Source organism: Pelmatolapia mariae, linkage group LG2 (assembly GCF_036321145.2).
Source record: "Pelmatolapia mariae isolate MD_Pm_ZW linkage group LG2, Pm_UMD_F_2, whole genome shotgun sequence".
NCBI classification, from domain to species: Eukaryota; Metazoa; Chordata; class Actinopteri; order Cichliformes; family Cichlidae; genus Pelmatolapia; species Pelmatolapia mariae.
In genome coordinates, this window is record NC_086228.1 from 3494636 (window position 1) to 3638814 (window position 144179).

General features: G+C 40.9%; 5 protein-coding genes across 16 annotated transcripts; 2 read left to right on the forward strand and 3 right to left on the reverse strand.

The window, feature by feature from the left end:
• Positions 1–8994: 8994 nt before the first annotated feature.
• gabrp (gamma-aminobutyric acid type A receptor subunit pi) lies at positions 8995–16062 on the forward strand. Of its 2 annotated transcripts, none has more exons than XM_063490408.1 (10): positions 8995–9360; positions 10416–10502; positions 10593–10705; positions 10842–10909; positions 10985–11202; positions 11908–11990; positions 12175–12312; positions 12458–12610; positions 13954–14147; positions 14238–16062. In XM_063490408.1, exons 2-10 carry the CDS (start codon positions 10456–10458, stop codon positions 14568–14570), a joined length of 1347 nt encoding a protein of 448 aa, XP_063346478.1. In that variant the 5' UTR covers positions 8995–9360; positions 10416–10455; the 3' UTR covers positions 14571–16062. The 2 variants fall into 2 exon arrangements, with proteins under 2 accessions (XP_063346478.1, XP_063346473.1); XM_063490403.1 differs by having other exon boundaries at positions 8996–9364; positions 14238–16061.
• On the reverse strand, positions 16055–44227 carry afap1l1a (actin filament associated protein 1-like 1a). Of its 4 annotated transcripts, none has more exons than XM_063490396.1 (19): positions 44105–44227; positions 25785–25910; positions 25575–25658; positions 25397–25476; positions 24852–24981; positions 24598–24693; positions 24278–24492; positions 23993–24172; positions 23773–23856; positions 23117–23192; positions 22766–22882; positions 22473–22684; positions 21565–21710; positions 21360–21432; positions 20768–20882; positions 19110–19277; positions 17634–17809; positions 17423–17548; positions 16055–16163 (listed from the first exon to the last, which is right to left on the reverse strand). In XM_063490396.1, exons 1-19 carry the CDS (start codon positions 44124–44126, stop codon positions 16137–16139), a joined length of 2253 nt encoding a protein of 750 aa, XP_063346466.1. In that variant the 5' UTR covers positions 44127–44227; the 3' UTR covers positions 16055–16136. The 4 variants fall into 4 exon arrangements, with proteins under 4 accessions (XP_063346466.1, XP_063346459.1, XP_063346453.1 ...); XM_063490389.1 differs by having other exon boundaries at positions 44099–44227; XM_063490383.1 differs by lacking the exon at positions 44105–44227 and adding an exon at positions 29398–29506 and having other exon boundaries at positions 24852–24978.
• Positions 44228–46183: 1956 nt separating this feature from the next.
• On the reverse strand, positions 46184–92006 carry ablim3 (actin binding LIM protein family, member 3). 6 transcript variants are annotated; one of them, XM_063490444.1, is made up of 23 exons: positions 91508–92006; positions 82508–82642; positions 68643–68826; positions 64787–64902; positions 61522–61648; positions 61282–61375; positions 58885–58972; positions 58711–58769; positions 58480–58551; positions 55906–56067; positions 54341–54370; positions 54090–54216; positions 53369–53464; positions 52990–53040; positions 50105–50239; positions 49860–49930; positions 49439–49607; positions 48294–48323; positions 47954–48009; positions 47691–47757; positions 47574–47581; positions 47405–47485; positions 46184–47310 (listed from the first exon to the last, which is right to left on the reverse strand). In XM_063490444.1, exons 1-23 carry the CDS (start codon positions 91518–91520, stop codon positions 47197–47199), a joined length of 2085 nt encoding a protein of 694 aa, XP_063346514.1. In that variant the 5' UTR covers positions 91521–92006; the 3' UTR covers positions 46184–47196. The 6 variants fall into 6 exon arrangements, 2 of the variants coding, with proteins under 2 accessions (XP_063346514.1, XP_063346504.1); XM_063490434.1 differs by lacking the exon at positions 91508–92006 and having other exon boundaries at positions 47574–47584; positions 50105–50221; positions 82508–82655; XR_010095335.2 differs by lacking the exon at positions 46184–47310 and having other exon boundaries at positions 47470–47485; positions 47574–47757; positions 50105–50221.
• Positions 92007–97188: 5182 nt separating this feature from the next.
• sh3tc2 (SH3 domain and tetratricopeptide repeats 2) lies at positions 97189–115236 on the forward strand. 3 transcript variants are annotated; one of them, XM_063490466.1, is made up of 23 exons: positions 97189–97409; positions 101221–101329; positions 102461–102559; positions 103427–103561; positions 104353–104480; positions 104679–104784; positions 104935–105078; positions 106048–106246; positions 106331–106404; positions 106552–106747; positions 106997–107133; positions 107351–107401; positions 107497–107801; positions 107955–108149; positions 108506–109366; positions 109474–109694; positions 109813–109979; positions 110223–110400; positions 110501–110651; positions 110892–111014; positions 111115–111265; positions 111389–111585; positions 112157–115236. In XM_063490466.1, exons 2-23 carry the CDS (start codon positions 101305–101307, stop codon positions 113003–113005), a joined length of 4692 nt encoding a protein of 1563 aa, XP_063346536.1. In that variant the 5' UTR covers positions 97189–97409; positions 101221–101304; the 3' UTR covers positions 113006–115236. The 3 variants fall into 3 exon arrangements, with proteins under 3 accessions (XP_063346536.1, XP_063346543.1, XP_063346527.1); XM_063490473.1 differs by lacking the exon at positions 101221–101329; XM_063490457.1 differs by lacking the exons at positions 97189–97409; positions 101221–101329 and adding an exon at positions 99275–101220.
• Positions 115237–131133: 15897 nt separating this feature from the next.
• On the reverse strand, positions 131134–136311 carry adrb2a (adrenoceptor beta 2, surface a). The gene is made up of 2 exons (XM_063484126.1): positions 136169–136311; positions 131134–135862 (listed from the first exon to the last, which is right to left on the reverse strand). The coding sequence occupies exon 2, from the start codon at positions 135860–135862 to the stop codon at positions 134606–134608; it is 1257 nt and encodes a 418-aa protein (XP_063340196.1). The 5' UTR covers positions 136169–136311; the 3' UTR covers positions 131134–134605.
• Positions 136312–144179: the final 7868 nt, after the last annotated feature.

The window sequence follows — 144179 nt, forward strand, 5'->3', positions numbered from 1 at the left end:
GTGTGACCACACAGGTAAACACCGGGGAGCACAAGCAGCTCCCAGAGCTGGAACAAATACATTTCATATCTGCACAACAGTTGTTAAAACAGAATATATTTTCCAGTCTATTCCACCAAGGACTCCAGAGCACAGTGCACTGTTAGCCAGTGCCTTGTTTAAACAACAAGTACACTGACATCCAAAAAAGTAATCAGCAAGCATATACACACAACACAAATCCATGTCCGTCCACGTATATGGTGCATATGATGCATACATCTTCTATCACACCGGTGTGGAAGTTCACAAAAAAAATTTGACAAAACAAACAAAAAAATATTAATATTTTAGGTGTCTTGAAGCATTTTCTCTCAAATTTGTACCAACACAGTCTGATTAACCTTATCAAGTCATTAAGACTAAACTACTTTATGGCTCTTATCTAAATGCAGAAAGAGTTTCATTTCTTGAATTCCAAGAAAACCAGGTGCATAACATGCAGCCAATGAGACAACAAGGCTTTCCACTTTTCCAGATTCCTGGAAATCTTATATTTCAGTTAGAGTGATGCATCACTCATATGACGTGGCAGGACAAGTGAGAAAGTATTTACTTGTATTTTTTAACCTTCACTCTTCATAGAAAGAACGCCATGTCAGCGTCTTTGTGTTTTTATAATGTCCATTACCAAGGAAATGACAGTTTCTACACATCTGAGAAACTCATGCTTGCGTAATTATTCTCGCTGCAGTAAAACTTTCATGTTTGTCCAGGCAGGATGCACGGCCATAGCCTTCTGAACCTTTGTGTTCCCATTGGGCTTTTTTTTTTTCTGGTAAATAAGCTGGTGCATACTAATTGGTGTGTCCTTATCCCCGTGGCAAAAGGAGGAACAGTATGTGCGTGTGTGTGTGTGTGTGTGTGTGTGTGTGTGTGTGTGTGTGTGTGTGTGTGTGTGTGTGTGTGTGTATGTGTGTACGGGTTCGTACTATCCTGGTGGGGACCAAAATCTGACTTTTACTATCCTGGTGGGGACTTTCTGCACCGTGGGGACCAAAATCCAGGTCCCCTCGGGGTTGAAAGCAATTTTCACACTCAAAATGCGGTTTTACTGTCAGGGTTACAATTAGGTTATGGTTAGGTTTAGGGTAAGGGTTAGGGTTAGGCATTCATTTTTAATGGTTAGGGTTAGGGTAAGGGGCTAGGGAAAGCATTATGTCAATGGGATGTCCCCACGAGGATAGCAAACCAGACATGTGTGTGTGTGTGTGTGTGTGTGTGCATCCATGAGTGAATATATGTGTGTGTGGGTGGATGAGTCTACCGCACCATGCAGATGAGTCTGATCCTACAGCTGCAGGAAATCCTTCCTTACACATCAGTGCAGCCAGCTTTGATCTTTTTAGACACCAGCCACTCCAACAAACAAGGTGGCTACCTTACTAATAATAAGGTGGATACCACATTCTTCAGCAGTTTACACTAAACTGATTTCCGCGAGAGCCTGCTACACACCTAAAATGTTTAATCAAATAGTATAAACCTCTATTTAATTTTAACAAATTGTCCAAACGTGGTATAGATGCTTTGCCCGTTTTTTTGTCTGTTTAACTGTATTTTTGAAAGTTGCAGCGTGCAGAGAGATTTCTGGGCTGAATCAGAAGTCAATGGAAATTTACATTTTGGCACTACAGTATCAGTGGGAAGGGGAAAAGGGGAATAATTTTGCAGTTCGTCTTTCACCAACATTGTGAATGCTTTTGTGTTTGCCAACATTCGTCAATAAGCAATTTTGAGTTCCCTCCAACTCGCTTTCATCGCTTATATTGTGCTCGGAGCAAATACGACAGATGTTGTGAAAGCCGTTTTCTGCTACGTTCACTAGCCGATGTTTACAGGAGTCCAATTGTTAATAAATCTATGTTGGTGTTTGCGCTCTTGTTTTTAGTCCTTGATCAAATGCTTCTCGAGACAGGTAAAGCTGTGTTGCATGGGTCACTATGGGACCTCAAAATACGTTGTCACAGAATGAGCATTTTTGAACCTTTTTGATGACATTAAATCTATTATTAAAGAGGAATGGGTGACTCACAGAGAAGTAGGGGGCAGTTATTTATTTAATTTAAGACACAACAACAACAATAACAATGAAATTATTTTAGATACACCACAGAACACAAGAAAAGTATATTGACACCTTCATTCTTTCTTTTTATACCATCGCCCCATCAGCGCAGGTGAATTCCCTGTCCACCCTTATCTCCCCCCTGCAGGACCGAATGAGATGTCACCCAGGTCCAGACGATAACCACTGCTGACACCTCGACTCATCTGAATTTCAAGCAGAAAGGCAAAAGGGACAGGACATGCTCCGGGGAGAAGGGGCGTTCCTGGAAGAAGACACTATCACTGTCAGTACGCTGATTTTATAAAGGTAAGTGACGAGAGAAAAAATACATCAGAGCGGTTTAAACAGATCAATATTAAAGCCAGCAATGAACTGGCATGCTGTGTCTAAGGTAAGAGAGACAACCACCTGCTAAAATAAACTGACATAACCGCCATTTTCAGCAGTTTGAAGTATCGAACACCTTCGCCCGGTCCTTTGACCCAGCTGAGAGATGACACGAATCAGCATTAAATCCTATGAGATCTGCCAGAATGGTTAATGGATTCACACATCACACGTGATTCACTTTTGAGTACTTTGAGCAGAATAACGGGACACAAAACATTTAACTCGATTGGCCAAATAATGCCTGATATCGAAGAGGAGGTAAAAGACACAGAGAGCGATTGAGTTAGAAAGTGCAGACGGTTGGAGCGCACTTTACCACCTCAACACATAAGCATTACTGTACCTGGGGGGTCTCAGGAGATTTGTAAAAAACTGGATGTTGCTATGTTGTGTCTTAACGTAAACATGGACACGTTGCCTCTTTGGCCGACTTTTTGTTGGGGTTAATAAACACAAAAGTGAAGCTTCATGTGTCAACATAAAGGAAGGTTAAAATGTGGTTTGGATCAAGAACAGAGCTGAAGAGCAGCTGGAATTTAGTTTGTTTGTTCAATTGCTGTTGAGGTATGACAATATCTGTATGGTTCATATGAAGCTACCGTTAACAGACAGTAGAGCAGGTCGATATGGGTTAACAGCAAGCCTGGCCATGTTCAGAGATTTTTTTTAAAAAGCAAACCACAGAATTTCTCATATATCATACTTTGTTTCAAAAACCAGTGTGCAGCAACAACAGATTCTTACCCAGCAAGCACAAAAGCCAAGTTCGTTTCAATTTATTTATTTTTTAAAGAAAACGGAAGAAACAAGAAAAGGTACTCCCCCAGCCCTTATAATAACATGGCTAAAACGTGTGTGCATAGTTTTGCCTGGAGCTAAATTCTCCATTTAAGAATCTCTCCTACCTTGGCACATCCTGGAGTTCATCCTAGCAATATTTTAGTTTCTACATTTTTCCACAATTATCCATCTGATTCCTACATATGATTGAAGTTTAACATTGAGGACAGAAGGGACTAAATGACTGACTCAGTGAAAGCTTGCAAACTCAGATTTTGAGTGTTTCACATTTCCAGACAGTTGGTTAGTGTGATGACTTAGGGAACTATTGAAGTATAAAATTGAAGTTCTGGTAGAAAGGGAACACTTTTTGGTTGTTCCCATTAATATAGAGATAATGTTTCTTTTTTTTCCCTGCTTTTAAAACTTTTAAAGCTTTAATAAGAATCCCTGCTCACCCATGGAGTAGAGCAAGCTGGAGCTCTGGCACGAGAGTGTGGCTCCTTGTTACAATAAATCCATTACAGTGTAATAAACGATGATGCTATAATATTATTACTGTATCACAGAAAATATCAATGCTAGTTTGATAAGTATATGGTTGGGGGCAGATAGGTATATATATTTTTTTAAATCATGAGAATAAAATGATCCAAATCTTCTGTGCCCCAGTTACTATGACATAATATTTAAATATATATATATTTCAGGTGGGTGTCTGATGTTATACCAAGCTGCAATTTGTCTTTTCCTAACGCTAATTATTTCACACCATTGGCTGGAATAATGAAAAACAAAACACGATTTGGGGTCGTTGTGCACAGTCCAGATGCCTTCCAATACAGATGCTTAAAAAACACCCTGCAGCCATTTCAAGTGGAAGTCAGCTAAAGACAGAAAATAAGATGTTAACATCGAGGGAGTAAGCAGCTTATTTCACACTGGATTATTCTTTTTTACCCCTCCTTCTGGGCTGAATTCCAAATCCCAAGGGAAGCAGTGACACAACTGCTCTCCTAATAGATCCACTATGTATGAAGTGCAGCTCTCATTGCAACTGTACAGTACAGACAATGTGGTTCAAGATATAAAGAGAAAAACATGCATTCACAGTAAAACCAAAAGTACTGTGTCTTTCAGAGCTGAGGTTTTACATATTAGGACGCCAGAAAAAATTATGTATTGATGATTTTTTGCAATACCTTACTTGTTTTCTTTTCCATCCAGTCTGTTGTAAATTTGCTGCTGTGCTTGTTCTGTAGCATGACCCAGATTCATCCAAGATTTTGCTGTCAGACAGATGGTCTCACATTTTACTTTGGAATACGTTGGTATACAGAGGAGTGCATGGTCAACTCAATTACTGCAAGGTGCCCACATCCTGGGGCAGCAAAACAACCACATCATCACCCCTTCACTGTGTTGACAGTTGGTATGAGGTGTTTGTGCTGGTATGTTGTGTTTGGTTTTCACTAAACTTGGTGTTGTGAATTACAGTCAAACACAGCTACGTAGGTCTCATCTGCTCAAGGACATTTTCCTAGAGGTATTGTGGTTTGTTCAGGTGCAATTTTGCAAATCTAAGGCATGCTGCCATGTTGGTTATCTGTTGGCTTGTTTTTGAGAGAAGAGGCTTTCTTATACTCTTTTAAAGGTGTCGTGAATATTCTTCAGGCTTTTTGATGGTGTTTTAAAACACTGCCGTACATATCACCGTATCACATAAAAGAAACACCACAGTCATAGCAGACAACCTAGCAAAGAACAAATTTTGATTTCGTATCACTAAAAGAAAATGTCTATAAAAATGCCAGAGAGAACATAGTTTGACAGGCAAAAAATAGCACTTTTTGGCAAACTGATGATTGAAAACACGCAGATCTCACTGTGGTGTGCAGTGTGTCCTTCAAACATTTGAGGAAACTGGACAAGAGGATGAACAAAAGAGGAAGTGGCAGGGCTAAAATGGTCTCAGTGGAAGGGTGATGGTCAAGAAGCCATTCTTGCAAGGCTGATGTATGCCAAATTGCACAAGAACTGCACGTAAATTCAGTGGCAACAGGTGAGTGATAAACCCAAATTTGAAATTTTGGATCCAGTGTTCCTCAGTATCTATTGAGGATGTCAGGAGAGAGGAACAGTGTAAAATACTGCCTGTGGTTTGGTGTTGGGCATCTTTTCAAAAATGATGAAATTATGAGCGCAGAAAACAGGGTATACTTCCTCTTTGATGTAGGTGAATTTTCATATATTAATTTTTCATCTTTTCAATTTTGAATCTTTTTAAAGCAAAAACAAGACTTTTGTGTTCAGAACACCAAAACATAAACTATTGTGGGTCATCTGAGCTTTGGGCATAGAGCCCAGACTGAATTTTAGATGACTTCTGGTTGGCTTGCACATTTTGCTTATCGCTGGCAAAATAACACGTATTAAAAAATAAAAGATCTCAGTAGGGATTCTTATATTTAATAAATTAATCATGAAAATTTGTGTAAAGACTTTAAAGGACCAGAAAACCACACAGCTTGTTTTGGTGTGATACTGATTCAATGCTATTGTCAGTTCTTATTCAAAACTGTGAGTATAGAGTGTGGTTCTCTCGGGCTGTCTAAGCAGCGTGAGAGTTTCCCCTCGAGCCATTATTTTTTTCAGGATGTTTCTAATCCCCTGAGAGTCAAATTCTTAATCATTCTTTACTGATGATCAAATCCAGTTGTGGTTAGCAGTCCTTAAGGTTGCTTTCTGCTCCCAGTCCCAAACAGAAGGGTGTGCCATGCTCTGTGAGCATTGTTTTAAGAGCATTTTAATTATACTTTTGTGAATATTCTGCTGTTCAGAGACCAGGCAGTTTACATCACAAAACTGATAGCTTGCAAAAAAGGGATGAAAAGATTTCATCCTAACTTTAACAACAAAGACATGAAAGGCAGGAAGATGTGGGAGTACAGGGAGTGAAGATGAACAATGAATCTGACAGTCTGTGTATACGTATATGAGTTTGACAGGAGTGAATAAAAACTAATGTACTGACAAAGATTGGAGACAGGACTTGAGCAAGGAGAAACCTGGAGATCAACAAGTGCGATGACCGAAGGACGATGTAAAAAGAAAAATTTTTGGTGAAACCCAGGGAACAAGTCAAGCGCCTTGGCAAGTAGCCCTAAAAGAGCAAAAACAAAAGGTTGAATGACAATTTAATGTTCATATCTGAAGAGACAAACAACAGAAAGCACTTTATCCACCTCTCAAGCAGATACACCAGTCACAGGGAGACATGACAGCATGCTCAGAGCAGCGGCGTCTACGCCACATTAATTCATATGTGTTCCTCCTGGACATGGCAGCCGTCACAGTCATTTAGGAGAGATTTATCTGTGTCCCTCTCATGGGCAGTCCTGTGACATTTCCATTTGTCGCATGACAGCAAATCACTGGGCAAATATGGGGGCAGTGACGTTTCCATTTTCTGGTGCCTCAGTGCAGATTCTGAGGAGCTGAACATTACCTGAAACATGGTGTCGAAATGCTTATCCGTTCTGATAGGCAGTGAAAAATAGAGAGAGAGCATGAGTAAAGACAGCGAGGCAAGAGATTTAGAAGAAAGAAAAAAAGATGGTTATGTAGGTTACGCAACTGGGGTGGGAACGAAACCAAAGTGCAGACTCAAGTGTTTTGGCTGGCTGTATGATAGGAGATGATAGGGAACAGGGTGCAGACAGATGGAAAGAAAAAGAAAGAAGAAGCTCAAGGTTGTAAAAGGTTAACTTAAATAAACATAAGCAGAGCAAGAAGAGATAAAAGAAGTGAGTGACACATGAGTAGCAGAAGGCTGCTGTGGCAGCACAGAGCTGTCAGCTAGGTTACTGCATTTAAAATGAAAAACGAACCAAAGGGGTGGCCTAAAGGATCACCAGTCACTGATACGTGGATTTAACGTGGAAGACTCTTGCCTTACAGAAGCACTAAATATACAGACACATAAACTGGCATGCGAGACATATGGGCATTTCAATAACTGGTCCTGGGTTGTGACAGTTATTAATAGAGCAATACATTTTAATGTTTAAAGCCCCTCCCTCATCCCCCCAGGATTATTAGTTCCTACCTGATATTTGCAGACCAGCAGTTTATTCAATCATGCTGCACCATTAAACTAAAGAGGAACACACTCCTGTACTCTTCACTCTGTGGTACACTTCCAACATATTGGCATGTTTTCTTTTCCCCTTATTTGTTATGAATTAATTACTAACAGTAATATGTAATAATTTAGTTTTGTTTTAATCACCCACTTCAGATATGTAATGATTTGCATATATTCGAGGTCCAGAAGGTCATTCATCTGGCCTTTGGTATTCACTGGTTACCACTGGCCCTCATTAGCACTGTTAGCCACTTCTATTACCCTGACATGAAGCCAGACATAAGTGATCAGAGGTAATCAGGTCATAAACAGGCAGGGGGAACAATGATTTTGCATGTTTATCAGTGGTAGGGAAAGTAAAAGGAACACTCAATCACAGGAAGAAATGAACATGTACGCAGGTAGGACAAGAATGTCAGCTGGATGCTGACTAATACAAAGCTGTCTCCCACTGTGACATCACTGCTCTGGCTATAATTATTCAATAGCCCTCTAGCACACAGATAAAACATTTACATCCTGCCCCTTCAGGTGCTTCACAAACGTCTCCATTTGTCTCTTTCACTGTCAAGGAATGTGCGCACTGCGTTTCACACGATTCTCCACATGGACGCAAATTCTACACAATTTTCTTATGTTCATTCCACAGCTCCCCTTCACCATCACTGTTTAATAAACAGATTGTTTATTTCAGACATGCAGCCATTGGAGCATGAAATTAAGAAAAAGGGAGCCTTACGCCCACACTGTGTTACTGATGCACTAAATAACCGGGTAAAGCAAAAAATACTGCAGTAGCTTGTTAGTGACCATTTACAATCATTAGTCAGTGCTGGGAAACACAGACTAGCAGAGTAATTGGCTGCAGTAGGTACAAGCATCTCTGAAATCTCATAAAGTGTTGTAAAAAAGTATACCCCAAAGGTTCTTGCACATATGCTGGAGATCCAGCCGTGGGTTCTCAGAGGTCAGGCTATATAGTTAGAGTTGGGGCTCGGCTCCAGAGCCAGTGGAGAGTGATGGTCTCATAAAGATGAATCACATAAAGTCAGCAGTGCTGGAGATGAATGACTGACCACACAGCACACAAGCAGTATTGGTATTTGAGCTGCAGTTTACATCTCTGGATGTTGACAAATCATTACCAGGATCTGCTCCTTAGAGCAGCATCAAGCAGCTTTTTCATCATCGGGACTACATGTGCACTTCCTACAACAGTGGCAAAGGGCAAGCTTTATGAAGGTGAAAGTAGTCAAAATTGCTACTTTTGTCTGAGCCGCATGGGTATTTCATTGAAGTTAAGTTGCAGACAGAGCTGAGAGGAAGCTAATTCGGATGATGACACTGATGCAAAGGAACGAAGTAGTTGGAGGTGAAGATGGAGAGGGCATGAGGGGATGAGACACAGTCGAGCTTTGAAGCCCAGAAGGAGGTACAGTGTCAGTGTAAATTGAGGGGGAGGAGGTAGATAGAGAGTAAGGGGCCAAAAAGAATAGGAAGAATGAGAAAAAGGGAGTGATGTGAGGGCTCAAACTAGATGCTATTCTGTGTGTGTGTGAGTATGTGAAGGGGGGGCAGAGAAAAAAAGTGCAGCGCAAATGAGTAGTACGAGGAGAGAGGGAGGGGGGGCTGCACAGAGGCTCTGCGGGGAGATCAACACAGCTGTGCAGAGAGACAGAGGGAGTTGCACAGATAGTGGAACAACCAGCAGTAAGACACAAAGGACCAAATATTAGATGCTTTATCGGTAGCTGGAAGACACACAGGGATATATAATCAGAAGTAAACAAGAAAGTGGACCAATCTCAGCCACTGGCAACACTTGGGATACAGGAAGGCAGAAGAGCAGAGGAGGAAACAAAGGACAGAGCTGAGAGAAAGCAGAAGAGTGACCAAGTGGAAATAAAAAGCAGGAGATAAGAGCACGGCCGAGGCAGGTAAGAGTTAGAAATTTGTATGTAAGCAGTGTAAAAGAAAAAAAAAGTAAACAGAAATGTTTATTTGAATGTAGATGCACATATAGGCAAGGTAGTATCTGACAATATGCTGTTGTGCAGTTCAATACATGGGAAAAGAGGATAGACCGGAAGAGAGATATGAGGACAAAGGGGAAACATGCATGATGCAACGCAAAATTAACACAGCAGGCTTCAGCCTAAGCTTCAGAGCAGCCGGCGAAAAAATGCATCCAAACAGGAGAATATGTTCACCTGACAACTACAACCTGATAACATTCTGTGCCATTTTGGCCCCTGGAGAAGGGGAATCAATAGTGTTCATTCGCACAGTCATTAAGAATGGCACTTCAGCGTAAATAATGCATTGAAAATTAAATGCTGCTTTTCTAGACTGCTGGCAATATGGCGATATATTAGCAGCAGATTGCTTTGATGATAACTGAAGCACAATAACATGCAGGACAGATTTGCATGGTTTGGATATAAGTATAAAGTGAAAGGACAGAAGTCTGTTACTGACAGTGAAATCAATCAGGGAAAGGAGGAGGAGGGGAAGGGTTTCCTGTGAGGATTTCTTCCTTGATGAGAGGGTTAGTTGAAGATTTCTGAAAAACAAAAAATGTGATCGAGGCCACATATATCAGCAGATGGATGAGTAACTGCAATATTTAATATATAATTAGTAAATAAAATAAATGATAGATGTACATATATGCCTATCTAAACAAAATGTTGTTTGTCTATGTGTGTGTGTTTGTCTACACGAGTGTGTGAAGGCATTGGAAAAGCTACTAATATATAATATTGGAGCGAGTAATAGAGGTGGGGATCAATGCAAGTTTACAAAACATTTTAAAACTATCGTGTCGGGGTGAACGCGCAGTTATCTAACAAGAAACGAGTGAGAATGACTGCTGTGTTGCAGACTTCCCCTGAGCTTTGTAGTCACATTTAGTTAGCTGCTGCCACCTTATGGTCAAACTGTGTCATCCCAAATTAAATGGAAACGGCTCTTGTGTTTGTGTTTTAGTCCTCGTCACATCTCTCTGACCTCTGCCAGCTGATCCAGGATGTCTGCCAACCTGTTACTCATCATCCTCCTGACCTTTACGCAGGGGTGAGTGACTCTGAGGTCAAAAAAGCACGCACACTTGTTTGTCTCATTGTTTCTCTCATTTCCTTTTTCATTTTTCCCTGCTTTTATCAGGAGCTGTGCATTCCATAGCAACCACTGGGGTGAATGGAACGACTCCCAGCTTCTGCCAACAATACAAAAGCTCATGAAAGGCTATAACCGCTACCTCAGACCTAATTTCAATGGTATGAAGTTGCTTGAGACATTTATTTTTTAAGCTTTTTTTTTTTTTTTTACCTTTCTAAAAGTCATCAGAGCTTCTGTGCCTTTCACTTAAGAGTGGATCAGTTGTACTGTTTCCCATGTGTGTCTCCTGAACAGAGGGCCCAGTGGAAATCGGAATGAGCCTTGATATCGCCAGCATTGATGCCATCTCTGAAATCAATATGGTACACCTTCTATTTTTGCCATCTGCATGATCAAATGAGGGAGCAGGCGTCTTTATGTGTTTTATATCTTTTCAGGACTATACAGCGACAATCTTCCTCCGTCAGCGCTGGCGTGATGCTAGGCTGATGTTCCCCGGTAATGAGAGCGTGAGCGTGGACGGTCGCCTGGTGTCACTGCTCTGGATCCCCGACACTTTCATCCCAGACTCCAAGCGCTCCTTCCTGCACGATGTCACCGTGGAAAATCGCCTCATACGCATCTTCAGCAACGGAACTGTTCTCTATGCTCTTCGGTACATTTCTTTACTGAAGCTTTGACGCTCGCTGATAGCTGACATTTCACGCTGCTGGTCACAGACAAGAAGAAAACAAATCCAGTCAACCCCACACTGCTCTCACGTTCTATATAAAAAGAAAGGGGAAAAAATAACTAGGAGTATGACTAAAAAGCAAATGTCATCCCTCATTCATTCATCTCAGGGGTATGGTTCTGCATTCCTGTATGTTCTGCCCTTCAAACACTTAAGCCTTTGGCAGTGAAGATTTGCAGAGTCCCATATGAGTATTAAAAATCAGGCCAGGCTAATCTGTCAGCTCACACTGCCATATAACTTTATTTTGACTAGACAGTTTGACAGATGAAAGAAAGGTCAGCTGTGCAGAGTGTGTTCAGAATCATCTTCCTTCTTCTTGAGTACCGAAACTGATTGATAACTGGAACCATCATCTGATTGTGTGGAGGTGATTGAATGTTGTAGAACTCGAGCAACCTGGCCTCATTTTTGCAATCCGACAACACTGTGCACATAATTCATATGTGAGACACAATGATGATACTCCAGATATAAGTCTTTGATCTCTTGGATGTTCATCAGGGGAGAAGAATTCTTTATGTTCACTAATAATTAACATCCCCTGTTATAAATCAGCAGAGCTGCAGTCATTTTAGTTGGGTTTTTGAAGCTTGGTAATGAATGCCTGCTTTGAATGCCCAACAGCATCACAGCTACGATCGCCTGCAACATGGATCTGACTAAGTACCCCATGGATAGACAGGTGTGCACCCTTCAGCTGGAGAGCTGTGAGTATTTCACTGTGAGCTCCATTAACCATCAGTCATGTGTGTAGCTGGACATAAATCATCATCAGCATCATCATCACTACTACCATTTTCATCAGCCTCTGTGTAGTGAGTATGAAACTGAAAACCAGCTTTACACCGAGCACTTCACTAGCCAAAGGTTAACTACTCTTTGTCTTGTCAGGGGGGTATAACCTACAGGATGTGGTGTTCTACTGGACCAGAGGAAATGATTCAGTGAAGGGTTTGGACACATTGCGGCTGGCACAGTATAGTGTGGAGAGCTACTACACATCAGTGTCAGAGGCTGTGTATGAAACAGGTAACATATTTGAGCTCTCTGGATTTCCTTTGCATGTTAGGATTCGTCCAATGACAGCTGCTAGTGGAGCACAAATGCACCACAGGATTGTTTAAATCTGTATTTTTTCCCTCGTTCTTTTTATGTCTCTTTGTGTCTTTTGCAGGAAATTACCCCAAGCTGGTGCTGCATTTTGCACTGCGCAGAAACGTGCTCTTCTTCATCTTGGAGACGTATGTCCCCTCCATTCTGTTGGTGGTTCTGTCCTGGGTCTCTTTCTGGATCAGCCAGTCCTCTGTGCCAGCTAGGACCTGCATTGGTCAGTAGCAGACCTCACTCTTTTCGTCCATGATTTTGGTAACTGTCCATAGAGTGACCATTTCCATATTACAGGCTGCAGGATTTCATGTATTGGTTTTTCTTTGGTCATATGTAATAGGGATGAGTTTTAGCATCCCACCTACTTGTAGCATAATTATAATACTAATACTTATATTATTAAATAATTGTTCTCAATATAACAACTACGATGTCTAATGTCTGAGGTTTTCTGACTCTAACCTATGAATAAAAAGGATAACTTTGACCTTAGTCACTAAATAACTCACCAAATGATCAGCAGCTGAAGAAATCAATTATAGTAAAAGTGCACAAATACATGAATAAATAAAATAAGGGTAGCATGACATTTACTTTGCTTACACTAATGTTTTGTAGGAGTAGGTAATGGATGATGGGCCTTCACATATAAATAACTGGACATGACTAACTTGAGCTTGTTATATAATAATATACTACAGTATATTTCCAACTAATAAGGCAGCTCATTCTAACTCTTGACAATACTTTAAAGATGTAACTCTTATTGGGATCAAGTTGAAAGAAAGGCAGATGTCATGTAAAGTGAGGTCAGAGGTCAGGTGCGACATGATGTTTAGATGAAAAATAATGTGATAATTAGAATCCCCAATAAGAGTATAATTTTCTTAATGTTGCCAATACAAACAAAGGCAGTAGAATTTTAAGCATCACTTTTGAAGATAAAAGGCATTTTATGAAAGCTTGACCTTATTTAACCTTGAAGAAGTCAGAGGTCCAAAGTAAGGTCATATTTGAAATCTCCATATGTGATTCACTATATGTTGTCAATACAAGAAATAAGAAAGATGGTTTTAAATAACTCTATATAGCATTACACTGATATGTTAACAATACACACCACACTTGTAAGATTCATAGTTATAAGGCTTTTTTGTCCATTTTTGAACAATAAATCATTGTGTTGACCTTGGAAACTTTAAGTCAAATATTTAATTGCTTGTTAACATGACCCCACTCAAGCAAATGTGTTTACAGACAGAAAAAAATCACACGCACACCCAAAAACATGACCTCCTTGGTGATGGTAGATACAGAAATACATCACTGATTAAAATGTCACTGAAAAAAACATCAAGTTTTCTGTTTCCACATGCTCACTAAGATTTCTATTGTTTGTTTTCAATACAAAAAAATAAACCAAGAGAATACATAAACAAAAAAAAAGATCCTGAAAAAAGAGCAAGAGTAGTGTGGAATGGACAAACTAAATATTTGTTTGCTTGATTGCTGGGACATGCTGGAAATAAAGAAAAAAATCCCAACACTCTGATCTGTCTGCAGGAGTGACAACAGTGCTGACGATGACAACTCTGATGATGGGTGCCCGCACTTCCCTGCCCAATGCCAACTGTTTTATAAAGGCCATAGATGTTTATTTGGGCATCTGTTTCACCTTCATTTTTGGCGCACTGTTGGAGTATGCCTGCGCTCATTTTTACACCATGCAGCACCAGACCATTGAGGATTTATATCGGGTGAGACACATAACCATGACACAGATAAAAATGGAAAGATTCTCTGTTACTGTAAACATCAATCCATCGGTTTATCTGCCCATGTAACAGGACCTTCTGAGGGAGCTCAGCGAGTCTAATGGAAATGGCTCTATCCCCATCGTCAGCTCCGGCCAACCAAATCAGTCCGTGGAGATCGGCTCCACCGCAGAGGACTCCACGGAGCAGTCAGCGAACAGCGACACCAAGAACCACACAGGAACAAAAGAGAAGGCGCCAAATCAGGGCTGCGGCTTGTCGTCAGTGAGAGACGCATCACGTAAGGCGGCATCTGTCTTCATCGTGGAAAATCCACACAACATCGATCGCTATGCCCGCACAGTTTTCCCCACAGCATTCCTCTTTGTCAATATCCTGTACTGGCTTTATTATCTCTTTCTGTAAGTGCTCATTCCAAGCCGTGGAAAGCTTAATTTCACCAACCTGAAGCTGCTCTACCTCCTCATTTAAGATCCAACACCAGTCGCCATGGTCTGAATACGAACGGACCTGACACAGCTTATTTATTGGATGGTGAAAAATCAATTGGTCAGGACTACGCTCTGCAACGAAGGCTGTTATTGATTGTGTGCAAAGAGTTGGCTCTCAGCACATCAGCATGTAAGAGTGGTAATGCAAAGCCTGTATTGTCTACTGACCAATCCATAGATCAAATGAGGAAGAGTTTAGAATGAATAGGATGCTGAACAGCACCACACAGTTGGTTGCTATGCATTGTTTGCATGAGACCATATACTGTATGATTATGTTTCGCCGTACAATGTGAAATTAAAAGACTACATCAGTGACTGGAATGTGTCGGTGCATTTTATGAGAAGGAAATTCAATCTGTGCTTGGTAACAAGTTAATTAAACAGGAATTGTTTGGGAAAATAAGACACACATTTATTATTCCCTCATCCAGGCACGAGAACAGTAAAGTGCAACAGGCGACCACAGGTTTGGTAAGGAAGGTGTTAAAATGACATTTGATGATTTCATTAAAAGGAAAAGACAGATGTCTATCACTGATAGCACCACTTTGCTAGTAACTCAATGATCTGTAATGTAAGTATTCAGCTGTATTTAAATGTGTGCCAAAGAGGGTGATCAGGACAAAGCATGGATTTACTTGGTTTTTACCCAGAATCCTCTATGGCACGTGCCCGAATACTGACTTCAGGTAGAAAAATGCACAAAAAGTTTTTGGCACTTAAAAAGAGTAGCAACATTAGGGATATCAGCCACTGCGGAGTCATTAAAAAAAAACATCAAGAAATAGAGAGACTGCTGCAGCAGATGGTATTATCTGAAGATTACAGAGTCACTCTGGGATTACTTGAAGCAACTCAGAGAGCCTGAACCCCCAGAGGAACATACCTGCTGATTACCTTGGAAAACTGTGCCTAAAACTTTTGCACACTTATGATGAGAAATGAAGCGCTGTACAGTATTTTAAGTACAAACACATATAGAACAGTAGTTGGCGCTCATTATGTACAGGCAAAACAAAAAAGAAAGTCACCTAAAAGGCACATCATGGCTTAAACTGTCTTTCATTCTCAAAGTTTCCAATACGTCACATTGCTTTGGTCTTCTTTTTTCCCCTCATGACACCATTTAAACATTTCTGGCTCTTTTCCACACTACATTTTATTCATTTGTAGTGCTTTCCATACTTTTATGTTGCCTTTCTCTGCTGAACTTACCCTTCTTGATTTTTTTTCCTTTACCAAAATTTTAAACTGCATCTTTCCAGAAAGTGAAAACACTTTGCTACAGACCATAAGCAGTCGTTGGAAATATTCAGTAAGCTGTACCACCACCTAGTGGCTGATTTCTTTCATTACTGTTTATGCAGTTTCTCAGCAATCCAAAAAGGAAAAAAGTCTTGACTTTCATTTATAAATGGCAAATTTTAGGCAAAGTGTCCAAAGTCTCTTCCAGATATGCATTATTTCCCTCGTCCTCCTAGGTTCCTTTCTTTGACTCCCATTCCTAGAGAAAGAAAATCAGATTATTTTTTTAATGATGTGAAAACGGATTTCAATTAATTTCACAGGAAACACAAAAGTGTACTTATATCATTAAATAGTTGTTTACAGTAACCTAAGAGAATGAAAATCTAAGGCTTTTTGGGAAAAAAATGAAATGAAAAACAAGGTCATGGTGCACTAAATTGTATTCACTCGTCTGCCTTCACACACATATGAACTTGAGTGACTTCTCATTCTGAAACCATTATTATGACATTGGCCCACCCACTGATGCTATAACAGCTTCAACTTTTCTAGGAAGACTTTCCAAAAGGTTTAGAAATGTCTTTATGGGAATTTTTGCCCATTCCTCCAGAGGCAGACACTGATGTTGGACGAGAAGTCCTCTGAGTCTCCGCCCAATTCATCCCAAAGGTGTTGTGTCGGGTTGAGGTCAGGACTCTGTCTTTATGGTCCTTACTTTGTGCACTGGTGCACAGTTATGCTGTAACAGGAAGCAGTCTACAGTCCAGTGGCAAAATGCTTCACACCACTGCGACTGACACTTTGTATCGAGCTTGGTGATGTAAGGCTTGGATGGAGACATTTGGCCATGGAAACCCATTCCATGACACTCTCTCCACACTATTCTTGAGCTAATCTGAAGGCCACATCACATTTGGAGGTCTGTAGCAGGAAGCTGACAAGCTCTGTGCACTACGCGCCTCTGACCCCACTCTGTGATCTTACGTGGCCTACCACTTCATGGCTGAGTTGCTCGTGTTTCTAATCACTTCCACTTTGTTATAATACCACTAACAGCTGACTGTGGAATATTTAGTAGTGAGGAAATTTCACGACTGGGCTTTTTGCATAGGTGGCACTCCCTGAGCTCCTGAGAGCGACCCATTCTTTCACAAATGTTTGTAGAAGCATAAATAGGTGCTTGATTTAATACACCTGTGGCCATGAAAGTCAGTGGAACAATATGGTGTATTTGTAATGCTTAAATTTTGCAATACACATTTTTTTTATTGCTGCTTCCTCGTAGGCTGCCTCACATTTCATTAACACATAGAGCCACTAATATCTACATTGAGTGCACTATCATATGATGACTATCTATTTATCTGCGAACTGTGAAAAACCCATTAGATGATGGTACATGCCGCGGTGACTCTATTAACTCCCTGAGGAGACTGAAAAGAAAACATGACGATACACAACAAGCTGAGCAACTGAACTGCGTGCAGCAGAAATGATGAATTTCATCACTATTACCTTTGCTTTCTGCATGACAGTTCCAGTACAAGAAGCGTAAACAGACGGTGGCCTCCTACGCAGCTCTGCGGCACAATTTACTGGTAAAGAATCACTGTAGATATTCTGGATCTTCTTGCTGGAAGCCTGGACAATATAGAAAAAGTATAGAAGTATATAAAAATCTTTGTATGCAGAGGGCCTATCTTTCTACATTAAGCATAAGCGGTACCTGAACAGGAGGTTTAGCCTCCGCTGATGCCCCCAGGGTTCCTCCTGCCAGGCTCTTATTTAGGTTTTCTTTGACCTGAGTCAGTCGAAGTTCCAGGTCCACCCTCTCTGCCTCTTTAGCTCGACAGGCCTCCTCCAACTGAGCCACATGCTTGTTCAGGAAGGACTTCCTCTTATCTGCCACACAGATTCACGCATTTGTACGTTCATATCCTCCTTTGCATTATAAAAAAAGTCTTAAAATTTAGGTTTTCAAAATAAAGCACTTACTCAAGTTCTAAATTTATTGTTTTTACAATCATCAGATCAAACTCAAGAGAAAAAACAATTTGGGTTTATTTTGTTGTTGTTTTTTATTTATTTAGCGCTGAAATTTATTAGACCACTTGTTAAAAAAAGCAAGAAAACAAAAATATTCTAGAAATTTTCCCAAAACTTGTTTAAGACTAAAAAAAGGAGAAAAAGTTGTATCTTTATTTAAGACGCAAATAGCAAACTGAATTCACATTTTTATAGCCACTGGACTTCTGTATTTGGACATTAACCAAGTATAACATTCAACCACTAAAACACATTTTTAGTATAAACTTATTTTTAATAATAATGTGCTATCACTTTTTGTTTTTACTTTATTTTGTAAAACAGTATAGTTGAATATTCCTGGATAACAACAATAATTATATTTTAGCATTAAAAGTACAATTTCAAGTAAAAGACTTACACATACTGGTCAACTAGCCTGAAACATGTTATTAACATTAAAAAAATATTTCAACAACTGCAGCATAAACCTCACAATGCAGGATGCTGTTATAATTTAAGCACTGTATAAAAAATAGAATCTAATTATGAAACATAAAAAGTTTTTAAATACTACTTAGATGTTTTTAAAGAAAACGTTTTGCTTCATTAAAATTTGTTGATGACTTTTTTAAGGGTCTTTTTAATCTAAAATGTAATAGGTTTCATACAGTTGTGTTTCTGTGGCACAGTTATGATTGTTTCCTCTGCTTCTGCTGGAAGCACGCCACACAGTACTAGAGGAAATTAGGTAATTAGACATAGCAGACATTTTTTTCATAAGCATGTTGTTTCATGTAATAATTTTAATACCAATGCTGTATGGGAAACTTCTGCTTTTTCATGGCCCTATAATAAAGGAGGTCACAATGCGGGGTCACATAAAGAGCCGTGATGCATTATGATGTAAAGGACGTCTGGCAAATTTGCACAAACACACCAATGAATCCTGCAAAAATAAGACTAAAATCCTCCCATGCTTTTTTTTTCAAAGAAAACCTTGTGCCTTGTAACTATGTCTTCATACATTAGTTAATCATCGAGAGGGTGCATGCATGTTTTAGTTGTGTTTTTCATTTTGGGACTGCTTCAAGTGTCCTGGTTTATCTGACGTCTAACAATAAAGAGCAACCATTCATGTGGGATCTGCTCTCTGTCTGACTTTATATCTTCTTACCTGCAGCTGTCTTCAGCTCTTCTTTCAGCTCTCTCTTCTGCTGTCGGAGGGTTACTAGTGCATTACGTATGCCATCTCGCTCTTTCTCCAGCTCCTCTTTTTCTCTGAGGTAGCGTTTGGCATCTTCTTCTGCTCGCGTTTTCCCATACCTTCCGTACTGGCTGGTATCTGGATGAGAGCAAAGGTTAAAGGTCAGATGTACAGGGGTTATGGGAATAAGACAAAACCCTCTCACGGCAGCCTGTCTGCATAATTAATGCTATGCTCTCCGTGGGAGCAGTATGAAGCTGCCTGTAAGTGTCACATGGATGTAGAGCATGGTTGTTTTTTACAACAGGGCCAGAGAGAGACAGTGTTCATTTTTCTAGAAATTGTGTGGCTTTAATATTAGAGAACATTAAGTTTTACTGTCTTATAATATTTTTGTGTTCATGTCCCATTTATGTTTCAGAGGATGTTTGATTTTTTTTTCTTTCTTTAAGCATCCAACATTAAATTTACTGTCTTACCATGCTCCACTCACCCCAAAGCAAACCCTAACCTATAATGGCCATAATACAGTGTTGTAAATTCAAGGAAACCCGGTGATATGGTTGCAGGAATTAAAGATAAACACACACACTCCTGCAGGGTAAGAGGTCAGAGGGTGAGGCAGCAGATCTAATGCGAGTGTCCAATAAATCTCAGGTTACATCCTGCAGCTCTCAGCTCTTGGAAAGCGCGGCTTCTTTGATGTGCCAGAAGGTGACAGCGAAGACCACAGCGGAGACGCGGCAAGAAGAGGAACCCTCGCTAGAAATCCGCACTGATATCACTTTTCTGTAACTCAGATGCTCATCTCCTTCACTTGTGCAGCAGAGAGCGAATGACAAAAGGGAGCAAATGGGAGAGGCCAGAGCAGAGGGAATGGAATACGGGCGGAAAGTGAGAAGATGATTGAGTGGAGAGAAGAAAAGAAGAAATACTGAGCCAGATGACTGCTCAAATTTTATGACTGCCAGTGCTCAAGCCCACAACTCGAAGGAGTGTAAGCTATATGAGCTCAAGAGCACTGGAATATATGACTTAGTGAAATATTGATGTATTAAGAAGAATTATTTCTCCCCCCCACCACAGTATTTTGAGCTGTTTTTATGGTTTTTTTTGAATCACACAGATGTAAATCAAGGATGAGTATAAAATAGAAAAATACTTAATATAACAACAAAGTATATTAATAAACTCAGCCTGTAAGTTAATAAACGTGGAGTCAGCTCCTTTCAAAGTAGTTGAAAAAAGACACCAGCACTGCTCATAAGGCTGCACATTAAACAATAAATGGCAATGTTTCAAAGTTGTAAATTGGAAAGTAAGCAATATTTTAAGTTTCATACTGACAGAACAATAAAAAAAGAGAATTGCCTTAAAAATGGTTTAAAACAATTGGTTTACCACAAATGTAACAAGTCAGGAGACAGTTTAGTCACACTCCGAAGAGGGGCGTTTAAAGATGTCTTCTTTTTTATTTAGGAAGCATTGAATTAAAAGCTAAATATGTATATAAAATAGAGGATTTTTAGTTTCTTTTTGGAAAATCTTAGAATTTATTTCACAAGGTTAGACTCAGCACCACTTGATGAACTGCAAGTCACACTGGAAAACAAACTGAGCACACTTACGTGAGCCTATTCGCTTCAGGGAGACTAATGGCTTGGTTCTGTCAGAGTCGCTGCTTGAGAAATTTGAGCGCCGTTTCCCTGTATTCCCAGACTGCTGCCTGTGGTTCTCTCCTGACTGGGTGGAGCAGAGAGAGGGCGGGGGGAGTGACAGATGTGGGAAGAGTGAGGGCAGATCAAGAAAAGTGAAATTTGTTCATCAGGCTATGCAGTGAACGTATCTCGAGATTTAGTGATTTCAGACTGCTGTGGTGTGCGTTTGTGTGTTTTTGGTTGTAGGTGGTGAGAGGCATGTGTTTAAAGTGCATGTTAATGGGGTTAAGAAAGGAGTTTATAGGCTGTGAAACTGCTATGACCTCTTGCCTTCCTGTCACCAGTCAGAGCACTTTATCTTTTTTTTTTCCTAATGCGGCCACCCTGATCTTTCTCTGGTAAAAATATGGCATCATTGATAGCAGCAGAGCACTGTCTATTTATTTGGGTGACTGATGGGATGTCAGACAGCGAAAACCCAAACAGCTGCATGCCCATACATCTTCTGATCTGGTCACATCAAAGTTAACGCGTGATTTCTGAGCATGAGTGTCCTGCTTACCTGCAGATCCTCGTTAGGTACCTCGTCGTATGTTCTAGAATCTGTGGAGGTGCTGCTGGAGGAGGTAGCCCACCTAGTTTGAGAGACAACAGACAAAGTAAGTTTACATAAAAATGATGTAAGCAAAAACATCGCTGCTTTGGTTGATGGCCTGGCTTTGAACTTGTCCATGGATCCTGACCCCCTTCCGCTTCATCTCACTCACAGGAAGGAATGCCGCGCAGCATCACGGATGTTAGCAATGGTTTCCACATCTACATAGTCGTAATGCAGTGATTCTGGGTCTGTCGCAGAGCCCATTTCTGCCAGGAGGAGACCGAGCCACCGTCCAAGCTCCTCTGAGCTGCTTGCCTGACAATTTAAAAGAAAGGCATCAGATAAATAAATCAATAAATAATCAAGTTTAATATTGAATCTACTTAAAGACTGTGGTGATGTACACTGACTCTTGATGAGACCATAATATGCGTAACATATTTTTAATAGAAAAGTTGCTGTGTTTACTGTTAACCCAAAAATGGAAAGTTAAAAAAAAAAAACTCTGAGAATTTTGGAAATGACGACGCAGACACCAGCTTTCCAGACTGGGTCTTATCTGTTACTACATGTCTGCCAGATTCGTTATGCCCCTGTTACCTGACCTTAAAGGAAGAAAATAGACATCAGTCTTGTTAGACAGTCTGCTGCCTTCATGAGCAGGCATACCAGGCGTACGTGAATGGTCGTGTGATATGCACGTTAGTATGGATTCAGATTATTTCTGAAGCGTTTGTACAGATCGTGATTGTTTTTGCTTTGCAGGTATTAGAGTGGATGAGAGAAACATCTGGCTCATTAGCTGATAATTGCTTCACAGTCTGTTTATCTGAGCTCTTTTTACTAAAACAGCTGCCCAGTGCTGACCAAGTCTAGCTGATGAGAGTGATGAGATTGAATCAAAACATTAACCCAACAATAAGCCTACCACCTCTGTTGGGCAGATGGAGACTGTTGAGTTGGTTAAAAATATCTCCCTGCTTATGTTCTTATGAAAGATGACTCTTTTCAATTCTCACAGATTCGACCATTCTGGTAATATCATGCAGCTTTGAAATAATCAAACAAGAAGCACACCTCCAGGGCAGCCACTTCTGTGCTGTCCCGTAAGACACGGAAGGCAAAGGGGTGCTTGGGTCCGAGTCCTGGAACCACCTCGCAGCCGTGGAGAGGAAGGGAAGGGAGAGACATCCGAGGATCTCCTTTGTCATGGTAGAAGTGCAGGGCACCTCTGCACACGCAGCACCACTGCTCCCGCCACACCTGGTTCACCAGCACTGACAAATGGCCTGCATCGTGAGGAGAAAAGGAAGAGTTACGCATTCCGCAAACTTGGACTCCTGAAGCACGACATTGAAGCGGGCTCTGACCTTGCCGAGGATCGCTGTATGTCTGTGGGTCACTTGTCCGAGTGGACTTCTTCTTTGAGAAGCTGATGATGCGTGTGATCTTACGCCCCGCAGCAAAAGGACCCCGTTTCACCTTACCTAAATAAAAAAATTAAAAAGAGTTCAAAATCAGATACTTTTGTTTGGATTTATCTGTGTCGTTTGGGAACTGTATTCCCAATCTGTTTTATTTTATCAACATGTTTCAACAGAATCCTTCCCATCTCATATGGCATAAATGCAGCAATATGGAAGAGTCACACAAATTACATCCCAGCAACCTCTAATTGGAACAGCTGCAATGCTTTAAGACTGCGTGCATCTCTGCCTTACCATTCTCTCTGCAGTTCTCTCCAGCTGACACGCCCACACTGTCTGAATCCGATGTGTTCCTCTCCGCAGACAACCTCTGCAGAAGCAAACACGCAAACACAAGGTTAGATTTCATCAGGGCCCAAGGTTTCATTCTAAGCTAAGCTGGTCTACACTTGCCTTTGACTAATAAAGAGCTAAATAACTATATATAAAGGCATTTCTTCTCATACATATCCACCTTCTTAGACGTCTTTCTCTCATGCTGTTTCCTAAATACAAACACATGGCATAATTAAACAAATAGTCTCCTTCCAGCTCTATATGGGCTCCCCTTGTTTTAGTATTTGTTTTTGTATGAGAGCCTGTTGCAGATTGTGATCTAATAAACTCCTAAAGAGGATGTGCCTCTTCCGACACTGGCTCACCACCACCTCCGTCAACGAAGTCTTAACTCCTAATTACCCTGCTTATCTCCTCTTTGTTCTGCGAGCCAAACACAGGTATCCGTGTCGAGCCAAACAATTGTTTAGGAAAATTGATGCTGACAGCACAATTGCTGCTTGCTGCTGAGCATTCCTCGCCTCAGCTGTAAGGAAGAATTACGGACTTCGGGGATATAACAAAAAAAACCCACAAGGATACACTCACATAAACATCCTCTCTCTCACGCTTACCTTATCAAGTTCACATTTTCTGAGAATGACAGGAGATGCCGATTCCTCGGGCGCTGCACTCTGACTGCTCACCTCTCTGACAACCTGCGGGAAAGTTTGCACTTATCACTCTGGACTGGATGCTAAACCACCCCCCCCGCTGACGAACCAGTGATGATTGGCAGCTATACCAGAGGAAAATACATGACTCCTGCATAAAATTGCAGCATGCTAAAATTACCGTAAGCCACGTGTGGGCCTGCTCTTTGCTCTGTACCGCCAGCACCAGCGCGTCTCCATTGGGTAAGGTAAAGCGAAGCTCGTGATGCTTCCTCTTGGTGTCTTTGGGGACGTAGACTACAGTGCATTGGGGCAGCAGCAGGTCCACGTAGGGGGACATGTCTTTGGAACTCTTATAACACTGCACAAAGAACAACATGTGGTACGCGTGAGGGAAAAAAAAAAAAGGAAAGATACATAAGTAAAGAACATCCTTTAAGGAAGATGAGAAAGTGCAGCATCTCACTTGTAGCCTGTTGTCCCGTATGACAGTGAGCTGCTTGGCCCACTGCCCAAAGCGTTTTTTACGCAGCAGGAAGGCACAAATGCGACAGTCCCTGGCAGGAGGCATGGAGCTCTCATCGGAGGGCCACTGATGAGTAAGCCGGACGCTCGGGCTCCTCTCTTCCTCGTCTTCCTCGTAGGACTCGTAAGAACTGCTCAGAGCATCAGAATCATTGTCTGTTGAAGCAATGAGAAAGACAGAGAGAGGGAAAATGTAAGCTTTATTTGTTGGAAAAACGCGGTATTTATCCGGCGATCCTGGAAACGTGTGGGTGTTCTCACAGGAGTTTTTGCGACGTAAGTTTGAGCAGGTAGTGGGGTATTGGTTTTCTGTATCTTCATAGCCATCTTCTATAGAGTTAGGAGGGCTGGACCTTACTGGAAAGGGAAGGAAAAAATGCATTTTACCTTTTGTTGCGCTAATTATCTGTGGTACATCCTGCTATATGATTGTGTTCATATCAATTATATCCTGTGCATGGAAAATTCTAGAACACTAAGGTCACTGAGTTCAACTGAGGTGGGAACATGCTGACCTCTTGTTATTATATACTCAGGCATCTTGCCAGGGCTCAGGGGCACTGCCTCTTCGTAGTACTCCTCCGGAGGAGGGGTTGTGGGCAGCGGGGGTGGCGAGTCAGCTGAGTGTGGGGCGGCACAGCTCTGCTAAGGGAGACACATAAATATAAACAAAGCTCTCAAATTTCCTCTATAGCCAAAAAAAGCCAAAAGAGCTACATAATCAAAGAGACGCACAGAATAACCCTGTAAAAAAATTCCATAAATTAGACGCATGGGCTCTGGGCGGATCCCCAAGTCTTCACTCGTCCAGCAGTTTACAGAGCAATGAGCATGTCGAGCAAAGGGAAAACCCCACAATATGGAACACAGTCTCTGGTTTTCATCGCCTCTTTTGGATTTGAAATTTGCAAAGTGCAACTGGGGCAGCGAGTGCTGAAAAGACTGATATTAAACAGCTTACAGCCCACACACGGAATCCTTTCACCTTCAGGACTTTAAGCCAATATTTAGTTAATTTCCAAAATATGAGTTCTCATATTTTCTCATATTTTTCACTTGCCTTTTTCGAAGTTTCAGTTTGTGCATTCTTGTTTTCTTTCACATCATCCGAAACATCCTTTAGGTCTCCAAGCTCACAATCTTAAAAAAAGAAAGAGACATTCATTTATTCTCGTTATGTTAAGGGCAGGGAATTTGCATAAGTGGCTTTCATTTGATCTCACTATGGTGGAGCTCACCAAATGTCTCAAAGAGAGACTCTACAAAGCTCGTGCCATTTCTGTACACTGATGAGTTCATGTAGATGTAGTCTGTTCCTGACACTAGAGGGGAGGAAGAAGAAAACACAGGCAGCAGTAAGTTAAAAAACAGCATTAAAAAAACCCAAAACTTATGTGTGCAATCATTCAGAACTTAGTGTAAAAATGAATTTCCTTCCTCTTTGTTACCTGATGGCTCTATCTGCTGCAGGAGGTTCCGCACTGAGGTCTTCTTCTCCTGGGTGGTGGAGCTGAGGTTCTCCTGGTCCAGCATCTTCAGCAGCACGCCCAGCTCACTCACCAACACCTCCATTGCTGCACAGAGAGGAGGGCAAATGGTCAAAGGGGTGTGTGAGTGTGTGTGCGAGCGTTTGTGTATAATTAGAGAGGGCAAAGGTCAGACTAGCAAGTCTAAACAAATCCCTGGTGTATGTCCAACAGGCTCTTTCTGCTTTGCTTTCCCCTCGTCCTTCTTTCAATTTGTGTCACTCTGCTTCACAGTTTGTCAATATCCATCAGCCATCTCATCACTGAGTCTCCTTTCTATCTCCCTTTGTCTATCCAGACTAAACAATGCCAAGAGGCTTCAGTCACAGGAAACACGTCTGCTAATTGCTCATTAACCCTGTAAATATGTGAATTTGGAGCGACAACCAAAGATAACAGCAAATGAACAAAACTTCCTGAACAAAGCTCTAAAATTCTGCGGATTCACAAACTCAAATTTGAATCAACATTTAAGTGACAGAAAAATTAGATTTTTGTCCCCCTGGCCCTCTAAAAGGACAAACAGATACAGGCAATGGTTCAATATGGAGCATCGGACTCTAACAGGAATAACTTAAGGAGCACTTTAGAGAGCTCAGAACAAGCCAAATGAGAAAGCTAGAACTTCATTCACAAGGACCCGATCTTTATCCAGCAGTTGCGAAACTGAAATGCCGAATTTAGAAAAACACAAGCTGCCTTAAACAGGCTTTCACAGGGCTCTCTGGGTCCTCTGGACTCAAGATTGTAGGAACAGATATATCGCATACATCATATGTTGATCTGAGAGGTAGGACAGGTCCACTCCCTGTTTCTCAAAGCAAAACCCAAATAAACTAGCTCACTCCCCCCAGCTGCTGCAAGCCTGAGAAAAGATTTGCAACCTGCTGCAAGCCAGTGCCACCAAGCAACGCTTTTTGTTTCTTCCAGCTTCCCGAGGTGTTTCCATTAGCTCGTTTGTAACCACTGACTGTATTCTAGCACCCAGTTTATTACCTCTGTAATCCTAAAATCCACAGTAAAAAACAAAACCTAACAAATGGCTGAGTCACTGCTGGCATTCTTGTCTGCCTCCCTCTACTTCCCATTCCCCTCCATCTCTTACTCTCTCCCCTCCCTCCTACCCAATTTTCACAGTCCAGGCCCCTTGGACCTAGTGAACCGTGCGTCTTACTAGGGTCAGCCGCGGGACAGCCGCTGAGCCAGAAAACTCTTTGTACAGAGTGCGCTCATACGACAGCAAGACCTGTTGCACTAAGCACACACACAAACACAGGCAGAGACAGATACATACAATCGTGCACACAAGCCCGAAACGCACAGGCAGGCTCATGTGTTGTGCATTTAGCGAGGTGTGTCAAATCTAAACTTTTGTCTGCTTATCTAGAAAATGCACTCGAACCACCATCGTGTGCAGGATTTTGTACACAGGCCTAAAAAGCACATTAATAAGTTGAGGCAGAATGTTGGCTGTCTCAACGTATGACCCCAACGCAGTGAACTTGCATGTAATCACCTCTGACAAGCAGAAAATAAATAAGCTGGAGAAAATATCTATTGTTTGTCAGTGATGTATGTCCTACATTTCAGGGTGCTCCCACTCCTTAAAGACAGACATACTTTTCTTAGGTGGGTCTTCCTATGGGTTTTAACAATGCCCAGCCAAGGCTACGGTCAAAAGCAACAACAGCTACAGTAGGTGTATGTTTGCCTGTGTCTGTTTAACCACTTTGACTCCTGTACCAGCCTGGTTTCCTTCCATTGTAATAATAGCCCGCTCCCACTCTGAGGAACGGGCATTAGGATTTAATCCATGCTGTGAGCTGGAATGCGTCCTCATTAACATCTGATTCATGCAGGGAAATGAGGAAGTGGAAGGACAGGAAACTCATGAGAGTGGGATGTGTGGGCCTGGTGAACGCTGTCACTCTGCCAGAGGTTCCAGCTGTTTAGATTCTGGCTCTAGCGTAGCACTGGGCTTCCCCTAACCTAAGTGTAAGACAAAACCGTATCCACAGCATGACTCATTCTCTGCAGAGAGAAGTTGAAATTTACACCAGTCAGCACTAAATCAAGTATATTACATATAATATAACAGAGAAATTGAGGCGATGCTTTCAAAGGATTTGCCGTGAAGTAGGTCGCCTCACTCCTTAAAAACGGTTTCACAATTTTACTCCTTAAAAATCAGATTACCCAATTTCACGTTTACAGCGCAAGGGCGAGCGAGAAGGAATTACTTCCTCATTTTTGGCACTTGCGGCACGTGAGACCACCCTCAAGTCGTCCATCGTTCCTTTATAATTAACAACACACCACGCACGAGTGTCGTCACACATCTAAAGCGGCGAGTCATCTTTTGCATTTATGCTGCAACTGCTCGTGCGTGTTTGAGTGCGATACGTAACCGATGTCTTCTAACTAATTAGGCAAAAGCTCCCGTAATGTTACAGTGATAGATGAAAATGTGGTTCACTATAGTGAAAGCAATGTATGTGTCTCCATAGAAGGTCAAAGGATAACTTTATTCTAAGCTTTGTGTACTTTCAGCTTTTAAAAAAAAGACATCATAAAGTAGAAGACTTAAGACACCAGAGAAAAAAGATTGTGCAGGTCTGCAAAGTCAGTCAAAGCTTAGAACACACTTGGTTTCCTCACACTTGCTTAACAATTGCTGTTAAACACCAGACACATTCCTCGCCTTGTTCATAGTGCAAGACTCTGCATTGTGTGTGTGTGTGTGTGTGTGTGTGTGTGTGTGTGTGTGTGTGTGTGTGTGTGCAGACCTTTGTTAAGTGGAGAGGGTAGTTTGTTTAACACTGCAGACTCAGGCCTTTAAAAGGAGCTTACATTTGTAGACTTTCTGTGCCAACTCTGTACGGTTGAATGATGGGTGAATAATTTCAGTGAGTCTAGCACCTGTGCTAACATGCCCAACAACATCTAAATTAAAGAATAATCTGACCTCATACGATTGCACCATTTTTCTCAACCCCCGCTCCCTCCAAGTACCAGAGACTTCCCTCATGCTGAGCTGACTTCTTTTCTTGCCATGCAACCCAACCACCCACCCACACACACACACACACACACACACACACACACATAAACAAACTTAATATAACAGTATGTCGAAAGTGACAGGATTCAGACAGTCAGCAGCAGCTTTGTTTCACAACATCACTGTAAGCAGACATTCCAACTTATCCAACAAGAATTTGCAGCCCACAAAGAGTCTTCAGAGATTACAATGTTTCACTAACGACTCTGGCAAACACAGCTTTCTCAACAATTCAACATTTCTGCCTTTCTCTGTGTTTCAGTGAGCTGGCATGGCCCTCAAGGCATGAAGTAAACATCACCTGATTCCTACTGTGTTCGGATTGAAGGCACGACACCTTTAGCGTCTTTACATCCCCGCAGCTAACACACCTCTCTTTCATGGCATGCCCAAATCCTGTAGCATCAGATGCTTTAATATACCAACATTTATAAAATATCTGTTTTTTTGTTGTTTTCTTTTCAAAACACTTACCTTCACGGGCAGTGGATGACAGTCCCACCATTCTCTAATTGGCTCATTCATACACAAAAGAGATACTGCAGGAGATACTCCAGACTCAAAGACACCCTTTGTGCTCTGTCCTGTGAAGTCTGTAGTGGAGGTGAGCTACCATCTGCTGAATTCACACTCCCTTTACCTCTCCCTTCCTCCATCTGATCTGTTATCTCCCTGCACCTCCCTCTCTGTCTACCCTCCTCTCGTTCCTTTTTTTTGGGTGGGTGGGGGGGGGGGGGGGGGGTATAGGGTGGTGCTCTGCGTGTGTGCGCATGTGTTTGATCCCCCTTCTTCCACTGTAATCCTAGGGATCGTATAGCACCTGGGAAAGGCTTGCTGTGTAAACACACACACTAATAGCTAACTCACATTCTTTATTCTTTTGCATTCTTTCCCTCTCTCTTTACATTATTAACTTTTAACTAGTGGCTACAAACTAAACAGGTTCCAGTTTAGCTGCCTGTGGAAATCCCCAGGTTATAGGGGTATTTTAACATGTCAAGTAAAAGTTGCAGGATTTAGGAAATTCTGTGGAGTAGTCATTAGGGCAAGTTGAGACCTTTTCAGTGTCACACGTGGAGGATTTGCTGCCTTGAGGCAGAATCAGGCAGCCAAACACGATGCAACATGCTGCCTTCAATCACACCGGCAGTAACGTGGCACAAACAGCCCTGAAGCATACACAGTTCAATACACAACCACAACCACAATATGACACACTAGCTTCTTCTAAGTGTAAGCTTTTACTATAAGAAGCCTCTTGCACAAGACTGGACAAGTATCATTATGATGTCACAAGACTGAGGTTACAGCATAAGCGTGCAAGTAATAAGATCACCTGTTGTTTGGAATCCTAGTGTGACCCCTCATCTAGGGCTGGGCCATATTATACCGTTCACGGTAATACCGGTATAATGTTAGGCAACGATAGGAAAATGAAATATCGCGATAGAATATGAGTAAAACGCGCATGCGCAGTGCCTTTGTTTTCATACGCACATGGCCGATTGTTGAGTGAAACAGATGAACCAGAATTGGTTTGTAAAAATGGTGCAACTTCAGTGATGTGGAACTGGTTTGGAGTTTGTCCGTCAGATACACGACAAAGCACATTTTTTTGAAGAACATGCAAGCGGGCCGTCGTTATTGCCGTATTTGTCGGACTAAGATGCTCTTAAATCTGGGAGTAATCTGGGTCCTAAACTCCGTATTCTTCAGGTCAAACGAACACTGCAGCATCACTGAGAGTTAAAAACTGTCTAAATTCTTTCATCTTTAATAAAACGATCAGCGTTGCTGCTTTACCAGGTGTAACTATGAAGTTTAACTTCCAGGCATCCATGAAAACAGAATTTATTACATTTAACGGAGTTAGAAGTTAGCAGGAAGCTAGCGGAAGTTAGCTCGCTAGTTTCGCTAGTTACCTAAGCATGAAATAGCATGTTCTGACTGAGAGATTTCTGAAAAAATTCAAACGTACAGCTCTGCTATCACGTCCAACATAAATGAAGACAGGAAACTAAACAGCAGTGACGTTTGTAGGGTTACTGAAGTTGGGCTAGCTGGTATATAATGATGTGCTTCGTGATCGCTAGCGACACAGCTATGTTAGCTTAACATAAACAGTGAAGCTGGAGGATGAACACTAACACTTTTCCACTTATAAAAGTTAACGTTAAGGTTCCTGATAGTTAGAGACAAATGCAATCGCATGGCAGGATGCTGTAAACGGACCAAACTTCAGTCAGGAGAACAACTGAGATAATCCATCCACAATACCAGGTTAGTCATTAATATACTGCAACAACATGGGAATAGAGCAGCTGTGATAGAATACAGCATTAATGAATCAATGGTACAGAAGTGGAGGAAGCAAGAAGAACGAGTTGAATAAAGTTTGATTTATCTGACTGCTTTGTTTCGCTTAATGTGCCTTATAATCCCGTGCACCTTATGGTCCGAAAAATACGTACTGCACACTGCAGTTTAATGTTGCAAAGCACCTCTTTTTAACTGCAGTGGATATTATACATGGTTATGCTCAGGATATGTCAGCCCATTTCTACTGGAAATGCCTTTTGGTTAAACTTTCAGCAAGGAATTTGCATTTACACTGTTAAATTTTTATATAGCTGTAATGCACATAAAAACCAGCTTCTTGTTTAAGTGAAAATAAATGGAAGGTTGTCTTTTTGCGCTAGTAATGTTGTGGAGTTGTATTTTGTCTCACATCAATTATATCGTCAGTTATATCGTTATCGCAAATTTTCAAATATATATCGTGATAAATATTTTTGGCCATATCGCCCTGCTCTACCCTCATCACCCCTTTGTGATTCTATTTGAGGAGCTCATTCACTTTTTTGTTCAGAATTAGATGAGAATGGTTTTAAGATCCATCTGTGCTAATTGAGATTAGTTAACAGGTTGTAAATTTTTATTTAACTCGTACAAAAATTTGTGTGTTTTTTTGTCACAGGCCATAGCGTGAATATGAGTGTGAATGTTTGTCTGTCTCTCTGTGTTAGCCCTGTGATAAACTGGTGATCTGTCCCGGGTGTAGCCTGCCTCTCGCCCTAGCACAGCTGGGATAGGCTCAGCTGCAACGGATAAGCTGAATTGGATAAGCAGATAGAAAATGGAAGAATGGACTCCATTAGACCTGCTGCCTCTGATTTTCAGTGCAGTTCTTGTATACACAGTTGTTTCCATGTCTCGCTTTTTTTTTTTTCTTTCTTCCCCTCTCTTTGAAAGAGTAACATAGCATTGGTTCCACAGCAAAGGGTGTTCAAATTCAAGCGGATGAATTTTTTGCTCAGGCTTTTCTCCAAGTTCTCCTTCCTTAAGAATGATTTTATGACAGCCACCATTCTGAGGCCTTTCTGCTGATGCTTAAGCAAACAGTAGATGGATCACCTGAAGGACCAGATGCATGTCTCAGAAATGCTAATCAGATACTGTTAATCTGTTGCAGATAGTTTTGAGGCTTGTCATTTCTTTTTTGTCCTCCACCTGTGTAGTTTCCTCAGATTTTTTAAGGACACACTGCACACCATGATGACATACCACAGGTTTTCAGCTAGACCAAAGGAATGGTAACAAATTACATCTGTCTGTAATTAGCTGCTAGTAACAAATTGCTAATTTGCTTGTTATAAGTAAACACAACCCTGGTTCATCACTTGAGTTAGGTGTCTTTTTATGCTTAAATGAGTCATAGGTCAGTGTTAAGTGGCGTTACAAACAAAAACTACTCCTCTAAAAATAGTCCGGTAAAAGGACTGGACTGGACTTCTTGGAAGTTAAATATAAAGAAATGATTCGTGGCTCGAGGCTTTTGCACAGAATTGTATTTGTGAAGAAAAGCGCCGCACTAATGAGCTCCTTCTAAAATCTATTGATAAAAAAGCTAGACCCTTCCTCACTCATAAATGGTGCTTCCCAGCTTTTCCCAAAATAGTCTCACATACTCATCCTGTTAAGCCTGATATGGCCTAAAAGAAAACGAGTTCTGATAGTGACTAAATCTGAACTTTGACCTCAAGAGTAAATATCTGACCCCATACAGAACTGTGGATGTTAGAGGAGGGATGTGAAAGCACACCAAGTTGTAAAATTCACACCACCTTGAACCATATTACAGCTGGGTGCGATGGATCTCAGGTTTTTGAAAAGTTAAAGCCTTCGGGGTAGAAATAGTCACAGTAATTGATAAAACAAAACCTAGTGTTTATTACAATGAAAACTACTGGTCAAGTCCACAGTGCAAAACAAAGGAGAACCATAAAGATGTAAGTCATGCCAGATAAAGCAGTTCGAGAAAAAAAAAAGACGGTACCATCTGTGACTCCACAAGAGATCTGTATCTACTGAAAACTGATGGATTATTCTTGGAAGAGCCCCTTTCCTTACTGTCTTTGGAGATGTTGGATACACAACCATTTCTCAACCCGATCTTACATGAAAGCACACTGCAGGTTCACTGTGTAGGTGTCTTTCTTGCTCGGCCGAACAATACGACCCAGCAAGTTTTTGAAGGAGACGAAAAGCACATTTTTTTGTGTGCAAAAGCATAATCTTATCTCATGTTAAGTGAGTCAAAGGATAGGGTTTTCAGTACAGAGACAGTGGTGTTTGAGTGTTATCATCATGCCGTGTGAGTGTTACCTAAATACCTCCATCCAATTCAGTCATCAAAGCTGAGTCAGGCATGTTTGAAAAAAAAAGAGCTGATTCATAATGTTAAGAAGCACAGATGAGAAAGGAGATATTTTTATCTCACCGTTCACCACAGGATTTATCACACCACTGTATAGTGCTGTATAGATCCGTGTAACAAAGGATGAGGTAAACCAGACAGCCAGATGTTCTCCCAGTTTTTAATTGCATTAGGAGGTGTGCCAACAATGCCTTCTCTCACCAGGCTGTGCCCTATCATGATGAAATTCCCTCCCACCCTACCCTTCGAATTCCTGGCATTTCCCAAGAGTGACAGCTCTTCTCTCCTCTCGCCAGTAGAAACGTGTCTGGGCATTCGCAAAGTGATATCTCTGGAGAACACCACAGGTACACAGGGACAGATCCGGTTCATAGCGCAAATCATCTTGATGGCTGCTGCCAGTCTTTCTGCTACTTTTTACTGCGTCATTTGGGATGGAGGAAGAGATATTCAAAAAATGCTCTTTTATTTAACGTTCATTTTACTTTCACGGTACATAAAGTTGCTATATTTGACATCTCACAGAAAGACTGTGTATGAAATGGCTTACTTGCAGTCACAAATAGACTGGGAAATATAGCTGCAGGCAGCGATGAGGGGGCCAAGCAATATAGCTGGCACAGTCACCATGGCAACTTGAGCTGACCATGTTAAAAGCACTGGCAGGAAAAATGATGTTGCTTAATGCCCTGAGTGGGGACATTATGCATTTATGTTTGATTGGAAAAGCTGGTGCATTTCCAGGTGTTCTACCTACTGTACAGTTTTAATACAATAGGGTTCATTTCCGTATCACTGCTGATTGCGAAACAGATATATCCATCAAACAAGAGAGAGCATAGCTTTAGGCCTGTTGAGCATTGTTGCGTACAATCTGCAAAACATGCCATAATGTTATATGCTACTTCCAGACTGAACGTGACCCATATCTGATGTCATGAGCTTTGAAGTTAACTTGCTACAAGGAATATAACAGTACCTCATTAGGTGGTGTTATAAAGGTTACTCTAGCTTCAACTAAGTGATGGTGCTATAGTGCACGAGATGGAGACATGAAACTCGGTGAAGCGACTGTCCCCAATCAGGGTGTCCCATTCATGCTCTTTAGCAGTAGCTGCTAGGAGCTACCACGGTGTTACTTTTATTTTCTCACTATGGTTGGCTAAGTTTAGGCAACAAAATGATTTAGTGTGGTTTACCTCCAACCCGTTCTCACTCCCAAATCGTAACATTTTACGCTAGGTGACAAATCGTCAACATATTACGTTTTCGGGCACCCAAGGCGTTCCTACGTCACGACATCGGAAAACTGCGGACACATGAGAACCGTTTGGACTCAATCTACACATCTTCGCTTTTTCCCTTAAAATCGCTTTAGAAAACACTATTTCACCTCATTAAAGTGCTGGTTAAGGTTAGGTATACGGTTATGGTTAGGTTTAGGCATAAGGTTATGGTTAGGTTTAGGGATAAGGTTAGGTTTAGGCGTAGGGATACGGTTATGGTTAAGGTTAGGAATAAGGTTATGGTTAGGCATAAGGTTATGGTTAAGGTTAGGCATAAGGTTATGGTTAGGCTTAGTGCTAAGGTTAAGTTTAGGGCTGCAGTACAGGGCTGGAAACCGCCGCGTACCATAACAACGTGGAAGGTCACCTTTCGCGTTCCTCAGGAACGCCGCAGGACGTGACAAAACGTCGGGATGTTACGCCTCGGGAGTGAGAACGGGCTCGGTTTACCACACAGGCGCACCTGTGCAGTTTACAAGCACTTTTTCACACATCTTCTTGGGGCCTCTTGCACAAACAACATTCAATGTTATATTGTGGGAGAACATAGTAATCATCCAACTGTGCAGTGTCCTTAAGTTTTGTGGAGCATTTTAGCATGATTTAGTCTGTTGTGTTGGTTTTGAATTAGCAAACTGCATATCACTGGGGGAGCTTTGGTTCTTCTTTTGGCTTCTTCCTTTAAGGGCTGCTACAGCAGATCATCGGTTTCCATCTAACCCTATCCTTGGCATCCACTTCTCTCACACCAAGCCTCTGAATGTCCCCCTTGATTACCTTCATGGGGTTTTTTTCTCTTGTCTTCCACTTTTCATCTTGCCTGGGCAGCTCCTTCTTCAGCATCCTCTGTCCAATATATCCACTATCCCTCTTCTGCACATGCTCAAACCTTCTCAGCCTTGCTGCTCTAACTTCTAATCTTGTCAAATCCTGGTGACTCCCAATGAAAATCAATTCTTCCTTCTCCAGCTCCACCTATTGTCATTTTATCAGTGCCAGCATTTCCAAACCATACATCATATCTGGTCTCACTTCCATCTTGTAAACTGTCCATTTCACTCTCGCTGCTATCCTTCACATCACTCCTGACACTTATCTCCACTCTTCTTCACCTCGCTTGTGCACTGTCCATTTCTTTGGATGGTTGATCCCAGATAGTTAAACTCCTCCACCTTCACTAACTCTGCTCCGTTGCTCCTTCACAGCTACACCTGTTTTGCTCTCATTGACAAACATGTATTCTGTCTTGCTTCTGCTGACTTTTATTCCTCTTCTCTCCAAAGCATGCTTCTACCTTTCCAGGCTATCTTCTACACAGTCACAGTGTCATCTGCAAACATCATAGTGTGTGGAGACTCTTGTCTAACCTCATCTCTCAATCTGTCCATCACCTCTACAAACAAGAAGGAACTCATAGCTGACTCCTGAGGCATTCCCACCTCCTCCTTGAACACATCTGTCACTCCAGCTGCACACCTCACCACTGTCTAGCTGTCCTCATTCATGTCCTGCACCAGCCTCACATACTTCTCTGCCCCACCTGATTTTCATCAGCTCCTCTCTTGGCACATCATCTTATGCTTTCCTTAGGTCCCCTGGTTATTTTTTGGTTAGCATTTAAGCTTTAAGGCTGGAGGAGTTGATGGATGGCAAAGAGCCACAGGGAAAATAAATACTGGAGTTTCAGACACTACATCAACTGAATACTAATGATTTGCTGGATATATTTACTTAACATTTAAACACAAAAAATGACAATATTTTATATTGCTGTGCTTATAGTTTTTATCAACATACACTCCAAAGAAATATATTAGTTTAAAATTAATGAATGTTTAAGTAAATCTTATTATTGGTTAATATTGCCGGGCCTGAAAACAGAGATGTCATTACGATAGAGGGCTGTGGTTTTGAGGGCTTAGGAAATAAGAGTCCATTCATTGGAAGCATGTCTGTCATATAGAGTAGAAAGTGTGGGTATTTAAAGGTTATGCCAGCACTTCTAAACAACCTACTGAAGACCCTGAAAGGCAGATTTAAAAAAGTAGCAAAACAAAGCATTTTTCCTCGCCATCATTAGTATAATGGGCTGAGCATCTCTATGGGGTTCTCTCATACGGCCCCCAATAGAGATGGACTTCCTCTCTCTGCCGATGACATCACCTATCACCTCCAGCCTTCTGTTTCCTCTTCCTGTCAGCTGACCCATTCCCACTTTGACTGCAGCGTCTCTGGTGACCCCATTCTCATTTCACTATCTAGATCATTCGCCAGATAGAATAGAGAATGCATCTGCAGCTGCATTTCAAAGAAACAATAAAACAGAGCCTTGAATACGCGATTACTGCAAAAACTCATTTAGCAGCTACAGGCTGACTCCCTGAGAGTGATAATTATTTTCTCATGGCCTTTTTTTTTAATGCATTCATTGTGTATGTAGTAATGTCAGACAAAGCAGTGATAATGAACATATATACTAAATGTAGACTACAAAACTGGAGCTGAGCAGCAGGTGAGACGAACATGTGGAAAAGCTTATTTGTTTTGGAGGAACTGCAAAGGTATATGGCTAAGGAGAGAGAAAAAAACATGCTCCACCCCTACTGTTTTTACTGGACTCGGGAAGCTGCTTCAGGTTATTATAAAATACAGCAACGATCCCACACTCCATGATACAAGTGTATGAGCAAAGACAATAAATATAACAGTGATGGGGACTCTCTAAGGACATAGATATGCTGAGTTTCTACGCGAGTAGAGTATTATTCTGTCTGAGATGTTTACTTTTACTTGCAATAACTGGCCGGCACACTGACCTGCAAACTGACAGAGCGATAAACAGCGTTGCATTCAGCAGAGGCTTCAGTATTCGAAGCATGCGTTTCACGGCACAATTACTTTCCAATCTAACATCTTTGTTTAAATCTCCCTGAGCCTCTCCCCGAATCAAATCAAATATTTGTACACATCACTTACATTTGGTTTGTTTGCGTCGTGCAGTCTGTCTCTAACAGATTTCTGGCTCCATCCTGCATCCTTGCTCCTACTAATTACGCCACTCTAACGAGCTCACCCCAGACAGAGAAAATACTCAAAACTCATTAGGTATCTATGGTGGCCGGGGCACTTCTGGTCAGAGTGTGGGAGAAGTATGGGCTTGTGCACTCCCGCTCACCTGCTTAAGCATTAACTGGCTCTCTGAAGGTCAGCCATTAAGCACAGAAGCTTTTGATGTTCAGACGGTGATAGCTAGAGCTGCTATCTCAAAGAGACAGTCAAGGTCCTCAGTTAGAGGTCAGGTTAGTAAAGCAACTCTGCTCTTTCTTCCCACCTGACATTGGTGATGTTTGTTCAGCAGCTTTTGCATCTCTGTAGCAAGAATCTCATGCTATCAGGCCCCAAGAATAACTGTATCTGACAGGTATGGGAGAAAGGTTTATGTTACTGAAATAATTTTAGTGAAATAATTACACTGTTGAAAGAGGCAACACTGAAGTTGTACTACTGACGCCCTAAAATAAGATTTCTTCTGGTGTAACAGAGTTCCACTTTTGACTCCCACAATCCTTTACCCCCAGTCTACTGTGGCAAATCTCTTGTGTGTGATGAAGAAGCATCTCAACAGCTGATGATGCCTGTTTATGCATTACCACAGTAACAGAATGGCAAAGTGCCCAGGGGATTTCCCTGTATTTTATCAGTGCATTGTGAAGGGCTGATCTTCCCAGTGACCCTGAAAAATAAAATGCAATAAAAAAAAGGGAGGAGACAAAAATGGACAGATGGGTAGAAAGAGTCTGATCAACAGTAATACTCACCAGGTGTAAACATATGCATCTGGGTATTTCTCAATATGGACTAAGGTCAAAGGGATGTCTGCCTGCTAGACCTCCTTCCCCTTGGTCTCATTTTTCATTTTTTGCTCTGATTTATTCAGGTCCAGGATGGCACAGAGGGCTTGACTCAGCCTGCTGCTAGACAAAGCCCCTACAGTGCAGTCAGTATTATTCAGATCCCGTATCTGCCCTCAGTCCTATGAGATCACCACAATGCTATGTCTCCCTCACAGAAAAGTATTCACACACTGAGAAAGATGCTATTTTGCAAGTGGAAGCACTGATGTTGCACAGACAAGGGTAATATACACAGAACAGACGCCGGCAGACACTCACACACACCATTTACGCGCACGCTCAGAATCCCAGTCACACATGCACAGAAGGAGGAGAGAGGCTGCTTTGTCTCCACTTGGGATTTTCTGTGTTAATAAGATTTGAACTAAAACGCTGTATTCAATTTTCACCAGAAAGCTGAGATTTCTGTTGTCTGAATCCATCATGTTAGCCATAAGGCCTTGATAACTGCCTTTGTATTGTATAGTTTAAGAGCATTTGAATGCATAATGAGGATGACTTTGGGCATGGATTTTGCAGTGTAAACAATAAAATGAGTCTTGATTATAAACAAGTTATGTCTAAAAAGTTAAAATAACATTTACTGAATCATTACTAAGTTACCTTTCAACACACTTCCATGCAGTGTTTTAGGTAATGGATTAGCATGTCGTGCCTCATGTAGTTTTACTTCTTTTTTGTTCTTTTTTCACTAAGTGCAATATGTGTTCAGTCTTCAAAGGAGCATGAAACCACAGAGGCAGAAAACAAAGGAGGTGGAAAGTCTGCAAAGTATTAAATATCATTACAATATAATAAGCTATTGGCAGGCTGGAGTCTTTTTTCATAGTCTATCTGCTTGGGTTTTGTTTTCAGGTTCTTCCCACATTCCAAAGACGCTCATAGTTAAATGGCTGTTCTATACTTACCATAGGTGGGAGGGTAGCTTGTGACTCACCTAGTGTGACCTGGGATCGGCTCCAGCCACTAAGACGTTCTTATATGAAATACCAGAATTTGTCCTGCTTTTTTCATGGTCCAATGAAAAGAATGTCAAAGCACAGCAACAGGGAAAAACCTACAGGTGAGAAGCTGTTTTGCAGTATTTCAATATTTTACTTTTACAGTCATTTTTGCATTTATACACAATAACAATAATTCCTTCACTGACAGTGATTGGAGCAAAGAACCACAATAAACTGACATAAAGACTTTAAAAATATCATTTTACAGACCGCACTTCTTCAAAAGAGCCAAGCATGTAATCTACTTTTTTTAATGTAGATAATATCAAACGTTACAATGTTTTGAGGTATACATCATCACACATCATACACCAAAACTCTTGTGAATTCCACACCACGTGTTGTCGGTAACATGTCTTTTTACCCCCTAAAGCAAAATGAAAAAAAAAAATACATTTCTGTACCTGTTTCATAAATCATCCTAATTTACATCTGTTCGAAAGTCACATATAGACGTCCTAACTGATAACAGGTTAGACAAGTCCTATTATGCCAAGTTTTCCCAATAAATCGTAATCTTTTGTAAGTACTGCTTGTATCTGTGTGCCAGCACACCTCAGGCAGAGTCCCTTTTCACTGTCAGCAGCATAAGAAAACACCTTTTTTTCCTCAGTGTCACGTACACTCTATAGTCCCCTGCTACAGTGGTGTGATGCAGGTCTCCATGGAAACCCTATATAAACAGCTGTGTGGAGAATGACCACTGGCTACATGTGCACGCCCACATGTGCGCATACATTCACATAACCCACACACATATACAGCCATATGAATCATAGTGATCTCCTGTTCTCATAGGGTTAAAGAGGGGGAATTCCATTTCTTATAGTGCTGGTCTACAATCATCCATAATTTAGAGCTCATGAATGATGAAGCACATATATCATACATACACGTATATCATACTAAATGCCTTAATATATGCTACATGTGTGATCGACCCATGTCTGCAAAGCTTCTTCATAATTAAAAACTCCTACTAAAGTCTCAAAAGGGAAACAAAACAAAGAGTCTTTTGAACAAAGGTTATATGGAAGGGAGATTCCCTTTTCTATATGTTCTGGGTCTCATTGATGTTCATGTGGTTCAAGTTAGTTACAATAACACTATACTGTATACATCACATCATAGAAAAGATCTAGAGTTCTACTGGAAACAGCTTTGCACCAGAGAACAGGCAGCTTTCTTTGAGTTTTTTGAACTGTAAATGAAGGTGAATGCTATTTTATGGCCTGTAGAATTCATTAAAACTGTCCTTTGTTACGTCTGGCTATTTCATTTACAACAGGATGCGAAACAGACTAAACGAACAACATTTAAACTGAACCACAGGATGGTTTTATTGTTGTTAATCCTCCTTGACCTCATCGAACTCAACTGGAAAGCTGAGCAAGGAGGACAACATCATAGGAAGCTAAGATTTTGCTCATTTTGGCTGCTAAAATTAATGGTAAAAAGCCAAGTTGTAAAATACTGGAGAAAAGCCAAATGTATAAGGACTCTTTGTTTGTTACATAAAAATGCAGATCACCCAGCAGATAATCAGGAAGTGTTGCATAAATGCGCACACAGTGAAGTCCCCTGACCACTGCATAGATGATGAAAGCGGGCAGCATTTTAATTGTGCTCTTTTGCACTGCTAACCTGAAACCACTGAAATTGTGATTTAATACAACTGCTACCAATTAAAACCTCTGTTGTCTCCTAACAGTGCTCAGAACTCAGTTCTATGAAAAGAAAAACATTTTCTTACTCTGAGCCGTTTCCTATGTGAATAATATATTAAGAGGATGGTGGGGGTTGGAATGACATTCCAACAGGCACACAAGCACGGGCGCATGGATGCCCTGCAACACACTGGCTGTCTTTTTCATATAGTACTCAGTGGAATGTGGAGCACACTGTCACATTAGCAGAAATTAATATATGGAGTAGGGATTTGCATGTGGTGAACTTGTGCATTTTTCTCTGCATCATTTTCTACTCCATAGTCTATTGTTTTTTTCTACAAGTTCTTCCACATGCTCTGACAATAGCCTCAATTCATCATATCTGATGGGCTAAATCACAGGCAAACCCCGTTGCTGCGATGCATCTCTGCAGGGACGACCTCACCCTTCTCACACCCACCTGAATGCTCTGCTTCTCACACTGTTCACTGAGGTCAACTGTGGAAACAAAACCTTTGTTACACTGCTGCTGCTGCAGCTGGCTCAGACAGTCGCTGGCTCACACCATTCAAGTTCCTACCTGCCACTTGTCAACTTTTACAAGTTTGATATCTGAACATATGAATTCTAACTGCAAAAGCAGTTCCGCACATTTTTGCTGCCTTGGGTTTTTCTTTTTTAGCTTTTAGTGCAACTTGATCAGTTAAAGATGTGGTGATTGACTCCTGCGTGACACAAAAACCCCTGTTTTGCCTTTTGCAGTATGTTTTCTTCCTCATTCCCCGTGTGTCCCATGAAGCTCTTTCACATCAACTCTGTAGCATTTGTCTGAATCTAAGCAGAAGATGTGTATAAATCTTTATAAGCATTAGAATTTATCTGGCTGCTTCTATCTCCTATCACGTCATCTGTAAACATTAGTGATCCAATGCCACTGGAAGACACACACCCATGCATCACTGCATTTACTGGGCTTTGAAAGATATACTTCAGGTCCTGAACCTTTCTCTATAATTTTGATCTTAGTGTCGTCTGTCCAAAGATTGCAGTCCCAGAGCTAATTTGACCTTCCTGTTCTTGAAGCTGACTTCTAGTTTGCTCCTCACAAATACAAAAGATTCAGCTCTCGTGAAGTCCTCTATATTATCAATGTCAGCCTCCTGGAGAGTGTTCATCACTTTGCAGGATGTTTTGAAGTGGAGCTTCTTTACTTATATCTTTATCTTTTATGATATGCTACAAACTTTACGAACGCTCATTAGATCATTATAACATATCAGACAGATCAAATAAATAGCTGCAGGCAAGCGTGGGACAGGGGAGTGTTTATTCTCGTGGTGTTTACACAAACAAAAAGCCCAGTCTGTCAAGATGCATTCTTGTGTGTTTGTACGAGTTTCTCTGTTGAGAAAGATAGGAATGACAGATGAGATTTTCTGCTCGTCTGCAAATCTGGACAAGACCTAAAAACTTCCTTCCTAAGATGTTTTGCCTCCACACCAAAAACACTGCTAACATCAACATAATCCTCATATGGTGACAGAGTCACAAAGAATGGAAAAGGAGGTAAACTGAGGATGGGAGGGCAGGAGTGACCAAAAATTGTTCTTTTTCTTGTAGGCATGCAAGTTTGTCCCCTTTTCTTTCATTTCCAGTCAGCTGAGTAAAAACGTCCATTAAGCTGAACGTTATAATCACTATCACATGTTTACCTGCCTGGCTGCGGGCAACAAGTCGATGAAAACCATTTGAGAGTTCACAGCTCTAAAAGCAAACAGCAACACCAGCTTAAATCACTCCAGGTTTGACCATATGTTCTTAGTTGAAATGCTACACTGGGTCAAACCTTTCCTGATTAATGCCATCACTTCTGATGTTTAGCTAAAGCCCAGACGGAGGCAAGTGTATATGCTTTTTGTTACAGTGGGAAAACATGTTGCTGTGCAGGGGGTGCGAGTGCACCCCGCCCAGAGAAAACACATGGCATGGAAACACATTTTGTATTTCTGGCTATTCAACACACACACAAAAACACTGCATATCCCTGGAGATCTGTGCAAAAGAATTCTGTGCCGTTGGCGTCCAATACCAGACAATTACTAGCAGGATCACCCAATCTGTAAAGATCTCATCTCCACATCCAGATATTTGACTTGACTCAGGATGAGTGAGATTCACTTTCTAGAACAACAATCAAACTGTGGGTCTTGGGTCTGCACTTGGTTTCCTGGTTGTCCAAGCAGCTGGGGGGAGACCAAAGCAGCTTTATTTCTTTTCTTTTCCTTTTAAGTGGACTACAATTGTATCTTTGTAGATGCTCCACATGAGTTCACATTTACTAAATTTGCTTCATTTACATTTACTTTGTCTAAAATGACATGTTTGTCAGTGTTTGTTGAAGGTAAATGAGGCAGTAAACATTTGGGTTCAGTGAAGTACAAAAACCAACAAGAATTTCCGCAGATAAAAGTGTGAGAGGAAGGGTGTGTGTGTGTCACTCTTTGACAGTCTCCCAGAAATGATTTGTTCCCATAAACAAACACATGCTTGTCTTAATTAGCTGAAGAATTAGAAAGCAGCTTACACTTACACTTGGGGCCGCTTGTGTCCATTGCGCTGTGATGCTGTCCCTGTGAGAGTTGCTTAAGTCTACTGCAGGTCCATGAGTGAGTGAGCGAGCGTGTGAGGACGTGTGGAGAGCTGCTTGCTGCCGCCGCTGATAGATCCACAGTGGATACAACACAGAGCAGCAGCAGGCAAGCCGCTGATCTGCTGGGTCCTAAAGCCAGCAAGCTCCCGTCGCAGCAGCACAGCTCGGAGCCACAAATGACTCGTGTTTGACAAGGTTACAAGTGTGCTTGAAGGGTAAAGTTAGCACTTCTTCGTCTGCAGTCTGCTAAACAAAGAGAAGGAACTCGCCTGGCCCTGTCCAAAGCCAAGCCCACCTAGCTGCTCCCTTAAAGCGCGTATTATGTCTTATTTGCTTATCTTAGACAAGAACCTGTTGCAGAGATGATGATGTGACCCTGTCTGTACTTGCCTGGGAGCAGAGCTTCCGCTGGCTATTCTACTTGCGTAGAGGTTTTACTTTATTATTTTTTTAAGAAAGAACAGCCAGATAGGTACAATTTTCGGATTTCCGTGGGGCTTCCAGGCAGCTGTATAATGGGAATAAAACCCTTTTAAATAGGAGAGAAGTCTAACTCCAAGTTTCTTGTTTCATAGAGGGGACTTGCCTGATAGTTAGCAAATAAAAATAGCAGTAAAGTAAAGGTAGAGTTTTTCATAAAGGGTTTTTGACAAAACAGACAACTGCGAGTGCAAGGCACAATCACACAGGTAGGCATACCATGAGTCACTCTATGACGTTGCCATGATTTCACAATTCAGATAAGCAAAGAGCAGACAATTTCTAACACAGGCCACCAGATAGCAGTCTCACAGGACCACTGATCCTAACCTCTAGAAAACTGTTTTATTTTTTATTTTATTATTTTTTTCTGAACACACTATGACAGTGATATCTGTTGTATTGATCTTTTTGGAAAAAATGTGACATTAAGGAAAACATTTAATCTCCTAAATCCATAGCTTACCAATCAGCATGCATTAGCAGAATGCTAGGATTTGCTATGAGAAAAAAGGAATCATTTCAGACACATGATCAGTACTAGATTTGTGAAACTAATAAATAACACTACTGTGCAATTTTGATCCGTTGGGATTGTTAGGAAAGAGGTGCAGTGATTTATTGAAACATACAAGCATATGTAGAACTACAGTATATAAGGCAAAAGCAGAGTTTGTGTAATTCCAACAAGCTTGAAAGTCAATATTTGGTATGACCTCCTTGATTCTTCAACACAGCCTTAGCCAAGCTTTCTTGTGATTTCTTTAAGTAGTCTTCAGGAACTGTTCTCCAGGCTTCTTGAAGGACTTTCGAAGCTCTTCTTTGGATGTTGGTTGCATTTGTTTTGTTCTCTGTCAAGATGATCCCACACTGCTTCAGTAATGTTGAGGTCTGGGCTCTGGGGAGGCCAAACCATGACTCATAGTGTTCCATTGTGTGTTTTTCTTTAAAGATGTGCTTTTACTGCTTTGGCAGTGTTTCGTATCTTCATGCTGAAGAATAAAAATCTGACAGTATTTCTTTTTCTTTTATGATTCAGTCAGTTTTAACAAAATCCCCAACACCACTGGCTGAAAGGGAGCCCAAAACCATGACAGAGCCTCTACCGTATTATATAGACAGCTGTAGACGCTGTATTATTCTGGTGTCTTTACCTTACAATGTAAAGCATCTTGAAGTGACTGCTGTTGTGACATGACTGAAAATGAGTGAAAAAAAGGAAATTAAAAACAAACAAACAGTTAAAACACCCTTCAAAAGGCTGGATAACTATTGCTCAAGACCAAATTACCAGAGAGTCTGAGTCTTTTGAAATAAAACATGAAGAAATGAGGGATGGCTCGACACTGTTGGTACTCTATGCAGTGAGGACTACTGAGCACCCCAGCTGGCATTAACAGGAAGTGAACAGGCTCTGGTGGTATCAGTCTTCATACTTGCACAAGCACCTGGAAAGCAAATAAGGGCAGTTGCCTAAAACAAATATTCCACAGTCTGTTAAAAGTGTAGCCAGTAAAGGAATAAAAAAGAGGAGGCTGGTTTTGATTTGAAGTTTAATTTTAGTGACAAAAATCAAAAATAACAGTATTCAAAGTCTTCAACAACCCTGGATCTTTGTCGGCACGTTAAATCCTTTGCAGAGTGTTTTATCTGTGAGTGATATAATCTCTGGAGCTACAAAATTATTAGATTACCATTCTAAAAGTATATAAATAAAAAGCAAATGCAAATGGATGACTACAACTCTCATCCTAAAACATTTAGTCATTGTTCTATTGCAACGGGTAGAAAAGCAGAAGGACAGGACCGCCGTGATTGCACATTCTTTTAGGTTATCGCACAGCTGCACAGTGAGATGAATCTACTGGTGATCTTTGACAAGTTTAACCAGAGTGATCTGATAAATTGTACATTTGCGTTCTCAGTTTGGTTTTCATATCTAAATCAATTGTTGTAAACTACAGGTCGCTTAGTTTCTGTGAGAGAGCAAGAAAACAGGGGCACAGGTAAACAAAATGCATCCCTAAGCAAAAAAAAAAGAGAAAAAAAAGCAAAGTGATGCTCGCAGGCTCACACTCTTTTTCATCTAGTCATTCTCACTGATAAAGTGTCATAAATGATATGCTATACCTACATTCTACTCATTCAGATTGCTGGTGCTGCACAGTCATACCTAAGAGAGCGTAACAAATAAGGCAAAGCCAAAATTCTCCTCATTATGTTTTACTACTGCAGCTCTGGTCACTAACGATCACGCCATCCTTCATCCTTTAGGCTTAACAAAAGCAAAACACTACTGTATGACAGTCTCTATTGCTTGCACCCCACACAAGTTGCACACAAGTTTATCAGTCCAGCGTGCATAATGTCTCTCGGTATCCCAGGAGTCCATCTGGTGGGACCAGAATTTGGTTTATCACGTGAGGGGATGTAGAACAGGTTTCTCGGGCATGGCAGTGTAACTGTGTAGGAGTCTTCATTTCTATCCGTCCCCTCCTACAGTTAGTCCGTCTACGGCTCTATGGCAGTATTCAACACACGTCTGTATGTTATTAAAACAGTCGCGCCTGTTTTTTCAGTTCATTTCTCTTCCACAGAGCTAGCCGGTCAAACTCTTCCACGGTCATACCGAACACTTGGACAAACTCCTCTGGGGACAGGTGGCGCTGGAAAAACACATCATAGCAGAAATTAAGTCTCAAATTCTAGTCATGGTTTTGGGATTTCTTTGGCCATTAATGTCTCATTTCATTAACTTACTTCCAGTCTGGCTCTGTCTACATCTTTGGGCAGCCTGTTGCGCCCTCTGGTGGTGACGATGAGCGACTCATAGGGGTAAATCTGCAGGATAAGGGAAAGGACACACACATTTCAGATACCCATGTACAAAAGGAGTGGAATTTCATTATTTTAAAAAAGAAAGCCTTACTTTGTGTTCTGCTGGGAGAAAAGAGAGAGAGAGAATGAAGTCAGTGCAATTGAAAAAAAAGCATGTTAGACTAATTGCTTGGCTCTAATAAGGTGTTTTTAACTCATATTAAATTACCTCTGCTTCCCCAGTTGACCTCGCTGCCACTGTCATATTGGTACTGGTAGCAATCTGCACTCTGAGGCTGCAGGAACAGAGTAGGACAGTGAGATTAACAAGAGCAGCTTTGGGGAATTAACTAATAAAACAGCTTGAAAGCTGGCTGAAGGTAAAAATGAAAAGTGAAAGGGCCAAAAGAGTTATTTGAATTAAGCCAAATAATATGTATGATGGAATATGTCACAGCTATTCATGCTTTGCCAGGTTCAGTGTGACCTCACCCGCTGGATGCCGTTGCGGCCATATCCCGGTAGTGAAGCTGACTTACAAACAAAATCTGAAGCAGAAAAAAGAAAACACATCAGCATGATATCAGTCTAGCCAAGAGCTGCTTAAATGTTCAGTTGTTTTCATGCATTCTGGCACCATAAGATGGCGCTCATGCCTAACCTAAAACAAAAAATATCCCTAGAGCTCCAGATGTGTGCAAATTATGCTGGTCGAAGAATCCAGGAGTATTAAAACCAGCAGGAAAAGATCAATAATAAACTGATGCCTTAAAAAAACAGCTATTTAAATAAACCAGAGCCACATATTGAAACGCTCTGCAGATGAACTTACCGCTATCGGTGCTGTACTGTGACCGAGGAGCTGTAAAATAAACAGATGATACGATTACCTGTCACAAAAACAACAACAATAATAAAACAATAAATGCTGCAGCACATGAGCCTAATCTAAATTCATGAAAAACCTCATCAGGGAAAATAAGTGTAGAGTTTTGACATCAATCTGTCTTTTATAGGCTTGACAAAAAGAGGAATTAAAGAAAAAAGGGGGGCAAGTTCCACATTCATCAAGCCCTGCGAGGAACACAAAACATCAAAGGGGCAATAAGGCCAGGGAACATGCAAGCATCTTTTAAAAAACGAGAAAAATAAGATGCACAAGTGTGCAAAAAACACACTACATGCTTCAACATCTAACTGCAACACCCAAGCTTGCACAGTTACAAGCCTTTGTTGCCTTTCAAACACCACCAGCGAGCCGAGTCCCATTCAGCCCCGCTCACTCCCATTTGAGAAGCGGCTTTAATGAGAGATCTTACCGCTCATAAATAAAACAGGATATGGGACACCAGCTGTGAGAGTGAGAGAATCACATAGATACAGGGGTAGATGGAAGGGTAGATCCACCCATATGGAACAATTTTGGAGAGAGAAAGCAAAGGGAGCGGGAAAAAACCTGTCTGATAGAGATGAGGTGAGGCTGAATGTCAGAGGATAAAATAACTAGTAGCTTATACACTGTATGAGCAGCGAAGTGCGACTATTACAAAGAGAAACAAGTCGGCATGTGACTTTGTGACATCTGGAATTTCAGCACACCTGGTTGAGCACTCTGTTTCAGTTAGCTTGAAATTTTCTAAATCAGTGTGATCAGATATCCCTCCAACACTGACAGGCCACATCTGCCCCTGCCGCTGGCCTACCACAGCTGTTAAGCACACTCATCATCGTTCCATCTCAATACACCACCCAGCCTCCAGCAGCGGCCGTGACCCTCTGTGACCTGCATCCGCAAACCTCATCGCCATCGCCCTCACAACGCCGGTGACATACTGAGGCTCATAAAAAAACCCTTGTGGTAACATATAGGGCTGTACAGAAATACAGTCATAAACCTGCTGAAACAGAAGAAACCAGCAGACAAAAGAGGTGGATGTACTGGGGGTGTGGGGGTGGGTGGGATAGGTGGATCCTTACAGCCATTGATGGTGTTGTTGTACGCCGTGGTGCCATAGCTTGTTGTGTTCAGTGTTTCCTTGCTCCCGCTACGAGAATTCCTCGCGCTGCCCCAGGGGTCGTTGTCATAGGAACCAGATCTGGCTTTCATCTCCTCCTTTAGAATCATCCTCCCGATGCCGCTCCCAATCTGTGAGGAAAGAGGGCGAGGAGAGAAGCATAAGGTGGAGAGGAAACAATGAAGGACGCGTTGTAGAATTAAACGAAAGACAGAGAAAGAGAGCAAGAGAAGCAAATAAGGAGGACGACACAGGCGCCGTGCGATTAAAAAAAGTGCATTTATTTATTTATGGGTGATTTTCTTTCTTTTCTTTTTTTTTTGAGGTGGGGACTTACTTCAGAGTGACGTTGAAGAAAAGAGAGAAAATTATGAAGCTCTTACTCTTTGAAGACCGTGACTCCAAGTCTCTTCATCTCCTCCCGTCGAGAAGCGTCTTCTTGGCGCCCGATAGGCTGGGTGAGGAAAAGAGATGAAAGAGATTCCCTTTATGAATTTTGCACTTTCGCGGGGAGCACAGCAACAGCACGAGTAAATGGATAAACATGACAATATGGCTACAAAACGAACCACTCTCCCATGTGTGCCATCGGTACACTCTGAATAAGTGAAACAGCAGTGTTTCGTACCCCTGGGGGAGCTGGTGTAGGGGTAGTAGTCAGACTCTGACTGGCTGTATGGCTCTGGAGAGTAGGTAGACAGTCTGGAGGATCTGAGGATGTCCTCGCTAGTCCTGCTTTTGGTGGCTGCATCCACGTGATTGTCTGTTTGAATTAAGAGAGAAAGAGGCAGAACCAAAAGAACTGGCCTGTTAGAGGAACAGTTTGCCTGTTCAGTTTATGGTCGGGAGCTAGATGGGAAATTATAAACCATTCTTATATCTGTTAGTTCAATATGATTCTGGAGTCACTAGAGCAGGGGTGGGAAATTAAATTTCCTACAGGGCCACATGAGAAGTCGGGACTGCTGTGAAGAAATACATCAACATGCTTATAAAGAGAAAATTAATAATGAGGAGAACTGAGTTCAGCTTATTGGTGCGGCCCTCCAAAAACAGTCCCGGTTTCTCATGTGGCCCCTTGGGAAAATTAATTGCCCACCTATGTTATTAGAGGGTCATCGCAGCTTAGCACAAAGGCTGGAAACTTCACTATGATGACAATCCTCTGGTTTTAGTAGAAACCAGATGTAAACAGGATCTTGCAACGCCAGAGTGGAGAAATTAAAATAAATGTGGATTATTTCTTGGCTTGCAGCAGCGTACTCCTGGTGTCTATAAACTACAGGAAAGATATGGTGCTTGGTTTCTGAATGAATTACCCAAACTAGATTGTTAATGAGCTTTAGGGCCTTGCATTTTACAGACCCAGGCTAGCTGCTTCACCCTGCGTCTACTCTTTCTGTCAAGCTAAGCGAAGATGTTTCCTGGCTTCATATTGAACAGACAGATACTTAACAAGATTGGTATTGATCTTCTCATCTTGCTCTCAGTGTGAAAGGAAATTTCCCAACATGTCAAACTATTGCTTTAAGACGGCACGCACCAGCAGCGCACTAACAAAAACATCTTAATGAGCGTCACAAAGACATACAGCGATGAAGCACATTCACTCCATAGCTTCACACTTATGATATCCAACGCTCTTGTCAGAGAAGATCAATATTCCGGCCAACGGCGGGAAAATAGCCAGCATTAAAAAGGGAGTTCTGTTACGGCTCAGCCTGAGGCTCACATTCATTTCACGAATGGCGCGAGGCGGCGATATTGATGCCACTCTGCACTAAAGCATAGTCAACGGAAGTCAATGGGAGTGACATGCGGTGTAATGTCGCATAGATCGCTCTTCACTCTGTTAGCCATTAGCCATGCCAGATCCAATCCATGGCCCATTGAATTCCCATGTACACGATGCACGACACCAACACATATTCAGAGCAATATTGAACGCTCTTGATACTTCTGTCAGAGGAAGTATGGCTGCACAACACTGAATGCGAAACACAGTGACACACACGCATGAAGACGAATGAAATTCTGTATCTATTCACTGACGGTAACTGAAACAGTGAAAGGAGGGAGATACTTACAGAGGCAAGGTCACCGGGTAAAGTGGAGCAGAAGGTGGAGGGAAGTGAGTAAAAGTGATTGGATGCAATAAAAGAAAAAAAGAGGTGCAAAGATAAAGGGCAACATTATTGGAGCATCCAATGTGAGTGCTTTGCTACCCACACGGAAGGCATACATGTAGCTGACTGGGTGCTAACTGATTAGTACATAACTGGCATTTGGCGAACAAAGCAAATGGAAAGCACATGTATCTGCTGTGGCCTTGGGTTTACATGGGGTGTGTTTGGCGCTGACACAAGAGAACATGTTAATCAATGGTTATTCAGGAAGACATGAAGTACAGGGATCAATATCACTGATGTATGAGTTAAATGTCATTATTCAAACAAGGCGAGCTAACAAAGGCTGCCAATTACAGTGCATGCCACTTTCTTAATCGTGTGTAAAGGACTGCGCGAGGCAGCGTCGTGACCAGTGATGTACTAATTTTTAGAACAGAGACACTGACGGGTGACGGGAGTCGACACGCTGCTCACTAACTAACCCCCACACACACATACACGCACAGCACGGAAAAGCATGCAGGACAACAACAGAGATAAGACTGTCCTCAATCAAGAGGTTTTATGACTCTCAGCTGAAAAGGCCTTGCAGTTTAATGAAAAGAGACTCTGTTACTGAAGCACACTACCCAGAAAGTTCAAGCGCATTTAATTGCTGGGCCTTGTGAAAAAAAAATCCCCCAAAAAACAGCATCTCGTGTTAACCACACCACCATGCTTTTGAACGTAATAAAGACTTTAAACAACAAGTCTATTTGTTTTCTAGAGCTGGAACACTTGTAACAAATGGTTTAAGCCCACATTAAAAAGAAAAAAAAAAGAAAAGGCCGACAAATAAAAGAAGACTCCACAGCAAATCTAAAATTCTGTTACAAAACAGTTTTTCCAGTGCGCTTTGTTCCATTGTTCTGTTCTATTCTGGTGAACTGTGTTGTCCTCAGAGCCCTCTGTACTCAACGCTTCTCACGCCTGAGCAACCTTCACTTCATTCATGGCCTGTTCCAGCACTATTTGCCAACAAGAACCTGTCGGGAGCTGCGCGCGGTAGCAGGCATATTCATATGCTTGTGGCATGCACACTAAAACATTGCTCTTTTATATTCACTCAGTGCCGCTAATGCGAGAAGTCTGACTGATCCCCTTCCTCAACTTTGGAACGAGCTGCACAAGTCAAAACTCTATTCCCATTGTGCTTTTTCTAGCACTTCTAATCGTTGCTGTTTTTGTTTGTGCAGGCTTCGGTTTCACTGAACAGCTGGAACATCGACGCTACGCGAAGCTGAATGGCGAGAGGCCGGTAAACACATCTACATCGGGTTAAACAAAGCATGACTAAAACTGACAGAAGGACAGGCAGGCTAAGGCAGGACTAACTGCACTGTACCCGTTCTCTTATAGATGGGAGGCTTCCTGTAGATGTTGGGATCCCCTGTGGCTGAGGAGAGAAAGAGGAGATGAAGACGTGAAACATGGAGGAGTAAAGGAGGAGAGGATGTGAACTACTGGCAGGCGAGGTAGGAGGGATGATTGTAAAGAAAAGTAAATATGCAGTATGAGGGGAAGAATATGCCAGATCGATTATGTGTTGTATAAATATACAACTTTCACATTTTCACACACGCTCACTCCTGAGGAACTTAATATGACCTTTTGTAAAGGACTTCCTTCAGTGAATAATGGCTGATGAAATCTTCTCTGTGAAGTGAAAAAAGAAATAAATAAATCTGAGAGTAGTGTGAATGTGAGGAGATGAGGAGTCCTACCTGGTACATGAAAATGTTTAGGGGGCTGGTTTGTGGTGGGTGTGCTTGGTCGCCCGTCTTGGCTATAATAAGGTGAACTCCTGCCACTCTCAGAGCCTGCAGCCAGCCATGGCCCAATCACAGCGAAGGAAACACGAGCATGAAGGAAGGCATCAGCACATGCAGATGAAAGCCAAACAGCTCAAAAGTGTGTTTAAAATTACAAGGTGACACTCAGTAACCTTTCTACTTGTGTAACGACAAAGGTTATTGACTTATCAGCAGCATAGAGGGCTCTTTAGAACTGTAATTAGTAATTACAGCATCAACGCACATGTGTAAGAGTTAAATGAAATGATAGCCAAGGAGCAACTGCAGCAAAGGTGACAGTCAAACAGCTACTGTGGCAGATATTTGTCACCAGTACAAATATATTAGGGGCTATTTAACTGGTAATGACAGATGGAAATGACAAACACTTTGATCTCTAGTAAAAGGAATAGTTTGACATTTTGCTTTTGTGCAACTAGTTGGACGACACAGTTGAGTTTATTCATTGTCTTTATGCTAAATATGTGGCTACAACTTCTACAGGAGCTTCTAATTAAAAGATTATTACTTGGTTGTTATGCGACTTAATGAAGTTTCCAGCAACTGGCTAACAAGTTGATTGCATATTTTGTATTTATATAGATACACTGCTGGAGACTGCTTCCTAAACTTTCTAAAACAGACATCTTACCAGGGTAGCCATAGTGCTGTGGAGAGCGAGGCATGATGGGTGACATGCCTTGGCGACTATATGTTGGTGAGTCGATGTAGCCGGGACTGGAGCACCGCCTCTGCTTTATATCTAGGCTGTCATAGTCCTAAAAGGGACAAACAAAGCAAGTCAGGTGAAAGACGAGCAAACAGACACATAGCTCACCGAAATGACAACAGCTCACTTGGGTGAACTTGTACTACATTCACTGCTACGTTCAAAGTGCTTACCTGAGAATAGGGAGAGAGAGTCCCAAGTGACTACAGTGGAGACAGGAAAAGACAATTAAAGTTTAAAATTTTAATGAAATCAACTCATTCAGTTTCTTAGATAACCACTCTGTAGAAGAGGGGCTAAAGAAAAGAAAGTAAGAAAACAAAAGAAAATCGGGCTTCATGACTTTATTTTCAGAATACAAATGTAGGGGAAAAAAATTGAGATTGTAGGACTAAAGTAAAAATTCTGAGAAAAATGTCAGGATGGAAAAAAAAGTGTAAATTGTGATGTTTTTCTCAGGATGCTGAACTGAATCTGTGGCTGTAATCCTCTTCCATACCTCTTTTATAGATTTCAAAAGCTGACTGATTAAAACTTTATTGCTCAGTTTCCCAGACACGGAGTCTAGTCTACTTTAAGTTTAATTTTTCTTTTCTGTTTTTTCAAAGACCAAGTTTAATCCATTGTCTGGGAAAGTGGCTATTTATCTTCTTTTTAGACTGCAAAATCCAAATGAAGGTTAGCATGCATTATTTCTTGGTTGAAGCTTGCACGGTTCGTTGTTTAAAACCCAAACCGATCACCTGCAAGCTCTTTCTTCTTGAGAAGACAGATGTGAGAGTGGCATGAAATATAATCAAAATTTTAATCATGAAAACATAATTTCCTGTAAGTATGTTTACATTTACCGTAAATCCCGGACTACAGAGCGCACCTGATTAAAAGCCGCATGCTCTAATTTTAGAAAATCAATTTTGTACTTGTACAGGCCGCACCGGATTTAAAGCCGTATGCGTTTCACTTGTAATATGAGATATTTACACAGAAATATTACACGTGAGGATTTTTAACTTTTAATTTGATCCGTAAGGTAACATAAACATGGTAACATAAACGTTATGGTAACATACAAAAATACATACTGCAAATGCTTTTTTTCCTCGAACAGCGCCTGTAACACGGCTACCTTTAAGTATACGTACGTATCGGTAACACACAAATTACGTTGCTTATGGTTTTTTTACGGAACAGTGCACAAACAACATTACAACGTCTCTTAACAACTGGTAAAAAATATATACCGTATATATACTACTTATCAATTTTATTGGTCTACTGTTACCAGGCAAAATGTTTTTGGCCGCATGGAAAAAAATATGCATTAGCCGCACGTCAGTATAAGCCGCAGTGTTCACAGTGTGGGAAAAAAGTAGCGGCTTATGACCCGAAAACTACGGTAATTGCACATTTGCACTACAAATAACTGGCTGCTATGTAAAAAGATTAGGTCAAATGTTTTAAACAGTTCATTCATCCACAAAAGACAGTTTGATTGTTTTTCACCTTTAAAAGTACTCCTGTAAACATCACATCAGTCAATCATCAATCAATACCAAATCAAAATCATCCAAACAAATATCAATAATTTCTGGGATTATTTTTCAAAAGCAGAAAAAAAAATCGAAAACTAACAAAATATGCCCAATCAAACTGCATGACACCCACTTTTGATCTTCCTGAAAAGAGACGAGTGACGAGAGCAATGCTGTGTTTGACCTGGAGTGTGTGGCTGCAGTACCTCCCCATAGCTGTAAGTGTCTAGTCTGTCATCAGAGATGTATCTGTGGTACGGCTGGTATGAGGAGGATATGAGGTCTGGCTGTTGGACCTCATATATGGCTTTGACCTTTGGCAGGGCAGCTAGGTCCTTATAATCTAGGATCTCATTCTCCACTCTGGCCTGGAGAGAGGACACACATACACCCACCAAAAGACAGCGCTACAGCAACAAGACCCAACATCAACCACATGGACAATGAATGAGAACTTCACCAGTGATAGCAAGAAGATCGTGAAACAGTGAGAGCCGTAGAGGGGGGGGCAGTGAAAACTTAACGAGGAACACACAGGTACAAACGAACACGCTGCAGGAGCTGACAGCACTGTAAGCTGTTGACCTTCAGGATATCAGCATATGTCAGAGAGAAAGCAGAGGAAGCACAGACAGCAGGAGAGCGAAAGAGAGGGAGGAAGCGTGGAGACAGTATGGACGACAAGCGTGCTTACACTGCATTTCTCCCTCATCCATCACCTTAAACAGAAAGGTCATTGATTATGAGAAGAGAGCAGGGCAGGGCAGGGCTGAGCAAGGAGCAGTGACTCCTGCTTGCATGCAGATAACCCCTGACATGCTAATACTGCAGTGATACACAGCAACAATTCAGACAGCCAAAAAGGCAGGACTTACAAGTGCAACTGCTAAGCACTAAACAAAAAATAAGGCCTGGCTGACACTCTGATGTGGTTTTCAGCATAAACACTGCTCAAAAAACTTAAAGGAACACTTTGACAACACATTAGATTGGAGGGGGAGATCATGCTGGATATCTAAACCAACATGGACTCTGTAATGTGTTAGAAATGAAAGGATGCCACATAGTTTGATGGAAATGACAATTATCAATCTACAGAGGGCCGAATTCAAAGACACCCTGAGAATCAAAGTTAAAAAATGATGCAACAGGCTAGTCCATTTTGATTAAATTTTATTCCAGTGAGTCAAAAGGGCACTTAGTAGTTTGTATGGTTTGTATGTTGGGGCATGCTGCTAATAAGATGACAGATGGTGCCTGGAGGATCTCCTTGCAGATCTGGATCAGGGCATCACTGAGCTCCTGGACAGTCTGAAGTGCAGCCTAGTGGCATCGGTTGGACTGAAACAATGTCCCAGATTTTCTACTGGATTTAGGATTAACATAATGTTCTCCACAACTTCCGCAGACACTTTCATGTCTGTCACATGTCCTCAGAGTGAACCTGCTCTCATCTGCAAAAAAGCACAGGGCACCAATGATGTACCTGCCAATTCTGGTAGTCTATGGGAAATGCCAGTCAGGCTCCATAGTTCTAGCCACTGAGTACAGAGCCCACTAGAGGATGTTGGTTCCTCAGGCCACCCTTATTAAGTTTATTTCTGATTGTTTAGATCAGACATTCACACCAGTGCCATACTGCAGGTCATTTTGCAGCTTTGAAAGTGCTCATCCTGTTCCTCCTTGCACAAACCAGCAGATATCGGCCCTCCTGATGGGTTAAGGACCTTCTGTGACCCTGTCCAGCTTTCCTACAGTAACTGCCGGTGTCCTGGAATCTCGTCCATGCTCTTGAGGCTGTGCTGGGAGACACAGCAAACTTTCTGGTAATGGCACATATTGATATGCAACCTCTGTAGGGTCCAGGAATCGCCTCATGCTACCACTAGTGACACTGACCATAACCAAATGCAAAACAGTGAGAAAGCAGAAGAGAGAAAAAAATATCATTGTCCTCCAGCTGTAAAACCATTCCTGTTTTGAGGGTTGCCACTCTAGTCCACCTGTTGTTAATTTCATTAACACTAAAGCAGCTAAAACTGATTACCAACCCCCTCTGATATTTAACTGAGCAGATCAATATCACAGAGGTTTAACTGACTTGATGCTATACTCCGATTAACAAGTGTTCCTTTAATTTTTTTACTTAGTGTATTATGAGTAGAGTGCTTTTTGGTCATTGAATATCGAAAATGAGCATGATATATCCAGTCAGGTTGAAGACATTGACACATTGTATCCACAATTTTGCCATTTGATTTGAAATAAAACTGAAGAGAGAGATTCAGTAAAGGACTGACAAAGCTTTGCAAAAGGAGCAAACCCATTGTTTTGACAGTTCTTAAGTTCCAGACTTCAGGCGGTCCTTGCAGCCAAAACAGTTTTTGTCATTACAGCACTATAATAATCAGTTTATAAAATGCTTATGTGAATTTGAACTTTTGAACCACCCCCTGAAAACATGGGAATGTGTATAACAATAAATGAAGCGATGCAGTTCAACCCCTTGAGACTAAACGATAGGAGTTCAGTCGCATCACAGTTGTTTTATTTCAAATCTAATGGGATGTCTGGCACATCAGCAGTGACAACAGAGGTTAAGGACACAGACAAAGTGAACAGGCCAAGGGAGTGAGCAGCCTCTCTTATTTTGTGCTTGACCGTTCAAGCCTAAGCATAGTGCTCGTGATTCTAGTGTAGCAAAGGTGCTTCAAGGGTAGGCTCGGTGGCAGTGTGGCAGCCAAAAGTGACTAAAAGCTGCAGAGTCACAGGTTACTTACACATATAACTCTACTGGGAGAGCCTATTGAGGAGCCCGGGGGAGAGATGGAGGCCTCGGACAGGCGTCTGTGCTGTGGGTTAGAATCAGACAAAGAGGGAGTTAATTCACATAGTGAGGAAGTTTCGCTCTATATCTGTGGGCTTCTCTCTATACCACTGTCAAATGCTCTTAGGACTGTTTTAAACTAGCACTCCGTAAACACAAAGACTGAACTGAAACTCCAGCTCACCCTGAGTCTCCTCTCTGCTCTCGCCGCTTGCTTGCATAACGGGTGCCACACCTCGCATCCTGAGGAGCAAGAGAAAGAGGGCAGTCACACAGTTGCTGGGTGTTCTCCGCATGCCGTGCATTTTCTAAAATTGGTGAGCACAATCTAAAACATGCATATGTGTGGCTACTCGACCTGTCAGGTACATTTCCTCGCCCTCTTTGAACATCATGTTGCAGCGGGCACACCGAGCGCAGGTTGGATGGTAGTGTTTCCCTCCTGCCTGTGTGATGAGGAGAGGACGTGGCTGAACGTAAATCATCACTACAAGGATTTTCACAGATTGAGGGCTAATCTAAAAATCGCACCCCGCCTAGCAGAGCAGGTCACTGTTTCCATATGTTTTTTATGCGCTTTATTTGGCCACCAGTAGCCTCAGAAAGTATTAGGAGACCAGTGGATTGCCTGAAGCTGTCTCATTAGCATGCTAGAAACCACCCATTCTCTCCCTATGCCATAATTAGGGATCCCCGTAGGTCAGTCACATGAGGAAGCATGTGTATGCATGTGTGTGTACAATACAGAATCATGTAAGTGAAGGACATGTGAGTGTGAAATATGCCCTTGAACATGCAGGGTGCCTCGAGGGGATAAATCCAAGCACACGGTGCAGCTGAAATGGACACAGAAAAGTGATCACGCTCCTGATGTTTCTCACATGCAACCCTGCGGGGCTGATGGCCAAGGCGTGGCCCCATCCCATCACCTCTGCCTTCCCCAAACGCACCATTCGAGAATTTCTATTTATAGAGGCACTGCAGACGAGGAGACCTGAACTGTGTCAGCTGAACACCCACGGCATGCAAGTTTAAGTGGGTGTGTTTGTGTGCACAGTGAGGTACTTTATATCATTTCAAGCTGCACTGAATCTTCCTCGTGTTCATAAATCGCACGTTTTTGCACCTGATGAGCGAGCTCCCTCCAAGAACTGCCACTGTGCAGCAAGACGCTCAGCTGTTTCCGAGACACATCTTAACCGCACTCCCTATCTGCTCAGGTTACTACGAAAGGGGGAGGATGCAGCACTTCTGTCTGTTTTCCAAGCAGTGGAGCATTTACTATCGGTGGCCAAACAGTATCAGTTAAATAAATGCTGTTACCATCTCAAATGAGGAACCTCTCTGGTGGCACTAACAGGCTGCTAAATTTATTGCCAAACTGAGACATTAAGTGAAACATAAGAAAGACGGTTTTATGATCCTCCACCCTCCACTTTCCCCCTTTATGTCTCCCCTCCTCCATCTTCTATATAACTACTCACTAAACTAACAACCTTTGGCTGTGTTAAGTTAAACGGAAGCACTGCGCCGTGGGGAAAAAAAAGTCTAATTATCAACACAGACGCAGAGAGATTAATCCGAGCGTTTGACGTCGGACAGCATAAATGAAAACAACACTTTTAAACAGATGTCTGTGCGACTTATTGGTATCTGTCAATGTGCCAATAATCAGCTCCTAAGTTTTTCTTATCCTTAATGAACTGCATTTTGCAAGTGTAGGGCTACAAACCTCTGCATGAGACTTCCCCTGAGTCAGTCTAGATGCACGCTGCATCCTAAAGAAGTGCATCATTATGTGATCAAATACTGACAGAAGACTGAATGCAAGCGAGCGCAGATACACATGTTCAGAGAACAAACGACACAGATGCAGTGGGAAAAGAAAGTGAGAGAGAGACTTGCAGCATGAAGGCTGACATGTCCCCATGTCTATAAATAGCCTAGAGAGGCTGACAGTCAGGAACAAAGCACTTTACACCAGCTATTCTGACAGGCGAAGGAGCAGAGGGACAACAAGACCCTGTATGTGCATGTGTGTGTTTGTGTGTGCGTCTGACAAAGTTTTACTACATCTGCTCCCTTTCCTCAAGTCCCCTCAGACACAAGACGCCCACCAGAGACTCTTCCAAAACATTTAATTAGCATCTGCACTTTATCACTTTCATTATTTCCAGCCCTGCTCTCCTCATTACTCTCCCTTCACTTCTTTCTTAAGCCCAACTCCTAACTCTTTGCTGTAGATCCTTTGCTGCTGACTCCTTCTGCAATCTCTTAAAAAACTGCTTCACTCTGTGCATTTTTAATCCCACTTTCTGTCTCCCTCTGACATCACCCTTCACTTTTTAGCCTCTGATCTTTTTTTTAAACTCCCTTTTTGTCTCCGTTCCTTTCACAAAGTTGTGCCTCAGTCTAGTTTTTTTTTTTAACCTCCTCAGAGTGGAGGGTGGTTTGTGTTCTCTTTGACCTCAAGTAGAAACAGTCGATCTGCTCGGATGTTCTGTCGGGCGCGCTCAACGTGGTGCAGCTCAATTGGTTTCGGTTTAGTAAAGCTTCACAAAATGTTTTATCACCCCCTCAATCTTAAGTCGGTCACTCCCTGAAGCGCAGCGGGGCTTAAACTCCGCAGAGGACGTGCGACGCGGCCGTTCAATTACGATAACGCTGATTACGCTCTGCGGTTCACTCCAATTTGGATTTCTGTGCTGCTGCTGCGATGGGATCATCTAATGTTGACATCCGGTTCCGTTCTCACCTCCAAAACCCTTCCACTGATGTATCTGCTGCAGGTCTCACATTTCACCCCATACTGGGCGTGGTAATCTGCCTCACAGTATGGCACTCCATCCCTGCAACATAGAACATATAAAAGAAACTGCTAGTAGAGTATCAACGACACAATTTGCCTTGTCTTGGGGAAACCGCAGATAAAGAAGGACAGAGCAGTTGTTGGGCATTTTGTTTCTCTCTGTTTTCCTTCCCTTTACACACTCACTTGCTGATGTACTCTCCAGTGAGGACCATATTGCACGTCCGACATCTGAAGCAGCTGACGTGCCACTGTTTGTCAAGTGCCAGGAGAGACTGACCCTGCTTGATCTCGGCTCCACATCCAGCGCAGTCTGGAGAAAAAAAGAGAACAGGGAAAGGGAGGGAAAGAAAGAGGGACGCAGAGAGATAAGATGTTAAAATGTTGTGGAGCTGTAGAAATTGTAAGAGACAGAGAAAGGCAAAATGAGCCCAAGGACTAAGTGTACATCTTTAAGCACTTTCTGAGCTACTAAGTGCAGTTTTCATCACCGCCATCACCTTAAATAAAACCTACTGTGCTTTTTACACTCCCCTAAGAGGTCCAGGGGATGTGGGAAAGTAACAAAAAGTGTCCGGGTTAAAAAAAAGGAGACAGGGAGGCAAAATTGTTAAATTAAAAGTTTTTATTAAAATTTCTATCACTAGTTAAACTAAGAGAGACAGGCAAGCCGCTATCACCTTTTAAGTAAGGAAAACAACAAAAAGCAAGAGTTCATCACTAAACTGAAAAGTTCATGTAAATCAAAAAAGGGTAAATTAGCAAAGCACACACTCGTCTCCACAGACCACCACACACAGCTCACTAGCTGCACAACCAGCAAGGTTCTCTGAAACCAAAGTTCACCTTTCTCTGGCCTGAAGTACATTAGCTTAATTGCTGATTATACAAGCATAGAGCACATACATCGTTTTTGCCCTCAGAAAGATGCTTCAGCAGGTGTTACTGACCAACAGGAGCGTCAGGAGGCTTAAAAAAGGGTCAGCCCTCTGTTTGTTTGTACTAGATGGACGCTTGGCTTTAGCTTAACCTTTTTGACCCGCTCTGTTGCACATGAGAGTAAGTCACTCTAGGGACCACTCCAGTCTGCTTCGTCAGCCAAGACAAACTGTGTTTTGTAGTGAAAAACTGCAGTGTACAGTGCAGGCTGGGTTTCTGGCGTCCAAATCAATCTTAAAAAGTGATTTAGTGGCGATTGTGCTGAGTGTAAAAGGGCTGGGATTTTAGTCCCAGACCGTTCTTCTACTGAGTCATTATACACTTCTAATTTTAGCCACTGGATGAAATAGGTATTAGATCATCTAAAATTACGTAACAATGTTTGTGATAAAGAGCAACCGGCTATGGACGCATAAAAATGTACAATAAATAATGCAGGAATGTTGCTGCTCACCACGGCTTTATCTGTGATGTCAAAGCAGTTTTTTAATCTAATGGTAAATGGTATGGCTCTTCTTCACACAACTTGCCTTATTTAGCCATGCACACCTGGCTCAGACCTTAAAATACATTCAGTTTTAATTTTATTTTTATATATATATAATTTGTTTTTTGGTGAACGTGTGTGAATACACACTTCTCAAAGTGCAGAAATTGCCACAAAAAAACTTTTAAAAAAGTAACTGCTTATGACCCAAAACATATAGCCTCATCAATCATGTAAGGTGGTGTGTCTGTTATTGTGTGGGTAGCGTGAAAAGAAAATGAAAGGAGTAGGTGAGGGGGCTGATACGCAACAAAGGTGTCCAACAAAACTGGAGAAGCTGGATTTATGTCATACACACTAAGCTCTTACCCCACTGTAATATATCACGTTAAAATCTTGAATGAAATGAATTCGAATCCTTAAGAAGGCTCAGCACATGAAATTACAGCACTGTGTAAAAAATCTTAAGTCGCCCCTCATTTCTTTATATTTTGCTTCCACTGGTGTATGCATGAGAAAACTTTAATAATTACTTAGCTCTGTTTTTTTTTCTTTTTTCCCCCTAAGAATTCTGCACACTAAGCGTTTATTTACCTTCTTAAATATCCCGATCGTTATGCAAAATGAGGCAGTGCATTAGTGTGTGTGCCCTGTTCCGTCCACACACACTGCATCCTCATAAGACAGAGTGATGAACATGTACCTGGGGAGCTGTTTGAATTTTATTCTCCTGAATGGAGCAATTTGGGGAGGACTGTTGTTCACTGCCTATACGCCATCTGTTGTTACTGCACAGCCACTGAGCAGCAGACTGCTGTCTGTATGCTATGCTTAACAAATCATTCACTATCAGTCACTATCCTGCTGCTGTATCATAGTAATTTGTCATTTTAAATAACGAGAAGGAGAAAAATAACTTTACTAATAATCCCTCTGGGAAATTCCTGCATAACAGTTGCGGAGGATTTGCAGAAGGAGGAATTACGCATATCTGAATGAACTGAGGAAGGAAGAGCTCTCTGTGACCTTCGCTGAAGTATTCTGTCATTATTAGGACTTTTTTCTGAGTGGGCTACTCTTGCCAGCAGGATGACTGTGCAGACTGTGGGAGACTTCCAAGACAGAGCTTAAACACCGCCTCCTCTCTGCTACTGCATGTAGATCATCCATATCTGGTACCAGGAATAAACCAACCATCCTAAAAAAGTTTTAGTCTCTACTTCCTGTCATTCATCCTCACGTTTTATCATAGACTGTAAAATAAGATGGATGCAGGTGACATCACCTGTTGGTTTCGAAAGTTCTGTTATGAAGCATCTAGATGAGCGTTAACACCATTGCCATCTTGGTCTAACTGCTTGCTCAGTGACCAATGATTTATGATTGACAAACCATTAGCCATTAGTGGTTTCCTACCACAGATAATCCTAAATGTTAAAACACAGTATGACTGAGATTAAAAAACAGACCACATTTTTTTATTCAATCTGACTCGAAATGAGTGACTGACTCAGCAAGAGCTTGTTCACAAAGGTCAAGACACACTTCAATAGGACTGGAAGTCTTTTTGTAGTTATAGCTATCGCCATCTGGTGCCCTTCAGATAGAATGTGAGATTAAAGCACTTTGACATTGACTTAATGAGTCTTTAAAACAGTCACAAACCCAACATCACTATGGCTAGATTCATTTTTTTATATGCAGTCAAAGATCTAGTAACACACATGGTAGCAGGCTCATGATTTCTGTTAATAAACAACTATATGATATAAATGTGAGCATGCAGTGAACAAAACTGCTAACCCTGTATGTTTGAAATTGGCAGAAGTGGAGTATGTGTCTGTTTGTGTTGCATAATTCTCAGCTGGCAGATCAATGCGACAGGTCACTCCACTGATTTGACAGACACATGATTAGCTAAATGAGCAAAGTAGGCTTCATGGACATGTCGCATTAGCTTTAGCGCACCGTAGCGCCTGGTGGCCCTAAACAGAACGGACAGAGCGAGGTGGGCGCTGGACTTACGGCTGGGCCCGTGGATCTTGATCGGTTCATTTGACTTGACAAGTGTGTGGGAGCACTGCTGGCACACGCAGTCCTTTCCACTGAACGTCACCCTGTCTCCGATTGGAAAGGGTTTACTGAGGAGGCAAAAAAAAAAGACAGACAAGAGAATTAGAAAGCGGAGCACAATGGGCGTTAAAACGCCTGCAGTAATTCTGTGTTTACATCCAAGTCTACTGTATTCATTGAAATAACAAATGGGTGCTGGCAGAGACATGATTCGGTGACAGACAGGCCATAATCCTGCTGACACAAGCTGAATGCGGTCCGACATCCTCTGTGAAACTGAAAATACATTTGCAAACTGTTGTGATGACGGGTTAATAGGATGCTGATTGTTACAGGAGCACCTGGCTGCTCTGTGATTAAAGAGGCGATAATGCGACAGGCTTCTGAAAGGAAAACTGGCTCTCTCAGTGAGAATAAAAACTTATTAGGGAGACTTCGTGGAGCGCATACTAATTTTAATTGCCTATTGCTCTCTCAGTCTAGCCATCCAGCTTGCCCTCCCTACACAGCTGACGCCACCAGGTCACCGTTTTCAAGGCTTCAAAGAAAGAAAGAAGAAATAAAGAAGAGCAAAAACATGCGCCTGCTGACAGGCGGAGAATATGACAACCAGGCAACACCAATGAAATCAAATTTGCCACATCACGATGCACTGTTTTGACTCGCTTTCCTCTCCTTTCCAAGGAGACAGATTGATTTCCTTATGACCAGGGATGATATGAGAATGAATGGGGAGCTAAAAGGCTTAGAGAAGGCTGTGTAAAAAACATAGATGGCAGTAATCCTTTTACTCCCCCACCGAGCCCTGGAGCCGGAGCCAAGACCCAGAGGGAGGCTTGAGTCTCCAGTAGAGCCCCCAGTCAGCACACATGAGTGCAGCACATCCATGTAGTCACTTAAAGGTGCTCAGAGCATGTATAAAGTCTTCTCTCTCTGTGTGTCTTTGCTAACACCATATTCGAGACTTGCTCCTCCTGTGCATTTATTTTATTCACAAAAGGGCACCATCCAATCCTGAGAGCTGAGCTGCAGATACACAAATTATGCAAGAAAAGCTATGGTAAACAAAAGCTGCTGGAAAGTGATTTCACTAAGGCTTTATTTTGAATGTCACTCTTCGGCTGGTCCAGTGGTTAACCGCACATTTTAAAACTCAGACATGTGTCCATGCGAATATTTGTGTCCAGCTCCAAGCACGACAGACTAAATCTCTTCTACATGTCTGAACATAGCATTCACATTGTACAGTTCAGCAGAACGAAGCACCAGAAATGCTGTGATGGTGCAGAAAAGCATCTCTGTGCATTTCTGACCTTGTCTTTACCTGTGTGTTGCTCTCACTCCCTCAAGACACTCTTGCCTTGTCAGCCCTTTGCAGCGCTTTAAAAATTTACTCTGTTTACATATTTAATGCTTTCTTTTTCTTAACTGGCCAAAAAAGTAAAGCTATTTCTGGCTTTAGGGGTATGTCCTCTTGCTTTGATCACCACTGCGTTAAAAAAACGCTCACGTGTAAAAGTGAAACTTGCATTCGGACTCCATTAAAGCTGAAGCAGTGATGACAAAGAAGTCAAAGTGGAATAATGATGAGGACACAAAGTTAGAGAGGGCGATGTGGCTGATGATTAAAGAGCGCAAAGATTATTATTTGTGAATAATGCGAATGACGAAGACGAAGCAAGAGCAAAGGAGGTGCGTCCAGAAGGAAGACAGGAGTGAAAGATGAGGGGAAGAAAGGACGTACAAGATGGAACAGTCAGCAATGTGACAGGGGGCAGACGGAGCACGAAAGAAGAGATTCACCCTTTGGCTTCTTGCTGTCTCTTCTAGTTTACTCCACATACACTGACAACACATACACACACATCCCTGTCACTGCAGCGCTGCTCCACTGCCTGTCTCTGTCCTGCTGGTATCATTTCAGTTTTTTTGGAGGGGGGGTTTGTTTTTTGTTTTTTGCCCACAGCTGCTGGGTCAGAATGTGTGTTTATCAGGCAATGTCAAGCAGATACCCGACAACAATCTCTACTCTACTGGAAGACGATACTATAAGTAAGCTAAAAGGCTGCTCGCTTATTCACAAGGAGGCGCCACAGCAGGTAACTCTGCATGTTTGATTTGTCAGATTTTTTACGCCCTGATGCCCTTCCGAACGCAACCCCGCAAGGGATTTGTGTCTTCTCCCAGGATCAAAGCAGGGATCTTTCGCTTGTTAGGGGAATGTGTAAACCACTACAATATGATTTACTCTGGATACTGTTAGTAAAGATCCTTATAATGTAAACAACACATTAAAAACCAGTCAGCAAGTGAGGGGGTGCAAATGAGAGACAGGTTATCCCATATATACAGCATGCTCTGAAGCGAAAGAGAGGGACACGGTTAAATAAAATAAAGAAAGGAGCCAACATTGATGCTGAGATTTCATTCTGAAGGAGCTTAACATGAACACTGATGGAGTTCATAGGAGAGATGACCTACTTTTACTAAACCTAAAAGCGCGATACACCAGGTCAGTTTTCTATCTTTCCTACACTTGAGCTTTCCAATCACGCATTTGCTGACATTCAGAAGATGAATCATAAGTTAATTATTAAATCCTCCATGAAAAAAAGTCAGTCAATTAGCCAATTCTTGTTTTTAAAGATGCAACTTTTGCTGCGTCACTTCAGGTCTTGAGGCTGAAAATAGTGACTCATAGCTGAAAAGTAAAAAACAGTCATGCGTTTCTTATTCAGTGCCTCCACAATCTGTTTGCTATTTCCCGTCGCCTCTATCATGCTGTTCTCTAACAAATTACTAATGAAGTCTCACAGAATAGACTGAGAAAAGCACAGATACTCTACAGAAGTCAACCGGCAGGTCTCACATATCTTTTGTGCAATAAATAAAGCAGCATGCTGAGTGCATGCTGCAAATAGTAGCTACCAATAACAATATTATACTGTTTATTTGTTATAATCATACATATCCAATTCCAAGCTAATCAAAAATAACTAAGGTAACTGTTGCATAGGCAACTTTTATTCACATGAAGTTTGTTTATTTGTTTGTTTATTTATAAGGAACTCCATTAGCTTCCACAACAGTGGTTGGTAGTCTTCCTGGGGCCCAAGCCATCAAATACAATCAAATAAAATGTTACGCAATAAAGTCAATGGAAAATATCCACATAAGTGATAATACATTTTCTGCTTTGCAATAACTGGTTAACATTGGCTAGCAGATGAGCACAGCATTTTGCTGGTAATGAGCCAGACATTGTTATGTCATTTTGAATCGGTGGAAACCAAAGCAGAGCAAAAAGAGACTCTGTATCATCTTTAAATCTTCCAAAGTGGCCAAATATAATATAATATAATATAATATAATATAATATAATATAATATAATATACATTTCTCAAGATAACTACAGCACAACCTAGAGCACAATTTGGGTGAAGGGCCATTAGGTGATCACTGTGTGCATGTTTTGCCAAAAATAGACTAATACTCTAGGGGGAGTGACAAATTGTGTGCAAATGATGAAAGTGACCTTGACCTTGGGCAAACTGTGGGTGAAGGCTTCTTAAAGGTCAGATTAAATTCTGACTAGTACTGTAGGATGACTAGCAATTGTTATGACTTGTTGTGAACTGTGGCCAGATGGACGGACAGACTGGAAGTCATCGATCGCTTGAGCTAAAATTAATATTTCAGAATAAAGTTCTTGCGCTCTTCTTTAGTCTTTCGGGTGCACATAAACATCATCAGAATACATACTTGTATATAGTATTATGTGTGTGTTTTGAGAAGGAATATACATACCTGCAAACACTGCAGACAAAGCACTTGGGGTGGTACGTGCGTCCCAGAGCAGAGACCACTTCTCCCGTGATGAAGGTGTCACAGCGGTCACAGCGTGTACCATACAAACGCTGATAGTCTGCCGTACAGATGTATTCGCCCTTCTTCTGGAAGAAGCCAGATTGTGCTAAATCACAGTTACACACTGTGGACAGAATGGTGAGAGACAGGAAAAGTGGGACATTGGAAACAGTAAGGCATACAAAACAGAATTCTATATGTCTGTTTTTAATTCTATTTTTGGTTTTCTGCTTTAAGAGAACACATTTTTCTTTATCTGTCATCTGCTCTTTTTCTCTGTTTTGTTCCTCTACCAAAACATGTTTTTTTCAGTCAGCACTTTTTTCATTCAGTCTGAGCGCCCTTCTTTTTTACCTGTTTGTGTGTGTATACGTGTGCTTGGTTGTGCTGTGTGTGTCTGTTTGTCTTCACACATGGCTGCTAGGGAAGTTATTCAGTTCCAGACAGTGGTGAGCCAATTTGCAGTGATGGGAATATAATTATATAATCAGTGGAAAAGTCATTTTGTGCTAAACAATGTGAAGAAGGAGACAAAACAGCAAACCACAAAATCCCAACATCATCAGGACATCCACTACGGTCTCATTACATTTCACTGGAGAAGACATCAACATTTCTTGCTGTGTATGCACAAGGTAAGTGCTCAGTTTGTGTATGTGTTTCTATATATTGTGGATCCTAAGCAGACAGTACGTGCTACAGCCCTTTGCTGTGTAACTGAGAGGGAATTCCAGTGGGTGTAACAATATAGCCAAGAGGCGTTTTCACAGATCAGCGGCCGGCGTGGTCTCTAGTTTCTTCCTATGCGGTTAACCAACAGGAAAAGCTGACAATTACTGGAACCTCTGACTGAAAAAACTATTATTACCTGATATATATTGCACTAATGAAGGTCATTAGAGAGGTACTTGTATAAACATTTCGGGTTTTTTTTTAAATTGTTTTAGCCAAATGAGAAATTCTTGAAACCAACATAAAGAGTATTTAAACCTTTGCCAATGCTGAACTTCACCCTCTCTTTTGGCATTATAGCTTTGACCCAGTAATTACTCATTTGCTGACACAGGCACTGTAATTAGACTTCTGTATAGTATACAATTATCATGTAACATAGCAGCAACCACTGTAACAGTTCAGATGGCAAAGCTTCAGATGGAGCCAGCCATCATTCTTATCTAAACACTTCTCACTAAACATTGGTCTAATATCAAATAGGGGTCTTTTTTCTACATTCAAAACAAAATCTGAATCGAAACCTGATGTTTTTTCCCCACATTTCAGTGTGAACACATGTCCATACACATCAGACTGAACTCAAAACGTCAGTTTGCATGTTTAAGGTTGGTAATGTCACAAACCATAATTTAATTCTAGCTGAATTTCTTGCTTCAGGCTGTTTGTAGAAGTCTTTCCTTGCTGCTTTATAGGCTCCCTTACAGAATCCATATGTGTATCCCCAAAGCAGGTGAGTTGTGTGCTTATATGCACATGGCAAAGGAGTGGTAACTTAATTCATTATTCATAACAATTGATTATTTCTGACTCAGAGACTCAGCGTACAATCTGTGTTTTTCTATATCTCAGACCTTTACAGTCATGTGAAAAAGAAAGTGGAAGAGGACTTTATGCAGTTCTGTGCATAAAGGAAAAATTAAGTACACCATTACTGCTTCTACAGGCCTCAAGAGGTTAAGTATCACCAGATGCTCCTAAATGCACTTGAATAGGTGATCATCATCAAGTGTGACCTCCTCTATGAAACCAGAAGTTGTGACAGTTTGCTGTTTAGGAGCATTCAGATGTGTCTTAACACAATCCCTAAATCTTCCCAGGAAGATTATTAAAAACAAACATCCCTAGAAAATTCACCGAGAGGTCAGGCTTTGCAATGCTCAGTGAAACTGCAAAAAACAAAAGCGCTACATCTCAGACTTTACAGACCTCAGTTAGCATTTTAGATCTTAAGTTTCATGACAGTACAATTAGCCATAGGACCTGGACACACAGCAGTTACGGAGCTAATCATGAACTCCTCTTTATGCCAAAGTATTCTCAAATGTGAGGCCATCTGTCCTATAGCTGAAGCTTTACTGAAACTGGATCATGCAACAGGACAGTGATTCCCAAGCACAGCAGAAAATCTACAACAGACCACCTGAAAATGAAAGAAACAAGGTGCTGCAGTGGCACAGTCAAAGTCTAGACCTCAATGCTGTGGTGGGACTTTAAAAGTGCATAAACAAACAACTGCAAACCTCAATGAACTGAAGCATTGTTGTGAAGAAGAGGGGGCCAAAATTCCTCCAAAACAAGAATTATTCCAAGTGCTAAAGGTGGTTCTACAAGATACTAAATCATGACGTGTAGTTAATTTTCACAGGAGTGCATAGAGTCCCGTGAAAGTAGCTAATAACATATGGCAGCAGTTAGAAAATAAACAAAGCCCATCCTCCAGGACGATAAGTGACTGTTAAATTATCACTACACCTAGACAGAATATTCAGTGTTTATGACGTCAGGAAATTATGTATTAAAAACTATATCAACACCATAACCAGTAGGTCTGAGCTGGTAAGTATTAATAAACTCTTTTTGACATGATAGTGTTATGGTGCTTGTTCCATGTGGAAACATCACCTGCTGAACACAGAGACTCTTGCATAAATGACCTCAAAAAGACAGGTGAACTTATGGTGTTGTTGGACCAGAGCAGATTCTGTGCAGAAATACATCACATGTCCCTGGTGAAGCAGGAGGTCTTGCAAGCAATGGTCAGTGAGTTAGAAACACATCCAGCATTTGCCTCCCATGTTTCTAAATTTGAACTCCAGTGTGTGTGTTTCTGTGTGTGTTTAATTTTCACTCAGATGTTTTAATCAACCGATGATGGAGCAGTGGCCTACCCAAGATGTACCCTTTGTCCTATGACAGCTGGAATAAGCTACAGCCTCCCACCACGACCCTGACCTCAATAACTGTAAAAAAAATAATAATGGATTGAAATATGAATGCCATGATGTTATTTTGTGAAATTCTGGATGCATGAGAAATTCTCCTGTGTTTCTACACTGAAGCCAAACCACTGACTATCATCATCATATGTAAAGGAAATATAAGCTTTAGGGAAAATCAGTAGGTTAACAGTATCAGGTTAACTGCTGCTAAATGACTGCCACAGTAAATAAATATCTTAATTTACCAAGGCATCACTCTTCTTACGGTGGAATGAATCACCTTCAATACCAATAACTTACTGATAATAAATGGATTTATACTGGCCACATACTACAGAGACTGAGCTGCTGCTCTAGGCAGTACTTGGCTCCCTACAGCCGCCCAGTTTTCAATTTTTGTTGGCAGGCTGAGAGTTCACAGACACGCAGACATACACATAAACCCTTCAAAGGGGCTCATTTAATCTCAAGCTGTTTATGAGTGGAGCACATTGACTTAATGGTGTAATAAAAGATCAATGGGCCCTCACTTAAAAACAAAACAATCTCCCTCAGGAGGATGGAGACACATAAATCCATCCCCGATGAGGTGGCACACTGCATATGCAGAGATAGCATGACAGAACTGGACAGCGTGCACACTGAGACGCGATCACAGCAGATCTTTATCATTTTGACAGGTCATTGGCATTGAGGAAAAGTGGGTGCAGATTTGCAGTAGAGGAGCATAAGAAGATCCATAAGGAGATCCACAGCTCTCAGATATAAAATAGCTTGTTTATATAAATGTGTGTGTGTGCCTGCGCCAACCACATTTCCAGAACCACTGAACAATGGCACATAGCTTCAAAAAGTGCCTCGACTGCATTTTGAGCCAGACTTACTAAGGCTCTTACCAGAAACCCAAATCACAGGCTATCCAGTTCCTTTACAGAAAAAAGGGAATGAGAGGGTAAATATTTCCACATCTATTAATGTTTTCACCATGGAAAAAAAAATAAAAATCATTGTGTCTTGAAATGCCATTCACTTAATAAAAACAATGTTTTCATCTTCTCAAACTAAACTGAAGTCAATGACTGGTTTCATTTCGTCTGGTTCTCGCTTGCCTCTCTCTTTTCCTTTTCCTCAGTCTCTCCACCCTCGCTCTCAAAATGATTTGCTTTTCAGTCTCGGCCCAGATTGATTTCTAAATAAGTGAAATCTGCTCAATTAGCCTAATGCACTGTATACATTAGCATATGGATGCTGGATCGAATCACAGCCAGCTCAATTGATCAGCTCAGCCTGGATTGGACGGGAGAGATGTGTGGTTCACCTGTTGGCTTATCGCGCTGTTTTCTTCAGGCGATAAGCCGGTTGCATTGCAAAGGACGTCCCCCCCTTACCCAGTTGCCAGGAGGACATAAACCTTCCACAGTTGCCCTAGAGACAGCTAGGTCCCAGTTTGAGTGATGAGGTGGTGGTGGTACTGGTGGCAGCTCATTCGGAGAAGCTTTAGTTGAACGGGGAGCTGTAAATACCAAACCTCGTCTTTCATAATCTGATGATCTGTAGCCAGGTTCTCTTTTACTGTAATTGTGACATAAAGGATTATACCATGTTCTGATTTATATAGTTCTAACCTAAACAAACAACTTTTAGCAGACATTAATGATGAAATGAGAATTTTTGTAGCTTATTAACCTGTAGCTACTCTTTTTATTGGATTTAAAGACTTTCCACGATATTTCTGTAACTACAAACATGCCTATTACTACGAATCAATCATTACATCAGATCAAACTACAAGTATTGCTTGTTTGCTTTAACAGGGTAATCACTTTGTAATGTGCACCTGAGTGAGTAACCAAAAGAAAATTGCACTTTTTTGATATTTGAAAAAAAGTGCCATTCATAACACTTTCCTAAAAAGCTTTCCACTTTTACAAGCCTACTCAGAAGGAGTCCTTCTACTTTCCAAGTGCTCCCAATTCAACCGTGACCATCAAGCATATTTTCTAAGCTCATCCCTCAGAATTTTAGGTGCCAGCACAGTGGGTGGAGTTGGGACTGAATCCGGTGTCTCTGCTGCTGCTGCACAGTTGTGGCCCAGCTTGGCTCTAAGAAGAAAGATTTTGGTTAGAGCCACACAACCAGCACCACATGGGTGCGGGCACACACCCATAAAAACAAGAGCCCAGCACAACAGACTGAAAACTTTTCTGGTCTGCTTTAATATCCTCTGAATAGACCGTGGGGATTTTTACTGCACACATCCCACATCGATGTGCAAAACTCAAAAGTCAATAAAAAGACTATTTTGTTTGTTTGTGTAAGAAATGTGTATTATTCCGTGGAGACGTGGAGATTTATTGTCACTTAAATGCCTAAATAAAGACGAGCTTTGCAGAACCAAATTAGATCAAACGCTTAATTTCATTTATTTGCTTGTTTTATGCTCCCTCCCTGAATGACATGCTAATGAGGGAAACAAAAAGATGACGCTCGTCTTCTTGATGTATTTCATTCTGGGGCTGTGCAGGAAGCATCTAGAGATCATAAGTCTCCTTATTAGAGGTTAACATGTAGGCTGGTGTCTGCAGCTGTGGTCATTATAACAGCACTGATTAGGCATCCACGGGGGGTCTGCCTGATTGAGTATTTATCTCCAGCCAACAGACGCAATTAATATTCCCTTCTGAAAGTCAGCCCAGAACGGAACTCCAAAATAGTCCGACAACCCCCCCACCCCCATTTCTCCCCTTCTCTGTCTGTGCCTTTCCGTTTCAAGACTGCTTCCAAATTTTTGTGGCTCTGAGCACAAGGTCTCCGCTTTATCTCAATTTGCACCCTCTCTTCTCACCACTACAGAGCTGTACCTCAACGCAACCTCGCCTTTTCTTTTTTACAGTGTTCCTTCCCTTGCTCTGTCTGTCACTGTAACTTTTTCCCACTGCTTATTACGCCACACTTAGGTTTTCATAATGTGCTATTAAGTGAATCGACATGCTTTTGCAGTATCGTAAAGTAGCCTTGCGGCACATTTTAATTGCTGTCAGCATTGTGCTAATTTCTCAGCCTTTTGCGGGAAAATACAGGCAGTCACAGATAGTTTAGCAAAGGGACATTTAGTAGTGGGGCAGTGACAAGTTTCATTAGAGAAAGAACTTCAGACGCACATCTGTGGTACCAACATGGGGCCCTCGCTGCCCTCTCCCTGTCCCCCCGGATCTGAGGCTCTCTGACAGGAGGGAACACTTCAAGAGTAAATAATGCGTTTTCTCAAGTTGTGCCAAATCGTGGGGCGGTGGAAGAAGGGGTCAGACAAACAGGAAGAGGAGACAGACAAAAGGCACACTAGCAGCTCTGTGAGGCACTGCGCTTCAATCTCAATACTCTTAACAGGGGTACAGTTGATATGCAGGTAATGCAGGTTGAGCTTTTGCACATATTTTTTACAGTGCATGCAGTTTAGTTTAATGTATTAGCATGCTAAAGCTCACTACTTAGCAATATGCATACAAGTTCTTGATGAAAATTATTGGGGCAAACCAAACATGTGAACTGATGAAAGCATGAATTCATTGTCTATGAAGAATTTGTAGATCAATACCAAATTTGTGACAATTAATCAGGTGAATTCAGTAAATAACTAAACTTCTGATCCATATCAAGAGATGTAGTAAGGTTCAACCATCCAGTAGTTTTTGGGATATTTTTGTCTGGACCAACTGGACAGTGCTGCCATCCCTTGAGCTCTGCTTCAAGCACATCTAAAGGAAAACGGCAATAGAAGACAGACGGAGATGTTTTTATAGGAAAGGGCAAGAGAAGGAGGAGGCGGGTGGACAGCTAAAGGCTAAAGCAGAGAGAAAGCATGCATGAGTGGCAGGGTTTCCCTCATATTTGGCTGCTGTAGTTGATGGAGACAGATGGTTGCCCAGTGGAGTCTCTTCATACCAGCAGACCAGCCCTGCTGCTGAGGCCTTCAGCTTTTAACCCTAAGAGAGCTGATGAGAGATTCTGAGGGGAAGGGAAAACAAGACATGAACGAGATCACAGACACACAGAGACAGCCAGACGGCTACAGATGACGCTTTGAAATAAGCCCTAAACATGCTCCAGTTGTCGGTAAATCCGAATGCGCTTGTCTAACACGGCTTCTTCTTTACAATCAAGAAAAGACTCCTTCTCTGAAGAAGACACTTGCACACCTAGGAAGCTGCACCTCACTGTTCCAAGCAAGCACACACAGACACACCTAGAGGAAACAAAAAGGTTCTCAGTATGTGAAAGCCCTCAGGACCAATACACTTTGGGAGAAACGAACAGAGGTATAATCCCTGCCATCTAAACCAAATCCAGAGTCGTCAGGGAAAAGCGCCACTTCCTGCCACACTCCCTTCTCCCTCCGCCGGATTCTCTCCCTAGCAACCATGCATTGGCGTGGTGATTGGACCGGCGTACCAGCGGTTGCTATAGCTACAGGAAGCTCCCCTTTCCTGTAACCCCCTCGTTTTTTTTGTGTTTTTTTTTTTTTGCTTTTTCTGTGTCTGTCTCTCTGTTTCTCATCATAACCTTGCTGTCTTTGTTTTTCTCTTTATTTCTCTCTTTGTTTTTTTTATATTCTACTTCCCACTGTACTTCTCTCCATTACAGTCTCTCCCCTTGCCTTCAGAGAGCAGTGGCAGTACAGTACAGTAGGCTGATGTTATTATGATGGGGGCTGATGGCATCCAAAGGGAGGCTGGATTGACTGAGACAGATCTGCAGAGAAAGAGCCAAAGATGCTGCTGCTTTATAAAAGCCCCGGTGAGAATATCAGCCAGAAAGGGTGCATTAGAAGAGCAGTCAAGTATTTATCTGACCTGTCTGAATAAATCTTCTATTCCCCTCAGCGCTGTTTTATGAGAGAAATCTGCTTTGTCTCAGAAAATAAATAACTACCGGGAGCAGGTTTGCAGTTTATGTGCAAACGTGTCTGAGTTTGCATCTGTCTCCTGCTCTGTTTGGATATTTGCTTCTCTGTGTCTGTGTTCTTTGTTAGTCTGTGAGCTGGCTGCATAGGAAGCAAGCACCTTGATTTATGTTTGAGTTAGCCTTATGCTTGTGACACTGACAGGCTCCCTCTGTTTTTGCTGGAATCTAAGAGTGCCAATTATGCTTTGGGTAAATGTGGTCACTATGTCACTGAACCAGTATGCACTAGTCAGCCCATATAGCAGTAATAGAACACTCCATCGTCACACACTATAGCCAGCTGCTGACAAGCGCTACAGGATGCATGTATTCAGGAGCTGTTTAATCATTCTGTGACCTGGCTTCTGTCTTCAGTGTTTTCCAGACTTCTTCTTCGTTTTTTTTCTTGATATTTTCCAGCTGATTGCGTGGCTGCTTTTTCATGCCGTAATCAGCTGCGGTATAATGGGTTCAAATGAGATGATTAGTGATCTGTTCCTCCTCTAACTAATGCATGAGAGATGAATTATGGTAATGTAGCATGCAGAAGGTTCATAAGTGTGGGCAAAGATAGAGGGAGAATGAAATGATCAATGATGTGGCTGTATGTCTATATGTGTTTTTACATGCTAAGAGAATGTGGGTGACAGTAACTGAGAGTGTCAGACTTTTTAAGACTGAACGATCAGAAGCTATTCAGTGGGGCATAGTCAGCCCTTTTGAGGAGAAAAGGAGGCTGGATGGAATACAGACAGAAAAGGAGAAGTAGGAAAACAGGAGGGAGATTTTATGTCATAGTTTCACAGTGGAGATGAAGGAAATGGTCAAGGTCAATAACCTGCGCACTCATTCTGATTTTTTAAAAAGAGAAAAAAAAAAAAGGCCAGGAAAGAGCAAAATCAAATGATGAAACACACCCCGGTCTCAAAGTTCATAACCAGGAGTGATAGATAAAGATATTGGCTGCCGGGCAGTGAATTTTCATTACGGTGTGTTGGCATAATACAGTTTAGCCATTAGCCTCCAAATTGCACACACCGCTTGCCAATGTCATCCTGCCCGAGATGAGAAATTGATTTCATGCTTGGGTGACTGTCATGAGGAAAAAGAAAAAGATGGAGAAAGCAAAAGAGAGAGAGAGAAGAAGAATCAGAAAAAAACATGACAGAGATGGACAGACACGGGAAAAATCCTACCAATGCATTCAGGACATTTTTACGCTTTCGAAAAATATACAGAGAACAAACTAAAAGCAGCGACTGTCAACGCAGACAAAAGGGGAAAGATGGAGTTTGCGAAGTTCAACGGAACATGGAACATGTTTGTGTGTGAGGGGGATTTACACACTGAACAATAAAAGCTTTAGAAAACTGCTGGGTGTGCAGAAGTCCATACGGGAGAGCATATTATGGGCAGGTTTGTGTCAGAGCCTGGCCACACAATAGTCCCCCATTGCCTCATGGGAGCAGGAGAACTGTCTGGAACACGAGGGGAGAGATTTGTCAGATAGGTGTAGGCTAAGATGATGTGATCAGTGACAGCTTTCCATTAGCATCGCGCTGCTACGAGTGTGAGGAAGAGGAAGAAAAGAAAGTGAGAATCAGACTGGCATTATACTCAAGTGATGATGTAATGTTTAGGCGACACAAACGACCCCCCATCCCCCCTCTTTTTCTCTTTTCTGCTCGGTTTCGGTGCTCTGCCCCCCTTTTTCTCTGGGGCACAGAACAGAGCCTTTCGATTGGTTAATAGGACCATAGAGATGCTGAGAATATCCACCAACCAGGGCCCGGGTGCCCCTTCACATCGTTACCACAGCAACCCCACACAACCACAGTGAGCGTGCACACATGTATACAGTAGACGTGCGTGCTTATAAACACGACTGCATGTGTGCACAATAAGCTTTTTTTTTTTTTTTACATGTGTGACAGCTAGATGTAACAACAATCCTCAGAAGAATAGCCTTCTGTGAGTTTATCAACTGTAGAACGTCTGGGAGCTGCACAGCACTGTAGTGCAGAGAATAACAAACCCAACTTACCCAGCATTGCTTCAAGATTATCTAAAGACTACTCAGTAGAGCAGGGCGATATGACCAAAAATATTTATCATGATATACATTTGAAAATTTGCGATAACGATATAACTGACGATATAATTGACACTAGACAAAATACTTTACAACTCAATAACTTTATTAGTGCAAAAAAAACCCATCAATGTATTTTCACTTAAACAAGCAGCTGTTTTTTATGTGCATTAAAGTTATATAAAAATTTAACAGTGCAAATGCAAATTCCTTGCTGACAGTTTAACCAAAAGGCATTTCCAGAGGAAATTGGTCGACATATCCTCAGCATAACCATGTATAATATCCACAAAACTTAAAAAGAGGTTAGACACACACAATACGGTAATATTATGTTGAAGCACAGTACGTATCACTCCGCCAGGCTCCTGCCTACGATAGCCGTAATGCTCCGACAATCCATCAAGCTGTGCGGGTTCGTAGCTTAGCAAAGTTGTACTAAAATATTTGACAGATTTTTGAGCGCCGTGTACCACATAAAATCGTTTCGAGGTCAGTACACAACCAGATTTCATACATAAGGCACACGGGATTATAAGGGGCACTGTCGATTTTCAGAAAAATCAAAGGATTGATTTTAAGTGTGCCGTATTTTCCAAAAAACACGGTAATAACGACGGCCTGCTAGCATGCTCTACCAAAAATAGTGCTTTGTTGTGTATCTGACGGACGAAAGCTAAACCAGTTCCACACCACTGAAGTTGCAGCATTTTTACAAACCAATTCTGGTTCATCTGTTTCATTCAACGATCCGCTTTCACCCTTCTCATTCTCCGTCGCCGCCATGCTTTTTCTGCCATGTGCGTATGAAAACAAAGGCACTGCGCATGCGCGTTTTACCCATATTCTATCGCGATATTTAATTTTCTTATCGTTGCCCAACATTTTACCGGTATTACCGTGAACGGTATGATATGGCCCAGCCCTACTACTCAGGACGTTTCCTTATGTAAAAAAGTTGTCAGGGTGTTAAAAAAAAAGAAAAAGACAGTTGTCCTGTCTCACAAAAAAACAGGAAATGAAAAAAAAAAAAGAAATAATATTTTTTCTGTTTTTTTGTTTTTTCATTTTTTAAAAATTCATTTGCACTGAATAATGTTTACAGTGGCAGAGTTTGCACAATTCTAATGAGCTTGAAACTCAATTTTTGGTAAGACAGCATTTATTCTTTGGCACAGCCTGAACTCTCTGAGCAAAGCTTTCTTGTCATTTGCTTAAGTAGTCTACAGGAATAGTTCTCCAGGCTTCTTGAAGGACATTCCAAAGCTCTTTTTTGGATGTCGGCTGCCTTTAGTTCCATTCTCTGTCAAAATTATCCCACACTGCTTCAAAAATGTTGGGGTCTGGGCTCTGGGGCAGCCAATCACTGACTCACAGTACTCCATTGTGTGGTTTTTCTATCCAGGTATGCTTTTACTGCATTGGCAGTGAGTTTGGGATCATTGTCATGCTGAAAATGAAGGCATGAAGGCGAATTTATGGTTCAGCAGGGGTAGTGTATTCATAGTCCGCTGGTAGTCCCGGGATAACCCGTGCACCTGCAGAGAGCTCTGTTATCAGATGTAAGCAGTGTACAAAGTATGTGGTACAACCAGTCTGTGGACCACTCTTACTTGTGCTATTGTTGGTGCGTCAGCCAGCCGTGGAGAAGAGCGAAGCTATAACATTCAAAGAGCTGATGGGAAACCAGTGTTAAAAACAATAAAAGGTGTCCACTATTGTCTGTGCTTTTCATGCAGTATTTTTTGATCTTTTTTCTAAAGTTCTCCCATTCCTGGTGAGCTCCTCCACCATACCTGTCAACCAATCAGCATTTGGCTAACTCCATGTCACTGGACGCAGTGACTGGATGCAGTTAGGATTTTGGAGGACTACAAAGGAGCATGTCTGCGATGGGTAAAAACCCCCCTCGACAGACAAATTTGCAGGACCCTAAATCACGCTTTAACAGTCGTACACTTTCACAATGTTATTGCGTGGTGGATGAAAATCTGACCAGATGCATCTATCAGCTCATTTGTTTCCTGTTTCTTAAGGACATGACTTTCAGAAACAGTTCATTTGATTTTTTTTTAAGCTCCGTCACTTCTTTTTTTTTGTCCTTCAATTGTGCAGTTTCTTCATTTTTTTTAAGGACATGCTGCACAGGATGCTGAGATTTGCCAAGCTTTCAGCTAATAGCTCTTTTTGTTCTCGTTTTGTTGGTGCAAACATAAAGTTTTATGCTTGTCAAACTGCTTTATTTTTGGCACTTTTCAGATATTCATATAAAGAAATGGGAAAAATTATGTGTTTTTGCAACAGACTGATGCTAGCAAAGTGCCTAAAGATACAAAAAAATGCTTCTTTGTTAAGCTGTTATGCGTAACGCAACACTGGTTCATCCCTCGCCATTTTTGCGCTTGAATAATTTGTATATCATAATTAAAGGGCTTTATAAAAAAAATATTCCTTTTAAAATGGTCAGGTATAATAACTGAACAGAGAATGATTGAAAAAGTAGCCAATGTCCACAGAAAACTTTTTAAAGACCTTTACAAATCCTTTACAAACTATTGATTAAGACCACTTTAAAAATTTACAAGAAAGCTTGGCTGCTTTGAAGGAAAATATAAAGAAATGAGGCGTGGCTCAAGACTCTTTTAGCACACTGTCGATTGATTTGGGTGTATATAATATAATATAATATACAAAACGTTTGCTCTAAATCTCTTGTAGAGCATTAAACGATAATAAACCATTCCTCTACGCAACTTGTGCTACCAATGCAAACATATTACAGAAAAGATGTGGCATGGCGATTTCTTTTTCATTTGTCCTGTAGCAGTTTTGGTCTCAAATGTCACAAAGAACTGATAAGTAACCCACAACTTACTGACTGTCTTTGTTTTAGTGTGGAACTTTTAACATAATTCTGTGAACGCTTGCTCAAGGCTGTACAGCAGCGTGACAAACAGCATTCCTCGCTTCTTTCATTTCCAGTTTTCATTTTACACATGCACAGACACTTGCTTATCACGAGCCCCTTTCAGACTTGCCCTTCACTCTGCAAATGTTGCCAAATGTACATGTCAGTTTTGCATTTGAAATGAACTATGAGTCAGTCTGATTTTTGCTGAGCCAAATAAAAATACAAATCCCATTCATCAGACTGTCAACCTCCTAAATTTCCCTCAACTTGAATGTCAGTTGGTCACAGTGTGAATACATTTTGCCTCCAAAGTCTACAGCATAACTAGTGTACATTTTACCTGGGTGTGTAGTTCTCAAAATGTCAATTAACCTTGCAGTAAAACATGTCATAGAGCACGCTGCCATGTAAATGTGCTTTACACAATAGACAAACACAAATTACAAAAGTGAAAGGCATTCCACACAACTCCTACACTAAGAGGGTGTGTGACTATGTCACCATTGTTTCTATTGGAGGTCACCGGTGCTCTTCCACTGCAAAGCTAAGTTAGTCTCATTAATCCACAGCATACAATCTCTTTTAAGTTGCCAGCAAATTAACAAGCTACCTTAGCAGGAGCCTGAGTCCCCTGCAAGGCACCTCTGATCCATTCCAATCCCCACCGTTTACTAATAGTAGCACTCAGCATGTACGCTAGAAGACGGATGAAAAAATGCATAGGCAGTATCTGCAAGCGTGCATGTGGGTGTGTGCTCAGCAGACGAAGACGTGACCAAGATAGATGTCTTGTTTCTGGCCTACCACTGGAATTCCCAGTTCTTTCTAACCATGGCCACCCAGGCTTAGGAACTGTGCAAGGCAGCTCCAGTTTGTGTGATTTTTATATAACTGATTCATTTCTTACCGGTGCAGGTGAAACACTTGACATGAAAGTGGGTCTCTTGTACTCGTATCACTTCACCTTTGCAAACTTCCCGACATCGCTGGCACCGGATTGGCCCAGAGCTCCGCTGACCGCCTGTTGAGTCTTGGCGATAAGCTGATGAAGGCATAAAAAGAACATTTACTGAACTCAGCTATGGTCCACTAACACACACATTAAAACACAATTTTGAAAGTTGTGTTGACTGTTCCCATTCCGAGTTTACTTAAGGTTTAGTTTTCCTCTCTCTCAAAGCACATTTGCAGTTCTCAACCTCTGACAAAGTCCTAAGCTTCACAGGCCTTTTATATGCAACTGATGCTAGCTTTTAAAGACACTTTAAGTTACAGTTACTTGTATATATATATATATATATATATATATATATATATGTGTGTGTGTGTGTGTGTGTGTGTGTGTGTGTGCATTAACCTGCATGGACATGTTGCCATTGCTCCTGCCATTTTTTAATACTATTTCTTGATTTTTTAAATTCTTGCCCTCTTAAACTAAATTTAATCAACTTCCCCCTGGGATTAATAAAGTATTCTGATTCTAATATGCAGTATAAACGGAGCCTGGTGTGAGTTCAAGCAGGCCAGGGAATCAAGCTCAGCTGCAATCGCAGCAGATGATCTTTTCTCAAAATTACATACTAATGCAGTTTGATATTGCCATTGTCAGTCACACAAATGTGATTCAGAGAAACTATACAGTATCCACAATATATTCTTTAATCAGCATAATAATACTTCTGTTAATGGGTGAAAGACATAACGCGGCTTTTCATTTTCAAATGTTATCTGAGTGCACCAAGAGAGTACATTACAGACTCCACTGTGTGCAGTTCAAACAATAAGATCAGTGTGTAGCTCTGTCAACACTTGCTCTGAAGCTGTGAGGTCTGACACCTATGTAAGCTTGGTAAGCTCCAGGCTTTCTCTCTCACTGTCTCTATTTTTCACACAGTTATACAGGATGACACACACAAACATACACACACACACATATAGACACGCACACACACACATACACTGCTGTGTCAGTAGAGAAAGCGAGATGGATCCCCTTACCTCATTATACCTTATATGTCAGACTCCTGCAAGCCCAATAGCTATTTCACACAGTCAGGAAAGCACGTTCACACAGAAAGCCTTAAGAGTATCGGAATAAATGCAAACACAAGGAAAAAAGGTCGAAATATTCTATTAACTGAATCTAAAACTCTTAGGCTATTAAGGGCTCTTTAAAGGTCCATCTTCTCCTCTGGGTTGTAAACACACTTGAATCCACAGGCAAAGAAATGGATAATAGACAACCAGTCATTCAAAATTGAGATATATATATTATGGCAAAAGAGCTGGGATTTATCACTTATTTATCTCTATCTTTCAAAGGAGTATGGGAGGTCATACTCTATGTGGAAGGGGTATAATGGCTGGGCAACCAGCTGGCCTTGACTACCTGAATAGCTAAGTGAAGGATTGCGCCGCTTCAGTCAAAGCAGCAGCAGCATATGGGCTGCCGTGACAGTGCTACCGATTCCATTTCACCGAGTGAATCCCAAAGGGCTGGCATCACTTAAACAGTCTAAGGGCCTTGCACATCTCAGAGTCTGAGCGCTCCTTGCGTGCCTCGAAGTTGACAACAGGATATTCACTGTGCACGTGAACACGAGGACGTGCATGTATGCATAACTGTAGCTGTGTATTTTCTCACTCTGGACAGGGTTGTGGGCACTGGAAATATGCAAGCATATTTTTCCCACTCCCCACCTCCCACACTGGAGCCTCTGTAAATCCATAACTTTCCTCACAATGTTGGCAGCACTAACCTGACTGATAAATGCAAAGGCGATGGTTCAAACAATAGCACTTCCGTAAAACTATCTCTTTGTTGTCTTTTTAGTTTTTTTATTAATGTAAAAAACAACTAATCATTAACGCTGTTCCCAGCAGGTGGACATGAGAGATGATGGGAACTAACGGCAGAACATGTAAGCCCGTGCCAACACCTGTAAAAGACAGAGTATTTATTTACAGGTCTGACCTTCTTAATCTGGGCCAGAACAAACCTCTGGCACACAACACAGGTAGGTAACATTGTACAAAAATTAACAATGTAGCTCAAATCTGACCATTGTAAGGAATGGCAGTTATCAACAGGTACTTAAATTATAGGCAGGGGTGAGGTTTAACCTCTTGAATGTCTGTGACAGAAAGAGAAAGACAGCCGAGGATCCAGGTCCAAAACAGCTCAGGAGCCGAAGCATTATGTAACTCTAGCTAATTGTGTCAGCACGCTCACTCTCATTAACTGCAGCAAAGCTCTCCAAGTCCAAGCCCCTTATAGGCACCTCTCTAACAATCCTCCTTCCTCTCCCCTAGTAAGGTGTTGAGTCGTTCTTCTAAATTATGGCCACCAGACTACCAGTTTAATCCACTGACTCCAAATCATTTGAGAGTAGCCTGGAAGAATACAGCCTTTGGTAACAGGTGATAACAACAGGGCTTTGGTCAGAGAGGCAGACAACATCCCCAGGGACTGAGAGGTTGCTGCTATTTCTACCCCTGACCTGACAGCCCCAGGGAAAGACATGCTGTGGGCTCAGTCATGAGGGATGCTGGGTAGCAATGAGAAAAAGAATAGGACATTCTAAGCGAGCCGATACAAAGACCTTTAGGAATTAAGATGAATTATTAAAAGGAAAAGAACTGCTTTGCAATCTGTGATTACTTTCCAAAGCTTTTTCTTTGGTTTTCAAAAACTTAAATTTCATTGTTGAATTCTAACAAATTTAAATTGATCTCTACTGAACAAAGACCACAGGCACAAGACTTAAATCAAGGTGAATTCATTACAGACAGAAACTTATTTGGTAGTCATCTTAAAATTTTAATTTTTATTGTTTAAAATCCATAGCAAAGTAACTGCGGTTTGAGAAGTTTGCAAAAAGACTTGACTGACAGTCATTTTGATGCAAAACCATCAACTTGTAGTTTAGCAACAGAGCTGTGGTGTCTGGTAAGGTAGCAGATAATCTATCAGAAGCTGTGAGAATCTCATCCATAATTTTTCAGCAGGCATCTTCCTGGACAATTAGACAGCTGGTAGCAAAACATTAATGCCTAATGTCGCTCATGTATCTGGGCGACAACTCAAACCCTTTAGAGAAAGCTGCTGATGAATTTTTCAAATTCTGTTTTTTGCCATTTTCTGATCCAGACACTAAATCCTCTTATAAAACTCTAAAGTGCCATGAAATCCAAGCAGCAACCAGCAATGCCAAAAGTTGAAGCCACTCGAGAAGTACGGCAGCTAGATGCTGGCTCTAAAAGATTCGCTTTGTTGAAATGACTGGGAAAAACCCCAACTTCTCTATGAAATATATTAGCTTTTGTTTTCTACAAGCCTGAAGTCACATGTGTGTCTTGTTGACAAATTTTAAAAAGCATTATTTGATCAAGAACAAAATACTCAGCCTAGGTCCAGCTATTGTTACTGTCTATACAGGCTGGAGAGTAAAACCACAAGCATAGATATTGAAAAAATGTTATTGATACCAGTGCTATTATCAGTTCTGCTCATGGGTCTCATTCTTTATCGATTCCCTTAACGATACAACCAGGAAAAGAGTAGGCCTACAGAGGTTTTCATTGTCCAAGTATGAAAACAGTGTAAAAACAGAGTACAAATAAGGACTGCAGATGACTCAAGTGTACAAACATTTGACTGCCATGAGCTCCATGTTATTCCTTTGCAACGCGAAACAATCGGAAAAAAAGATCCCAGAACTGATGTAGTTAGGATACTGACGTACTGAAGGTTTTTTTTTTTTAAACTGCTTACTGAAACATTTTCATGTTATAGTTATATAATGGACATGGACATAATGTGTAGACTTTCAGCTTTCATTTTAGTGTATCCAGATTTAAATTGGATGAAGAGTTTACAAGTTTCAGCTCTTTAACATGTGCCGTTTATTTAAAGGGACCAAAGGTAATTGGACAAAAAGACTCAAAGGCTATTTCATGGCCAGATTTGGGTAATTCCTTCATTATGTCATTATCAATTAGGCAGATAAAAGGTCTGGAGTTGACTTAAGGTGCAGTGCTTGCATTTGGAAGATTTTGCTGTAAACAGACAACATGCGGTCATGCAAGTGAAACAAGCCGTCCTAAAGCTGCGAAAACAGAAAAAACCCATATGAGAAATTGCTGCAATATTAGGAGTTGTGAAATCTAAAGTTTGGTACATCCTGAGAAAGAAAGAAAGCACTGCTGAACTCAGCAATGCAAAAAGACCTGGACGTCCACAGAAGACAACAGTGGTGGATGATCGCAGAATCATTTCCATGGTGATGATAAACCCCTTCATAACAGGCAACCAAGTGACCAAAAACACTCTCCAGGAGGAGAGGTGTATCGATATCCAAGTCTGTCATAAATTCAAGACTGCATGAAAGTAAATACAGAGGGTTCACTGCAAGATGCAAGCCACTCATAAGCCTCAAGAATAGAATAGCTAGATGGACGTTGCTAAAAAGCATATAAAAAAGCCAGCACAATTCTAGAAAAACATTCCTTGGACAAGACCAAGACCAACCTCTACCAGAATGATGGCAAGAAAAAAGTATGGAGAAGACGTGGAACAGCTCATGATCCAAAGCATATCATATTATCTCTAAAACATGGTGACGGCAGTGCCATGGCTTGGGTGTACTGGCTGCCAATGGCACTGGGACACTAGTGTTTATTGATGATGTGACACAGGACAGAAGCAGTCGAATGAATTCTGAGGTATTCAGAGACATAGCGTCTTCTTAAATCCAGCTAAATGCAGTCAAATTGATTGGGCGACATCTCATAATACAGATGGACAATGATCCAAAACATAGAGCCAAAGCTGTTTATTAAAGCAAAGAAGTGGAATATTCTTGAACTGCCAAGTCAGCCATGCATTTCACTTGTTGAAGACAAAACTTTGGACATAAAGGCCCATAAACAAAGATTTGAAGAATGTCTTGGTTTCTCTAATGTTCAAAGATCAAAAGAGTTTGTTATCTGATAATAATCTTAACAGTTAATCGACTTGTGAGTGGAACACCACATAAATCATAAGCAATGGTTTTGTAATTCTGATATATAATTTCACAACAAAGCAACATCATATCTTCCGTGTCTGTGATCTAAAGAGGCCAGTGGTCAGGTTTTTCCATGCCTTCCCCATCCCCTGTCTTTATATCCCCTTTGGGTAGGAGCATTTATCAGAGCAATGGTAGTGTCCAATTGTATCACAAACATCCTGTCGCTCCACAGAGCGAGAAGGGTCAGGCCGCTACTGACAGTCTGAATAATCACTCAGTCCTACCAGAAGCCAAGGTCGTGGAGACGGCATCCTTGAGGACAGAACAGTGGTCTGGCTCGAAAGAGTCTACTGATTAAACTGTGCAATGAAATGAACAGAGCACTTACAGTTTAAGATAAAACAAATGCTAAATGTTATTATTATGATTTGACAGTAGCTTTTATTGCTGTAAAAAAAGAAAAAAGAAGAAAAAAAAACCTCAACTAAAAGCAGCAACAGTGGCCTACGCTGCAAATTAACAACAAAAAAACATGTGCTCGATTTTAATGTCGGCCTGTAAGAAAAACATACCAGTTGTATGTGATTACTGCATATGAATATTCATCAGTCTATACCAGCATCTGTGTTTGCATCTGCGCATCTTTGTTCTCTGTGTTATTATAATAAGGCATTTTGTATCGAGAGGGAAAATAGCATTTGGCTCTGGTTTGGACTGTTCACCACATGACATGGCTCTTCTCCTCCTTCACTAGCCCTGCTCCAGTAGATGCTACCCATAAAACCAGGAAAACAATGAACAGTAAATAAAACAGCAAAATAAACAAAAAATATTAATTAATGTAGTAATAAATCAATAAATTATCCTAATTAACATAATTATTAATTACCTTAGAGTTCCTGGGCCCAATAAGGATAGCATCTGGCAGCAGGTCATTTATGGATGACCCTCAAGTGTCAAATGAGCTGCTCATCTGTAAAGTCATCTTTCACTGATTGTCTGTTTCGTATTCTATTTTTATTTCATATTGAAGCTATAAATAAGCAACTTGTTATATAACTAAACTTAAAATTTGGCTAAAGCTAACGCAAATCAAATTGTATTTAAAGCAGAGCGATTTTCTTGATCCAATCAGATCTGTTTGCTTGATTCTGCACTTTAGGATGCACATCTCAAGCAAATCCCTGAAACATGAAGTTCCAGCAGACATCTATATCACTCTCCTCTTAATTTATTATGCTAGCATTTTCCAGTAAGCATTCGTTAGACAGTACAGCTGATGCTCATTAGGAAGGTATTTGGTGTTTTTGCACTACTGGGCCACCTTTGACCTCATGGTGGCATACGCTAGTCATTAGAATATAATGTATGGGAACATGAATATTTGCATCAAATTTCATTTCCACGTGGCTAGAAGAGCAGCAACATCATTATCAGATATTGGCCTGACACTAGCTCAAATAGCTGGAAGGAGCATCTGTAAGTACGGGCTGGCTTCTGCAGTCATTTCCATTCTTTGTTATTCTGAGTTACCTAAATCATGTGGCAGCGCTGCACTGGCAAACCAGTACATGATGGTAGGAGGAAAGCTAGCAGAGCACGTAGGAAGCTAGCAATAATGTTTCAGCAGTTTGGAGAGGTTCAGGTTTCATTCCAACAAGTCTCTTTGGTTGTTGTTTGTGACTTTGCTGTATTTTCAAAGCATTTGCACAAGACTAAATAATAAATCCAAATGGTCAACATATTGGAAAGTGCTGCTGTAACATTTAAACCATATGTGTTATTTTTCATGAGACACAATACAACTTTTTTTTAAGTTAAGACAGCCAAAGAGGAAACATTTTTACCGTCCCCATATGCTGCACTATGCAGCTACCGTCTTCTGAATGCACTTTGTTGGATAGCCTTAGAATTTTTCTCTACATAAAGACAGAGAGCAAGGAGGAGACGTGTCAGAGCTGCCTGTGATGTATGGCTCTGCAGATCCCCTCAGGTCCTTGAGCTCAATGATCAGTATATTGATCAACATGTGTTTTATCACTCCCCTGAAACACACTAACTGTCTGGAGCCCATTCTGCAAAAACAACTCAGAATCTGTCATCATAGCTACCCACATACTTTCTGTATATCTAATTATTGAAAAATAAGGCTCCTTCTGCAAGAAATGTACCTCCCGTGCCCAGGGTACTGCACCGTCTGTCAGCCACATGGAAAATAAGACCAGACCAGACGAGACACACTCGCGCACGTACAAAAAACTGGTGACCATGACAGACAGAAGGACCAGAAGATGAAGACAGACTATCAGAGCTGTGTGTAATTACTCTATGTGCGCCGATAGCTCCTGGGCAATAACACCCAGTGCAGCGGAACAACTGCACACAGCACAGCCTAACAGGCCCGTTCATGTCTAAACCTTAAAAGTGTTGAAAGCAGAAGGAAACACATGTTTGACTGACTGAAGGAGAGGAGAGAAGAGAAGAGGACATGTTCATGTTTGCTTTGTTTCGATGCCTAAAGCCAGAGTACAGACACATGTCACGCCACCATCTGCCTGCTGTGTCATCGCTAACACACACAAACAAACACTTTTAAATTCTGACACATCAAACACCACATGTTGGCATGTTGTTTCTGCGCGTGTTTGTGTGTAAACCTGTAGGAGCTCACGCTATTAACTCACAGGAGCTTTTGGACAGCTCTTCACATGTTGGCCGCGTTTGCTCCTCCCCCTCCCTCTGTGTCAGCTGAGAAAAGCATTCTGAAGCTTAACAAAGGAATTATAGTCATTTACTCAGACCACAAGAAGCTGCCACATCACTCCTGGCACGGACGGCAAAGGCACCGGGCTGTCAGGCAAGACTCTGTGCCACAGAGTTAAGAGCACTGGATGAATAATGAAATGCCACACAATGACAGGCTCGATTATGAATGATGCAGTAATACCAGAGGGTGGACAGGAAGCGCCTGACACCATCAGTTCACGGAGCACCTGGTGCACATCAACTTCAAGAGGCCTTACTGACAGCTAAGGGGCAGGGGTGGAGTGGGGTGGGGTGGTGGTGGAATTTTCTTTTAAAGTTAACCTTGAGATCCACACGCGGTCTGACTTGTAAACAAAACAAATACACATTACCCTACAAGCCCTACGGGGAAAGCCCTGATTCAGCTGACAGAGGATCAGGGTCAGAGTCAGGTGATACAAGGTCAGCTTAGCATCATGGCTGTCCCAGAGCCATTCTGAGGTAAGTATGACAGGAGCCCCCGAGGCTGACAGACACACAACTAAAGTCCCAAACGCTCAGCTTAGGAACTTTCAACCAAAGGCCTTACTGATCCTGTGAGGAATGTGTCAAGGAGCAGGTGGATTTTAAAAAAGAAGAAGAAGCAACAGCTGGAGGCTTGGGTGTTCCCTCAAGAGTGATGGGAAGGAGGATGAGGAGGGAGAGAAGAAGATGAAAGAGAGGAAGTGAAAGAAGTGAGTGAAGGCCCCAGAAAACAACTGTTATGTGGATGAAGAATTTCAAAAATGCTCCTCATTGGATGAACTCAGGGCAAATGCCACTCTGACCTCGAGATATACTTAGCTCTAATCTCTAAACCTGCTCCAAGTCTATTATAAGGACTTGGCACCCACAGTCACACTGGTGTGTGTGTGTTTGTATGTTTTTGTGTTTTGTTTTGTTTTTCCTTAATGCAAAAATGCTAATTTCCTATTTTTATTACATTAAATTGCAAGTCATCCTTATTTTAAAATGTTTATTATTTATAATAAACAATAGAGCAAACGTGACATAGTCTAGACTACTATTGTTCTATGGCACTTCTCTCGGCTCTCACCTACATAAATCGTCCCTGCGCTTCAAGTGGAGAGGTGGAGCGCACATTCACTTACCACTGGAACTCATGATGCCCAATCGGTTGTTATCCAAAACAAAGCGGCTTCGTCAGAAAATAATCCCATAAAGCACGAGGAATTCCTCAGTTTCGGCAGTTTTACTCCTTCGCAATTTTGAAATAATATTATTGATAATAATAACAAAAATAATAATAATAATAATCCACTAAACGCAAATGATGCTTCTCACTCCCAGCAGCACTGCTTCCAGTCAATTTCTCAGAAGAAGAAGGTGGGCATAGAGGGGTACAAAAATATAAGAAAAAAGAAACAGAAGGTAGGATAATACCCGTACTCAGCTACAACATCCAAATAAAACTCCCGCTCTTGCTGTGTGAACGTCGGCTGTCTTTATTATTATTATTTTCTTTCTTCTTTTTTTTCTTTTTTCCCCAAAGACGCCAGTGACAACACACAATGCTGCTCACACGGATTCCACCTTCACATTTTCGCTCCCGGCTGATCCCAGCTCCGCCGCGCTCCCCTGGCGTGTCATCGTGCGCCTTTCACGCGCTGTAAACACAGCCTCCCTATATATATTTTTCCGTTTGAGGTTTTCAAAATAAAGCAAACACGTTTGCGTGTTAGCATGTGAACGTTGCGTGAAAAGAAAGGAAAAACAACGATTTTGGTATATCTGAAATTAAAATATTAGCCTAAAATAGACATGCATGCACCTCGAATATCATTGATAAACGTTGATAACTTAGACCTAAATCGAGGTTTCAGCTATAATAGTCTTTGATCCTTTATATTTTTATAATAGGCTAAGACTAAGTTATTATTTAATTTAGATTTTGATTTGAATTATCTAATTCAGTGGTAGCCAATTCAATGCACCATTAAAGCAAAACCTGCATTAAACCACAACCTGGCTACAAAACATTCCCATTCCCAACTGTACGTTATTACTGTGATTTCAAAGTATTAAGTACGTGACTTGAACTAAAATGTTAAGCCCCACATAAAAAAGAAACCATAGTTTTGTAATTGTAATGTAACTTTTTCCCACAAGCTCAATCCTTTAGCTACATGAACTCTTTCTTTAGGCTGAATATCATAACTACATTCATATATATATATATATATATATATATATATATATTATAACATTTAGATAAAATAGGATATATGAAAGTGTCACTGACGATTTCTGAAAGCTCAGGCTTTATGTTTATCAAAACTGATTTTTTATGAAAGTAGAGTAAAGTCATTTCCGGTACTGCTCCGGGTTTCTGAGCCCAACTTGACTGCGCTCTTTTTTCTATCCTAGGTTAACGACGTCACTCTGGGCTGCTGTGAGCGCTTTGGGGATACTATACCCTACATCACTCTGCAATAAGTGATACGTGTTCACGAGTCCTTCATTTTAAGTCGATTTCCAAAGCAAAGGAAGACTGACAGAAAGATGAACATTTTAGATTCATTTGCAAAGCCATCTTGAATTGAAACTGGGCCGGAACACATTTGTCACTTTTCAAGAGATGCATGTAATATTTAAAACAAAATTATTTAGAGAAGGTCGAGAGCGTTCATAAAACCACTTTGTTGTTTTTGCAGTGCTGGGCTGGGCTTGTTGCTAAAACTGTTATGACACCGCCCTCTTCTGGAAAATCGACGTAAGCAAATAAGTTAATTGGATTATTTACGGTGAAGCCGCTGCTGAGGCCATGTTAATTTAGAAACTGTGGACGGATTTGTTTCCACGGTTTTCAAGTGCGGAATCACAGCAATTGCCTTAAAAGGCATGAGCTAGTTCTGCCACGAGATTAAAAGCTGCCCTGCCTTTATGGCTCAGTGATATTTCTTCACCAGGTCCACTGGCATCAGCGTGGAAAGATTTCAATCTTAGAGCTCGCGTGAAACACCCATCCGCTGTTTCCCATGGTATGAGCCAGTAGCCATAAGGAAACAATTGAAGTTCGCCAAAAGGTTAACGCCTGGCCAATTTAAGGGATTAACTATTACATAAATAACAAGTGGTTTATTAAACTTGAAGATAAAAAGAAGGTAACGCTGTGATAAAGAAAACTCTATATTTATTTCGGTTAGGGAGACAGAAGATAAAATTTCTGCTGTCAGATTTCTAAATGTGTTCCTTTAGAATGGGATGTTAAACACAAGCCCTGGGAGCAAGAATCGGCCTTGCACAGAGTCAATCCTGCCCAATGGATATCCTCGAAAACAGGGGAGGAGAGCATAAATTTTGTGCTTTTAAATGTATTTTAATAAGTTTTACAGCTTTTCCTGTAGATAAAGAAATCCTCATAGTCATTCATACTACACCAGACAGATAAACAATGAAATAATTAAAAAAAAACAATTCCTGTTTTTTCACTGTGAGTTATAGAAATGTCTTGTGTGTGTGTGTGTGTGTTCATTTTGTTTTTACAGATTTCTATTTTGCAATTAATTTTAACAAAAACTAATTAAACATTAATGACACTGATACTTTGTGACAACCATCCCGATAGTGGGATAATTTCTCACATGGTGTAGGGTTGTTTGTCCCTATAGTTATCACTGTAACTTATATAATTTAAAAACTTTGTTTTCAGAAAAAATAAAAGTCGATATTTTTTGGGATCTTCATTTTGCTAGGATTCATCTAGCACCCCTGTGCCTCAGTCATGACTCTGTATACCCCTGGACTTCCAGCAGTACAATCTTTGCAAGACCAGTTTTGGAAGACAATACACTGAAGCCATATTCCTTGGGCTGGTTATTGAAGTATGGCTCAACAAAAACCATTGTACCAACACAGAAACAAAAAATAAAACAAAACAAAAACCTTTACATGCTTAGCTGCAAAAACATTTCTCATCAGAGACTTGGTTGTCACATGTGTGAAAACCAAGCCCAGGACAAGTGAGACAACCATCTCCAGCTGACCTCTTGCTACTGGAAAACTGATTCAAATCAAAGATATTCCCTTCAGCTTTTTAATAAGTGTCTGTTTATGTGAGCTTTCAAAAACAACAGGAAAAATTACTCTAACTTCCTCCTTAAACTGAACACTGCATATTGGACAGACTGTCAGGTCACACGTGTGACATCCACAGAATTCCATAGTGCCCTCTAATGTGGCAGTAACAACCAACGTGACAACCAATCCCAGGTCTACCCTACAGCACAGTCTGGGCAATGGAGCTACCAGAACTTTTTCTGTTATTGCTTACAGCCCACAGAGTCGTGCGGATACATTTCTTTCATTTACTACAACAGCGTTTCCTTATCATGTAGAAAAAGTGGAGAAATACTGTTAAAAGTCTTTTTTCTTATATTGAAACATCTCATGGATTCAATATTTTATTTCTTTTCAATGACAGAAAGGGCACTTTCACTGGTCTGGCTGTACACGCAGGTGGCCCAGGATGTAAAATGAGTTCTATATCCCTCATTTAAAACACTTGCAAAGTTAAGTTGCAACTGATTAATCACAGTGCATTTAATCTTGATGAACTCCTAATACTTTTAGTATTTGGTACAGATTGTAAGGTGGTGAACTCATTGCTCTGTCAGCTTATGTGCTGTGAAATGTGTCTGTGTGTGTGTGTGTGCTGTTTTTATTAACCTTGTCCCTGTGTCCTGAGGAAGCCCTGGTTCTGGAGCCTTTAGGAAGCTGGACAATGGCGGGATGTAAAAGGCGCCCGGCTTTCTCGCTCTCTCTGTGCTGCACAGTCTCACCTCTTCTGGTTCTGGAGCTCAGCGATTTTACAAGATGTTCTTTCTTTGCACTTTTAATCTTATTTTCAACTCACAGTTTCATCGTTGCCTCTTAGTTTCATCTGGGAGCTTTGTAAAAATGTAGCATGAATCTCACTGACATATTTATTTGGAAACCATTTCACTGTCCATTCAGTTCAAACCATTACCTTATTCTGCATGTCTTAGGTTTTGTTAATGGTAAGTCAAATTAAGCTTATTAATAGTATCACACAGTATGTTTACAGCTATCTGTGCTGGACTAACTTGGGTTAGTACTGACTGTGACGTCTGTTAATAGGATGTACTGACGTGAAGCATCCTTATCTTCATTACTGTGTAAATGTGACAATATATAACTGGATGGTGTGTAGGACGGACTTGTGCTGGCTGCTGATCATGCTCCTGTGTCAATCCAGTATTGTACTTTTGTTCTCCAAACTGATGGGGCAGAAAAACAGGAAACTGACTTTCCTGTGCACTGAAGGCAGCGGGGCAGGAGGCCGCTGGGTCAACACAGTGCTGTCGGTATATGTAAAGGCGCCAGTGCCCTCCATAACTGACAGTAAAGCCAAACATCCACTGCTGACATCACTCTGTTCTTTCAAATGGAAACTGTTTCTTTAAGTATGCCAAGCAGTGGAAAACAACCACAGTCAGCACAAATAACACATGACAGACACATCATTTAGTTGCACTACTAATGTGTTGCTAAAGTGTTTGTGTGTGTGTGTGTGTGTGTGTGGTTGTGTTGTTTTTGACCTTATCATTCATTTGTTTATCAGTTAGAGGTAATGTGTCTTTTGTTTGTCATTCGCACCGTGGCCATGTGTCCACTATCAGTAGCACTGATCAGCAGTGTGCTGCATTCTTCACTAAATCTCACAATCCTTGCCCTTTGTCCACTCACATGGCAAGGGGAAAGTGCACATACCCACTCCGTGTTTTACCATCCATCCTGCAACGCTGTGCTTGCTTGTTTCTACTTATTCCTGGCTATTTGTAATTTGCTGATATTTAATGCTTTCACCCCCCCTCCAACACTCTCAGACTATTGGAAGCAGAGCAAAATAAATGGTCTGTGTCCTCCAGCCTTGCATAGCCAGTTGCACGATCACATGAGCACCACAGGGACGATGTTGTGTGTTCAGGGTGACTTAGTGGTGGTGTACTTGGGGCTACACAATCAGTTCCAGAGTTTATATTTAACTAAGCACGCAAAAGAAACAGAAAAAAAACATGGCAGACCAAAGCACTGCCGGCTTGGGGTTTATTATCACTGCACACACAGATATGCATAACAGAGATACATAACCCAGAAAGTGAATGACAAGAGGTCACTGCTGTGCCTTTTTGTTTCGTTTCGTTTTTGTAGTGTCATGCAGCATGCCAGGGTAAATATTTTACACTTCCAGGCATCACTCTGGACATTTCGCACATTCAGTGGACTTGTTGAGCAGGCCTGTGAAAAAAACAGGAGCTTTGGAATGAAGATGAGTGATTTGTCAGGTATGTGCTGAACAATGCAAAGAGAGAAAAAACAAACAAACCCAAAACAAAGCAGGTGATTACTCAGTCATCTAAACGTCTGACATCATTAGTGGTGCATCAGGACAAGCTGGTGAGACTGGTGTTGTAGAATGGGAAGAGAGAAAGTATTTATTATTGTGCATCTGGTACTCTAACTACGAAGAATGTTGTAATCGTGCAACAGGTTTGAATAGTTTTGAGAAGATAGATTGAGGATATATTTATAACCTGACCTCTTTTCGGTTTAGTCCTCTGTGGGATCCTGTTTCCAGATTCTGACAGAAAGAGGAAGTTTTTTTATGCACGAGGGTGAGTGAGGGGAAGAAACGGAGAGAGACAGAGAAAAGGAGGCCCTACGACTGCCCCAAAGTAAATGTAGGAGGAGTTACAGGGGAAAAAAAACTTCCTCGGTCAGTGGCACGCTGTTTTGGATAGCCTTTGAAGCGACAGGCACGCACACAAACCCACGCATACACCCACATTCTCACTCACTTCCACACTTTTTCGCTGTTTCCTTTGCTTTCACCCGCAGAGATTGACAGCACACTGAGCCGCTGTCATGACACGCAGCTCACCGGTTACCGCTCACGGTACATTCATTAGATACGTTCTGCCACGCACACCAGGAATGAACTGAAAAGACAGAGCTGGCACCAACAGAGAGGTAAGAATGTGCTTTTAGCTGATCTTTAAGTTTCGTGGTGTCATAAACTTTATTCCGTTGGGCAGTCGCTGCTGTACTTTGTACCATGAGGCTGTTGTCAGTCTCTAGTGAATACGGTAAACAGTTTTCTGAACGTTTGAATGAGCAGTGGCTGCCAAGCAGTGATTTCAGTTCCTCGGTTTCACTAATCGTTTGACAGTAAATAGTTACAGATTCTCCCAAAAGGTCAGAAAACTCAAGTAAGCGGCAATCCAAAGGCTTCTTAGAATCAGACTGTAATGAACTGTGGAAATTATCCACCAGCATGTTGATACATTTTGCAGTGATCCTCCACAGTGTGTTTTAAGGGATCCAAATGTCTCTGTGTAACTGTGGGAATCTCCCTGCAGGGAGCTCTCTCCGTCCCAGACACACAGGCATGTGAGTGAGTTAACAGGGGGTTATAGTCTAAACTTAGAGCTCATAACCCCTGTCTCACATTTCTCTCTGCTAACTCCTCTCCCACATGTTTGCTGTCTACCAGCCTACGTTGTACACCCAGAGACACCTCACCTCAAACAACTCCTGCCTAGTCATGCAGTTGGACACAGCCACACACACAGCTGATCACACCATATGTCTCTCATTATGCTAGATGTTATTGTCATGGCCCACAGAGTGTCACAATAGTGTACCAGGCTTTGGCTGTGGCTTCAGACTGTGTGGAGACTGGGAGGTTGTTTAAGGTATGTGGTCATTAGTTACAACAGCCCCTGTCATTACAAGCAATGCATGATGTGTCTGAGGCTTAACAAGACAGCAATCGTGCATTGTTTATAAGAGACTTTAGTGAAGTGGTGTGACAGCCTCACTCAGAAGAAGAAGGGTTTTGAACACTGCAGCTTAGAGGAAACAATAGTTTTATCTAAAGGTGTTTGGTAAAGAGGATATATGTGACTTGTATAATCAAATTACCTTTTTTTTATTGATAGTATCTATGGGTGTTATGGAGACAGCTGCTGTTAGCTTTTGATGCTAACAAAGGCCTGTGCATGTGACTGCACATATGAGCTTGGAGACCAGTCTGCGTTTATTAGATTGGATATTTGTTGAACAATGGCAAACAAGCAGGGCTGTACAGAGAGCGTCAGGATATTCCCTGACATGGCTCTGGCTTGTTTACAGCTTTCTGCCTCACCAGGCACACATGCACAGTTTCAGTCATGAAGAAGAGGAGACCAGTTACAGACAAGAATATCAGGCCTCTGCATCGCCTAATTTTGCGGAAGCAATTGTTTTCCAACATCAGTGATTGCAGCTGATGGCAGCTGACACGAGGCGTGTAAGGCATCAGCTGTTTCTATCACCTCATTACATCAATTGGCTTCTCCATCTTGGTTAACAGCGTAATCTGCAATTTGCTGTGCCTGCACACCAGCCGGCAGTCATCAGATACGTTTTCAAAGTTTAACTTGGATACTGTTCGGGTACAAAAACAAAATGCATAATTCACTTAAATATGGTGGTGTTAGACAGTATTGACAAAGTGATGGAAAGCTGGCATTTGACATTTGAAAGGTAGAACATTCTGAAAGATGCTTTATATTTTGTCAGCGGTAAATCAAACTTGTCTCATACCAGGAACCATAAATCTGAATATCAAAGCCACGGATTGTTATAGTTTTAGAACTTTTATTAACAGTGAGTTTTTAATTGATGTACACTTCCAATCTACTCAGGTTTACTCTCTATATAAGCTTATTTTTACGGCATGTGACGTTTATGCCATCAATTCAACACTTTTTGGTAGTTTTATTCACTTTCCATTTAAAGTATTGGAATAGATAAGTATAGATATGTGCACATTGATTTTGTGGGAAACACCCTTTGCTGTAAAACCTACTGTAGTATTTCAGTTTCAGTAATTTTTAAATTAATTTAAAGTCCCTGTAAAGACTTCTCTACCTCCTATCTGATAATACACAGTGATCAACCACAGATCAGCCACAGCTGACCAGATCGACTGGTCAGCTGTGGCTTTTCTGTGTGGAATCTGCATCTTCTCCAGCTCCCTGTGTGATTCATTCTGGTAGAGCCTGACCGATTTATTGACGGGCAAATATTATCAGCTGGTATTGGCTATCTAACAATACCGGCATTTATAACAGCTTATAAATAATATTTTATAATATTCAACAATTTTAAGAGTGTTCACGTTGCATAGTTTCTCCACCAGAAGGCACTCTGCAAGTTTCCTTTTGGGAACACAAATTTGGAACACCACAAAAAACCAATAACAGCTGATCTGAGTAGAGTCGTGCAAGTGGGTAACTACAGGTAACAAATGTTAGGGAAATGTATGCTTCAGTTGTCTGAAAGAGCAAAAAAAAAACCCAAAAAACAAAAAACTGATATATCAGGATTCGATCTTATCGTTATCGATCTTAACCATGTTATATCAGTCGGGCTCGACTCTGAGCACACTGGCCTCCTATCACAGTCCAGAGACGTGCATATTTAGGTGAACTGGTGATTCTAAATTGGTTGTGAATGGGACTGTCAATAGTTGTCTGTTTCTTTGTATTAGCCCTGTGATGGACTGCCAACATAGGCCCCAGCCGTGTGTGACCCTGAATTGGATAAGTGGTTAAGAAAATGAATGAGAGAGAGAGAGATTAAATATAGGAAAGTCATTAGTTACCATTTAGCTTTTATGTTTAGCAGTTATAATTGACATAAACACTGTCAATTATAACTGCTTCTGTCTATACTCTGCATGTTGAAGAGAAAATCATAATATGGGTAACTTTTTTTTTATATATGTTTTAAGAATGGAGAGAATTTCACATTCTCAATGGAGCCATTGTTGTATTATTTACCGTGTCCCTCTCTGATGGTAATGGGTCGCCTAAGGTCAGTTATTCTAATTTTCCCCTCCCTTTGATGCGCTTAATTAACAGGGGTGTCTCATAAGTGAGAACAATGGCATCTATCACGATCTTCTCACCACGCCATCTCTATTTTCAGCATTCATCCTTTTTTTTTCTCAGTGACCTCACACTGTAGAAAGAGGCTTTTCTGCGGTGCTCTTGTCATATCACTTTGCTATCTGATGGTAGAAAGCTGAGTTGGGTTAAACTCTGTGTTGGAGATGAACTGATCCTCAACCTGTGTCACCAGGAAACTCTTACCCTCACTTAGCGCTGACCTTGCAGCCTGTCCCTCTATGGAATCACCTTACTGTGTATCAGCAATACGTTATCCCAGCAACAAACACACACACACACACACACACTGTCTATGTGACACACATTCTGTGCATATTTTCACTGACACACACAACACATAAGAACGCTATCACTGAGGCCTGCCCCCCCAGCCCCCTACACACTCATACCAATCGCAGAGAGTGCTTTGTGCATTCACTGACTGGCTGGGCAGTTACTGAAGAGAGAGAGAGAGAGCAAGACTGGTGGGAGGGGGAAGATGGAGACAGCAAGACACAGAAATATTAGAAAGAGAAGCAGACAGATAGAGAAGAAGAAGAAATTAATACTGGGGGGGACATTAGAGACAGATCCTAACTGGTGGGAAGACAGACTGAGCAGGGCAGGAAGGAGAGTACAGAAATAGGAAGGGAGCCGGGAATTGTCCAGTAGAGAGGAAGAGAGGGAGTTGTTGTTGTTAAAGAGGCTGAGGGGAACTGATGGGATGGCATTGATCTCTGGGAGCTGCCGACTCCTGGGCCAGATGGCGTCTTGTTGCTGCAGACCTCTCCTCAGCTCCTCCTGTTGCGGACCGCTCATCAAACTGTGCCTCTCCTCATTCACAGGTCGGTCCCACTCCGTTCTCTGTGCTCTGCTGCCATGAGCAACTGCTACATTCATATAGGCAGGAGCAATAATCAGTATACAACATGGGTAATACACTTAGCCAAGAAGGTAAAAAAAAACAAAAAACAAATAAAAAGGGGGGAGGCATGGTGTGTTTTTGCACTGTGACTGCATGACTTTGCTTGTGTTGACTCAAGCAGTCCCAGTGGTGCTAACTGTCCTCCGTGTTGTAGAATGGAAAGAATAGGCTTTTGTCCTCTTAGGCATAATGTCATGTTGCATACTGTGTTACTAAATTGTGTGCTCCCATTGTTTTGTGAATGCTTTGCATCAAGATAATGATGTTCTGTTGTGGTTCTGCACTGACAACGCATGTAAAAAGTGGAATTCTAATCCGAATTATTACAGTTTTTTTTCCTTTTTTAAATTTAAATTACGTCTGATGTTGTGACCACAGTGACATAAATGTGTGCTCTGAGGAGTCAGGGGCAGAGCAGCTGAGTGTGTGTGTGTGTGTGTGTGTGTGTGTGTATGAGTAAGCCTGGAGGTCTTAATGATGTCAGTGCAGTTGTGTGTCCGTGCTCGGCCTGTGTGTGTTTAACGTCCGTGTATACCCTTAACAACTCCTCAAACTAACGAAAAAGCTCAAGTATGCCTCCGTCTCCTTAAGTGATGTCAGCACTCTTCCCACCCAGAAACATATTTGTTTAAAAAAACAGAAGATCCTTCTCTCGCATCTGTAAGGTAAAGCTACACCCAGGAGGATCTTGCCTTAAAGACTAAAAATATATTAAAGGACTAAAAGCAAATATTAAACTCAACTCATATCTTTTTGTTTTGTTGAGTTTGCAAACCCTCCTTAATGAACCTTGATATGAATGAAATAACTTCCTGGATTCTTTGCTGGTTACTTTTTAACACTTCCTGCCAGGAAATGGTCTACCTTATAAGTATTCAAAAAGGTGATTAAAGAGGACAGTAATGAGATTTGGGGTACTGATAAGCAACATTTGTTTGATTTATTTATTTTTTTAAAGATAGGTTAGCTATTTGCTAAGTGACTGCTGGCTGTAGCTTTGTATTAACCAGTAGATGCAGGAGTGCTGGATCAAAGAAAGTACATTATGCATGTATCCCCAAATTTTAGACTATTACTGGTGTGATATTTAACACTCTATTGCTTAAGATCATAGACACAATTTAATTTTTTCAGTATTGTCATTGCTTTTCTTTTTCCAGACATCTCTCCTGCCGAACTGGATGCTCTATGGAGGGAACCGCCATATACTCTTGGTGGAGCTAATGAACACTTCCCAGGAAATGACATCATGACTCAAGGTGTGTTAGCCGTGTTGCACCAAACAGCCGGATGTTTGGGATCAGTTTGAAATCATAATATTATTAAGTGCCCGATTAGTTTAGAGTACAAATAAGTCATTAGGATTCATGTGAGAAGGAGCGGTGCTGCTTGCGCCGTGTTCAAGCAGAGGAAGTGTTTGGGATATCCTCCCTGCACAATGGAACAAACCAGGGACAGCCCGTATCAACTTTCCTGGAAAAAAAAAAAGCATGTGCATTCAGCTTGCTGCAGGTTTAGAAATGATTAAGATCCTGTGTATTTAAATGGCTGGCACAGAAAAAGTGCTAGAGTAATTGGTGATATGTCTAAAGCTGTAATCTACTAAAGTATGTAGCAAATGAGTTTAAACTGAGCATAAAATGAAAAACTTGACAAACAAACACTTCTTACAACATCCGGTTTTGGAAGATAGGATGGGTGGTGTCAGCTGATGGACTACTGTGGATTTTTGTGGATATATCAGGAAGAAAGTCTAGAAACTACTTTTAAATTCATGAGTTCAGCCTGTTCAAATACAGACTGCAGCGTGTTGTTTTTGTAAATAGCAAAGAGCGATTGCTATCTTGTGTCATCTGGTAACATTCCCAGTTTAATCTCCATGCCAGTCTGGAACATGCATTGCAGTAGCAATCTACTGTTAAAGCCCTTGTGTTGTCTGTTTTGATAAAATAGTTTCCACATACAACATCCACGTCTCGATTACACCTCAAATGTGAAATGCTGTTTAGGAAACACTGCCTTAACCAAAAGTACGCTGAGTTTCCTCTCCTCATTTTCTTCTTGTTTAAAATTTAAGATCTAAACTAGATTCAGGAACTGTTTCATGACTTTGTTTCCTCTTTCAGGTGCAGGTGAAGAGGAGGATGTTGCAATAGTAGAATCAGGTGAAGGTACGGTGGAGCCTGACAGTTACTGGAAGAAGAGGAAGGAGGCCTTCCTTAGAGGAAGTACCGTGTCACTGGGAGACAAATTCTCTTCAGGTACACTTCGTGGTGCTTTTACTGGAATTATTTGCCTGGATTGCGTTGCCTTATTACTGGAAAACCTGCTTTCGTATAAGCTTTGCTAAACTAATTTCATACACAGGACCGTTTCCCATGCATATTATATTTATGCATACTGATGAACAACATTCCCCGTCTGCTAATGTTTTACTCACTCAGCATTTTAACTTCATCCATCATTTTCCCTCAGGTTCTTCCTCTCAAATGGATTTAAATGGCCACACTGAGTGTCCAGTAAAAGGCCTAATAGCTTTGTTATTCCTCTGAGGAATCACATTGTGCTCACAAAGCATCTTCCTGAAATATAAGCTCTTAGAGAAAATATTTTACAAAATCTTGCTTTTTTTTTCTTGATGAAAATTATGTGTTTTTATTCAGGTTTTGGTTTTATGTTTTACTTTTTTGAAGATACTCTGAATAGTGGAACAAAAGGATTTAAAATACCCTCCATATTTATTCCTGGTTAGCTTTAGCTCAGGTACAGTGGGTGATGTACTAACTGGAAGGTTGGTGGTTTGATTCCTGGCTGCTCCAATCTGTGCTGTAAAGTATTTTGGGGCAAGATACTGAACCTTAAGTGTTCCAGTGCATTCATCAGAATGCGAATGTGTGTGAATGGGTGAAGGATACATGTTATATAAAGCGCTTTGAGTACAATATAAGTGAAGTAGAAAAGGCTAATTCTTTATATTCCTCATTATTTCACTGCAATAACCAATTTAAACTCAGTGTTGATAACCCCAGAGCGCATTTTGTCCTCTTGCTAGAAATCGTGCTGTTGTTCACCGGACGACGGCGTTCCAGTGCAGATTCTGACCGGACCCTCCAGGAGGCACTTCGCACACGACTCCGAGTGGTGGAGAGCAACAGCCAGGACGTCATACAGCTCTTCAAAGTGAGTCCCTATGATGAAGACAACACATAAGCTTTCCTACACTTCTAAACTGTCTGGTATAATAATGAAAAAGTAGTATGTTATTATTACCATATAATGAGTTCATATTACGCAGTATTATATTCTGTACATGTAATGTGCACTTTATAGAGATGGATTAATGATTTTTTACTTTAACGTGAGACTTTGTTTCTGCAGGACTTGTCTGCACGTCTGGTCTCTGTCCACGCTGAGAAGGATAGCTTTGTACTCACATTCAAAACTGTAGAGGAAATCTGGAAGTTTTCAACATACCTTGCACTAGGTAGGACTAATAAGCAACCTTCTGGATGACATTTCAATGTCTGTATTCTCTCTTTTTCGTCTTTGTTGTGCCATCATCACAGTAATAGTACTGGTTGGCATGAGTATAAGCAGTAGTATTTCATCTGGTGCTGCATGTGCTCTTGCCCAGGCTATGTGGCTCGTTGCTTGGAAAACTTCCTCTGCGATCCGTCATTCTGGCTGGACCCAGAGCTGCTCAGTGACTTGCAGATCAGTGTGACGGTGGATGAGGAACATCTGGCCACACTGTACCTTGGACTTTTACTCCAGGAAGGTCAGTAGTGTTGTAAGCGCAGTGATTCATGACACTGAAATGTAAGCGTTTGTTTTATCAGTCCTGGCATTGCAAAGGCATAACAGGTGGAGGGAAAAGGTTAAGCATTTGTAAATAGAAATGAGATCCTGTCAGTAAATCAGTGATCCAAAGTCTATACTTTAGACTCTAAAGCTTCTGCCTGTATTTCAGAATGTTAATCTATAAATTTATAATGAGATTTAAAAAATAAAAGATAAAGATATTTTAATGAGTTATTGTCAGAGGAATCTTGAACTTAAGTAGTTAATTATAGGATGTGAACAGATTTCACTGTGATTTGATCCCATTATTTTAATACATTTCTTTGTGACCCCAATTAAGACTTAATGAACAGATTGCCTCACATAGCTTAAGTAAAACTGTAGAACAGACCCACCTCATATGTAGTGGAAGCACTTTTGTGCTGTGCGGAAACTAATTTAGAAACTACGATACACTTTTAATCAAGTCAACATTATAATCGCACTTTTATTCATATGAGGTTTATAGAGTTACTGTTAAACCAAAATCCCAAATTTGATCTGCTATTTGAATGCATTAGACCTGAAGTACAACTTATTGCGCTGTTCTCCTCCATGAATGTGTATCGATTCCCTCCTGCCGGGGCAGCACAGGCATCCCTTCTTTCTCTTGAACATATCCTTCAGGCAAAAAGCATCGTGGGAATGTATAATAGGACTGCAGTGCTGGCAAATAGTGGTGAAAATTACATTAACTTAATGGGCCAGGTTATAAAACATCCATCATTTCCCAGTGACTGAATGAGGGCGAGGCAACTCTGGCAATTTTGCTGATTTTGAACTTAAGTGCAGTAACGTTTACCAGCATCATAAGCAATGACTAAAGACGGGTTTTGTGTTTCTTTGTGTTTTGGGGCGGGGGAATAGCGAAGCTGATTCTCTCTACTAAAAATCAGTCTCCTTCCAGGATCCTGCTTTGCTAAGGCGCTGTTCACCAGAGCCGACAATGACGAGGATGAGGAGCAGCTGTCGTTCCAAAAGAATGACCTCTTGGTGGTGAGGGACACGGGGCAGGACGACATGTGGGAGGGCACCTTGCTCACCACAGGAAACCACGGCATGGTGCCAGTCACCGCCATGCAGCCCCTGCCCTACCCGTTCTATCAGTAAGTTGCTATCTGTTCCTCAAATTGACCACTTCACCTATGTGGAGTACAGTATTTGTTAAATTATACTTCCTGTTTGGTCAGGTGGTTCCTGAAGAAGTACCCAGTCTACGCTGGATGCTCACAAACAGAAAGGGAACCATTTGAGCATCCTATCGGTAAACCTTTGTTATCACATACAGCATACTGTAACCACAGTGCCTGTTGAAATGTAAAGGCGTAACTAACTGATATACCCTCAAATTCCTAATCAGTGTGCTTAAAACTGTTGTTTCTTTTGCCCTTCACCTCATTAAATGCCTCAGTGACTGGCTCCTGTGTGGCAGTAGCTGACTACAGCCCAGTGGGACCAGATGAGCTCCCGCTCAGCCAAGGTGACGTTGTGGAGATCCAGGGTCTGCTGCTCCGAAGCCTGGGTGTTTTCATAGGGCGACACACTTCAACTGGACGCCGCGGCTTTGTTCAAATAGCTCACGTCAAGCCTCTCAATACCACACCCTTGTAAGAAAGTCTTTTTTTTTTCTTTTTGTAAATCCAGGCAGTGGCTTAAACTAGCTGGTTTCATTGTAACATGTGATGTTTCACCTTAAAATCACTTTATCGCGATGCCATCTACATTCCTTATGTCTTGTTTACAGTCTTCTGTTAATCTTTTATGAAATCCTATTTTGAGGATCCGCAGTCTGGACAGGGCGGATCAGGTGATGAGGCCTGGATAATCATAATGCTGCCTTTGTTTCCGTTACACAGAGATGGACAATTGGTCTTTCTAACCGAGGAGGAGAAAGCCAGCCTGGCTCAGGTTAACCCTTGCAGTTCTGAGCTGAGCGACAGCGGCCTGCTGGAAAGGCTTTTCTCGACTGACATCAGCTCCGTTTACAGGCTAGGTAAAGGAATGACTGGGCTCGCTGAGAAATGTTGCACTTTTAATTAGCTAGGGGAAAAGGGAGGGATCGTGTCATCGAGGCATAACTGAAATACAAGTCATGTTTGTTTCCTAAATAGCGGCGGTATTTGTAATTTATTCTGGGAAAGATCTGACTTTCCATCTGTGCTTCCAGCTGGAAAATCAATGCTGAATTGATTTACCTTGTGTGTTTCCAGATAGGCTGGATGAAACCGACTTCATGTACATTAGGAGTCGGCCAAAACATGGTAATGACTTTTTAAGAAGAAACCAGACGTTTACGATGCTGATGCCTTTGAGCAGCTTGAGAAAGGGTTTATGATTATACCTGTCATCTTTACAGATCTTAAAGGCCTTACAAGCGCTCGTCAAAGCATCATGTCAGAGAGAAGTGGCGTCACACCCACCCACCAGTCGTCCCCTCGCCAATCGCTCTCTCGCTCCTCTCCTCATCTGTCCCTCTGTCACTCTCTCAATCCTCTGCCACGAGAGGGAGAGCGCCTATCCTTCACCCTGGATGACACATTCAGAGAACTGGACGAATTCCAGGAAGATCCTCCTCTCTTCTTGGAAGAGAACAGCTGGGATGGGGAGGAGTCAGAGAGCAGTGACCCTACACTGACTCTACTCAACCAGGAACACTTCCAGGTCTGCCTCATTTATTACATTACCCAAGTCTTTCTTTCTTATCCATGTTGAGCTTCCTGTGTCTGACTTTCATGAGGACATTTGCCCTCCTGTTAACTGGGTTAATGCCTAAAATAACTCTAAAATCCTTTGTTTGTTGTTTTTTACCCCCAGGATGCTTTCTTGCCCCTGTATGACCTGCAGTATTCCTTCCTGTGGGTGACCTTCAGCGGCAAGACTGAGGATGAGCTGTCAGGTCACCTTGAGAGTGTCAGAGAGTGTGCCAAGAGAATGGGAATGCACTGGGCGCATCGGCGGGCATGCTTTCTCCTGGGGAGACTATGTGCCAGGAAGCTAAAGTTCTCGCAGGCATGTGTTTTTTTTTTTTTTTTTTTTCATTTGTATTTACTATAAGTGTGCTTTATAGGCTGTATGATTACATACTTAAGTGTTTTCTAAACAGAGATTTCAAGGCAAGTTAGCCTGTAACAAGACACCACACTATAGAGCACATTACCATTTACATAATATTGTAATAATAATAATGATGATAATAATAATAATGATGCTTTTTGCAGTGTGGAGAGAGATAAAGTGAAGTGCACAAATTATTTGTCGCACCTTTTAAATGAAAATAGGTTTGAAACACAGAATTTTGCTGCAGTTTTACTTGGTGGAACATATTTGTTTTCGATCTACATCAGTCTACAATCTTTTCTCCCCAGGCACGTGTATACTACGAGGAATCTCTGAGCGTCAGTGTCGACAGCTTCTCTGATGTTCAGCTCCTCATTGCCCTCTTCACAAACCTCACTGCTATTTACCTGAAGCAACGCATGACTGACAAGCTGCCCCAGACTCTGGAGAAGGCCAGCGCCCTGCTCCTATGCCTCCCCTGTCGTTCCTTCACATCGACCGATGAAGTCGAACTGCTCAAGGTGCTCCTGAGGAGATCGGTGGTGATGGTGGACAAGCACCTGGAGGCACGTATCTGCTACCTCATGTCCACCCTCTTCCTGCTACTCAAGAAGAGCGATGACGCTCTTCCTTTTGTCGAGCGGCTCCAGTTTCTTTCGCTGACTCTGTCTGCCGCCGACGGGCAACCGATAGCTCCTTTGGATCTCAACTGGCTCCTCAGCTGGCTCTATCACTGCAAATACATGCCTTACTTAGCACTTGCCTCGCTGAGCCTGGATTCGAGACAGGACCACTCTCTCCACAATGTCTTTCAGAGGATTGAGTTATTTATCAGGAACTCTGTTCGTTTGAACCCCTGCTGGAAGGAAGGAACCTCACTGCTTCCTGCTCAGATCGTAGTTTACCTGCAGCAAACTCTGGCAATAGCTGAGCGCGGGGATGACATGAAGATCCAAAGGGACCTGTGTTTGGGCTTGGCCTCAGTTTACCAGCAGTACGGCGCTCTTGATAAAGCACTGCACTGTGCTCAACGAGCCGTGGAAAAAGGAGGCCACATCAATGAGGAGGAGGGATTTGAGGCATCTGTGTTGCTTGGGTGGTTGCTGGTGTTGACAGGCCAGGCTGAGAAGGCCCAGAGTGTTCTACAACCACTGCTCACATCACTACAGGTACAGCGACCAGTGATGAACTGGTGAAGAATGACGCACACGTAGTGAATAATGTCTAGACAAACATGAATGTCATGGGTAATACGTGCCTTCGCATCTTTCTGCAGGGAACAGACAGTCCCACTCAGCGAGGTGTGATCCATAACCTGCTGGCTTTGTGTCTGAGGCGTCAGGGTCGCATCCCAGAGGCAGGATGGCACCTCCACTCTGCCTTGGTAATCTCCAGAGAAAATGGAAACCAAAGGAATCAGGCCCTGGCACTGGCCAACCTGGGGTGTCTGGCACTGGATGCGGGGGCGTCTTTGATTGCAGAACGCTTCCTGGTCAGGTCAGATCTTTGACATTTTTTGAAAAATCTGCCACAGTTAGGTTTTGACAGATCAAACAAATCTAGCATCTATAGGATTATTTAGTTTTGATATAATCTTATTTTCTCTTTCTTTTAGATCCCTGTGCCTTTTTTGGGATCTCTGGGAAAGCCCGACAGATGAGGAGCACGTTCAAACCTACCTGTGGATGGGGCGTAGCTACAAAGACAGGGGGCGGAGCCAGGACATCAGGGCATGCTATGAAATTGGGTTACTAATTGCACTACATGCCAAAAACTTGCACAGTAAGTACAAGTGCTGTAATTTACCTCCACTGAAAATGGCACCTTCAAGCATGCATTGAAGTTCATGTATTTGTGCACACTAACTACTAGCTGCATGTAAATAGAGGACTTTGTATTAAAATTAAAGCAGGTAGTCTGTCCTTTAAGCCCACATGTATTACGTAACTATAAATAGAATATAAAAAAGGAATCAAAATATGACCAGTATGATCAGCTGATTATGTTGATCTGAATTTTTCATAGGTCAGATGGTGGTGGCCAAGGTGCTGAGTCGACTGTATGCTGACATGCTGCTTTATGGTCAGAGCATTGTCTACTATGAGCACTGTGTGTCAGTATCCAGAGAACTGAAGGATAAGAGACTGGAGGGGGAGTATCTGGAAAAGCTCAGTAGCCTCTACCTCACACTCAACGATGAGAGGTGAAGATTTGCGTCTCATTTCTATGATTCTGTCTCTATATGTAACCTAACATTTGTGTCTTAGATTTTATGTTTTTTTTTAATCGTGCATTCTGTGCAGGTCATCTCGTAAATCTCTCGACTACACCAAGCAGAGCTTGAGAATTTCTATCGATCTGGGAAAGAAAGAGGAAGAGTCTGAGACCTGGCTACAGGTCGGACGCATTTATTATCTCGTTTATGAGGATGAGTTGGCTGACATGTATTTACAGGTGAGGAGTGTGTCTGTGTGTACTGTAGTGGGTAGAGGGAACTTTTTCCTTTCAGTGCCTTTTGTTGTTTCATAAATCTGGTATTCCTGGAATGTCGATATTCCACATTCCTGAGCAGCAAACAGTTCCCTTACTAAACAGTTAATGTTTTTACTTATGAAGTATAAAATAAGATCAAATGATAAAATTTGATTACTTGTGTCTTTTTGTATTTTTTTTGTTTGCTTGTTTGTTTTTCAGGCAGCAGTAAAGACAGCCTTAAGGATGAATGACCCTCACTTTGCCATGAGCATCTATGAGGAGGCAGGAGATGTTTACTTTAAAGGTCACAGGAACCGGATGGCTTCACTGCCTTTCTACAGGGTAAAAGGATGTACTGATACTTCAAGCGTACTTTTTTTTTTTCAATAACAAACTGTAGAAAGTTTGGATTCTCAGTAAAATTATTTATATTTGCTTTCAGGATGGGAGTCTGCCGTTTGCGAGGAGCGTCGATGACATCCACTCAGAGTTTCGATTGTTAAGTAAACTCACAGACCTGCTGATGAATGAAAAGGAGCACGAGGAGGCTCTGCAGTACGCAACACTGGCTGTCCAGGTCGCCAGCAAAACAGGTACAAAGTTGAGCAGTGCCTGAGCCTCATGTCTGTAATATTCCTCTCAATCCAGGTACGGTGTGGTATTTGTACTTCGCAAGATACTTATTTATTTATTTTTTTTTACCTTTTTTGCTTTAGGAGTGAGTGTGAATGAGAGGAGCGCTTACCATCGGTTAGCTACAATTTACTACAGTCTGGAGCAGTATGAGATGGCAGAAAACTACTACCTGAAGTCGCTGTCACTGAGTCCGCCTGTCCTACAGCACCCCATGGAGGCTCGCTACTACACCAAGGTCTACTGCAGACTGGGAAACTTCACTCTACACAAACTGAAGGTACAAGGGACACAGTTACAGTGTTGCATTGGGAAAGATGGAGAGAGCACATTCCTAACATGATCTTGTGTGGGGAAGCGACCGCACCGCCCCTTATTTTCTCCTTCATCTCGCTGAAGTCAGCGTTCTCAGAAAGAAATGGAAAAAATCATCCCAGAAAGGAAAAAATAATAAGTGTGCGTTGTGACTCAGGCATATTTAATATTACTCTGCTAAGAGAAACACACATGCTCACACTGTAATTTGTTTTACACTTTAACCAATAATTTAGTGGCAGTATTAAAAATCTTCTTGTTTTTCTGTATTAAAAATAACTTTCGAGAAATTGCACTGATATATATTTACTTCTTCTGTTGGCGATGATCGATTTCACTGTCAAAAGCTGATGGCAAATGTAAGCTTCATCTTTCTATATGTCAAAATGACCTGCTCATGTTTTAATCATTGGCTGAGAAACGGTTACATCGCTTTCAGGTTCATCTCGTGGCGATGTAACCTTCAAATGTGGAAATTATGTGTTTGATTTTGACGAGACCAGTTCTGACCTCTGTTCTGCATGCTCTCTCTACAGGATGCTTTTGATGCAGTGGGCTACTTCCAGCTGGCTCTGGCAGCAGCACTTGAGGACCAAGCTAACCCTGAGGCTCTGTATGTGGTGTACATGAAGCTGGCCGAGATCCATGGCAACCACATGCCCGATGCTCAGCTGTGCCAAGTTTACAGAGACAGAGCCCAGAGTCTGAAGAGAGTTTTGGCTGGATTGGAAGGCGCTGCTGTTGGACAGGAAAACAAAGATGATGCAGATAGAGAGGCTGTCCCAAATATGGAAAGGAACTTGGATGCTGACGTGGGATATACAGAAAATTTGGTTAAGTCGAGCTCCTCTTTTTATTCTATACCTGAAAGTGTCACGAATGAAGATGACTTGGCTCCAAGAACTCGTAGGATGCATGTGAAATCAGACAACAGATGCACAGACGCTAATCTTAGATTAGGTGCTAATGGGAAAACCCACCATAACTATCTTCCTGACTCAGTGGATGTGTCTGGCTCTGAGACAGATACCATCGCCAGTCAGTCGTACAGTGAGAGCATTTTGACGGAGTCCTTTGATACAGCCAAGGAGGACATGTCAGACTCCAGCAGCTCAACTGACACTCTACAAACTCAACTAAAGCCACCTGAACATAACATTCCCACTCAAATACCTATTAATCGCACAAGTGATGTCACAGGAGACGCACAGACCAAAGACGCTGATTCTGATACTCAGGATGACGAAAACACCCTCACTAATGAGACTCCAGCTCAAACAGAGCCTGGTACTGACCAGAAAGAGTGTGTTGTTATAAACAATGATGAAGCTCTAAGAGAGGACAAAGAGAGAAATGTTTGTGAGACTGGTGACGCTCACAGTTAACACGCTGACGGAGGCACATAATCTTTCTCCCTTTACGGATCTTGCTGGCTTTTGCTTCATCAGGTCACATGTGTCTTGGCAGGGAAAAAGCCACAGGGCACAAACCCAATACTGTAAATCTATGAGACAATTCGCTGATTTAGAGCATGTGCATTCTGTCTTATCCAATCACAGGGCACTGTGCTTGTAATATATGTTTTGTAAATTTTTGTATCTCTGGAAGATATGACACAAACATAAAAAAAAGTGTTGTTTTCTTTGCTGAGTGTTGATTTTTATGTGGTTGCCCAATCAAATAAGGGAGGAATATGCAGAGTATGTGCACGGTTCGATAAGGAAGAACAGATATAAAACACGAAAACAGTCTATTTTATGTCTTTATAATAATTACTGCTCATTTATACTACCAGCCGTTACTGCTATAATGGTTGGTAGTATTAATGATTCTTTGTGGTAGCATTTCATGGGCAGTGCCACCCATTCCAGTATATACATACATATATATATTTAGGTTTCCTAGAAACCATTCCAAAACAAAGATAAGTGTGATATGCTGTAAATGTAGAGGAAGTTTTAAACATAAGCAGAAGTATGTCTGAGCTATTTAAATACAAGGTTAGATAAATTCATTTGCATACAGGTGACACGTGCGTTATTCAGCAGCTTACTTCCCTTAATGGAAGGCACAAAACCAACCTGATGACAAAGAAATCACAATGTTCCAGGTGAGATTTCATGCCTGAAACCAGGCAAAAAGAGGACAGAAGAGTAAATGGTGTGAGAAGATGTACTTGAAAGTGATCCAGAATGCTCTGCAGCTTCCCTGCAGTGTATTCCAGTATGTTTTGTCCCTGTGGCTTTGTTTCTTATTTGTTTATATGTTTTGGTTGATAGAAAGACCACCATAAACTGATGCAGATTAGGCACAATTTGGTGCACAAAAATATGAAGGAAATTGTGAAAACATGAAGGTTCTGATGCTCCCTGTGTTGAAATTGACCTTATTCCTGTTGTGTTTATTGTTATAATGGAAATGCAAAAGAAGGAATGAAAGAGAAAATGGTGCATTTGTTTACCATAATGTTGTCTTCATTGGGTTTATGTCACAGTGCTCAAGTAAGTTTCCATTTTTGACAACCATGAAGTGCTCTTAGATGGCAAAGAGCATGTTCACAGCAGCTCACTTGAGCAGTTAAGTCTTGGGCAGACCAGTTTGATTCAGATTTAGCAATGATAGCAGGAGGAATGGATCCAAGTGACCTCAGCGTTTCAGGAGGGATCTTGGCCACAAATGCTTTTCGACAGAGTAGTGTATCTTTGAAAACTGTGATCTTAAAAAATGTTTTAATTTAAACCTGTGGCAGTAGTAGATGGTTAAAGGACTGGTTCTAATATAACGTTTTTCTGCTGGAGCACTCAAAGCACTTTATGCAACATGTCTATCTAACAATAACATTCCTATGAACACATCTAGAGCAACTCGAGGTTCAGTATCTTGCCCAATGATACTTTGGCATGTAGACTAGAGCAGCCAGGGATCGAACCACCAACCTTCCAATTAGCGGGTGAGCTGCTCTGCCTCCTGAGCCGGAGGCACGAACTGTGTATCGCATTAATGCGACATAAAAGGAAAAGAGAATATCTTCCTCGGGTGACTAAGAAGGCGAAGAATGGAATCAGACTGTAAGCAAGAACATCCTTAAGCAGAAGAAGCAGATGGATAATGTCATCGGGTTGGGCTGCATAAAGCCATCATACAAAGATGAATGCACATTTGAGAGTTCAGCTGTGCAAAAGCCGTTGATACTCATTAACAGTGCCTTGTCACCTCACAAGAAAGCTCCTATTTTGCCTTTCTGCATGGAGTTTGTATGTTCTCCCTGTGCCTGTGTGTCTTTCTGGATGGATAAAAGGAATGGATGCATAAAACCCATCCATATTTCATTGACATTCTTAGTCCAGAGACATGGATGTTAGGCTAACCAGTGATTGTCATTCTGAATTAGAGTTAATGTGGTGTGAAATGAAGGCTGTGTACAGTATAATTTCCCTTAAATGTGATTTGTAATCAAAGTGCTCTGAATGGTCAGTAAGACCAGGAAACAGAGTGCATTAAATTGCAAAGGTCCATATATTTGTTATAATATAAATTATATAAGTATAGGTTTTGTATTAATCAGCTGAAACTTTAGTCAGCCAATTAAAAAAATAAAGCACCTGATCATAATCAAGTATTTATTTATATAATGCACAAGTTTCCATTTGGTGAAGTACAAATAAAAAAAACAAATTCAAAGTTAATATTAAAAGTCACTAATAAAGTTGTCTTTACATCAATCCTATGAGCTATCTGACTTACAGTGAAAGCCTTCCTGATACTATTATTGCTTATTTTTGCCGATGCTGGGAAGTGACCTGTTCTGTACCAGCTGAAATACAAATACAGGGAAGGCAGAAAAGAGAGCACGATAGAAATAAACTTTCCACCAAATGCCTGGAAACCACAAATCCAGGGTGAGCATAATGAAAAGTGTCTTTTCAGTCCTTTTACAAGCTTATTGGAATCCACTGATTGGGAAATACTATATTTACTAGTTACATCAAGCCTAGTCAAATAAATGTTATTTCACAAGGGACATCACAGGAAACAGAAGTCTAAAATACACCCACAAAAGAGACTTCATTTCAAGTAGTTTGGTACTTCCCAGAGTGTGTTAATATAAACGGTGATGAAGATCTAAGTGAACAATGTTGGTGCCACACAGAGTGAACATGCACACTACACACAGTCTCTTAGCGCCACTCATATTTCTTTCATTTCCCCACGTGTGTCTTTGCAAGCAAATGGACTGTAATGTTAGGAGCACATGGCGCTTATTGTGCAACCCTGATGTCATTACCGTGAATCTGTCATATTAAGTCAATTCAAACCATGTGCATTTCTAAATACTGCATTTATCACCAAATGTCAAAACTGAGAACATTTTATCTTATTTCATTTGATTATTTTTAATATGCTTATTCTTAATTTGATGGCAGCAAAACAGAGGCAGAGGCAAGTTTCCCACTTGCATCACCACTTGTTCAGTTTTGAAAACCAAGTGTTTTCTATTTTGTCTTCGGTACAATTTTCTTTTTAGTGGATGACAGGCCACTTTAGTACATCAACTGTTTTTGTGGTTTGGCATTGACTTTCTGATATAAGGAAAGCGTGCTCTTAAAAAGAGGCCATCAATGGCAGCATGCTATGTTGTTCAGAAACCTGAATATGTCCTTCAGCAATATAAAGGCTTTGAGAGATGTGCAAGTTACCCATGCTATGTGCACGAACACACTTTCACTCATGAAACTCATGCCTAAGATCAATAAGGACGAGTTGTGTTCATTTATCTGCCATCTGTGTTTGAGCTACTGCTGCAAAACTCAGTTCTGTTGTTATCATATTCATTTTCTTGCCCACCTCTGTTGCACATCCTTTAAATCTCACTGCTTTTCTGTCATTCTGCCTGTTACACTCTCATTTGTCCAATCCATCTCCTCCTGACCACTACCAGCATCTAGACTCAAGGAGAACCTTCCTACTTCCTAACATTGTTTCACTCCACTCTGATATGGAGCTTCACTGGAGTCTACTTACCAGATAGTTTACTACTCAAAATCTGTATTTCAGTAAATATTCCTTCAAATGAGCTGATGACCAGCTGGATGGTGCTGGTCCACAGTGTGATCCAATAATAAGATCGCAAGAGTTTTCCTCCTCCAAGCTCTAGAGTTCTAAGACACTATTTCAGCCATTCACAATTAGTTAGCCGTGATTACTGGTAGTATACAAAGATTTTTTGATATTCTCTGAATCCTGTAATCACATTGTGCTCCTGAGATGATGAAATCCAGAAATCTGTTGCAGTTTTGAACAATATTCTTAATTTGTTAAATTTTTCACTGCCGGTCTTTCACACAAGCCTGAACCGTTAGCCGACTTGAGTTCTAAAAGACTGCTAAGACTTTACTATGTTATCACATTAGCCATGAGATGTGAGAAGAAGTGTTTCCACTATTTATTTATTTTTAATATTAGACAACTTTTCATTCCAAATGTGAAAAAGAAAGCGTGGTTGTATTTTCAAAGACAAATCAGATTGATCATTTTCAGATTGCTATCATTTTTTCCTCTCTCTAAATATTTATCATATGACAATGAGTACTGAGCAAAAACTAAGCACTAATATTTTATGTTACAGAGTTCTGTTGTACCTTAAGCTCATTTAGAGGGAAGCAAAAAATCATGCTGTAATTATACAGTATTATTAGGGGAGCAGGTAGACTTCAGTTTGCAGTGTGACTATGGCTGACCTCCTCTCCACTGACCATGGTACTCTCTGGGCTAAAATGCATTATTTGGAGAACTATAAAAATTGTTTTTCCAATAATGAATTCTTCTTTACATATAGTACATTTCATTAAACTTCCTGTAAGGTGGGAGTCTAAGCAAGCAGATATCTCTGTTTTTCTATTTCTGCTTTTAAAAGTTCTTTTTTAAATATACATCATAACTTATAAAAGCTTTTTTTTCCTTTTTTTTTTTTTTTTAATGACGGAGGGTTTTTGTAAATTTGGCACTTCTTAAACAGCTCCACAAGAGGGCACTCTCTTACTGATTTAGTATTTGGCTGTACAGTAAAAACCATCAGCATGGTGTTCCCGTCTTTAGCCAGAGGTGGGCAGTGAAAGACAAAGCTTAACTTCATGATAGGTTTTTTTTTTCATCAGCAGCCTTACAACAGGTAGAATAGGAGAGAAGAGGAGAAAGAATATCTTCATCAATCTGCTTGGTAATGACAGCAAACCAGGGGGAGCATAATGTAAAGTGTCCTCTATGTCACATTTATGACTTCAGTTCACATAATGTCCTGTAATGACCTTTATGTCCCAGAGCTATGAAATGAACAGTGAGTAGGAAGATTTGAACTAAGACAGACTTCCTGACAGATTTACTTTAAAACACAGACAATAATAATGGGTGATTTTTTTTATATAGTTACATATAGTGCTGCAGCCATATTTTTGTGGAGACTGTTGTGCTCCACTGGATTTCTCTGATTAGATCACTAACATATTAACTACCCTGCATTTCACTGGCAAATAGGAAAATATCAGAGTGAGAGTTCAAACAAGGGCAAACAAAGAAACGACTAACAAGTTGATTGTTGCAGGACAACAAGGAAAAGGAAGAAATGTTTGCATACATGATCTGCATGGTAAATAATATTGCAAGGCTTCCTTCCCCCCACAAGCATGAGTTTAGCACAAGTTCAAAACAAGAACAACTGTGCCAAAACAAGCACTGAATTGTTCTTCCTTTTTAAGTATTCCCAGGGTTACATTCAAGCAATCTTTAGGGACTTATAATTAACAAGTTTACACTCTACGCTCCACCTAATACTCATGTGAAATTATAAGAGCTCATTAGGATCAAAAAAGAAAACCACAAGGGCAAATAATCTCATGTGACCCAAAACAATCCAACAATAAACTGGTGAAAAGTTATGCAAAATTGTACATTTTGTGTACTTTGGCAAAGAGAGAGACAGAGGGTTAAAAGCAACACGCACACACACACACACACACACACACACACACACACACACACACACACACACACACACACACACACACACACACACACACACACAACTACTAGACCACTGACCAAATTTGGCTCCTTTTCCTGAAAGCGAAAATTAACATCAAAGCATATTCAAATCAGCTGTCTTTTGATTTTACACACCTGTTCTTACAATCTTTTGTTCTCGTCTCATAATATACCCGCCGCCCCACTACAGGTAATAGGCTCATTGTCCTGTTTAAACAGAGGCTTTATCTAAGAACTTTGATGCAGCACATGTTTTCCCTCTAAACTTAACCAAGTAGTTTTTATAATAAAGAAGTACAACCCTGTTCCCAAAACGCTGAGATGCTTTGTAAATAAAAGCAGTATGCAAAAAAAAATCTCTCTATATATAAAAATATATATAAAGCTTATAAGCATTTTCTTTTAGCAACAGATAATTAATGTTTACCAGCTCATAATAACAAGTGACTTCATGAATAGCCTCTTTCATAAATCAGATTTAATGAATTACTTATGGCTTCCTGCTTAAAGTGATTCCCACTAGCCTTCTGAACCTAGATAACATTCCCAGATTGAGAAATGAGAAATAGTTAAAAAAAACCAAAAAACGTTGAAATCCATGTTCCTGTCCGCTGTCGGTGTCCTGTAACTGCTCACAATAGCATAAACAAGGAAATCAACAGTTATTTCAGCTACGCAGCATATTTATGTTGCTCACCTGTGACATACAACTCTCTACAACTCACACACACACACACACACACACACACACACACACACACACACACACACACACACACACACACACACACACACACACACAAGTTACTGAAGCAAATAATAATAATAATAATGCATTTTATTTATAGGCGCCTTTAAGACCCTCAAGGTGATCTTACAATAGCACAAGAACAATAGCAACAATACAATATAATAAAACACTGTAACCATTTTATTTTACACATTTGAGTCTAATTTGTGCAAATGATTCCTTGTCAACTGTAGAAACTCAACCTGCTGACTAAAAGCTAGTTTGTGAGGTAATTATTGTTCATGCAAGCATATAGTTTTATTTATTTATTTCACCAGAGAATAGTTTTATCTTTTTTGTTTTATTGTTATTATCTCCATTATTATTATTTTTAGAGAGAAAGAAACCAAACAAGCTTTCGAGATGACCAAAAACACGGGGGGACCTTTGCCTCTGTCTGTCATGGACAACACCACCACACAGACGGCTTCATATACTGTATGCTGAGAATGGGCATTAATGGCCTTTTCAACCTACCTGTAGTTGTGACGGTCTGAGGATTTTGTATTGTTTTGTGTTTTGAATACTTGTCGAATTTCATTAGGTTCTGGATCCTGTTTTGACTTCATGGTTATTCCAGTTATTATTAGTTTGACTTTTTGTTATTGAGTTTTGCTTTCGGTATTCATTTTATTAATATTCTTCTAGCCCCGAGTTTTTGTTTTATTTATAGTATTGCTTTCTGATTCTTGTATCGACTTAATTGTTATTCTAGTCTTCCCGTCAGACTCCCATCATCTCACTCTTTTGCTTTCTCCTGTCTTTGTCATCATGTTAGTTTTAGTGGTCATGAGACTGGAGTTAATATTTGTCTTTTGGTTGTTCCCCTTTCTCGCGCCTTGTTTCAGTTTTTACTTTGTGTCTCATTTCCCTCCTGCTTCCTATCCCCAATCAGTCCCTGTGTATAGTCCTTGGTGTCTACACATCAATCTCAAGCTCTTCCTGTCAGTTGGTACTGTTCTTTTTTAAAGTTTTTGCCAAATTAAAGGCTACTATTTGTTCCCTTTGTGTGCCGTGTGCCCTGCAATATGTCCTCTCATCACACTCCATAAAGATCATTGTCATGTGATAATCGTTTAAGTATGTATAATTAGTTTTAGCCATTATTTTTGTCATTATTCTTATATATTGTAATATCATTAAGAGCCCAACTGCAGACAAATAAGCAGTGTCTAGAAGTCCTGTGTACAAAACATACTATAATAAATACAAATATAATTAACGAACATGGCTTGATGCCATGATTCTTGTTCAATAAATTACTAAGAAAACAAACAAAAGCTAGCCAGCGTCATTCACATTGTTAGTCTAGCAAAGCACAATTGAGGTGTGATCAAAACACTTGGAGAACAGGTCTATAAAAATCAGAAACCTTATGTTTTGAATTTATCCAGCTCATGTTTAGGTATTTTTCACAGTATTCAGACAGGTTCCAGCACAGCTGCTATTTTCTTTCCTTTTTTTCCTTTTCGACTGCTTTCTGAAAGCCCCAGTTTTCAACACATTCCAAGCCCTGAGGCAGCGCTAAAGGTGAGGAGCAACAGCAAAGAGAATGCTCGTCAATTTTCTCAACCTCAACAGCGCGCTACAGAAATGAAGCGTTTTACTGTACAGCCCTGAGGTTTCTCAGGAAGAACACACACACACACACACACACACACACACACACACACACACACACACACACACACACACACACACACACACACACACCTAACCATCCTAGACCACTGACCAATCTTGGCTCCCAACAACTCCTTTTCCTGAAAATGAAAATGACCTTCAAAGCATATTCAAATAAGCTACCATTTGATTTTACAGACCTGTTCTGAGAACCTGTTGTTGTAGCCTTGTAATATAGTCACTGCCCCACTACAGGCAATAGGCTCATTGTCCTGTTCAGGTCCTGTAACAGCTTTGATGCAGCACATTATCTCCCTCTAAACTTATCCGAGTAGTTTTTATAATAAAGAAGTACAACCTGTTCCCAAAAACACTGAGATGCTTTGTAAATAAATATAGCATGCAAAAAATTTGCAAATATTTTAAACGCTATATTAAATATGCAACACACATAACTGATAAGACAACATGTCAAATAAAGAAAATATTTTTCCCATGTAGTGCTTTACATATATTTGTTGTATTTTGAATAATGCACAAATATTTTACGTGAATGACAGATGGGGACTGAAAGTAGGCCAGTTTAGGACCCAGACTCTTTGACTACATAGACATGCTGTTGGAACATGTACAGAATGTGGTTTGTTGTTGTCCTGCTGAAAAGAAGGGAGGGTCTGCCTGAAAAATAAGCGGTCTAGTTTTCTCCAAAGGCGGCATATTTTTTTTTTTTTAAATCATTGATTGTAGGTTGACAGATGTCTGTTTACCCAAGCCATGTGAACCCAGTGCACCCTCATATTAACACAGATGCTAGGTTCTAAAAAAGCACCGATAATAAGTGAGATGCATTGTATGAATACCTTCTGAGCAATCGAAGGATGACACGCACGTGTGCATGCAACTGCTACCAAAGACCTCCTTGCTGGAGGAAAATGTTGATTTTAAGCCTTCCATACAGATATGTTTCCTGATTCTCTGAACCCTTTAATGTGTACACTAGATGATACAGTATCTTAATTCTTTATCATTTTACTTTGAGAAACATTATTCTTAAACTATTAAATGTCTTGCCCATGCAGTCATTTGCAGAATTCTAGCCATTTCCATGTCTTTAATTCACTTTGTTCTTGTTATATATCACGTGATAAAGAATTCAAGTATCATTAAATCAGGTGATAATTGCCTGCTGAACCTACTAGTAATCTCATTTAGGTTTTAAATAGCACCGATTCACAATAGCTGCCTGAAAGGACTTTACATTACAGCCTGACCAGTATGGAAAATTATCATTTTCTTTCAAATACTATCAGATAATATTATCCAATAATGTTTGACATTTTAAGGTAAAAATCCTGCAGTATTAGTGGGATGGGACTGGTATAGGTAATCACTTGGTAATAGTGCGGAGGAAAACACCCCTTTAACAGGAAAAGACCACAGATCCAGGCTCAACGATTGTCGTCGTCCCCCCCCAACTGCAGCAGCTGGGTGGTGACAGGAAAGAGAAGAGAGAAAAATGATTACAGTTGGTAACATCTGAAGCAGGTGACTTTGCTGTACAGTTTAGGACATCCACACGCTCTTGCAAACTTTTCTACCACGCCATGTCATTCTCCGTACCACCTCTCACCTCTGCTTTAGGACGATAACTCTTCTTGTCTGGCTACCTTCTCCTTCGCTGTTGTAACAGATGAGTGAGTTTATTTCACCCACCTCTAACGTCATGCGCATGCACACACACACACACACACACACACACACACACAAGGCTATCATTTTTCAGTTTGTCCCATTATATACAGTGTGTGCTCTCTATAATATTAAGCAAAGTTACTGTCTAAGGTTGACTGCTCATCCTTAGACGAGCTTGGAGCAGAATGAATTTCCCCTGCTATCAGTGCCCTCAATAAGGTCGAGGTGAATAACTATAGAGGCTTGTGATGAAAGTTTGGCCGGCAGGATTTACTCTGGCTTCACTCCCTGCCCCTACAGATTTTTATTAGGAGAGGTTCATGTTGACAGGAACTGTCTCTTCTTACTGGCTGTGATCCAGATATGAAGTGGAAAATGCCTGGGTAAGCAGGTTTTTCAAGATCATTGCATTTGAACTGGTGGGAACATATTTTTTTTTCTGACATCAAGTGTTATAACATATGTATGTAATGAAGTTCTTCCACCCATTTTTAGTTCACTTTCTCTAACACATTAATATGGTAATTATTGTATTTTACATTTTATCTACATTCAATCTTAATTTGTGTTTGCTGTGATTAAAAAAACACTGGGAAAAAAAAGGGCTTTTAACATTCTTAGAATATTTCTTGAATGATATATCATTACACTGTGACGAACTTCAGGGAAATGTACGCAGCACAGAACGTGGTGTGTGTCCATTTACTTGATAAAGTAACAGCTGCTGACACGCGCCTGACGGAATGTACTGCCTATGTCGCACTATTTACTACTGACCCAAGAAGTGTTTTAAATACAATTCATAGCTTCCATTTCACATCCTGTGCTCCCTCAGTTATGGCGTACTACTGCATACTTCTTCCCCACTGGACACTAACCATGAGCCCATAGGGCCAAAAACGTAAACACAAAGACATTAGAAACATTTGTTAGCCAGAGCTGCTCACCAGCATCACACCATATCCATGGCTGCAGCACCATATTAGGGTTCAAACTGACAAGCATCTTTGTCTCACGAGTTGGGGAATGCTTATGGGAATACTGTTGTGTCAGAGGGATAATCACACAGTTTAGTCGTGACGAGGCCTGGCAAGACTGACTGTGACTTTACACTTTGGAACACTACGTAGTACGACATTTGCTTTCCTGTCTTTGTTTTTGGTTCTTTTGTACTGTTTAAAAGCTGTGAATTCTCCAGACATGTGCTTTCAAGCAGGTTGTTCAGCCTGCCAGTCACACAATAGAGTCACAAAGAAGTGCATGGTAACCAAGGTTATTATCGTTAACGAAAACTAACGAAATAACGAAAACTAGAAGTGAAAAAACATTTTCGTTAACGGAAATAAAAATGAAAACAAAAAAAGGAAAACTAACAAAAACTGTAATGAGTGTTCACAAAACTAACTAAAATTAACTGAATTTATAGCAAAAATATGTTTAGTTTTCGTTGACGTGTGCGTGTCATACAATAGTCAAGGGTAAAAAAGAAGTTTCGTTTCCAGATTTTGTTCTTGCTGTGTCTCATTATGCCAGCAGGTGGCAGTACGTTAGTCGAGTCGTCTGTGTCGCTGCTCCGTCCACGCGCAGAATCATGTCAGGAAAAGTCGGGAGAAAGCGCCAGAGTCCAATTTGGGATTACTTTGAATATGACTGTGTTTTGGATAAAGCAAGTGTCTTGTAGTGGAAAGAGACAAATTATGAGGGACATTTCTAAAGGGAAAAAAATCCCACAAACCTTAAAGTGCACTTGAAAAGCTCACACGAGAAGGCTAACCTAGCTTACCTGGAGAAGGTAAGGGAGCACGCCCAACCCTCATCCCCAGAAACAGAAGCTAACACCAGGCAAGGCAGCGTGATGTATCCCGAGACAACAGGACTGGGATATCTACATAACTGTGTGAGTCAATTGCCTTAACACCCGGTGCTGCAAGAGTTAATAGTCTCATTGGGGCCAAGATATACATTTTATAGTTGCCTGGTATCAATGGTTGTTCATCCGCCTTTATTTATTTGTTGTCTGTCTCTGCGTGTTAGCCCTGCGACAGACAGGCGACCTGTGCAGGGTGCAGGGTATGGTAGCTGGAATAGCAACATACCCAAGGATAAGCAGAAGAGAATGACTGATATGATGAAACTGGGATTTTGTTACACTTTATTGCAAACACAACTAAAACTATAACTGAAACTAATCAAAACTAAACTGAAACTAAGGATTTTCAAAAAAATAAAAACTAAACTAAACTAGCAAACAACTGGTAAAAACTAATTAAAACTAATATAAAATTGAAAATCTGAAGTCAAAACGAAATAAAAATAAAAACTAATGAAAATTTCAAAACTATTAAAACCCTGATGGTAACTGGTGACTGTCAGTTCAGCGTACACCACAACCACTCTGCCACTTACCTTAAGAACTGCAGCATAGCCAGTAAAAGAGACACTTTAAAGTTAGCAACAAAGAGGCAGTTGCTTACAGAATACAGCACAGTCAAATTGATTGCTTGGAAACAAGTAACAGATAATTGAGCCATTAGGGAAGCAAGAAAGAAACAGAGAAAGAAAAAGACAGGAAGTCAGGCACATTTTAAAAGGTAATCTTTCACCGCATCCCTTTTGGCCTGTGTTAATGTGCCAGCTACTATCAGCAACAGGAAAAACATTAATCAAACTTGAAACAAGAGCCTGACACTTGAAATTAAGTAGCACAACACTCCCTGCTTACTTAAGGCAGTTAACATATTTTATATGTGACCACCCATTCCCTCAGTTAAAAAAACAATCCTGACCCTCTGTAAACCATAGACAGAATGTATTTTTCATCAAAGAAAACCACAAGCAGATGTATGCAGTTTGTAGCCAAGTCTGTTCAAAGGAGCTGCTCATGCATATTATTCACGAGTGCAGTGTTGATGTAGTCCTTTGTTGGACTCTAACACACACGATATCAGGAGCCTACTCATTGTCATTTGCAGTTTAAATGAAATAAAAGTAAATAAGAAAACATTAGATATAAAGCAGTCAGCACAAAAAAGTGATTGCTTATTGATTGAACGCAGTCAAAGACAAATCTTAAATGATCATTTAAGGTACGTGAAGTAGGAAAAAAAAGATGGGGAGTGGGGCAGAAGGAGGGATAGTTTAATATCTACTCACAGAAGAGCACCAAGCTCTCTGAAAGCTTCTAGCATGCGCTGAGGGAGTGTATTAGCACATATTCATTTGCATTGTTTATCCCAACCTACGGGTTGTACTTCTATGGTTTATGTGTTTCTGAGTGCTCATAAACCATAAATGTTATCAGACTAACCTTTGCATCAATAATATCAGCTCTGTCCTAATAACATCTTAAAAATTACTCACAGTAAAATTTGTTTGAATGAAACTTAAAAGTCCAACCAGCACTATGATATTCTAAATAATTCATTACTATGTATTAGCCCAAATTTAGCTTTCTATGTTGCTTAAAACATCATTTCATTAGTTTAATTATTAATTTCTGAACACTGAAAATTCTTTTTGTATGAAACTAAATAAACACAAATACAAGGTATTCCATATATTGTGTATACTCAATATGGAAAGCTTCCATTTGTATGAATAATTTCTGGCATTTTATTTTAATTAAAAATTGTATGCCAATAAAGATAGATGAATTTAAATACCATCGATGATGGATCTCACAATAGGTGGATAACTAGAAGCAGAATACTGGATGTATGCTGACAATGCCGTTTCCTCTCCTTATACTTGCAGCAGTTGCTTAGGGTTTGCTCAAACTATGCAAATGTGTAATCAACAGGAATCGTCTCTGAAATGATGTTCATGATGTGCAGTAAAGTAAATATGCTAGACTGGAAATTCTGTTTGCATGCAGATTATATTGAAATAGCCATTTTTAGAGCCTATGGTACTCCACTACAACACAAATGTGCTTACAGTAAAACAAACATGAAAATGCTTCAGGCAGCCTGTAATGATACATTCGGGATCTTGCTTCCAAGATGGACAAATGCAAGCTAAAACTCTGTAACCAGGAAGGTTCTTGGCTTCCACGCTGACCTGAAGAATTTTATGTATAAATGTATGTATCAATTAATTGAGTCTGTGGCCATAGTGGCCTAACTGTACAAACTTTAAGTGCCCAAAAAAATCCTCCTGCTTCTGAAAAGTTTGAATCAATTGCACATTAGTGTTCTATTCAATGATTACAGCATTTGAGTGTTCTCATATGGTTTTTTTTTTTATTGTATTTCTTTTTTAAATATTGAGCTGGACTATTAGGTCTAAAATAAACACAGTTACACCCTTAATGCAATAAGCTTAACAAGACACCACATTTCACCAACATATTTCACTTTATTCAAAGCACAAGACTTACCATGTTGGACTTACAGTGGCTTGCAAAAGTATTCGGCCCCCTTGAACTTTCCCACATTTTGTCACATTACAACCACATGCATGAATCAATTTTATTGAAATTCCACGTGAAAGACCAATACAAAGTGGTGTACACTTGAGAAGTGGAACAAAAATCATACATGATTCCAAACATTTTTTACAAATAAATAACTGCAAAGTGGGGTGTGCGTAATTATTCAGCCCCCTTTGGTCTGAGTGCAGTCAGTTGCCCATAGACATTGCCTGATGAGTGCTAATGACTAAATAGAGTGCACCTGTGTGTTATCTAATGTCAGTACAAATACAGCTGCTCTGTGACGGCCTCAGAGGTTGTTTAAGAGAATATTGGGAGCAACAACACCATGAAGTCCAAAGAACACACCAGACAGGTCAGGGATAAAGTTATTGATAAATTTAAACCAGGCTTAGGCTACAAAAAGATTTCCCAAGCCTTGAACATCCCACGGACACTGTTCAAGCGATCATTCAGAAATGGAAGGAGTATGGCACAACTGTAAACCTACCAAGACAAGGCCGTCCACCTAAACTCAAAGGCCGAACAAGGAGAGCGCTGATCAGAAATGCAGCCAAGAGGCCCATGGTGACTCTGGATGAGCTGCAGAGATCTACAGCTCAGGTGGGGGAATCTGTCCATAGGACAACTATTAGTCGTGCACTGCACAAAGTTGGCCTTTATGGAAGAGTGGCAAGAAGAAAGCCATTGTTAACAGAAAACCATAAGGAGTCCTGTTTGCAGTTTGCCACAAGCCATGTGGGGGACACAGCAAATATGTGGAAGAAGGTGCTCTGGTCAGATGAGACAGAAAATGGAACTTTTTGGCCAAAATGCAAAACGCTATGTGTGGCGGAAAACTAACACTGCACATCACTCTGAACACACCATCCCCACTGTCAAATATGGTGGTGGTAGCATCATGCTCTGGGGGTGCTTCTCTTCAGCAGGGACAGGGAAGCTGGTCAGAGCTGATGGGAAGATGGATGGAGCCAAATACAGGGCAATCTTGGAAGAAAACCTCTTGGAGTCTGCACAAGGCTTGAGACTGGGGCGGAGGTTCACCTTCCAGCAGGACAACGACCCTAAACATAAAGCCAGGGCAACAATGGAATGGTTTAAAACAAAACATATCCATGTGTTAGAATGGCCCAGTCAAAGTCCAGATCTAAATCCAATCCAGAATCTGTGGCAAGATCTGAAAGCTGCTGTTCACAAACTCTGACATCTAATCTGACTGAGCTGGAGCTGTTTTGCAAAGAAGAATGGGCAAGAATTTCAGTCTCTAGATGTGCAAAGCTGGTAGAGACATACCCTAAAAGACTGGCAGCTGTAATTGCAGCAAAAGGTGGTTCTACAAAGTATTGACCCAGGGGGCTGAATAATTACGCACACCCCACTTTTCAGTTATTTATTTGTAAAAAATGTTTGGAATCATGTCTGATTTTCGTTCCACTTCTCAAGTGTACACCACTTTGTATTGGTCTTTCACGTGGAATTCCAATAAAATTTATTCATGTTTGTGGCTGTAATGTGACAAAATGTGGAAAAGTTCAAGGGGGCCGAATACTTTTGCAAGCCACTGTATAACAACTATGTGATATTAATAGTTACAAATAATAAATAGTAATAAGTGAATAATTGGTGATGTCACTGCTGCTGTGCTACCTGCTTAAATGTGTGAAACTCTATGTTTCACACAGTTTGATCTCCTGTTTACATTTTGTCAAACTAGGGTTAGGTTATATACACTTGTGAGTCTCATTAATAACCTCTTACAGATTTGTGCCCATCTGGCAAAACAGTCCATAAGCTGTATTTTTTACATTCTCCACTGGTTATGAAAAAGTGTTGGTGCTGAAAGAGGGTAAAGGCCTGACGTTAACAAAAAAAAAGAAAGAAAAAAAAGAACCCAAAACAGTTTTGATTTTTTTTTTCTGCTTGTGATCCTTCTCTCTATTTGTTGTGAGATTTCTCTGGACATAGTGAGAACGTGAGAATAAAGGTTAATGTGCATGTCACACACCAGAAGGTCGAGAGTTAGCAACCCCACTGACAGAAATCCACAGGGATAACATTTCACTGAGCTCTCATAGACTGCCAACTTTTTCTTGGACTGGCCTTGTTCTTCTTTCCTTCTTTAAATTGTCACACCTAAAGCATGCAATCAGCTGTGACCTTATTGTCCAGTAGTTTGGTCCAGTGATTGGTCTGAATCATGAGCGCAGCCACAAGCGCTTACTAAAACTGCTATGTCCATTGCTGGTGCTATGTTAATTCTGCAAGAACGGAGGTATTTATATCTTGTAATGTAGCGATATAGAAATGATACACTGATCATTTTGTGGCTCACTGGAGATCAAAACAAAAAAATGTATTTGACACGGTTATGAAGAAAAACATTTATGGGATAAACATAGATAATTTTTGGTAATGACAGAATTACCAAACATAAAATATTTTTGAAAAGATGTGTTTTATTATATTTACTTTGGCCTTTAAACAGAGTGAAACACATCTTTCAAGGTCATGTTTGCTTTTTTAACCTTAGGTCAGGTGGATCTAGTTTTTCAGAGGGGGGCAAACTTTAATTTGAGATGTGCCTATGAGTCCACAAACATCCACACGCTCTCAAATACACACAGACGAACACACTCACACAGACACACATGCTAGCAGGTCTCTTGGGAGAAAGGGAACTGCAGACATAGCGGTGCCTCGGTCACTGTAGTCACCAGGGTGCCAGGGGACATATCGATCTATCAAAGACAATGTTTTCACATAGTCACACCCTGTATGCAATATATCCCTGACACGATTAACATATCTGAGAAAATAGTCTTCCTGTCCCAAAACAGACTCTTTCTTTCCAGAGTTTTCCCTCAATGCTACTTTCTTTTTCCTCTGACTCAACATGGTGGGTCTCTATGGGAAAACTGCATTCTTATCTAGCTTTTAAGGATCAAAGTCTGTAAAGCTTGATTGCGGATATTACCATGGCAGGACTTATTTGAGGGGCTTGGCACATAAGTTGGCACAATATTAATCTTGCAGACTCATGTATGCGTGCATCCCAGTGACTCGATTTCAGGAGACGTCTAAAACCCTGAAATAAGAAGCATCTGTCGGGTTAGCCCGGATTCTGATATGGCATTCGTCCAGGACCCTCCACAAAGCAGAAAAGGCCACAGTGTAGATGTTCTGTCTGCATGGAGAGTTTAACCTGTAACCCTAAAAATGAATATTCCTTAAAGTGTGCAGAAATTTTATCAAGGTTCAAAGCTAGTCGCCATTTTTTCATCGTTCTTAGTACACCTATAGAAACTGTAGTATGTGATATTACTGAAAGTGGCTCATTTTACTGTTTTGCATGATGTAAAAAAAACCTGTTCATTTCTTATTTAAAATAGGAAATCAGTGCCCACTGTTCTCTACTCACCATGAAAGGCACAATCCCATCTCCAGAGCAAAATCCTTTTCTATGAAACTGCATTCCTAACTATGATGACTACTCTTAAGGTTTTTAATCTTCATTCTGCAAATGAACATATTTTATTCTTGAAAGAAACATGAAAAATGCTCTCCACTCCAGCTTAGTGCCAAATAGCGAGACGTTTTTATGGCTCTATATATTTCTTCTATCCTCCTCCCTTGGATTTCTGGAATAGAATTAGGTGCTCTGTATAATGTATGATTATTTGGAGCACTAGGCAGACACGCTGTTTAAAAAGGAAAGTGGAAAGATTTTAATTGTATCCCGATGTCCTTCCTGTCCATCATTCCAGATCACGTTTTGATAGTTTTCCCATACTAAAATAGACTTAACTGCAGTTAGGCCTTCGGGTCTGACGTATCCTTTACATGTGCACTTTAATGTGTATAAAGGAAATGCACATGAGGACATTACGTGCAACATGTAAATAATTTATTTCCATACAAATGTTACATCACATATATACATATTTTTGTAATAAATATCACAAGACACCACATATTGTAACAGCCTCCGATACCTTAACAAACAGTGACAAGAACTTGTGCGAAGTTAGCTTGCAAACATTTAGTAAACATTTAGTTAGCTGAGTGACAGCTTATTCACCCTGGCCACGAGAGGAAAAAAAAAGAAAAAAGTATTTCACATACTTTTTTATATGACGGCTTAAGCAATATTTAACATTTGTAAAAATTCACATTTACACATGTCAATTTCTCTGAATGGTTCACACTGAACAGCATCTGTGCTGAGATGCTACAGTCTTTATTTTGAACTGTGAACAAGAAGAACTTCCACAAAAATATTATGGTACAGTTGAATAGGCAAAACTGTTTAAAGTTCATGAACTGCAATGTCTATTTGGTTATTCGAAACCTCTACAAATACTTCCTGAAAATAAATGAAAGTCCTATACAGTGCTGCTTTTAGGATGGTGAATGGTTTAATTAAAATCATGACTAAGTTGTTCTCGTGGGCAAAACTGACTTTTATTCAATCTGAACAACTGTGGTTCTGTTAGAAAAGTACTGGTTTTACCCCACCAAGACTTGTATCATATTTAACCTGGTACTCCAAGATATTGATTGTATTTCTTTGCCGTACAAAAAAATATATGTGTGAAATGTGCATGTCACTTTGTAACATAACCTCTAAGACTTCTCTGTAACCCGGAATCTGTTTTAAAAATATATTTCTTTCTGTGTGTACCCACACTAAAATCGCTTATCTGCTGCGAGACACTGGTGGGAGAACTAAATGTGGACTGCAAGCATCTGTAGGCAAGGTATGTGGTTAGAAACCATCAGCTGTGCTTTGCTTGGAATGTTATACTGTCAGCTATTCATTCAGGACTCATTGCACATAACAGTGTGGTGTCCTCCAGCAACAATGGGAGGTGAAGCTATGCATTGCATCCCTTATTATACAGCCTTATTGATGAAACAGTAACCATGGTGCAAGGAGAGGCCACTGCCAGGAGAGAGCAGTGTGGATATATAGTTCACAATCTACAGCACTTGGGCTCAAACTGATCACTTTTAAAGGAAATGGCACAGAAGTCCACAAACACCTCACTACAAATGTGAAGCTGGCATGCAAGAGATCATTTGTGCATTACTCCTAAAATTACACGTGTTTAAGCTGCAGACCTTTTAAACCAGCAGAGACTCAGCTATTTGCATCTTAATAAAAGCAACAAAGAAAATGGTCTAGAGGCTTTGACCGTTTTGTGCTTTGCGTAGACTGTACAGTGAAAATGTTGGGAAAATGCAGACCAACATGTCTTATGACACCCAACCCCTGCATTTACTTTGCTGTAAATCTGTTAAAAAGAAAAACAGATAATGAGCTTGACATCCTGGAAAGCTTGTTTTTTCACATGGCAAACAGTGACGTTTGAGGATACCATATTTACGTCTATTCCTAAGGTCTGCAGCAGCAGCAGCGCTGATCGGACGTAGCAATACAGTACATGGAGATTCCTCTGAGAGAACAAAGTTCACAGTTTTTACGGCATCAGCAGACCTGCACCGGCAATGCTACATGCACTTTAACACAGGTCACTAACACCGATTTAGACTTGCAGAGAATCCCTGGTCCCCCTTCTGCCACATTTAGCATGCTGATCAAGACATACTAGAGACTGCCAAACTGACTGGGGAAAGGGGTTCTGTCTGTAGGCACACCTTCATTACTTCTCTTAAGACTAATGATCTTGCACACCGTTTACTGTAAGTCATAAAAAAAATCTGTTCCCATGAGTCTGTGATCTCATGTTAAATTGCCCCTTCGGATTTTATTCTAACTTGCATTGTTTATTAGAGAATTAATGTCGGAAACTGGAACAGCTAAGGCACTGTTCTATGGACTCCTGAGTGTCTTATCCAAAGGTTTTCTGATTTTCAACTGAATTTACAACAGTGGAGGAACCTGTGAGAGAGCCGTGACAGCGCTACTCAGGGCTGTTTTCTTTTTCTTCCTCTCATCTATCTTTATTAGCCTGAATATTCACCACCGCCACATCTTGGGTGTGGAACTTTGTTATCGCTTGGCTATTTTGATACACTGTTTATTATTACGTGTGGTTTGTACCCTTGTGCCATGACTAAGGAAATGGCTTCTCTGGTTTCAGTAAACAGTGTACATGCTGAAACAGAGCAACCACAGATTTTAATAAATAAATAGGGCTTGTGCAACAAAGGGGGCTACTGTAACTGTTGCATAGAAGGAAAAGGAAAGATGAATAGCTTTTCTTACATTTACATAATGGCCATAATGTACCGAGTGACGACCACTTAACAGAATGCAAGAAGTGACGGGTTCTGACTGTGCAATAGCAAACTTTAAAATGTGCACTTTTGAATTTATGTTAATAACAGCTGCAAGCTTCAAAGGTCAACACTCAGGATTAACCGCATTATCTGTAATGGCATCCACTTTGCACTGAAAGATTACGTACATATATCTTTTGACCTGACAGGGGAATCTGGCTTAGACAACATATACAGGCATGCAAGTTTTGACCAGCCTCACTTTGACCTAGGTTTCATCAGTAACTCGTAGATTACTGTGAACCTTCATATCTCTAGCGCTATCTGCCCGCAATGGAAACTCAAATGCAAGAGACTGTAAAACACTATAGGAGGGAACAGGGCCTCGTAACATTGCTGAGGAGTGAGACAGAATAACTGAGACAGGTTTTGCCACACCTGCTTTTGATCATTTTTCAGATTTGGACAATTGTTAAAGAAAAAAAGAGCAAAGTAAAGGATGCCAGATTATAATCTCGGTCAATTTGGAATGTGTTTCTTGAAGCAAAGCATCGAAGAGGTATTACGTTTAACCATTCACCTTCAATCGTTCTCTGATTACTTTGCTCTTTGTGCCAAATTGGCACGTTCGGATGAAATTTACAACCTCCGATTGCTTCTCCTTTGAAATTCTGAAACATTTTATGCTAATAAAAACTGTGGGATCTTTCTCCAGCTCAAAGATAAACAACATGGCTACAAATTCAGTTGAAGCCAGACAATTAGCAGTCATACAATCCACAGGCCATTTAGTAGAGTAACTAAACTGCTGAGATGCTGCCCTACTTTAACTCCTGCGGACAGTGACTTAATGTGACAGATGGTCAGCTAAGATGCAAATATTGAAAAGGTATGATGAGGTAGATGTGAAAATTAAAAAAAAAAAAAAAAATGCAACGAACGCACACAAAAGGGAAATGTGAGAGTTTTGTGTCACTGTGTTTGAAGAGGAAAAGTGACACTTTACTCAGCTAAACAGCTGAGTTATGGTTTCTTTAAAGTCTCCAGAGACTCTGTCAGTCATTTTTGACTGGCCTTACCTTCATCAGTCATTTGAAAAAAAAGTTTACAATAGAAATGTAAACATATCTGGATTTCCTTGTTGACAGAAGTCTCAGTGCTTCAAGTTTATAGGACAGTCGTTATACTCGTTACAGTCATTATGTCTTTGCTGCAATTCCCGTTGGGGTCCACTGCTCTGTCCACAACACTGCAGACCCCTGCTCCTTTCCCCAGAAACCCTTCAGTGGGGTCACTCTCTTCTGAGTTACCTTTACTCCTCCCCTGCTGCTCACTCTGCCAGCTGTGCCTGCTATAGATGTATCCATTCACAGGTCCAGGGTTGCTGAGGCGGTTCCTCTTCATGCACAGGATTTCCTTGAATGCATACCAGAATTCAGGGCTCCGACAGTAAATAAGTGGGTTGAAGGCAGAGTTTGCGTAACCTATCCAGTTAAGTACCATAAAGGTGATCGGGCTGTTCACAGCCCATATAGCCTCCACCACGTTTAGCACGAAGAAGGGCAGCCAGCACAGAGTAAAGGTCCCCATGATGATGCCCAGAGTCTTCAGAGCTTTGTGTTCCCGAAGGCAAAACTTCGCCTTTTTAAGGCCACGCCCATTATTGGCCTCCAGAGAATTACTGTTGCTGATGTCGCTGTTATGAAAACGTCCAACGCTTTTGTCAATCTTTTTTAGTTGGCGCCTTGCCTCCTGGAAAACTCGACTGTAGACAAAAATCATGATGACCAAAGGGATGTAGAAGGAGATGATAGAGGAAGTGATGGCATATGCCTGGTTGGTGTGGAATTCGCAGCAGTCGGTTTGGTTCATACAGTTTTTAGCGTCATCAGTATCAGCGGTCCACCACTTCATGTGGATGGGCAGATAAGATATCAGTGCAGCAATCACCCAGACCAGCACCACCACAATGCGAGCTTTGCATTTGGTCAACATTGACTGGTAGCGGAAGGGAGAAGTAATGGCCAAATAACGGTCTATGGCGATGACACACAGGGTCTCAATGCTTGCAGTCACGCAGAGCACATCAGTGGCAGTCCAGAAGTCACACCAGAAATTACCAAAGTACCACGTACTAGAGATAATTTTACAGGCACCGAAAGGAATCACAATCAGACCCATGACCAGATCGGCACAGGCAAGCGATGTGATGAAACAGTTGGTGACATTCTGGAGACGCTGAAAGCGGGCAATTGCCGTTATGACCAGGATGTTGCCAAAGACAATAATCAAAACTAATAAGGACATGACCATGCCCAGCAGGATCATTACAGGGGCACTGAAACCTTCATCAGTAACAGTTGAATTTGATGACGAGTTCATCGCAGTCATATTGGTGTACTCTGAGGTGGTTGTACTTCCCATCTGAAGAGAACACACATGAACAAAACACACGCACACACACACACACACACACACACACACACACACACACACAAACAAAAGGAGTGAATTTTACAAATTACATTTTGTTTTTTTTTTTAAATTCTGCCTAATTACAACAAAAGAAAATGAAAAAAAATGCATGGACATAAATCTAGCACTAACAAAAAAGAAAAAGGAGACCAAAGCTTACTGCACAAAAACCACATACATAAACAGTATATCAAGTTGGCTTCAAGCAAGCTTTAAAACATGCTAAACAAGCCAGACAAAAGCAGAAGTACAAACCTCCACAGGTAGCAGTCGTGTTTCCTGGCTCCCATACAAAGTAAAATGTCACTGTTTAGATAGTTCCCACAAAGCAGTGAGTATCACATGTCCCAGCTACTTTCTGCTTTACTTGATCTGCGTGTGTCTCACTCACTCAGTCCCTCAGCTGAGCAGTGTTTCTTCTAATGTGTCTCCCAGGCTATTTGTCAGAGCCCTTATAGCATGCAGTGATGACATCATGGTCAGTGCTGAGCCAATCAGACAGCCAGCCTGCGGAGGGTGCTGAAAGCTCTCAAGAGTTTGAACACGCTGTCCCTACAGTGGTGTTTGCAGGGCTGCATGAGACAAAAACTGCAAACAAAGTAAAGGACTCCTAAGATTGATCTATTTTTATGGTGTGAAATTAGTTTTAGAAGAATTACATTGTGTTTAAAATTAGACTCTACTTAAAGTTAGGCAGTGCAAAACTATTTGGAGGTGGGGGGAGGGGGGTAATGGGTAATAGCTGCTTTACAGATCTTACTCATTGCTCATATTTCATATTAAAAACAGGCTCAGCTTTCTGCTTTACCTTTGTTTGTTTTAATGTCAAAATAATGTTTTAAAACTGTGTATATTTTTTCTGACATATTTTACTCGTTGAACTTAAATACTGCCCGCATTCTTAAATGAATATTACAGCCCGTTTAGTTTTCGTAACCACAGACTAAACACACTTAGATTTACATAATGCTACAAGTACAGATGTCTAAAAGTCAAACTAGGGAAGAGTCCCTCATAATTTTAGTCTAGGACTGCACCACTAGCGTGGCCAGTTTGACAGGGACAAGCTGTCACGCTATGCCTTATCAAGATACAAAAATGTTTTCAGGATACAGGACAAATTTGCATTTATATATTGAAAGTAGCTCTGTGCAAATCATAAAAAAAACTGGCAGGTTTGTTTTTTGTTTTTTTTTTAATATATGTATCTTAAATACTATTTCAATTTTGATGCAGAGAAATTTGTTATCTGTGTTTCAGCCAAACTGTGGCCGATGAGAAAGCTACAGAGCACCTAAACCACAGTATGTTTTTGGGGGGTTTGTTACCTGGTTGTGCAACAACTGAGTAAGCAGGATGTTTTACCACAATTACTTTCAGTATGTATAGCTTTTTTCTTCTTCTTTTTTTTATATCTTTGAGCATGGAAATTATTTTATATTTGTTTATGTGTTTGTTTTTTATGAACAGCAAGTTTAGTTCTTATTTAAATAATTCCCAAAACATTCCCATGTTCTGATCAAGTTGATCCCACGTTTTAGTTAATTAGCAGCCAGATGCAATTTGTTCCCATGTTTTTGTAAATTTACATTATATTACACAAGTTAAAAGGCAAACAGTGAAATCTCCTGAGCTAGATAGTAGTGTCTATGTAAAAGACACTTGAATATACTAATACAGGTAAGTCTGTTTTTCATCTACAACAATTTGGAATTGGTTCTTTTGTTGGATGTCCCCTTCGTTCTACATGCATACTTGAAAAGCCTAAAATAGAGGGAAACACACCTTCCTGCCCTTTCATGTATATACATGGACAGCCTGAGGCAGGGAAAGTAGTAAAAGCAGCAAACATGATAACAGGGATTACACTGTAAACACAGACTTCACTTGCTTGTTTCAGCTAACATAGGAAGACTCTGAAAAGTGTGCTAGCAGGTGTAACAGATGTAAAAATGAACAAAAAAACAAAGCATAACAAAAAAGAAAGCAGTAGTTTTCAAGTGGTTGAGCCATACGAATGGAATTGTGTCTTCAACCTACACTGGTTAGTCTCCACACTGAAGCAGCTGACAGTCGAAGTGAATGACACTGATCATTAAAATGCAATGTTGTGCTAGGGCCTGGCATTTATGTTAATCTGACACTTGCTACCAAAGGTTACCACTATATTACAATACCACTTGTCAAAATCAGTGACCAGTAGCATGACAGCATGCCAGGCCACACTGCAAAAACTGCTTAGGAACACGTGCAGCTTAAGAACCTTCTCTGAGAGCCCCACGCAATGACCCTGCTCAACAGTGGACTTCTTGTTTACATTTTGTGGTAGATAAGTAAAATAGCTAACAAAGATTTATTAAAGATGATTTAACGGTAGAATCAGTTTTCACCAATAGTGACAAATTGCAAACTTGATTGTAGACTGCAATAGCACGTGATAGCACTAATGTATTAGATAGTGACTGAATTTTGGTCAACGTCCAGTCTGAGTGCTTTCCAAATGGCTTCTGCTGCTTCTGCTTCAGCTTGCTGATGCTGCGAATCCTGATGATGGTGATCGACACAGAAAGCATTAGAGTAAATGAAGTGTGACAATTGACAGCCCGCTCGTACTCATGAGACCGAGAGGAAGTAGTAATGGTAGACAAGGTAAAACGGCTTAAATACCACATATGAGCTTTGCCAATGGCATTCTCAAGTCTAACCACCGGGAGATCAGTGATGAGTGAAGTGATTTTGATGACAGTACTGTGGAATGGAGTTATGTGTGGAACACACTGTTAACCAGGCTCAGATGACTGTACATTATGATGAAAATTAGGCTGCTCCATTATCAGCAGCACAGCAGTGGAAATGAGCAATAGCTTGTGCTTTTGTCATTTTTGAGCTACTGGTCTGACATTTCAAATCCCAGGTCGAGGTAAGTGTGTCTCAGTTCTCTGTGGGTGCTTTCAAGTGTGTACAGGTCCACACTAAGCTTACAAAGGGAAGTGATGATAGTTTCCAGAGCTCTGATCTTCAAAGAATGCAGACGCCAAAGGCACTGTACTTCCTCTGTGCACTTCGAAGGGAGCTTTGACAAATGCCTATATGACTGATGACGCAAGAGCAAATCCAACCACTCAATCCATATGCGCAAATCCAATTTTCAGCATTTACACAGACATCTCAGTACTTATTTATACAAATATGATTTTCTATGTCCCACTTTTTAAACAAAAACGGTTCAGAGACATGCTGCATACTACTTGTAACCATGTAACTAATTTGAACGTTGTTGCTCCAGTTCCAGGCAAAATGTCAGTAACTAGCTACTGGGTAAATTACCCTAAAATGTTCCATAGGCACTCATGGGAAGACTTACATTGATTTGGTGACCTTTTGTCTTGTTCCATATGTTGTTTATATGACAACTTCTCTTGGCAGATTTCCATGAAAACCAGTAGTCATATTCCCAAAATTCATTTAGATGTTTTAATGACCTTTTAATCTATTTCCTTTTACTACTGTGAGGATGAAACTTCCACATGTGCCCCAAAAAGAGGAAAAACGTAAACATGCATTGCTCTGAAATCAAAAGTCCACTCCTTGGGCTTTCCTACTGCATCAGCAGATAAAAATAGTGCCATGAAATACCCCCAGCTCATTTTACTCATTTGATTTTAGTAATCCCCACAGTCTTATCTCTTGCACAACATGCATGACAAACCCACCATGCTTAGCCTGGTGATAAGTCAGTATATTATCAGCACCTTCCAACAGTTAGATTGTAAGTCATAATGTACAGCATAGACATCAAATGCTTTTTTTCTCCTTCATGTATTACTTTGAAGAGCTTTTCTATTTTGCTTTTAATGCAGAAAACAGATTTTTAAATAATATCAAGAAAGCTTTTTATTGGATGATCAGTTTTAGCGTTGTCTGTTAATGCTGGATTTAGACCTTGAGCTTGTTTGTAATTGTAGGCCTATGTGGACAACTAAGTGAAACACAGTACATATTAAACTTCCCATTGATTTAGTTTAAATATGCAGTACAATAACCTACACTAATTGTAAATGAAATTTCTGTTCTGGGTTCTGTTTTGGAAAGCTTGTTCCAGTGTTGGATTAATCACAACTGGTTTCCTCAGTCTGTGACATCTGTTTTCCTGTATCCTGTCACTCCCAGGCAGAACCGGTTCACATTTGGATAACCCTTTAACTATCTTGGGTCCTGTCTGCACTTAGATGTTGTGCACTGCTCTATTTAGTCAAACACTGTCACATTAAAAGTGTCTTATCTCTTTACCATCTCCTCTACAATTCCTACTTCTCTTTATAGAAGTTGTGATCCTGACCTGATGGCCCAACAAGTTACTCAGCGCCCCCCCAACCCCCAACCCCCACTATATTTTTCCTGCAATATTCCAGCAACAATACATGGAGCTATAATTCATTTAGGGAAAGGTTTCTGGAACAAACTAGGAAATGAGAGGACCTATATTCTCATTATACATTGTACATCATACGTTCTATACATGGCAAAATTAAAACAGACTAAATACTAAACAGACCACTTAATTGCTTTTAATTTATTTTAACTGAAAATGAAGTGAAAATATGAAAAAATGTGTTTTTACAAAGTGTTAGTAAGTAATAACAGAACACTGTAACAAAAAAAATAGGTGTTACAAGAAAAACCCCACATCTAGTCCCAAGAAAAGTAAAAGTATCCAAATTTGTATTTACTCAAGTACAATTAGTATTGTACTTGAGTAAATACACCCTTCACTTATTACTCGTGTCTAATCTATTCAATCTTTCTCTCATTCACGGAATCATTGGTCAGTCAATCATATCCTTAATCACTGAAACAAAGAATTCCCACTTGGGATTAATTGGAAGCATGGAACACTAATTGTCTCTCTGCTAAAGGGCCCTAGGGATCTGCGGGTGAGTTCCACCCAAGAAATGTGTGTATGAGCATCAAAGACCAAAACCTCCATGCAGTGTGCGCCACCATGCAAATATAGTGCCAGTTCTCATTGGTAATGGAAAACAGCCAAGCTGTTTTGCATGTGGTTCAGAGAAACAGTCTTGGTGCACAATTATTTAATAATTGCTTACTTAGTTTTGGTATAATAAAGATAGATGGAGTTCACCATGCACAAAAGACAAAAATGTTCTGGTGGGTTCTAATCAATGCAACACCTGTTATAATGTCACATTTTACTGTGTGTACAGAATTTTAAAACCCGCAAAATGTGTGAGAATTCAGTTTGTTTCACCTGCACCTGCATTTTACTGTCACAATTTGACACTTTCCGGCGTCCCACTTGAATTCTAATGCTAATATCTAAGGGTAAGGTAAACTAGAGACGGGAAGTCTTTCTTCACCTGGCAGAGAAATTGCCAGTCTCACGGGAGTCACTTTTTTCTCTGCCTCATTGATTGCAAACATACAAAGAGAAGGGCAAATTAGACTCTTGTTTGAGGAGGTTAAAGGCTAAATACTGTGATGACCTAGTGACCTATCGGTTTACTGAAACATGCTGTTAGAAAAAAAGGCAGTCTGCAGTAAGACACAACAGGATTAATAGCATAAATTAGGTAGTTAAGGTTAAGCCAAATTATTACCTTTACGTAAAACTTTGGGAAGAATAGGATTGGGAACTTTAATCCAACTTTCCTTAGAAAGCAAAAGTGATTCTACCTTTAACTACTAAATACGTAATATTAATACATATTTTTTTTTAAATCAGTATTTATTTATTTATAAAGATAATCAGTTTTCAGCTAGTTTAATATATATATATATATATATATATATATATTCTAAGATCATGGTGCCATTTGAGTCATGAAACCTAATAGAAACATAAATAATTTAACAGTGGCATTTTTTCCCAATTATTTTGACAGATATGGATTGGAGGCATCTGAGGCCCAATCATGCGGTTTCCAGTAATATTATTATTATGGTGGCCCAGAGAGGTCAAATGCACTCCACTTTAAGAAAAAAACCTGCAAACAGAAAAATCTCGCAGAACAAAGCACACAAAACACAAGGAAGTTGAACATCTAAAGAAAATATATATAAAAAAACAAAATTATAATAAAGTGTTTTTTGGGAGACCGTAACGTGACCAGCTGCGGAACAGTAAATGGCTGATAGCAAACATGTATCTACAGTGGTATATGGATCATGTGATTAAAACACACATAACCTTGCATCTTTTTCTGCCTCAAAACACCAACGAATCTTTATTTTAAGCATGTCTCAGTGCAGGCCTTTGCATGTTTTGGTTTCTGCCACTTCTGCAGCATTTCCGCCACGTTACTGTGTCCCGAGAAACACTTCTGTTGTGTTTTCTGAGATTTTTTTTCTACTTTGATTGTGTTGTATTAAACTTCAGCTGTGTTTTGTGTTGTTTTGCAGAGTTTTTCTACTCTATTTACTAGTTTTCCTAAATGCAGTTCCACCGCAATATTAGCTACCTGTGTGAATTTTTAATCCCAAGTATTCACACCTAAGTTTTTAGTCCCTAGCTTGTTGTTTTCTTTCATGTATTTTCTCTTTTATGCACTGTATTCTTTGCTCTTCTAATATATTGTTGTATGAAATAATGGACTAATCATTTCTTGTCCTCTTGGAATGTTTCAGAACAATTTGTGTTCATTTGCTTTACTAATTTAAGAACTTTTATATTTCTAACAGTGTATAAATTTGCTAACTGAGACTAGTGGGAATAGGGCTGACCCATGGAATCACAGTCCTTTTGTTCTTCCAATGTCCACAGTGATTAATGTGAATAAACAGGCTGGAGGCAAATTTCTTTCTCTTTGCCACTTAAGGAAGCAACTTTTCTGTACCACCTTCAAACGTCTCTCACAGTGATTAATTGTAGAAAACAGTCAACCTTTAACTCTTTCCATACCAAGTGAGAAAGAGATGTGGGCTACTGAAATACCTCTTGTTTTGTTTCTCACTGTAAATCTGGCAGATCTCCCACTTATATAAATAGCTGTAGCCTGGTTTGCCATGATTTGTGAGAATATTGACAAGATGTGTCTACTAAGAAAGACTTAAGGGAGAGACGTATGGGGACAAAGCATACCAACAGTGATATTATCTTTATATCCTGGGGAAAAAACTAATAAAGAGAAAGACTTTCCATTCCTTTGCAGTCTGTAAACGACAAACTGTTGAATTATGGAATCACATAACACAAACTCAATAATGTATCACCCATTTATCACTCTGTTAGAATGTACCACCCATCTGTCCGACTCTGGCGCACACACATACAAACACACAGACATGCAAAGGCCTGTATTGATATTTTTGGTAGCGTATGAGGTATGGTATGAGTTAAGATGCCACCATCAAGCAGCCCCTCCCCCTGACACTCTACTGTTTACAGCCTCAGATTCTCAGATTATTAAAACTGGATGCCAGCTGGCCACAACAATGCCAGGCAAAGTGACAACTGAGAAAGCCACATTCAAATTGAAGTCGTGCGATTTCATAACTTATCTGCACATGACCCACCATCATCTTCTGATGCCACTTCTGTCTGTGTGTGTGCCTGTCTTTCTGTGTCATGCAGTAGGAAACATTAGACTGCGTTTGTGCTTTTGGCTGGTAATATGAAAACCTGTGTGAGCCTACACTCTAAAAACTAAAACTGACATTTACTTAAAATATTTGAGGCAACACTTTTACACTTAAAAATATTGAGTAGATTGGAAACCAGTCAAATCTGTTCAATATACTTGATCAATTGAATAACTAAAGCTTAAACATATTAAGTTGAAATTAATAATTGTAGTTGTTACACAAACATTAAAAAATTGAGTAAATAACACTGACATACTTGGTCAATGTAACTGAAATATAGATGGTCAGTTAATCCAAAATTTTGTTCCATTTACTTAATATTGTAAACTGAACGTAATCAAAATTGTACTTAATATTAAATTTTGTAAATGGCCTGTATTTGTATAGCGCTTTACTTAGTCCCTAAGGACCCCAAAGCGCTTTACACTACATTCAGTCATCCACCCATTCACACACTGGTGATGGCAAGCTACATTGCAGCCCTGCCCTGGGGCGCACTGCCAGACGCGAGGCTGCTGGACACTGGTGCCACCGGGCCCTCTGACCACCACCAGTAGGCAGTAGGCAACCGAGACTGTCGGTGCCGGGGCTCGAACCAGCAACCTTCCGATTACAAGACAAACTGCCACCTCTTGAGCCACGATCACCCCCTAACATTCAAATA

Excerpts from the sequence above, each read along its gene's own strand:
- afap1l1a (XM_063490376.1), bottom strand. The coding sequence starts at position 29,428 with ATGGTGGGACTGTCATCCACTGCCCGTGAAG. Across the intron at positions 22,685-22,765 it reads ATACAGCGATCCTCGGCAAG|GCCATTTGTCAGTGCTGGTG; the intron begins GTCAGAGCCCGC and ends CTCACGATGCAG. Across the intron at positions 20,883-21,359 it reads TACCTAACGAGGATCTGCAG|TCAGGAGAGAACCACAGGCA; the intron begins GTAAGCAGGACA and ends TGCTCCACCCAG.
- sh3tc2 (XM_063490457.1), top strand. The coding sequence starts at position 101,100 with ATGGCATTGATCTCTGGGAGCTGCCGACTCCTGGGCCAGATGGCGTCT. Across the intron at positions 104,481-104,678 it reads ACGTCATACAGCTCTTCAAA|GACTTGTCTGCACGTCTGGT; the intron begins GTGAGTCCCTAT and ends TTGTTTCTGCAG. Across the intron at positions 105,079-106,047 it reads TGGACTTTTACTCCAGGAAG|GATCCTGCTTTGCTAAGGCG; the intron begins GTCAGTAGTGTT and ends GTCTCCTTCCAG.
- ablim3 (XM_063490444.1), bottom strand. Across the intron at positions 61,649-64,786 it reads CAAGATCCACGGGCCCAGCC|ACTGCGCTGGATGTGGAGCC; the intron begins GTAAGTCCAGCG and ends TTTTTTCTCCAG. Across the intron at positions 48,324-49,438 it reads CAACAACACCATCAATGGCT|CTCCTCGGTCACAGTACAGC; the intron begins GTAAGGATCCAC and ends TTTATTTTACAG.
- adrb2a (XM_063484126.1), bottom strand. The coding sequence starts at position 135,862 with ATGGGAAGTACAACCACCTCAGAGTACACCAATATGACTGCGATGAAC.
- gabrp (XM_063490408.1), top strand. The coding sequence starts at position 10,456 with ATGTCTGCCAACCTGTTACTCATCATCCTCCTGACCTTTACGCAGGG. Across the intron at positions 10,503-10,592 it reads CTCCTGACCTTTACGCAGGG|GAGCTGTGCATTCCATAGCA; the intron begins GTGAGTGACTCT and ends TGCTTTTATCAG. Across the intron at positions 12,611-13,953 it reads GCCAGCTAGGACCTGCATTG|GAGTGACAACAGTGCTGACG; the intron begins GTCAGTAGCAGA and ends ATCTGTCTGCAG.